We start from the raw sequence: 144,179 nt of genomic DNA, 5'->3' as shown, positions 1-144,179 counted from the left end.
GGCTACAATTGCCGGCAATGGCAGTGTCTGAATCGGCGCGACGCCACATATGCGGCGCTGCACCAATTCCCAAAAGTAGTTTCTGTACTACTTTTGCCGATTTAACAGGAAGTTTGGGACTTTGATTGAGGCAGTAAACATTGTGAAGGTTATGAATGAAGGTACAACTTTATTAATTATGATTTCATAATACATCTAAAAGACAGAAACCACATACAAGAAAAACATTGTAGTGAATGTAATTCTATAAATATTGACATGCACATTAATATGCGCGCATTCAATACAGGCATCAAGGGTACAACAATGCATACCAACCAAGCACCACATAGTGGTCTGAATAAAGAGGTTATGACATAAAATGAATAAATATGTGTACATGAATCAACTGAACAGCATAGCAGAGACAAAATAGAGACAATATATATATATGTATTTCTTGTATGTGGTTTCTGTCTTTTAGATGTATTATGAAATCATGATTAATAAAGTTGTACCTTCATTCATAACCTTCACAATGTTTACTGCCTCAATCAAAGTCCCAAACTCCCTGTTTCTTAGTTTCGCATTAAGGATGGAGGCACACCGCATATGTGCCTTATTTTAAAGTCCCAAATTCCCCCCTTTCTCTACTTTTGCCGATTTGGGGGTGCGTTTTCCTTTGACATCTGTGCAGGAACCTGCACAGATGTCTCTGAAATCCCCCCTGAAGTCGGGACTGAGTTCAGCTGAACTCGCACGATTTCATTCCCGCTGTCAGCGTGAACATAAACAACTAACTTTAAGGCGCTAACCCATTAGTATTTGGTCCCTGCTAGAATATCGAAATATGCTTCTGATTACCCTGGAGCTTGTTCTCGCGGCTGTTCAGAGTTTGGCACTCAACTTCATATTTGGTGGGATTGCCCAAAATGAAATAAAAAATGACCTATAATTCTACTCTTGATGTTAACTCCACTTAAACAGTTCAGTTTTAGGTAGCCTCTGACAGGTTGAATCATACTTAAATCATCTTCATATACCTTGCAGAGTTTCTTTTTAAAATGTATTAGATTTAATGCGTCTAAACCTACAGAAATCTATTGTATGGCTTGTAGTAGTACTAGTATGCTTATGTCAGATGACAGTTGCTGTTATAAAGTGCTTCAGTGCCATCTAGTGGGCATACAAAATCATAGCATCTTTCAAATATTTCTAGGAGTGAGTGAAACTGAGCCTATGCAAATCAATTCTCATGTTAACCGATCAGTCATTGACAGATCATAATTTGCAGGGAGTAGGGGAGTAGGAGTAGGGAGTTGCAATTGTACGTTGGTTGCACTGGGTAATTGTACCGACAGGTGCTGTACATAACATAAAAAAGGGAATCTAAATATGTTTGCAACAGAGTTTTTGACAACTGTGTATTAAAACAGACAGCTGATTGGAATATTAAGGGTACCACATTAGCCCAGCATTAGGGTTAGAGTTATCTATACAGTAAAACTGTGTTTTATTTGTATGTATTATGCTCATGTTTTAACCACTTAAGCCCCGGACCATTTGGCTGGCCAAAGACCAGAGCACTTTTTGCGATTCGGCACTGCATCGCTTCAACTGGCAATTGCGCAGTCGAGCGACGTGGCTCCCAAACAAAATTGACCTCCTTTTTTCCCACAAACACAGCTTTCTTTTTGGTGGTATTTGATCACCTTTGCGTTTTTTATTTTTTGCGCTATAAACAAAAAAAGAGCAACAATTTTGAAAAAAAGACATTATTTTTTTACTTTTTGCTATAGTAAATATCCCCAAAAAACATATAAAAAAACATTTTTTTCCTTAGTTTAGGCCGATACGTATTCTTCTACATATGTTTGGTAAAAAAAATTGCAATAAGCGTTTATTGATTGGTTTGAGCAAAAGTTATAGCGTCTACAAAATAGGGGATAGTTTTATGGCATTTTTATTAATAATTTTTTTTTTTACTAGTAATGGCGGAGATCAGCGATTTTTGATCGTGACTGCGACATTATGGCGGACAGATCGGACACTTTTGGCTCTATTTTGGGACCATTCACGTATATACAGCGATCGGTGTGATTAAAAATGCATTGATTACTGTGTAAATGTAACTGGCAGTGAAGGGGTTAACCAGGAGGGGGCGCTGCAGCGGTTAAGTGTGTCCTAGGGAGTGATACTAACTGTAGGGGGGGATGGGCTTTGTGTGACACGACACTGATCACCACTCCCAATCACAGGGTGCTGTGATCAGTGTCAGTGTCATTAAGCATCGCCTCATGGAGAGGAAGAACGTGGAAATGCTGATGTAAACAAGCATTTCCCTATTCCTCCTCTCTGTGAGACATTGAGTCCGCGGGACCCGCGATCACACTCACGGAGCTCGCGGCAGGGTCGCACGTGCCGCCAGCGGCGCGCACGTGACCATGCGGTGGCAAATTTAAAGGGACGTAACTGTACGCCCATATGCCTGTGCGTGCCATTCTGCCGATGTAAATGTTCGTGCGGCGGTCGGCAAGCGGTTAAAGAAGCAATCCCTTTAAATAAAGGTGCCACAAAGAGGTTGGCTATGTTAACCCACATTTACATTTCCTTGATTACATGTTGCCTTTAAGGGTCCATTAGCATTTTTCAGTGAGCCACCATGTTTTATGTCATGAAATAACTTGAACTGCATTAAGGCAGTCCTTTGAAAGTAATGGGCTGCCAATGCACCAAATTATCTTGAAAATCAGACATGTCACAATATTTGTAACGCAATGCACTACAACACACTATGATCATGCATTGTTGGGAGCTGCATCGCATGTGAGTTGGGATACCATACTCATATTTTATAGAAAAGACTTTATGTGTCTTTTCTGTCAAGAAACTCATATACCTATAACCAATCACAACAGCCACAAAGCCAAGAAAGCTTACATTCAGACATCCCTACCATAGTCTCATATGCACAGCAGCCAAGTAACCCATCTATATTTTTAAGTTGTGAAAAAAAAATATAGGAAAGAATCTGATTAGCTGCTGGTTTCAGCACTTTTGTGACCCTTTTAGACACATTTATGCAAGAAGTATTATATTCGTATATGGCAGTGCTCTCCTTAGTATTAAAGTATATTTGAACCCCTTTGGTCTGTTAAATATACCTATAAAAGTATTTAGTTAAATCTGTTTGAAAAGTATCATAAAACAGTTCATTCATTCTGCCAGAAATCCAATGAGCCCCTAACATCACGTAGTAAGTTGACAACACATAGTTACATAGTTAGATTGAAAAAAGACAAAAGTCTATCCAGTTCAACCAAAAGAAAAAAATTAATAAATAGAAAACCTCCAAATACAGAACCCTGTACCCACAAATCATCCAGAGGAAGGCAAAACTCTTTAAAGCAGGATCCAATTTTTGCCAGCAGAGGAAATAAATCTTTCTTGATCTCCTAAGACAGGGGTCTCAAAACTTTCTAAACAAAGGGCCAGTTTTCTATCCATCAGATTTCAGGGGGCCGAATTGTGGCTTGTGGGAGGAGAAAATTTCCCAGCATTAGTGGAAGTAAACAATGCCATAAGCTTGTTAATTGGTGGGAGTAAAACAATTATATGGTGTCTGTGATCAGTAGGTAGATGAATAGCACCCCCCATCATTGGTATTACTGTAGATTGAAGAATAGCGGTCAACCAGGTCACTATCAGGGGTGTTGGGAGGTGCAAGAGAAGCCCCCTCTACAGCTCGATCTCCACCAGGTATGTGACACTGACCTTCTTGGGAGGAAAGAGCTTGACCGTGACAGCATGGAAAGCTTTTTGGACTCTACTCCAGGTCTAAATGATGGAGATGTCCCATCGATGAATTTGACAGAGGAGATCACAGTTGAAGAGGTGATGAGGGCAATTGAACAGCTTGCCATTAAAAAGTCACCTGGACCGGATGGCTTGACGGCTGAGTTTTACAAAGCCTTTAAGTCTATTCTGGCCCCACATTTGGTAGAAGTTTTTAACAGTTGCCTTGCTGAGGGGGTGCTTTTTCCTTCCATGAGGCACTCGGCTGTGATTCTTCTTTCAAAAGGTAAAGATCCTTCAATAATTGAGAGTTGGCGCCCCATCAGCCTTCTCAATGTCCATAGAAAGGTGCTGGCAGAGATATTTTTCTGGCGCCTATCATCAGTAGCAGAGTCTTTGCTTTCTCGCCATCAGCACTGTTCGGTCCAGGGTAGGAGCACCTTCACAGCGGTTTTAGCTGTCCGGGAGGCCTTGAGGCAGTGCAGGGCTGCAGGCTGGGGAAAGTATTTGCTGACATTGGATCAGGCAAAGGCTTTTGATCGTGTTAACCATGAGTACCTGTGGTTGCTCCTTAGTAAGTACGGTCTGCCGGGTGGTTTTGTCGATTGGTTGAAAGTCTTGTATAAGGGGGCAGAAAGCTTTCCTCTTGTTAATGGTTGGGTTGGGCAGTCCTTTGAGGTTGACTCTGGAGTGCTTCAGGGTTGTCCCCTGAGTCCCCTGCTCTATGTGTTTGCAATCAACCCCTTCATCAGGTGGCTAGAGAGTGGCATTTTGTGTGGGGTACCATTGGGGCTCCCGGGTGAGCCGCCATTGAGGTTTGTTGCCTATGCGGACGATGTGTCAGTGATTGTCACTGGTACTGATGAGGCAGAGGAGGTGGTATCTCTGACATCATGTTACTCTGAAGCATCAGGCTCCAAGATCAATCAGGAAAAGAGTGAAGTTTTCTGGATGGGAAAGGAAGGTGAGGGGTTTGATCTCCCGGACACCTTTCCAGTGCCCCAGGAATAAATGAAGATACTAGGCATTGAATTCGAACCTGGCAATTATGGCCTCAAAAACTGTGAAGGCAGACTGGAAATTGCCAATACTAAGGTGGTCAGATGGAAGAGATGGAAGTTATCTCTGAGGGAAAGGGTTGATCTGATCAAGACTTACCTGATTCCGATCTTCTTGTATGTCAGCTTTGTCTGCATCTTGCCAGTGTCTGTCTATGCTAGGGTTAGTAGTGTGTTCTTCCAGATGCTGTGGGGGAACAGACTGAACCCCATCAAGAGTAATGTCACCTATCTATCCAGGAGGGAGGGTGGCTTAACCCAGTTCTTTTTGCTGCTTTTTCTCAAGTTTAACATTAGTAATATGCTTGCAGTGGAACCTCCTGGATGGGTAGGCATATTTAGATCTTGGTTTAGGCCTTTTCTACGACTTTGGGAAGAAGGTGGCCAAGTGAAGAATCTCAGGGGTCATCGTGGTCAGCTACCTGTCGCTGCCTGTCGCTCAGTGCCTGAAGTTACTACGGCAGTGGCGATTGTCGGCTGAAGATCTCAGATCGGTTCCGAGGAAAGTCCTTATAAGTCAAGTCTTGAGCAAAGTCTTTCATGACCCACTGGCCTTAAGGGATTGCCCGGGCCCCGTTTTGAGGGCAGGGTTAAGACTGATTAATTTGGATAGAGTCCCCATTAAATTTAGGGATCTGGCCTGGTTGTGCTTCCATGGGAGGCTCTATGCTCGGGGCAATTTGAAATTCCGCAATGAGATGGATCGTAGCTATCCTCGGGAGGAGTGTGCAGGTGAGGAGGAGGCTATAGACCATTTTCTGCTTCAGGTGGGGCGGACCCTCGGTGTTCCTTTCCTCTCCAGGCTGGGTTATGCTAAGTAGGTGTACAGAGCATTCAATACTGGTGGGGTTTTTTGTTTGGATACACTTTTTTTAGTTAGCCTAGTAGCCTGTTATTTCACTTGGAATGCACAATGTCAGGTCAGCACTCGGCATAAAATCCTTCCTGTTGAGATGGTTGTGTACGACATTTTGCATAAGGTGGGGAAGATTTGAAAGCTTGAGAGAGACAAACGGAGTCAGGGGGCTTGGTTGAAGGCGTGGAGGGGGTTCAGGCCTTCCTGACTAACAGGAGTCTCTTTCCCGGGTGTGACTGTCTGTCTCTTAGCACCCTAGATTATTATTTTTTTTATTAATTTTTGATAAATGGCTGCGTACATAGGTGATGGGTTGTGCCTCTTAGGCCCTCTCTGCTGCTTTATGTAAATAGTTTTCTAGAAATGTGTTGGTAGTGGATTATGTATATATTGTATATATTCTGAACATGGATGTGTATTCCTTTGATTTCTGTTGAAGTTTTGTACTATGGTTTTGTTTTTTACTTTTGTATAAAATTGGTTGCTTGATTCTTTTCAATAAAAGTGCCCCATCACTGGTATCAGTGGAAGGAATAGTGCCCCATTATTGGTATTAGTGGGAGGAATAGTGCCACATCATTGGTAGAAGTGGTAGGAATAGTGCCCCATCATTGGTATAAGTGAGAGGAATAGTGCCCCATCATTGGTATCAGTGGGAGGAATAGAGCCCCATTATTGGTATTAGTGGGAGGAATAGTGCCATATCATTGGTAGAAGTGGGAGGAATAGTGCCCCATCATTAGTATATGTGGCAGGAACAGTGCCCCATCATTGGTATCAGTGGGATGAATAGTGCCCCATCATTGGTATCAGTGGGAGGAATAGTGTCCCATCATTGTTAGTGGGAGGAATAGTGCCCCATCATTGGTATCAGTGGGAGGAATAGTGCCCCATCATTGGTATATGTGGCAGGAATAGTGCCCCATCATTGGTATCAGTGGGAGGAATAGTGCCTCACCGTTGGTGTCAGTGGAAGAAACAGTGACCCATCATTGGCATCAGTGGGAGGAATAGTGTCCCATCATTGGTATCAGTGGGAGGAATAGTGCCCCACCATTGGTGTCAGTGGGAGGAAAAGTGCCCCATCATTGGTATTAGTGGGAGGAATAGTGCCCCATCATTATTGTCAATATCAGGAATTATGCCCCACTCTTGGTGTCCAATAGGAGAAATAATATCTTGTAGCAGTGAGAGGAATAGTGGCCGAATTATGACAAGCAAAGGGCCTCAGTTTGAAAACCACTGCCCTAGGGCAATCAGATCTTCCTGGAATAAACAATCTCTGTTATTACCTCTAAATGTCAGTATTCAGTTATATTTTGTGCATTTAAGGAATGCTTCCGCTTCTTTTTAAAACAATCTTTTGAGTCTATTCCAAATTCTTACAGCTCTTACCGTGAAAAAGCCTTTCCGTATGTGAAGGTTAAGGGATTGACTTACTAAAGGCAAATAGACTGTGCAAAGTGCAGTTGCTCCAGAGCTTAGTAAATGAGCAGAAGCTCTGCTGACTTCCATTATCAAATCATGTGCAAGCAAAAATGCTGTTTGTTTTATTCTCCTTGCACATTGTTAGGTATTCTTTGCAAAGTATTTACTAAGCTCTGGAGCAACTGTACTTACAGAGGGCAACTGCACTTTGCAAAGTGCACAGTCTTTTTCCCTTTAGTAAACCAACCCCTAAATCTCTTTTCCTCCAGAAGTAAAGAGTGCCCCCTTGTCATCTGTAAGTGAAAAACTCTACACCAAGTTCACTATATAGGCCATTTACTATATGTATTTCTACATGGTGATCATATCCCCCTTAAAGCGGAGCACCGCCGAAAAATTTTTTTTTAAAAGTCAGCAGCTACAAATACTGCAGCTGCTGACTTTTAAAACATGGACACTTACCTGTCCAGGGCGCCCGCGATGTTGGCACCCGAGGCCGAAGCGTCTCTCCGTCCTCGGGTGCTGCCGCCTCCATCTTCGGTAAGGGAATCAGGAAGTGAAGCCGTGCGGCTTCACTTCCTGGTTCCCTACTGCGCATGCGCGAGTCGCGCAGCGCAATACGGATGGTACCTGCTGCCTCTGGGACCCGTGTGTTTCCCAGCAGGCAGCGGGGAGGGAGCAGGAAGTGGCGTAAATAACCGCAGATTCTGCGGCTATCTATGCCGGAAGTGGGTACAGATACCTGTAATATACAGGTATCTGTACCCCCCTCCCCCCTGAAAGGTGCCAAATGTGACACCGGAGGGGGGGAGGAATCTGATGAGTGGAAGTTCCACTTTTGGGTGGAACTCCACTTTAATCACCTCTTCTCAAGAAACAATACATTCACTTTAGCTGATCTTTCCTTATAGCGGAGCTCCTTAATGCCATCCATGTCTCAAGCCATTTCACTTCTGTGGCCTGCAGAACACCTCTCTCCTATGTTAGGGAAGGAGAGATGTTCTGTAGTCCAAATCAGGAGCGAGCAGCTTAGGGTGGCCATGCTGCCCCTTCACGGATACAGTGCAGTGAGTGTGCATTGTCATTCCATGACAGGGAGTATGTTACTGGCAGGATCACCAGGTAAAAATAAAACTTGAAAACGACTGCAGCCAGTACATCGAAGGAATAAAGCTGCAATATATTATATTTTCATTTTTGGGTTTGGATGCAGTTTAAGGAAAACTTCTTTACTGAAAGTGCAAACTTCAGAAGCTGATTAGAAATAGCGAAAGAATGACAAAGGTCACTCTAATTACAGGAAAGTATCTGGTTATAGAAAGGTTTAATGAGATGGATCCAAAGACTGAGGTCATCTCCTCAATATATATGATTATTAGATCACCATACCAGCATTATTGTATTTTAGGTTGAAGCCTGACATAAGTAGCCAATACCAATACCAGTGTGTTCATTTAAAGAGCTGAGGGTACTGGGGACCAGGATGATGTCAGAATAACACTTCAATTTCTTTTATTGCCAATAAGAACTGACAGTATGTACAGTGGTGCTGTGCTGGAGATGCTTAATGAGACCTCGAGATGAGACCTCCTATTTCAGAATCACCGCAAAGATCTGTATTTACTATTACATGGGATACTGTGGACAGAACAATACATGGCATTTCCATATAAAATGTAACAACACTATAAGCCTTTACTAAATTATTATTAACCATATTGTTTGTGTTTTCTCACAGCTTCTCACATTCAGGTTCCAGACTTTTAAAAAGCTTCTGTTAGCAATGCTTTACATGAACAAGATATTGTGGAAGTTGGGGTGTTTGAATACAGAAATATTAATGGGATAGTAAGCGGTAGGCAACAATATCTCTAATATTAAAACCTTAATTACCATATATTAATTGAAATTAATTTGAAACCACACCGCTGAAATGGATGAATAACAGCTGCAGCTTTAATAATGTTTTTTTTGCAATTTACTAATAAAACATAAGCAATGAATACTTTTTAATAATCTCCTATCAAAGTACTGAATATTTCAACACGACCCAGCCACAACGACTCAGGCCTAATAATTCATTACTTTTAACAAACGTTATTTCTTTCCCACCCTTTCTCTTTCTACTATAAAGGAGTAAGGGGTCCCACCTCATAATAATCCGCAACAAGGGTATGGGGGGGGGGGGGGGAGCTGTCCTGTTAATCCCCTCTGGTGACTGGCAAAAGCCTGTGTCCGGAACACCTTTTTATAGGGGTGCCCAAGAGTTCTAGAATCTTCCAGGGGGTCATGTGGCCTTTACTGACCAATCCTGAATGACCCCCCTTAGATTCCAGAATGTTCCATGGTTTAGGAGATATTTACAAAAAAGACGTGCACTGATGTCTACAGCGCATGCACACTTTAGAAAGGGCGGATCGTGCCGTTTCTAAAAGGGGTCATGCCGTGACTGATGGCTCCCACGCGCATGCCGTCACGCGACTCCGGCCAGTCACAGAGCCGGAGTTTGCGGCCCCGGAAGGAAGAGAGGTGAAGATGGACGCTCGCTGCTAGTGGGGACAGCGGTGACATCGCAGGCTTCGGTTTCAGGTAAGTGACACATAATGGGCTATTATGTCACGCATAGTAGCCCATTATGCTTTATCTTTGCAGGGAAATAAAGAGAAAGTAAAACCCATCAGGGTTTACTTCCTCTTTAATCTCCTCTTTTCAAGAGAAAATAAATTCAGTTCCTCTAATTTTTCCTCATAGTTGAGCTTCTCCATGCCTCTTATCATTTTGGTTGCCCCTCTCTGCACTTTCTCCAGTTCCCCGATATCCTTTTTGTGAACTGGTGCCCAAAACTGAACTGCAAATTCTAGATACGTTCCTATTAATGAGTTGTACAGGATGTACAGAACAATGTATGATGCATGCATGTTTTTGGTCCCAAAGTGCATAGCTGTATATTTATCGACATTAAACTTCATTTGCCACATAGTCACCCAATAAATAGTGCATTGAGGTAAACTTGTCAATTAAAGACATCCTGTAAGTACACTATTTCACTGCATAGTTTGGTGTCATCTGCGAACACTGAAATGGTACTTTTAATGTAAATAGACATAATATGTTGTCGGCCATATTCTTGGAGCCCTTATGGATAAGCCAAGTATGAAGATCGGCCATATTATCATAGCCTCACACTTAACAATTAGTTAGAGACATGGCTCCATGCCAAACCAGCCACAAACCAAAGAATTCCAGAAAAAGGGTAAATATAAAAATACTCAAGCAAACTATAGGTGGAGTGGGGGCTATAAAACCAAATTATAAATAGCAACCCCCCTACATGGTAGAAAGTATAAAAATAATAAAAATAAAGTTAAAATATAATCAAATGAAACAAAATATTTTTATATGCATATACTCCCTCTAGTGGTATAATAAAATATCATTAAAAACATAAATATGGAAAGCTGGTAAAGCAGCAATATGTATTCAAATGGCAGCCAGTTATATTAAATACAAAAAGATATGTGGGAAAAGAACCCACTCGGTTTAAATATAATGGGCAAACCACAGTTATCTCATACAAAAAACCTTTATTATTGTAAGGATGAAAATAATTTTGCATTTATGTATTAGGTCTACCAATTGAGCAAGAGCTATGTACTGTATATATGTTTAAAATGCATGTATGATATGAATGTAAAAGGCACTAAGAAAAATGGCCACAGGATGGCGATATGTGTTTTACGCCATTTGCAGTTGAGATTTACACATCAATGTATTTGACTGTGATCGTTACAAAGTGGCGACACCGGGCAGCTAATTAATGGAAGGACTCACTGTAGTCTTGAAAAGCCGGTGTTGGGAATGTCATGACATCCTGACGAAGCTCAAATGACGTTAGCGAAATGCGTTTATGTGGTCATGTCATCACGCCCGCGGTCTGATCCATGCCATGCGGCTTTCACCATCATGCTCCTAAGCACTCCTCCTCCGATCTGCAGGGACGCATGAAGGGATACCAGACACCGGTGTGGTAAATACAGGATATTCAGCCCAGTACAACTATCAGCTTTGAACTGGTTGAGCACGGAAACAGGCTTTGCATCACGAATCACTGACTTCAGCTTATACTGCAGTGGATATGGTCAGTGGCTTGTCGCTGTGTGGTGTCTATCTGCTAGGTGGCTGTAATGGACTCCACAGCTGGAAATAAAAAAATAACGAACTAATACGAAAGAAATTATAGCGGATATAACGAATGAATTCGACATGATTCGGTAATTCGTTGAAGATCTAATGAAACAAAAGGTCAACTCAAAGTAAATCTTACAGTCCAATCAGCTGATTAATTTTGTGCTAGAGGTTGGATTACTGGCAAAGTGCATTCCTGAGAACTGAGTGAGAAGGGTGTTGTATTGTATTTGAGCAGAGGAGAAGAGATATTGTCATTGTGTGTGTTAAAAGATTCAATAAACAAACAACTTTCCAAACTACGAATCATTATCACGAATATATATACATACATAAACATCGAATTTCAATGAATATGAACAAAATTATAGCACATATAATGAATGAATTAGACATGATTCGAGATGCAGTATAACGAATATCGACACTCTACAGAAATAACGAATTATCTAAAAAACGTATTCACGTAACATAACGAATATAACAGAACAAAATATATTTTACAAATGACAATGAACCGAAACTAAACAAAATTTTCTGTTGTGCACAAGTCTACTTACTGTCCAGCCACCTTTGACAGATACCCCCCTCCTACCCTGAACACACACAATGGTTTAGAACAGTGGTCTCAAAACTGCAGCCCGGGAGCCAATTGCGGCCTTTTGCTTACTTTTATCCAGCCCTTGGGGCACTATTTTATCCACTGATACAATCAATGGGGCATAATTTCTACCTCCACTAACGCGAGTGAGGGGGCACAATTCCTCCCAATGACACCAACAATAGGGCACAATTCCTCCCAATGACCTAATGACACCAACATTTGGGCCAAATGACACCAATAAAGGGGCACCATTCCTCCCGCTAACATCAAATTCCTCCAACAGACACCAACGATGGGGCACAATTCATCCCAATGACCCAATGCCACAAACAATTGGGCCCAATGACACCAACAATGGGGCACAATTCTTCCTACTGACACCAACGATGAGGCACAATTCCTCCCAAAGACACCAACAATTGGGCCCATTGACGACAATGATGGGCACAATTCCTCCCAATGACACCAACAATAGGGCACAATTCCTCCCAATGACCTAATGACACCAACATTTGGGCCAAATGACACCAATAAAGGGGCACCATTCCTCCCGCTAACATCAAATTCCTCCAACAGACACCAACGATGGGGCACAATTCATCCCAATGACCCAATGCCACAAACAATTGGGCCCAATGACACCAACAATGGGGCACAATTCTTCCTACTGACACCAACGATGAGGCACAATTCCTCCCAAAGACACCAACAATTGGGCCCATTGATGTCAACGATGGGCACAATTCCTCTCAATGACATGAACAATTGAGCCCAAATCAATGATGGGGCATGACTCCTGCCAATGACACCAACTTTGGGGCACAATTCCTCTCAATGACACCAACAATTGAGCCCAAATCAATGATGGGGCATGACTCCACTTACTGACACCAAAGACGAGACATTGTTTTTTTCCCGCTAATGTTGAGACCTTTTCTGCTCCCAATGGCTACAGTCCAGCCCCCCTAAAGTCTGATGGACAGTAAACTGGCCCTTTGTTTAGAAAGTTTGGAGACCCTTGGTTTAGTATATTTTAACCAGGGTCTAGTTACACCATGGTTTCTGAGGTAATGTGTGCACTACTGAGCGCCTTTCTGCAATGTGAATTAAGTGAGCTGTTGCTATGTGGTGCAATTTATTTTGAATTACACCCCCAACACTCCTTCAGATGATTATGTGTAGCAGCACAATGTGTAGCAGCACAGTAATGTTAGGTATGCTGCCAAAAACATAACAATGTGTGGTGTGCTGCTAAAAATGGTGGTGCATGCATGCACCATTTTTTCACAAAAAACAATGCATGAAGGTTAGTGCATTGTTGTGCTGCAACACACGCCCATTAGAAGGTGTATTGGGGGGCCATTCAGAATGAATGAACGGCACCAGCGCACTTAACATGCATGGCAGTAAAGCGTGAGGTGATAAGCTTGTTACTGCAAAAACATGGTGTGAACAGGCCCTCAAGTCAAAAACAATTGTGGAAACAAAACACAGAAATGTAGCTCGAGATTTCCACTCTCTGCTGATCCATTCATGACCATAAAACTAAAGGAGTGAGGGGGATCTCTGTAGTGGAGTTCCCTGGTCTGCACACCTATGACACCAATTACAGGGGAGCAATTATAGGAAACAGAATGTATTTTATATTACAGAGAACAGAACTGTTGGACATTCTGTGTTGTTGTTGGACTATGTCCCAAGTTTGCGACCATAATTTAAAAATCATGAGAAAACCTATGTTTAATAAAAAGTGTCATACTGTATGTTTACAGCATTACCCATTTAGAAAATATTAACATATCATTCTTTTTCAGGAATGGATCGAACAACAAGATCTTGTGCATAGTTGGAGGACGTCAATGACATCCATTAAAAAAAAAAAAAAAAAAAAAAAAAAAAGTTTACGTTTCTATGTTTAATCTAGAAAAAAATAAAAAATAAAAAAAAAATTAACCCCCCCCCCCCCAAAAAAATAAAAAAATAAAAAAAAAGGTTTCTGTTTCTATGTTTAATGTATAATTCTTATTGCAGGAATAGATTGGCCAACAAGATCCAGAGCCTTTCCGATCACCTGTTTCACCTGTACATCGGTGGATGTGGCTCTCCATTGCTGGACAGCATGAGTGACAACGGCATTACAACACGGGACATTTTTGGGGATTTTTTTTTTCAACCACTTGCTGTCCAGGGCAATTCTTTTTCTTTTTTCACACACACATGAAAAAATCAACATTTTAGTTAGAAATGAGTTAGAACCCCCAAACATAGATTTTCCGAAAGCAGAAGCCCCTGGAAGATAAAATGGTGGTTGTCGCAGTTATTTAAGTCACACAATATTTGCAAGAATAGATTGGGCAAAAAGATCTGGAGATTCTCTGATCTTCTGCTTCACCCCCATGTTGATAGATGCATGTGGATCTAAATTGCTGGACAATGGCGTTACAGAGAGGGACATTTTTGGGGGATTTTATGTTTTGTAACCACTTGCTGTCCAGGGCAATTCTTTTTTTTCACACACATGTTAAAATTAGCATTTTAGCTAGAAATTATTTAAAACTCCCAAACATTATATATTTTCCAAAAGCAGAGGCCCTGGAGGATAACATCGGTTGTTGCAATTTTTATGTCACACAATATTTGAACAGCTGTTTATAAAACACAAATATTTAGGAAAAAGTACCGGTACACTAAAGTGATTTTTAGTGTTGAGTAGAGTAGCATAGTGTAGTGTAATGTAGTGTAGTGTAGTTAGTATAGTGTAGTGTAGCTCTGGCCAGAAAGGGATTACTTTGACGCAGTTGGCCAGCTTAAGCATGCATTGTAATGCATGTGAACCAAAAATCCCTTTTTTAAATACAAAGTTTTCTAGAAATGTGTGAGGGTGTATAGCAATGTGCAGAGTGTTGATTCAAAATTTTCTGTATTTATGTGGTCCTGGTAACAGACAGGGAGTGACAGGTCTGAAACTGGAAGTGGCAAAATTATTGTCACTTCCGGCTTCATCTATAACAGAGGAGATCTGGGAATGGATGTTCCTCCATCTTTCCTGTGGGAAGCTGACCTGACCACTTACCGCAGTCCAGAGCTCCTGAGGAGAGCAAATGAGATACATGTTCCCCAGGGCAGTGCCCCCTATCCCTTGTTTTTACACCTGCTTGCCTCTTAACCCAGAAAATAGAAATCTTTAGCACATGTTTCTAAACCCGGACTGTCTGGGTGAATCCCGGTCAGGTGGTAACCCAAACTTATACATACCACCAAGCACAATTCATGTATCCCCACCCAATAAATTCTTCACTTTAAAAATCTGGTCACCTTACTGTGGTTTTAAAGCTTTAAGGTTTTTCACCTTAATGCATTCAAACCTTCTGTACTGCAGCTCCTCCCCAGACCCCCCTTTTCCTTACCTGAGCCTGATCCTATCCAGCAATATGCAAGAGCTCACTAGTCCCTCTCATCTATTGGCTCCCGCTGCTGTCAATTAAATCCAGTCACACGGGGGCGGGGCCGAGTCCCGCTGTGTGTGTCAATGGACACAGCAGTGGGTCTCGGGAGCAAGCACGCATGAGTGTCCCCAGGGAATGCGGCTTATCCTGGGGGCACCTGATGAGGAGGAGCCAGGAGCGCTGCAGTGGACCCCAAAAGATGAGCATCGGGGCAGTTCTGTGCAAAATAATTGCACAAGGCAGGTAAGTTTAGACATGTTTGTTATTTTTATTTAAACAAAAAAAACACAGAGTTTTATAACCACTTTAAGGATGTGTTCACGATTATAGAAGTTTATTACATGAATAATGAATGATTATTAATTAGTAATAATTGCTCTTATTTTGATATTAAGTAGGAGTAGCAGTAGAAGCTTTAATGTGCGTTGAAGCCGAAGCAAGTGTAAGGGCTCATTTACACTTGCTTTAAAACAAGGCTTCGGACAGGCTTTGTTAAAGCTCTCTGAACACTGTCACTAAATAAAATGGTTAGCTTGCAGTCCTGTTTACACCTGCTTTTTGCAATTATACCCCATGTCGCTTCAGTGACGTCCCAATACTTTTGGTAATATAGTGTACATAAAGGGATTACTATTATTATATAGGATGTGTTCAGCGCCAACAGTTTGCACAACACTTTACAATCTAAAGGGAGACAGTACAGTTACAATACAATAAAATACAAGAGGGTTAAGATCGCCCTGGTCATAAGAGCTTACACTCTAATAGGATCTTGCAAAGCAGTAAAGGCCTACACAGAGTAAAGCTAGATGGAGTTGACAAAGGAAGCGATTTACTAAACCTGAAGCACTCAGAATATAGTGTAGCTGTGCATGATAGCCAATCAGCTTCTAATTTCAGCTTGTTCGATTAAGCTTTGGTAATAAAACCTAGAAGCTGATTGGTTTCTATGCAGAGCTGCACCAGATTTTTCACTCTCTAGCTTTAGTAAATCTTCCTCAATGAGATTTTATCACAGCTGCACTGATTTATCATTCAAGAATTGATGTCTGGAATTACACTTCACTGAGATGACATCTGATTGGCTGCCGCTCATTCTTGCATTTACACCTCAGGTGGCCACATTACATGGATGCAGCGCACCTTACACTTGGCCAGGGCACATTAAATGTGAGCAGGACCTATTATATGAGGGAAGGGCACATTACATGAGGGTACATCATGGGGCACATAGCACAGCATGGCACATCATGGGGCATTCTGCACAGCATGGCACATCATGTGGCACAGGACACGGCACATCATGGGGCACACAGCACTGTGGGTAGATCATGGGGCACACAGCACAGCAAGGCACATCATGGGGCACTTAGCAAGCCAAGGCACATCACTGGGCACATCACATAGTAATGGCACATCTTGGGGCAAACAGCACAGCATGGCACATCCTGGGGCAAACAGCACAGCCTCTTGGACAGCAGCTCAGGATGTCTTAGTGAGCTGTGGAGAGCAGCCAAGACTAGCGGAGAGCTAATCATGGCAGTATGCCCCCCGCATGATGGGCTGCAGTTCGTTTCGTAACGAATCGAAATGCGGCCGAATTTTGCATCTTTCGGACATTCGGATGAATCCGAATGTCCGAATAAAAAAATAACGAACTAATACGAAAGAAATTATAGCGGATATAACAAATGAATTCGACATGATTCAGTAATTCGTTGAAGATCTAATGAAACAAAAGGTCAACTCAAAGTAAATCTTACAGTCCAATCAGCTGATTAATTTTGTGCTGGAGGTTGGCACAGTGCATTCCTGAGAACTGAGTGAGAAGGGTGTCGTATTGTATTTGAGCAGAGGAGAAGCGATATTGTCATTGTGTGTGTTAATAGATTCAATAAACAAACGACTTTCCAAACTACGAATCATTATCACGAATATATATACATACATAAATATTGAATTTCAACGAACGAAATTATAGCGCATATAACAAATTAATTCGGCATGATTCGAGATTCAGTATAACGAATATCGACACTCTACAGAAATAACTAATTATCTGAAAACGTATTAACCTAACATAACGGATATAACAGAATGAAATTATGTATTTTTTACGAATGACAACGAACCGAAACTAAACAAAATTTTCCATTGTGCACAAGTCTAGTCTGAGGTTCATGAATTCACCTGGATTCTTGCAGGCTCAATGTCTTCATTTTGTTGCTCCCTCCTCTGCAGTGTTTTCTATATACTTTTATACCCCAGAACAGTAAGGATGAGGGATCTTAATTGTGAAATTTGGATAAATGCTTTCATAAATTATGTTTCTTTGAACTCATTAAAATATTCTGTACCTGTTTCTGTAATCTGAAACGTAAAAGGGGTTTTGTTCTACCCACGTAATGCAAGCCGCAGGGGCATTGCAATACATACACAATCCCTTCGGTTTTACAGGTCAGGAAGCCAATTCATGACCTCTAGCTAATTTCTATTGCGGCGCTCTGATTCCCCCATTTGATACGTGGTTAGAAAACACATGTAGATAACAATCAATAAAAGTGCTGTACTCTTTTTTTATTTTTTTTGAGAGGCATAGTGAGAATTACACCCCAAAACACATTTTGCTACTGGCTTACACTGGTGGACAATGTAACTGGCTACAGAGGCAATGACTGTTTACACATACCATGGCTGCACTGCTTCACAGCAGTGGCAGGAGTTATACTCCTGATTGTGACCCATTCAAGTTAATTGGGGAGTGCTTGTTCGCAGTCCAAGGGGTTAAAGCAGGTAGTGTGGAGGCGATACAATAACTCCTCACTGCCTCTCAAATGCTCTCTGAAGAGCAATATGAACATGGATTGCTCTTAAGAGAGCACCACTCATGTGAATGATGCCTCATGGAGACACTAGGACTGGTGTGGCGGTTATTTTGGGCACTGTGACTGACTACACTGGTCTGGTGGCATTGTACTGTTGTGGAGGTGGACAATAGCTGGCTGCACTGACATATAGTGATACCATAGCAGCCAGCTATTGTATATGATATCACCATAGTGCAACTGTCTTGCTCTGGTGACAGTATGTAAAAAAAGTACATCCTGTTACCAGAGCAGTGCAGTGTCACTATGAAGACATTGTACTGTTATCGCTATTGATCAGAGACAGTGGCTTCTGCACTGGCATACTGTATCATCAGTAAAGAAGTCAGTGTCTCTGATCAAAAGACTGAGCAGTACAATGTCACCAAAGTGACACTGTACTGTTCAGGGGGCTGGGAATGTTATGTTTTTCTAAACTCTGAATACTTACTATAGTAATAGTAGTACAGATCACATAGCTCACCACTACACACCGTAGAGGGCATGCACAAGGCATAGGAGCAAAATGACTTACAGGTACGTCCTACAGAATCAATTAAGCTCGGTTAGGGGTCAAGCTTGGAGACCAGTAGGTATAGCAGTAGAGACGTGCCCATGGATCAGCAGGATAAGTATACAAGCAAGTCAAGCTGGAAGATGATGTAGGCTCACCCCAGGTGTGGAGTCTAAGCACTAATCGGTATTCACTAGAGCTCCTGATGGTGGAGATGGATTTTGCTGCAGGTTAGTACCAGGTTGCGGTCCTCAGGAGGACCAGGAGGTGAGCAAGCCAGGGTCCTTTAGGAGATATAGCAGGTAGGGATCAAGCAGAAGCATAGTCAGTAAACATGCCAAAGTCGGTAAGAAGTGGTTGCAGGTGGGGAGCAGAAGCATAGTCGAGGTATAATACAAAGGTCAGTAAAAAGTAGTTGTAGGTTGGGATCAAGTGAAAGCATAGTCTAGGAACAAGCCAAAGGTTGGTAACGAGTGGTAGCAAGTATACAAACAGCAGCAGAAGTGACAAGAGCAAGATATTAGAGGAGGAGAGCACAATAATCTGGCAAACAAGAAGTGCAAAGACATGGCTTAAATAGGAAGTTCATGGGAGGAGAAAGAGTTCAAAATTCACCAGAAACAAGGTTCAAGGCAAGATTGTCCAAGGAATTGTCTAGGGAGCTGTCCAGAATCTCAGGTGGCTCTGTAAGAAGATATACTGCCAGCCACAGCAGAAGTTGCAGGTTCAGATCCGGGTCCTGACACAGCTGTTTATATGCTTTGGCTGGGTGGGAGGTGATTAACCACTTGTCTAGCAAGGTAGGTTTTTAAAAGGTGGGGTTGACAAGTTGTTACAAGCCCACAGTTACTACTTTTACATCCAGTAAAAGTAATTGGGCGGCTGTAGAGCAACCTGATTACTTTTATGGAGATTTCAAAGTGGTGCCCCCCATCCCCGCCGACCCACAGAAATCTGCATCCCCAGTTACACCAGGAGGTAGTCGGGGAACATGTGTTCCCTGATCCCTTCTACAACTAATGACCCCAGAGGCAACATGTATTACATAACTTCCAGGGTAACAGCTGTCATTGTTAGGACTAGTGTACTGGCATAGTTGAAAGACAAGGGGGGTCGTGATGACGTGTTCACAATAAGGTAAAAAAAAACCTGTAAAAAAAAGAATTTTATAAAATAAATAAAAATATTTGAATTTGAATATTTGAATATTTGAAAAAAATAAAAGCCCCCCACCCCGTCACCCTCGCACACGGCCCATAAAAAAACACAGCATTGGGTGACCACATGTATGCAACATCATTTGTGCCATACTTGTGAGGTATTGTGTCATAAACCAGATGTGACCAGAACTGTGTGACTGCGACAGAGTGAACCAGACATAAATAAGTGAAAGTACGTTTATTAAGGAAAATGCCTATGTGAACACACCACCAATACAAAGTGAACAACCAAACAATCAGTGATATAAAACCAACCAGCATATGTAGCAAGAGTACCAGAATCGTAGTCAAGCCAGGCCGGGGTCATAAACACGGAATCAGTAGCTGGGAAGGGAGATAAACAGGACAAGAGAGGATGGGTGGATCTCAGGAGGGACGGGTCAGGTACAAGGCTCAGAGTCCAGAGTCCAGTTCAGGGTTCAGGTAACGGACAGGAAACAGGATCAACAGGTTCCAGGAATCAGGCTTCAGGCTTCAGGTTAACAGGATGCAGATCAGGGCTCAAGGACAATACCAGGGCAACATAAGTGTGCAATTGCCGGGTATTTATACTGCAGCTCTGCTAATTAACATCAGGTGACACCTGTCTGCAGAGGGGAATACCTGCTCCATACTGCCAGGATCCATCCACTGGTGGACGCCAGTACTGCGGCCCAAAGATGACATAACATTAACAGGGAAAAGCTCTCCTGACAGTTCCAAACTGCCAGGAGACACCTGCTGGTGGACCTCAGTACTGCATGCCAAATAACAGATATTACCAGCGGATGGAACATTTCCTGACAGTACCCCCCTCAAAGGAGCGGCCTCCGGACGCCCCAACTGGTTGTAATTGTCCATAGTCTATGGCATCAAGCAGAATAACAGATGGGGGTACGCCAGGCTGGGCCACAGGCTCATCGGACTGGACAGTGGGTACAGAGACATCAGACCAGGCAGCAGGTACTGGACCTTCAGACTGGGCAGCAGACACAGGCTCTGGCACATCAGGCAGAACAACAGGTGGTGGCACAACAGGCTGAACAACGGGTGCATCAGATTGGGCAGTAGTCACTGGAGCGTCAGACTGGAACATGGACACTGGTATGTCAGGCTGAGCAGCAGGCACTGGGACCTCAAACTGGACAGCGGGCACAGGCATTGGTACAACAGGCTGAGTAGCAGACACTGGCACCTCAGGCTGGGCAGCGGACAGGAGCACCTCAGGCTGGGCAGCGGACAGGAGCACCTCAGGCTGGGCAGCAGACGGTGGCACATCAGGCTGGGCAGCAGACGGTGGCACATCAGGCTTGGCAGAAGGTGGCACATCAGGCTTGGCAGAATGTGGCACATCAGGCTTGGCAGAAGGTGGCACATCAGGCTTGGCAGAAGGTGGCACAGCAGGCTGGGCAGCAGACAGGAACACTCCAGGCTGGGCAGCGGGCACTCCAAGCTGGGCAGCAGGCATGGGCACTTCAAGCTGGGCAGCAGGCATGGGCACTTCAAGCTGGGAAGCAGGCATGGGCACCTCAAGCTGGGCAGCAGGCATGGGCACTTCAATCTGGGCAGCAGGCTCATCAGGCTGGGCAGCGGGCTCATCAGGCTGGGCAGCGGGCTCATCAAGCTGGAGAGCAGGCACATCAGGCTGAAGAGCGGGCACATCAGGCTGAAGAGCGGGCACATCAGGCTGGAGAGCGGGCTCATCAAGCTGGAGAGCAGGCACTGGCACTTCCGGCTGGAACACTGGCACCAAGACATCAGGCTGGAAGGCAGGCACCAAAACGTCAGGCTGGAAGGCAGGCGCCGAGACGTCAGGCTGGGAGGCAGGCGCAGAGACGTCAGGCTGGGAGGCAGGCGCAGAGACGTCAGGTTGGAAGGCAGGCGCCGAGACATCAGACTGGAAGGCAGGCGCCGAGACGTCAGGCTGGAAGGCAGGCGCCGACACATCAGGCTGGAAGGCAGGCACCGAGACATCAGGCTGGAAGGCGGACACATCTGACTGGAAAGTAGGCACGTCAGGCTGGAAGGCAGGTACATCAGGCTGGAAGGCAGGCACCGAGACATCAGACTGGAAAGTGGAGACATCAAGCTGGAAAGCAGGCACCGAGACATCAGGCTGGAAGGCAGGCACAGAGACATCAGGCTGGAAGGCAGGCACAGAGACATCAGGCTGGAAGGCAGGCACTGGGATGTCAGACTGGGTTGGATTAGCTGGTGCGGAGGCAGGTTGGGCTACTGGCAGGATCGTCTTGGTTGGAAAAAACTTTCGTTTTTTCTTTGGCTTAGCCACTGAAGCTCTGTAGGTGAGGGGTGCAGCAGACTGGAAAGGAGGATTGGGATATGGCAGAGAAGAGGTAACAGTAGCTGGAGGAAGTTCCTGTGGGTTGAATGCAGGATAGGTACAGGGAGCAGAGACTGGATATGAGTATTTGGTTGGCAGCAGCGTATACTGAGCTGCAACTGTGGTTAACATGGGTGATGGGGAAACATACATTTGGGTAGGCTGGTGTTTGGTGGCAGAGGTGGTTTGTTTGGCTGGAGCTGCTTGCATCATGTCAGACCATGCTGAAAGTATAGGTTGTACAAACTGTGCTTTTAAATCTCCCTGTCTAACAAAAGAATGAGCAGACACAATGCACTCCGCAATCACCTGTGGGGAACAGGCTGAATAGTGCTCACAAAAATCGGCTGGATCATCTTCAAAAAGCCACACTAGAGATACAACCTGATTCAAATCAAAAGGAGGAGTGAAATCATCACGGCCCTCTGGAATACAGGGCAGGGCCAGCTCAGTACAGATCTTGATCAAAGGCTGCACCTCCCCAAACAATATATAGCCCTGATCGACCAGGGAGTGAGCCAAACGTATAGTGGCAAACAACTGGTCACAAGACCATCCTTTCAAAGCCTGGCGGCAATAATCACCACTTTCAGATGTCAGCAGAGAAAAATAAATAACCTCATCGGCATTCATGTTTGCAACCAACTGAATCAAAATGGTTCCCCTGTGCAGCCACTTCCGGTCAGGGATGGCCCTGGTATTCTGTCATAAACCAGATGTGACCAGAACTGTGTGACTGTGACAGAGTGAACCAGACATAAATAAGTGAAAGTAAGTTTATTAAGGAAAATGCATATATGAACACACCACCAATACAAAGTGAACAACCAAACAATCAGTGATATAAAACCAGGAGGCTTAAGACTGGGTGAGGAACAGCCAAACCCTACTATTAAGGTGAGGTTGTGGAAGACAGCTTCATGTCTCAGGTCATACACCATGACAGGACTGAACACGACAACAAGATCAGTAAGGCATCTCCCAGGCAAATATTTCAAAGCAGACTGGGGTTTCAAGATGTGCTGTTCAAGGCAGTGTTAATTTTGTCAACGAAAATGTTTTCGTCATAATTTTCGTCAGTGGCATTTTTACAGTGACGAAAACAAAACGAAAAGTACAGCACATTTTCATCCTCTGGTGAAAACTATGACGGAAATCCATTCCATTTTAGTTGAGAAACGAAAACACAACTAAAATGTGAAGGAAGGGACGTTTACTCTGAGAACTTTAGGCTTCCATGGAGCTCTGTCTGCTTCCTCTGGATGGAGCCCAGATAGGAGGCTGTCCACAGACTCTGTACTCTGCAGAAAGGTTAGACTAACAATGCTTGTTATCTGCAGCATGAAAGGGGTGGTGGGGGCTGGTCTGTGTGTAGTTGTGTGTAGTTAACCCTCTCACACACTGCCACTCATTCACACTTCATACAGATATATAGAGGCCCCCTGAAGGAGACCTGCTCCTTGTCAATAGGCTTCACAGCTTGTCCACTATGGGAAAGCAGCACACTGTCTGATCTGTGCAGGATTAACTCTTTTGCTGCCAGAGTTGTTTTTGCACACATGCTTAAAAAATCTATTTAGACCTGAAGGTTGCATAAACACCCCCCCAATCATTATATATTAAAGCAGACAAGTACATGTAAATGTGCACTGCATAGTGGCATCATCATGCAAAGAGTTTTTATTTTTATTTTAACGTTACACTTCTGTCAAAAAAGCAATATTCTTGTAACAAAACTTGGTTTACCTTAAAGACCTTATAAAACAACTAAATCTGTGTCACATTCAAACCTTAATACCATAAATAATACCCTATTTGATTTTTCATTCCAGGAGTATATAATGAGTTTGGAAATTGTAGAGAAATGCTTAAATATTGCATTACAATGTAACTAAACCTATTCGATTCTATATGATTAAAATGTACGGAACATTTTAGTCGACCAAAATGTACTGGAGATTAAGTCGACTAAATACCACTAAATCTAAAACACTTGCAGAAGACAAAATGGCACTAAAACAAAAAAAACTAAAACTAAAAAAACTAAACTTTGTCCTAAGAAAAAAACTAAATCGAAATTTGCTGCCAAAATTAACACTGGTTCAAACTCCTTTGAAGGAGCACAATAAAATGGGCAAAGTTGAGGACTGTAGACGCAGTGGTCAGCCAAGGAAACTTAATGCAGCAGATGAAATACACATTATGGTTTCTTCCCTTCCACATAGGAAGATGTCCAGCAGTGCCATCAGTACAGACATGGTGAAAACCAGTGGGACCCAGGTATACCCATTTGCTGTCTGGAGAAGGCTGGCCAGAAGTGGTCTTCATGGAAGAATTGTGATCCATATCTCCAATGGAGAAACAAGGCTAAGCTACTCAACTGTGCATGAAAACATAGGAACAAAGTCAGTTTGTTTGCTGAACATCTGTAGAGTGGTACAATACAATAGAGGTACAATAGAGTGTCTGCAGGCAACAGTGAAGCATGGTGGAGGTTCCTTGCAGGTTTGGGGCTGCAAATGGAGTTGGAAATATGGCCAGAATCACTGGTGTCCTCAATGCTGAGAAATACAGGATTAAACAAAATTAAAATAAAACTACAAAGACACATTTTATATATATATATATATATATATATATACAGTGGGGCAAAAAAGTATTTAGTCAGCCACCAATTGTGCAAGTTCGCCCACTTAAAAAGATGAGAGAGGCCTGTAATTGTCATCATAGGTATACCTCAACTATGAGAGACAAAATGTGGAAAAAAATCCAGACAATCACATTGTCTGATTTTTGAAAGAATATATTTGCTAATTATGGTGGAAAATAAGTATTTGGTCACCTACAAACAAGCAAGATTTCTGGCTCTCACAGACCTGTATCTTCTTCTTTAAGAGGCTCCTCTGTCCTCCACTCATTACCTGTATTCATGGTACCTGTTTGAACTTGTTATCAGTATAAAAGACACCTGTCCACAAGCTCAAACAGTCACACTCCAAACTCCACTATGGTGAAGACCAAAGAGCTGTCGAAGGAAACCAGAAACAAATTGTAGACTTGCACCAGGCTGGGAAGACTGAATCTGCAATAGGCAAGCAGCTTGGTGTGAAGAAATCAACTGTGGGAGCCATAATTAGAAAATGGAAGACATACAAGACCACTGATAATCTCCCTCGATCTGGGGCTCCACGCAAGATCTCACCCCGTGGGGTCAAAATTATCACAAGAACGGTGAGCAAAAATCCCATGACCACAGGGAGGGACCTAGTGAATGACCTGCAGAGAGCTGGGACCAATGTAACAAAGGCTACCATCAGTAACACACTACGCCGCTAGTGACTCATATCCTGCAGTGCCAGACGTGTCCCCCTGCTTAAGCCAGTACATGTCCAGGCCCCTCTGAGGTTTGCTAGAGAGCGTTTGGATGATCCAGAAGAGGATTGGGAGAATGTCATATGGTCAGATGAAATCAAAGTAGAACTGTTTGGTAGAAACACAATTCGTCGTGTTTGGAGGAGAGAGAATGCTGAGTTGCAACCAAAGAACACCATACCTACTCTGAAGCATGGGGGTGGCATCATCATGCTTTGGGGTTGTTTCTCTGCAAAGGGAACAGGACAACTGATCCATGTACATGAAAGAATGAATGGGGCCATGTATCATGAGATTTTGAGTGCAAACTTCCTCCCATCAGCAAGGGCATTGAAGATGAAATGTGGCTGGGTCTTTCAGCATGACAATGATCCCAAACACGGCAATGAAGGAGTGGCTTCTTAAGAAGCATTTCAAGGTCCTGAAGTGGCCTAGCCAGTCTCCAGTTCTCAACCCCATAGAAAACCTTTGGAGGGAGTTGAAAGTCCGTGTTGCCCAGCGACAGCCCCAAAACATCACTGCTCTAGAGGAGATCTGCATGGAGGAATGGGCCAACATACCAGCAACAGTGTGTGACAACCTTGTGAAGACTTACAGAAAACGTTTGACCTCTGTCATTGCCAACAAAGGATATATAACAAAGAATTGCGATGAACTTTTGATATTCACCAAATACTTATTTTCCACCATAATTTGCAAGAAAATTCTTTCAAAAATCAGACAATGTGATTGTCTGGATTTGTTTCCACATTTTGTCTCTCATAGTTGAGGTATACCTATGATGACAATTACAGGCCTCTCTCATCTTTTTAAGTGGGAGAACTTGCACAATTGGTGGCTGACTATATATATATATATATGTAGCGGTTGTTGGAGATACAACAACTTTCAGCTTAGCCTATTGACTGCAGTTCGAAAACAGGACACTAGATGTCGCTAATGCTCAGTGATATGATATGCTATGCATTTTTCTATGATGTGTTGTATTTCCTATACATAGTGTTGTACTTGTTGGTTTCTTTTTCCTGTCTGTGTTCTTTCTTACCATGAGAGGTGACATCTTTGCTAGTGTGGTTATGTTACAATAAAGAAGCCAGTTCCTGTTACTCCACAACGTTTGACCTGAATTGACTCCGCTGCACCCAGCAATCATACTCTGCAACAGCGGTGCCCTCATAGGGTCACTACGTGTTCTAGCATCCACACATTTCATCCTGCTGGTCAGACATTCATTTTGGCACACTTTCCTAGACAATGAACAGTCTCTTGCTTGTTTTTGTTGTTTTTATGAGGGAATTAAACTTGGATGGGGAAAAGGGACACGGAATGCCCAGATAATGAATCTTTAGCAATGGAAATGTAGTTTGAATCCAAATCTGACAGTCTCTTCCTCTGCACATGTTCTCCAACACACTACTTGAGATCAACTGCATCACTTCACTGTCCAAATCTAGATTTCCTGTCACAATTAGCACATGGCTAGGCCTCACTCTGAATAAGTCCTAATGTTTTCCTGATAGCCCATTACAGGCAGAGGTCTGCAGTCCCCTCTGAGTTAGCAACCATTTTGATGAGAAGAATATATGTGCTAACTGATACTTGGTGGACTACTGCTCCCAGCACGTCCGATGCAAATCCTGCCAACCCTCCTGGCTGCAGTGACTTGACTCCACAACAACACCACAGTCTCTCCCTCTGGCTCCACATCCAACTCCTGGCATGTCTCTTCCAGAGCTTTCCACTGTGCTTTTCACTCACCGACCCCGGCATGGATCCCTCCTGAATGACTTGCCTGGATGTGCTTCCAACTGTCCTCTTTCCTGCTCCTGTTCCAGGACACCTCTTAATGACAGTGTAATGAGGGGCTCCCTCCCAGCTCCCGAGTTCCCGGCCTGAGTTGCACCCCCCCAGAAAGGGGGTTTCCTGAGACTACGACAGTCTAACACTCCATCATTCAGTTCATCTACCCGACAACTCCTCTCATAGCAGACTGACCATGGGTATATATAGGAGGCCTGCCCCCTGCCAATCCTAGTTGGGGATTGGTCAGGGCTCCCACATGCACCCCATGTCACTCCAGCTCTCTGCTTTGCCCCTTTTCCAGAACCTTCTCCCTGGAAACAGAGGAGGCGCTCAAGAGCTGAAGTACATGTCAGTCACCCACTGCTACACTAAACCACTCCCCTGCCACCAGATCAAAACAAACAGGCCTAGTTTACATCATAGGCCTGCCTAAATTTGCCTGCGCTGACAAAAATAAACCCACTACTCTAGCACCTACCTAAAGGTAGAGGGTGCTACATATATATATATATATATATATATATATATATATATATATATATATATATATATATATATATATAGACAGTATAGACAGTGGTAATAGTATACAGTACATAGTTCTATAATGATGGCTGAAAAACCCCAAATAATAAAACTTCAAACTAAAAGCCAATCACAAACCAGTCACAAAAAAGGCTTTAAGCTGATGACCTAATTTAATCCCTGAGCTTTAGTTGCTTGTAAAAGTTGGATCTGTTTAGTTTCCAACTAGAGAAATTGCTTAAGAACAATAACAGGGAGGTTGGGATTATAGCGGTGCCCAAAACAGAAAAAGATATACAAATATGATAAAATAGAATTGTTTTATTACATAGAAACAATACAAATGAGGTTCATTAAAATTATTAGCAGAATATAGTTACAAATTGTTTTACTGGTCAATGGTATCCATATACAGTACATGAGGTGGTCAGTGATCAGTGTTAGGTGTCTACATGTTTCGCCATTAATGGCTTCTTCAGGGGATTTATGCGGACCACCAGTTTTCAGACAGCTCTAGTGACAATAAATTCATATACAGATTAGCATTCATTTTGGTGAATATAATAGTACATAAAAATATATCAAATATCATGGTTCAACATACCCCCTCTCCCACAAACCTAATCAGAGGAGCCGCAGAGATCACACACCAGGCTAATCTACAAATTGTGGAGGGGGAGGTTCTGTGTGACCACAGAGGGTATATGGGGATCAGGCTACAAAAAGACAACAAGCAATAGAATAATGATAATATCCATTCTTGGACAAAAACCTTGTGTCCAGTTGTGTGGGTTAACATAGCCTCCATTATACTTGCAGAACTCTGCTATGGAAAATTATTCATGCGGGGGCGCAAGGGAGTGAATACAGTCATAAGATGTAATACTGTCACATATGGATCACTGTCAAATAGGAATAAGGAATTATTCAATGGTACTATAGTCGATAATATTGCAACAACACATGAAACCATGGTTGCAACCAAACGCACAGAGCCCTCCAATACTGCAATCATCAAGTATAAGAAATTACTCAGACACTGATAGGCCTGCCCATAATAGGCAGATCTCACATAAACAGTCACACATAAACTCATTCCTGGTTCCAAACAATTCCATGACAGACCCAAACAGTCCACCGCTGGAGCAGATGAGGCATTCAAAGGTAAAGATATAAACACACAATTCCAGAACTGCACACTAGTTAAATCAATCAGCAAAAGCTCAGCCATGGAGATTGCAAAGACAGTCCATAATTACCTTGTGCTCAACAGCATACAAAAACGGTAGTCGCCCCTGGCCTCCAGCTGATGATGTGCTAGAGAGGCCGCCCTCATATACCCTTCACTCGGTCGGCGTCTGACATCACCGACCGAGCGTGACCGAGAAATTGCTTATACACATTCCTTGCCTGAATGGACATAGAGACATGTTCTAATGCAAAGAATGTAATTAGCATACTGTTGTATTTATGGTGAAGTCCCATGTGTCTCGATATGGGAGATATCATTTTTCCATTGTCAATCAAGTACAAATGATCATAGATCTGCCTTCAAAAGGGACTTTTAGTCTTTCCTATATAGAACATGTGCAACTGCAGATCATAATATATACTAGGCCAACTGTCTGGCAGTCAATATGATAATGTGCGGTCCACTTACCACCATTGGGAAATATAATATGTCTACCTTCATGTATCTATGGACAAGAGTGCAACATTGGTACGTCTCTCTTTCCTCAGTGGCATATCTTCCCAACTTGTGTAATGACTTTTAGCTAATTGATCCCAAAGTGATTTAGCTCACCAAAAGATGATCTCAGGTCAGGATCCAATAAATTTGGCAACCCCCGGGTCCTCACAGAGCAAGTTCCAATGCCTCTGAAAAATATTTCTAATCCAGGCATGTTGTGTACAATATGGCAAAGCAGCCCTAGAGGTGGTGGACTATGGGCACATATTTTTCTCATAGATTAACTCGTCCTGTGTTTTAGAAGAGGCCTTTTGAAAACCATTTTCAGGAACTTTTTTACTATAGCCTCATTTCATTAATCTCTAATGTAATAATTTTGCCTGAAAAAAAGGTCTCCTTTTTCCTTGAGCAATTGTGTCGGAGACACAAGTACTGGCCACATGGGATGCAATTGAGCAATTGGGTCGGAGACGCATACTGGCCACATGGGATGCAACTCTTGAGTGAATTAGAATGGGCACTGGTGGCATGTAGAATAGTATTTTCTGCCACATTTTTCCTAAAAGGGTTGGATATCAGCATCCCGTCACCACAAACTGAGGCGTGGATTTCTAAAAATGTAACTTCACAACTACTGGACTTCACAGTAAACCTCAAAGGAGTTGCATGCAAAATGAGTCATAAAACCGTCCAATTCTGTCTTAGTCCCTGGCCGTAGCATGAAGATGTAGTCGATGTACCTGTGCCAGGCAAAAATGTGGCAGAGGAACACCAGCATCAACACAAGCAAATCAGCAGAAAACTGCCCCCCCCAGGTTGAAGTACAATGGGGCATAGCGAGTCCCCATTGTCATTCCCTGCACCTGGAGGAAGTGGGTTGTCAGAAACAAAAACATTACTGATGAGAATAAACCAAAGTAACTCTAAGATAAACAAGTTGTATCTACTGAAATAGCTGTCTTGTGCAATTAGAAACAATAACACTGTCTCAGCTCTTTTGTCATGGGGTATCAAACTATACAATGCCTCCACGTTTATAGTAACCAGCCAATATGTACCTGCCATCTATAACTTTGAGAATTTTACAGGTGTCCTGTAAAGGACAGGACTAAGATGTGTGGGCGGATATAATTATCAACAGCAAGGCTAGCCTTTTTGGCGATACTCCCTATTCCTAAAATTGTCAAGTAACCTGGGGGATCCTTGAGGTCCTTGTGTGTTTTGGGTAATACATAGAAGTGGAAATGCGTGGGTGATTTCTGTGCTTTTAATCACACTGGATATACATTTCCATGTAAGTCTTGTCTGACCCGTGTGCATATGCTACTAACCATTTGCCCACATTGTGATTGTAATTTCTTGTATTATTTTTTTTTTTATTTGTAGCATCCACTCCTGATGAAGCTCCTTATCAAAACATGTCGAGACTAGAAGGTTGTCTTTATCAAGATACTAACACCACTTACACCACAGCGAGTGTATTAATATCTGTACATTTGTCATAAGTTTATTACTGGTTCTTGATGTTGCCTCTGCTTTGGGTGTAAAGTACTTAAATATATCTATATATTTTGCTTCATATGCCTCATTACTGGGCAATTTATTAATTTGGACAGAAATAAAGATTGTATTTTATATTTTTATATATTGTTTTCAAATTTCCTGAAGAATCACACCTTGAAAGTCCAGTTTTCTGTTTCCTTTCCTATATGAATTTTAGGGGAAGTGCTGTGACCTTATGCCAAACAAATTGCATTCCCAGATTTGTTTAGTGTCCAAAAAAACCCCAAAAAACATTGATTTTCTATTTTCGGATGTTAAATGCCTTCATATTCTCTTAGAAATTGTGGCCTGTTCAAACAGGCTTTCGAGCTGTGATGCAAACCTGTATGTTATTTTTATTGTCAGTGTCCAAAAAAGACACTGATTTTCTTTTTGTAGAAAATAAATCCTGCTTTATCTTTCAGAGATTGCAGCCTATCCAAACAGGCTTTCTAGATGTAGTGCTTAACTGTATGCTATTTATATTGTCAGTGTCCAAAAGAAGACACTCATTTTTTATTTCCTGATGCTAAATGTCTTTTCAGTCATTAAGAAATTGTGACCTATCCACATTGGTTTGCAAGCTGGGGTGCTTTAAACTCTATGCTATTTCCATCATCGTTGTCCAAAAAAAAAAAGACAGGAATTCCTTCTCAACCTAATGTAATCTGTCTGCTCTTTCTGTCTGGAATAGTGGAATTGCAAAAAAACTCCAGAACTATGCATACAATTTTGACAATTGTTTAGGTCTATGGTTTAAGAAAAAATACATTGTGATTCATTTATCTCAGATCATGTCTGCCAGATCTTCCACTGAAATAGAATCGTAGCAAAAAAGAATACACATTGTCCAGCTAATCAGTTTAATTTTTCTGTGGTTTTGAAAAAGCACACTGTAATTTATATTTTAGAAGGATCAAACCTGCCTGGTCTCCCCATTATGCATTTTGGCCTAGGAAAAATACTTACACACTCTTGTCACTCCTGCTGTTGTCTGTGTCTTTGCTACCACTCTTTACCAACCTATGGCTGGTCCCTCGACTATGCTTCTGCTTGATCTGTCCTGTAAAGACTTGTTACTGACCTTTGTCTTGTTAACTGACTATGCTTCTGCTGGATCCCTACCTGCTATATCTCCCACTGGACCCTGGTTTGCTCATCTCCTGGTGGGGCGATCCTGAGGACTGCGACCTGGTACTAACACACTGCAAAAACCACCTCCACCATCAGGAGCTCTGGTGAATACCGCTTAGGGCTTAGATCCTGCACCTCTGGTGAGCCCGTGTCATCCACCAGGGTGAACTGATTGTATACTTATCCTGCTGGTCAGTGGGGACCTGTCCTTTTATAGCTACTGGTCTTCAAGCCTGAACCTTGACCATGAAAGAGACTTTCTGGCTTCTGTTGACATCGAGGACACATATTTGCATATCTCTTCTTTTTTAGCACATCTGAAGAAGTTTCCGCCTTGGATGTAACACGTATAGGTGTAAGTGACATCATCCCACGGCCATCTTAGTACAAAACCAAATGACGGCATATGTGTCACGTACCTGGTTGGAGGCCAAAGTGCTTAGAGGGCTTCCCTTGCGGTTGAGTGCAGGGCACTCCAAAAGGTGGTGACAGGGAGTGCTATGCCCAAAGAAGCAGAGGTTGCCAGCTGCGACAGGCTGAAGTGATGAGATATCTGCTGGATGGCGGCTGGACGAGTAGGATGCACTGCTAGGCAGTCCCTCAGATGTATCAGATGAAACTTGGCAGAAAGGATAGCCAGAATCAGGGTCAAGAGCCAGGCCAGTAGTCATACACGGAATATTAGCCAGGGGTAAGGCAGCAAACAGGGTCAGGAGAAAGCCAGGGTCATATACTGGTATTTAGGCAGCAGCAGAGTCCAAAGAGCAAGCTAGGGTCATACATAGATCAGCAGGCAGAAGCGGAGTCAATGAAACAAGTCAAGGGTCAAAGCCAGGAATGGAGACAAAGCAGGTCAAAAGCAAGCCGGGTCGGTAACAGGAAATCCAATAATAACAGGAACAGGAATTCAGGAACACACGGGCGAGCTGAAGATCATCCAGCAACTTGTGGCTCAGCCTGCTGGCTTTAAATAGGGCATGATTGTGCATCAATGTTTGCCACCATTCGTGGCCGACATGTGAGTGCCAGTAATCTGTGAACTTTCTGGTTTTCCCTTTCTTCTGCGTGCCCTTTTTTTGCGAGCCATTCTCTGATACTGAGTTAGCACTGGCAGCAGTGCTAGACTTGTAAGTGCAATATTTATCTTTTTTTTTTTACACATTAAAATGTTAAGCGGAGAGCATTAGATCTTATGTGCTTTCCTTTTGTTCCCCATCTGCATTTGGTGCTCCTGACTCAGCTTCTAAGGAACTTTGCACCCAATTTTGAGGGAAAAGGAGAAAGGATTTACCAAGTGTCTATCAGAGCCATTATCCCTGAGAGGAACACAGTTTGCTTTGAGCTTTCTGGTAATGCAGGGGTCAAAGCCTTGAGGTGAGTGGCCAACTTATATGGGCGGTGGAGATACAGAGCACTCTTCCTATTTGGATCACATAGTCACAGTGGTGGTCGCACTACTTATTGATTGGACTTTAAATTTTGATTACACACTAATTTTTTGGGGGCTGGTATTTTCTGTTATTGTTGTACACTAAATATCTTGATTATATTGTAGTAGCACATCACTTTTCTTAGCACAGTTTTTAGTGTATGGTAGATTTGAGTTGTGCTGCACTGTTTTTTGTTATTTAATGTCATTATTGAGTGTTGTGATTTCACTTATGTGTTAGCTGGCAACGTTATTTAGAATATTTGAGCACAGTTTGCATTTTTTACTTATTATTTTGGTTGCGCTAATTGATTTTGTAGCACATAATTAGATACATCTCTCAGGTCTAGGGACAGATCTATTTGTTTAGCACAGAGTTTGTGGGATCTGTTCACTCTGCACTTCAAAGATCACTGTGTAAACTTATCAGAGACATTTTCCTCTCTACACTCATAGCCATTATTACAAAGTGAGCTTTGGAACTAGTACACTTTTTTTTTGGATAAAGACAAAGTGGTGTCAAGGCCTAGGACCATCTTATCTATGGTAGTTAATGCCTTTCACCTTGACCAGGACATTGTTCTCTCATTCCTCTGACTCTGAGTTTAACAAAAGGACATTTCCCTCTATTGTCTGCATGTGGTTCCTGGTGGTTCTGGGAAAGACGAACTCAGTGGGGGGGGGGGGGGGGGGGTCCCATTTACACAATGTTACATAATACACCTTAATTATGGGTATTAGGTTTCATCCTTTCCTGTCAAGGCACAATCTACTAGATCTGTGAGTGCTTTTTGGCATCATGCAACTTTTTCCCTGTTTGCAAGGCTACCACATTTGATTTTAAGTTCTACCATGTGGATATCCAGGCCTCCTCAGATGTCAGCTTTGGGCATTAGATCTTTGAGCTGCAAGCAGTCCCCAGTGTTCTTTTGTTTTTTGGGGCCTGTTCGCCTAATCTGCTATGTTGATTATCCCACTGTCGGACTGTTTGTGTCCCAACCAAAAATTCCCATTTTCCTAAACGGACAGGAAAGAAGTTAGGATTTTTGTATTCATCCTTACGGACAAAGGTTCCTCCAGTGCTTATTATTTATACTTTCAGCACCACCTTGAGCATGATGGTTGTGGACAGGCTTATCCTGTGCTGGCCAATGGCTTTCTTGTGACCAGTGTTCATTACTCCTGTGGGGGGTATAACGCAACAGCCTAGGAATCTAATGCCACCTACACACGACCGGTCTTTCCGTCGGACTGAACTCCAAAGGACTTTTCGACGGAGTTCCGCCGAAACGGACTTGCCTTCACATGATCACACCAAAGTCCAACCGCCTAGAATGCGGTGACGTACATCAGGTCTGACAGGACTATAATACGGAAGTTCAATTAGCTAGTGCGCCACCCTTTGGGCCCCTTCTGCTAATTTTGTGTTTATCTCGTGTTAGTAGAAGTTTGGTGAGAGACGATTCGCGCTTTTCAGACTCGTGTTTTTTCAGATCATTTAACTGTTGTTCAGTTTGTGCTTGTGGGGTTTGTATCTGCAGCGTGAGGAATGTGCTAGCTCCAATACGAACACTAGTTTTACCAGCCTGAGACCGCTTCCGTCTCGTACTTGCTTCAGAGCATACGCCGTTTTTGGTCCGTCGGAACAGCATACAGACGAGCGGATTTCTCGATAGGAAGTGGTTCCTGCTGAAAGATTTGAAACATGTTCTATTTCTAGAGTCCGTCAGATTTTTTGACAGAAAAGGTACGATGAAGCCCACACACGATCGAATTATCCGACAGATTCGTTCCGTCGGACCTTTGTTGTCGAAAAGTCCGGTCGTGTGTACGCGACATAAGAGTTCCTGTGTCCCTCAATGTACTCCAAAAAAAAAAGGATTTCATGGTGGGTTGCAAACATCGTTTTATTTTGCCTTTCCTAGAACAATATGTTGTAAGTTGCAGTTATTACTATGATATTAATTACCATACTAATATTTATAATCCACCTCTTATTCGCTCGCCCCCCCTTGGAGATTTATTTCACTCAGCTTGGTTTACAGTTTCATCATTTGACATGCATGTACTATACAGTCCCATTTATGGTAGTAAGGGTCTCTTTGCATGCATGTTAATTTTTCAAGCTTCAGTGCTGATTCCTAGAGTCATTGCTGTTGAGGTATAATGCATGGGATAGAATGTGGGAGATTTAGAAATAGATGCACAAGAATTCATTTTCTCATTCAAAATGTGTGCAACTTGCTTAGTGATGTGTAGCACCCTTTAGTGTGTGCTACTCGTAGTGGCAGAGTAGGAAAATTTACCTGACACATCTGTGAGCCTTAATTGGGTCAGGGTTTACTAGAGTTCAGAGCTGGGTGACTCATCCTGGCAGCTTTTTGATGCCCCCCCCCCGATGCCTGAAAGGTTGGAAAACCTTCTAAAATTAGAGAGCGGGGTTAGGAGAAGCTGCCTTAAATGTTTATGGTGCCTCTGCCAATCCTGAGTAGAGGGCTGGCAGGGGGCAGAGACAACCCCATAAATATACATAGGCCAGCAAGGGGAGTCGAGTGGAAGATAGAGATGCAGTGTTGAGGAGGCTGTCGGTGGCCCTAAATGGTACGCCACCTAGTCTGGGGAGTGTGTGTGTCCTGTCGTGGGTTGGGGCTCAGGTGCTGGAGGGATCCTGCCATAGAAACAAAGGGAGAAGGCTTTCCTGGAGGCCGGGGAGCAAAGAGAGGACAGAGTGAGTTATTCAACACTGTTTGGGACTAACAAAGGGGGGGAGACTGCTACATGTTGCCAGTCTCCCTTGAAGACAGCAGTAGGTTTAAGTCTTCCAGCTTTCCCTGAGAAATCTCCAGCAAGTCAGCCAGGTGGGCTGGGGAAGTGTCAGCCATGTGGGCTGGTATAGAGAGTCAGTCGTTTGGGCTGGTGAAGAAACAGCTAGGAGGGCTGGTGAAAGAGGCAGTTGCAGCCAGGTGGGCTAGCATTGCCTGAAGCACTTAAAGTTGTACATAGGAAGATGACCCTAAAATTATTGTTGCCGTGGGCATCCCATAACATCCTATCTCCATCCAAATTGTTAACTTCTAATAAACAACAAAAAATATAGACTGTTTTCTGACTTTGCATGCCTGTGAAGGTCCGATGTGCCTGGCTGTGCAGGAGTGGGGGGATCCCTGTTCATCTGCAGCTCCTACGTGGGGTGTGCTACAGATGTACAAAATGTATGATGATTGTGCAATCCCTAGGTCGAATAATAACTATATTAAGGGAAAATTTTCATATGTAATTGTACACTTCTCTCCGATATGTAAATATCGAAATTTTTGTTGCTAGAAAATTACTTAGAACCCCCAAACATTATATATTTTTTTTTAGCAGAGGCCCTATAGAATACAATAGTGGGTTTTGCTTTTTTTTTTTTCAAACATAATTTTTTTGTGAAAAAATACACTTTAATGAATTTCATTGCAAACAAACAGAACATAATGTCCAATTAAAAGATGATGTTACGCTGAGTAAATAGATACCTAGCATGCCACGCTTCAAAATTGCGTAAGCCTGTGGAATGGCGCCAAACTATGGTACTTAAAAATCTCCATAGGCGGCGCTTTAAAAATCTTTGCAGGTTACCAGTTTATAAATACAGAGGTGATCTAGTGCTAGAATTTTTGCTCTTACTCTGACGTTCGTGACAATACCTTATATGTGTGGTACAATCACCATTTACATACAGTATGGGCACAGGACTTATGTATTCACATAAGCAGAAAGGGAGGAACAACGTACGTTCCTCTCTCTCCGTTCCGTGCACCCTGATCGTACAGGAGAGCCCAGGAGAGGCCGCGGCGGGGGGGGGGGGACATTCCACCTCCCACAGAAGTGATCAAGTGACTTTTTAGCTCCTCTAATCACTTCTGCATTAAAGGCAATTGCTGGCTGAAAATTTGAATACTGGGATGATGCTTGTAGCTGCAGGCATCATCCCGGGATATAAATGCTGCCAACTGAGGACATCATACGACGGCCTACAGTTGGCAAGTGGTTAAATAAAGAACATGTACATTGAGATGTAATGCTTTGTACATCTTCCTCAGTGGCTAACAAAAAAGTCCAGCCTGCAGAAGAGAGCAGGCTTTCTGAAGTAATATGATGTAGGGTCAAGTTCCATCACTGGATAATCCTATGCATACAGGGCAAACTGACATGGCAGGTTTCATTCAATAAATCTCTAATGCCCCGTACACACGGTCGGATTTTCCGATGGAAAATGTCCGATCGGAGCGTGTTGTCGGAAATTCCGACCGTGTGTGGGCTCCATCGGACATTTTCCATCGGATTTTCCGACACACAAAGATGGAGAGCAGGAGATAAAATTTACCGACAACAAAATCCGATCGCGTCAATTCCGACCGTGTGTGGCCTGTTCCGATGCACAAAGTGCCACGCATGCTCAGAAGAAATTCCGACACGGACCAGCTCGGTCTGGTAAACTTAGCGTTCGCAATGGATACAGCACTTTCGTCACGCTGCAATGTAAAAAATGGTTTAATACAGCGCACTCTCTTCTTCTTTATAATGTGACAAGTAGTTTTGCTGCTCATATTCACACACACTTCTCACAAATTTTTTTTTTTGTTTTTTTATTTGGATTCCCTGAATATATTGTTATTTGTCACATCTGACAGAATGTTTTTTTTTTTTTTTTTTTTTGGATTTTAAGCCATTTTTGGTTTTGCTTTTATGTTTGTATTTTTTCCAAGGCTGATCTTTGTTTAATGTTGTTTTTAGTTTGACTCCAGAATATTTTTGTGTGTGTTTTGTGTGTCAAGTTACCACAACACCATTGATATCTTTTATTATTTAATCTCAAGGAGATTATTTGTTGTTGGTGTCCCTTGTTAATTTCACATTGTATTTTTGAAATGTACCTGAATCCTCACAAACCAACTGTCCTTTTTGAAGTTAAACACACATAGGCAAGTATAATTCAAACCAAAAATCCTTTATTAAGGGCTCAGAACCAAACAAAGAGGGAGGCAACACTGGATCAACAGGAGAAATTAGCAAAGCCTGGGACCCCCACGGCAGACATCAATTCTTGAACATCAAAATTGGTGGCCTGAGGAGTCCGTATGTAAGGGAGGCCAGTCTGGTCCAGAAGTCCCAGAGATCCGGAAAGCAGCAGATGACATCTGTGTCCCCAGGCTGTGGTACCACAAGAGGCTGCATCTTTTGGCCGACCAGACTGGATCCAGGGTCCTCACTTTTTGGTCTTCCTTCCACGCTTCCTTCCGGGCTGTGGCTGTGCTGTTGGAGATGTGGCAGGAGGAGGAGTAGGACCTGGAGGAGGAGGAGGACTGGGAGGACCTGGAGGAGGAGGAGGAGAAGGAGGAGGAGGAGGAGGACTTGCAGGAGGAGGAGGAGGACCATCTGTGAGTTCGCAAAGGTGTGTCTGAGATGTAATTTGGCCCCTCATACCTTTATTAAGAGCCTCCAATATGAGCGACTCACACGTGAGTTGTTGTCCCTCCTCCATCCTCTGCATTTTAGAGGCAATGATGGCAGCAATGTCCTCCTCCACGGTGTGTGGTGCTCCCAGGACCTCTGTAGCCCTCCAAAAGAGGCCTATGGCAGCCTCCTCTAGGGCACTCCTGCTCCTGCCACTTTCTCTTTCCAGGTGTTGGGGAGGGACCTGCAGATCAGGCAGCCTGCTCGGCCCGGCCACCTCCTGGCTGAGACTTCCCTGTGTATGAAAAAGGGACATGGTTTTAGTTTTTGCATCATCAATCACAATCCTAAATTAGTACTCCAAACTAACATCTAGTTAACATCATTGATTGGACAACCAGCAATATTTAGAGGAATGCTATACCTGGCTCAATCTGGGCTCCTCGCATGTTGCTGCCTGGAAGGCCCAGGTTGGGCGTCAGAAGCCTCAGCTGGAGGGGAAGGAAGCGTGGAAGGAAGACTGGAGAGGGATGGCCTGGGTTCAGTCTGGCCTGCCAGAAAATGCAGCCTGTCATAGTACCACATCCTGGGGACATAGATGTCATCTGCTGCTACGTATCTCTGCGAATCCTGGACTTTCTGGCGCTCCCTTACATATGTGCTCCTCAGGCCACCAATTAAGATCTTCAAAAATGTGATGTCTGCCGTGGGGATCACCTGCTTCACAATTTCCCACAATTTATCCAGTGCTGCCTTCCTCTTTGTTTGGTTCTTGTAATGTGGGTTGTTGATCTCCCACAGACATGGCAGCTCCCTTAACATATCAATGAATAATGACATGAAGTCATTATCTTTTAATAAGATATCCATGTTCACTGCAAGACACAACACAAGACAAAGCCTAATGTCAGACAAAACTCTCCTAATCTTGTTACAATATAGGCCTCAATCTAGAAGCAGTATAGGCACAAGTTTGTCTCTTACCTTCGTTCTTACGATCGGCGCGTCCAATGCTCCTTCGTCCGCTCACAGATCGTACGTACTACGCGTGTTACGCTTTATACACACTGCGCATGCGTGTAACTCCGCCCGCCCCTGACGTTCTTTCTAGTCTATTCCCCGCCCCTTTTCGTTCGGCGCAGTGGGTGAAGAGCACATGGCAGAGTCAGAGCAGGTGCGTGCTAATTATAGCAACGAGGAGGAGGAGGAGGAGGAAAGCCCGGATCCGGACACACCCCGATCCAGAAGGAGACGATTTAAGGCCACAAATATGTCCTTTGGGGAGATGTTGGAGATGGTGGACATCCTGAAGAAGGCCGACTATGATGGGAAGTATGGGCCTTACCCCAACCCCAATATCAGAAAGGCCAAGATCATGGCGAAAGTGGTCAAAAGTCTGCACAGGAATTTCGGGGTACGACGATCGAAAGATCAGCTCAGGAAGCGGTGGTCGGACCTAAAATTAAGAGAGCCCGAGCAGTACCGAAAGATCCGGAGAGTGCTGCAAAAAAGTAAGTAGTTGTGCTGTGTTCCTATTCTTTTTGTCTTTATTACGTTCATGCTGCTCCATATGCTTTTCTTAATTGTACAGTTTAAAATGTCAATTTTAATGTTCATGGGCCCATTATTCGTTCGTATCAAACATTTTTTTTTTTTCGCCCTCTAAACCATTGTTTAGGCCATATGCATTTTCCTACATTTTTTAGGGCATACTTGGATGCAAAATATTTGGTTGTGTAGATGGGTTTGTTACTAGAATGAAATGCAAACTAGATTCTGTGTAAGGAGAGGACACTGAGCAGCTGTTTTCACATCTGGACGCTGGAGCACTAGTGTGGGACACAAGAACACCATTTTTATTAGGGGGGGGCACACAGGTGCTCCAGTGTATACTGTAGGGGGGGTCTCCATCTGTGAAGCTTGTACTAAACAGGTAAAGTATTGCAGGTTGACAAAGTACAATAAACAAGCGACATCTTGGAACTCTGCTAAAATTGACAATTGTACACCACTTCCAAGCAATGTTTCCTATTTATAGTTCTGCCATCAAATCACTGTGTGCTAATTATACCATTTTTGTTTTACATAGGGGAGAAAAGACTCGGAGGACACCCCTCATCCGAGGAGACCAGAGACCCCCCACCTGTGGAAGAAGGTGAAATACCCCCAACACAAGCGGAGCAGGAGGAGGAAGAAGATGTGGTGGAAATTGGCACCACAACAGGTGAGTGTCTGCGACCACAGGCTCAGGTAAGAGATGGATGCTGGCAGATTTTTGATACCTGTTTTTGTTTGGTTTCTCTCTTTTTAGGTGATCGTGATGTTAGGGATCGAGATCCTTTCACATCAGAAAGTGCCCAGATCCTGATCGGGGAGATCATGGGGTGTAATTTCGAATTGGAGAACATCAAGACAAATATCAATGATGTGATTAAAAAAAATAATAACATCATTGATGTTTTGGGGCAAATTTAATACCCCACAAAATCACTTTTGTTTGGTACAATGTTTAAAATATTTTTGAAATGTTTCGAAAAGCCAAATTTGGAGGATGCACACAGTGTGCCAACATGTGCTATCTGCCATCACGGGAGATCAATGGACGCGTTTTGGGGGTGCAACCCCTTCCTCAATAATAAAATAGCGGTGAGGAAGGGCTTGCTCCCCCAAAACACGTCCCTTGATCCCCCGTGATGGCAGCTAGCACATGTTGACATTCGTAAATTGGTGTGCATCTTCCAAATTTGGCTTTTCAAGGGGTGATTTGACCCCATCTGAACGCAATATCAAACACAGTTCCTAAATACTCATGTCTGATATTGCCTTCAGGTTTTACCATATGTGAACTTTGTAAGTTCAAGTTTTTTGTCTTTCTTGTTGGTTTTACACAGGCCTGTTTTATTGTAAATGGACATTTCTATTTTTGATAATGCCACCCCAAAAATTGTTATACAACAAACATGTTGGTTTGTTTTAAAAACCGTTTCTAAATGCACATGTGATTGTGCAGGTATTAAAAAGTTTGTTAATCAAGAATGTGTGGATTATTGTCTCAACGCTACAACACTTTTGTGGTGATGTAATTGGTGTTTTCGTAGAAAATGGTGGTTATTTCCTAAGGGCAAATCCTCTTTGCACTACAAGAGCATTTTCATTTCAGTTTCAAGAGCACTAGTATAAAAAGTATATACGCCTTTAGTGTATAACCGCCAACAGTGCTTTGTATAAGGTTACACAATCACGCCATTTTCACGACTCCACACATTGCTCTCAGGGTCAGCTTAAACAAACACAAGCAGTAAATGTCCACAAAGAATTTTGTTTTTTTTTGTTTTATTGGAAAAAGGCTTCACAAATTTGAAGGCATATTGATGGCCCCCCTACCCGCAAAGAACTCCAGGTATCGTAACCGAACATCACGGGCACTCAGGGAGGGCAAGCCAGGACGGCCGCTTTCAAGCGCCGTCAGTGTTTCAGGTATCACTCCAGCCTCAGGCCCAACTGAGCCAGCATAGTTGACCGAATGTTTCCTTAAAAAGTTATGGAGAATACAGCACGCCAGTATAATATGGTTCAGTTTATACTCCGCCATATGGATAGGTGTCAGAAATAGGCGGAACCGGCTGGCCAGGATTCCAAATGTGTTCTCCACCACTCTTCGGACTCTGGCCAGCCGGTAATTAAAAACCCTCTGTTCCGGGGTGAGGGTCCTCATCAGGAATGGCTGCATCATGTAGTCCCCCAGCGCAAACGCTTCATCAGCAACGAACACGAATGGGAGTCCTTCCACATTGTCCTCTGGAGCTGGCAAGTCCAAGCTGCCATTCTGGAGATGCCTGTAGAACTCCGTCTGGGCGATGACTCCACCATCGGACATCCGGCCATTCTTCCCCACGTCCACATACAAGAAGTCGTAATTAGCCGACACCACCGCCAGCATCACAATACTATTGAACCCCTTATAGTTGAAATAGTACGACCCCGAGTTGGGTGGTGGGATGATGTGGACATGTTTCCCATCAATTGCCCCTCCGCAGTTAGGAAAGTCCCACCGCTGGGCAAAGTGGGAGGCCACAGTCTGCCATTCCTGTGGCGTGGAAGGAAACTGTTGAGGAAAACAAAAATAAATTAATATTTTTGCACAGAAACATGGCAAGCAGATTAGGCACAAACATTCTGTGGCAACATCCAGATAGCATTTATTAAGGGGAATTTAACAACACCACAGTATAAGGTACACCTATCATATTCCCCCTCCCCCCCCTCTCATGGGCCATTTCGAACATTATGGGGGGTGTTGAAATCTTGGACAGGTAACCCTCTTCACTTCATTGAGAGATGAATGCCTAAATACAGGGTATTACTTGGAACAGCCCCTCAGTTACACTACTGGCAGCCCACTGGACAGGTAAGAAGTGTCCGAATACAAAGATATAAATACACATTGTACACATTTGAGGACATTTGAACATTCTGCTATTACCTGACTCAAGATAATAATAGTATCTTAAAAATTCAAACAGTACCATTTGAAAGTATACAGGCAGGCCCTTGCACTACATGCTTTGGGGAATTCATTCATAAATCTGACCACAAAAGAGATGGGTGTAGTGTGTATGGGTTTGGCAAAGTCAGCAGATGATTGAGGATAGATAGAGAATTGGGATCAGCTGACTTAGCATTTGGGGGAGGGAGGGTTACTAAAAATGATTTGGGGACACCACAAAAAATAAGCCTCTGGCACTCTGCCTGAATTTAAAGCTAAAATAACATTTCTAAACATTTTAGGGGGTGTTTGGGGTAAAGGACTACTATGGAGCTGATAAAATACATTGTTAAGTGACTACATGCGGTGAATATAGGGCCCGTAGAGCATGCCGGGGAGGTTAGTGAAGGACAATCTGTATGAAGGACCTAAAAAATTAATTACCTAAAAATCCAGCATGCATGAGGACAAAGGGGACATTCACAGCATATTCCAATCATGGTAATTAGGGAATGAGGAAAGAAATACAATATATTAGCAAACATTAAATACAATAAAATGTGAAATTAAAGGATAAAAAAACTTACCTTCATATACTCCTTCTGCAGGACCTGTATGATGGCAGAACAGGTCTCTGGGATGATGATACCCAGAGCCTGGGGGGAGATGCCTGTCGAGAACTTCAAGTCCTTCAGACTTCTCCCTGTCGCCAAATACCGCAGGGTAGCGACCAACCTCTGCACCGGAGTGATGGCTTGCCTCATGCAGGTATCCTGCCTGCTAATATAAGGGGTCAGCGAAGCCAACAGACAGTGAAACACGGGGTCCGTCATCCTGAGAAAGTTCCTGAAATCATCAGGATTATTCTCACGGATCTCACGGAGCAAAGGCATATGAGAGAACTGGTCATGCTGAAGCAACCGATTCTTGGTCCATGAACTCCTCCCCACCCTGTTCATGGACTGGACTTGTGTCAAGGTCAGGACCCCAACATCAAGCCCCCGCACAGCACGAACTCTACGAGGAGTACGTATACGCAACATGGCTAGAAAATGGTCGGCTGCTCAGAACGAAGTAAAAGAAAGCACTGAAGAACAACAAGGCCTGTGAAGAGCGACCTGAAAAACAGTAACGAACGAACAAGAATACAATGACTAAGTCACGCGTGTTACCCTGAAAAATCTATATTTAAGATTTTTCATATCTCATAGATATGAGGTGGGTTAAATAAGAGTTCTTTTTGACGAAGAGTGAACAGTAACGAACGAACAAGAATACAATGACTAAGTCACGCGGAACTTGCTTGCACGCACTGAAGAGCAGATACAAACCCACAAGCACAAACTGAACGGCAGAAAACGATCTGAAAACCACGAGTCTGAAAAAGCGTGAATCGTCTCTCACCAAACTTTTACTAACACGAGATTAGCAAAAGGAGCCCAAAGGTTACCGCGCTTGGTTCTGAACTGGCCTTTTCTAGTCTCGTCGTACGTGCTTGACGTCACCGCGTTCTTGGCGATCGGAAATTCCGACAACTTTGTGCGACCATGTGTACGCAAAACAAGTTTGAGCCAACATCCGTCGGAAAAAATCCTAGGAGTTTGTTGTCGGAATGTCCGAACAAAGTCCGACCGTGTGTACGGGGCATAACAGTTTGTAAAAACATAGAATAAATAGGTTTGTCCATGAAATTCATAGTAAAAAAAAAAACAAAAAAGTGGCATCACACTGTAATAATTGTACAGTATTTTCTGCGGGTGTTCTTCTTCTGCATTCTATTAAAATTGCAGTGCATATGGAAAACAGAGGCACATTGTTTAATTCAATTTTGTATTGCTGTGTACATAAAAAAATGGCATTGTCTATAATTTCTGGGGCAGTTGCCAATGCAAGAAATTTATTTTAGTTGGCAGCCCTGTCATTTGGCAGTATTGAAATGAAAAGTATTTTTAATGATATTAAAAAACAAATGTTTCTATGGGAAATATGTATGTTATATTCATTTATTTTAGAAAGTGAAGTTTTAACCTAATTAAAAATATTTATTTAATGTAAATGAATGAGGCTCAAATTTGAGGGTTTACAGTCACTTACTTGTCAGCTTAATTTTTTAAAATAGTGGTGAAGATCAAATATGCATGAAGGCTTGGTCTCCTTTAAAGTGGTTGTATACCTTTTTTATATTTTTACCTACAGGTAAGCCTATAATAAGGCTTACCTGTAGATAAAATGAATATCTCTTAAACCTGTATGGTTTAGGAGATATTCACTTTGCATGCAGCCGCTGACGTCCCGCGTGCATGCACGGGAGTGACAACATCGCGGCCCCGGCCACTCACAGCGCCAGAGCCGCGAACCCGGAAGACACGCCGAGGGGAAATGTCAGTTCCCTCGGCGGTGACCGGGATCAGCTGCCGACGCCTCGTTCTAAGGTAAGTATTTTATATTGGGCTAGTATGTGGTGCATACTAGCTCATTATGCCTTTTGCCTTACAGGTTTTTTTTAAAAAATACAAAATTTGTGTAGGTAAACAACCGCTTTAATTATTTCACAAAGTAAATTAAATTTGCTTCCAATGGCAATACCCTGTTTGCTTGTGTCTGTGACCGAATGTTATTGAGATTTTCAAGGCCAGTGGAAAAATCCTGGAAGTCACATGTCCCTTAATATTCAGGCAATGTCTATTCTTGATGTTTCACAAAATGCCTGAACTTGTGCCATAACCTTGTCATCTATTATACAAGGCCTTTTGTCTAAGAGCTATAAACACATTTATTGCTTTCTAAAGGAACCAGATCATAAACGCTTTTCACATAATCCGTATCAATTAAATATACAGTACAGAATAAAGTTGCATACTGCCCTCAAAGGTAGTCTTCTATTCAATTCATAGTATGACTAGTAGTAATTAGTATCGTTCTGAAATGTTGAAGAGGCTTTGCTGCTCATTCATATAACTTCCTCATTTCTAAAGAACTTAAAGAACTCTTTCATCTTTCATCTTTTAATACTCTAGTTAAAGTGTTTGTTACCCTAAAAAAAAAAAAAAATAGGATTTTTATAACGGCTTACCTGTAAAATCCTTTTCTTGGAGTACATCATGAGACACAGAGCCATAGTAGCTCTGTCTAGCCTAGCAGCAAGAAGGGTCACTGGTTCGAATCCCGACCACAACACTGCCTGCCTGGAGTTTGCATGGTCTGCGTGGGTTTCCTCTGGGTACTCCGGTTTCCTCTCACACTCCAAAGACATGCTGGTAGCTTAATTGGATCCTGTCTAAATTGTCCCTAGTATGTATGAATGTGAGTTAGGGACCTTAGATTGTAAGCTCCTTGAGGGTGTAGGGACTGATGTGAATGTATAATGTATATGTAAAGCGCTGCGTAAATTGACGGCGCTATATAAGTACCTGAAATAAATAAATAAATATTGGTATATAGGCACCTTCAGGTGATGGACACTGACACACACAAGACAGGAAGTTCACTCCCTATATAACCCCTCCTCCTACCAGGAGTACATCAGTTTTTGTTGCAAAGCAATATCCACAAATCCCAAAAGAGGGGAGGTACCTCTGTGTCCCGTGATGTACTCCAAGAAAAGGATTTTACAGGTAAGCTTTTATAAAAATCCTATTTTCTTTATCATACATCATGGGACACAGAGCCATATTATTAACTATATGGGATGTCCCATAGCAATGCTATTTGAGGGGAGGGAGACACAACCTGCAGGGCGCCCACAGACTTGAGGACCTATACTGCTGCCTGCAGCACACTGCGCCCAAAGGCGATATCCTCATGCCTTTTTACATCCACCTGATAAAACCTGGTGAATGTATGTACCGAAGACCAAGTTGCGGCCTTACAGATCTGAGCCATGGAGGCATGGTGATGCACTGCCCAAGAAGCACTAACTGCTCTGATAGAGTGCGCTTAAACTTGAAAAGGTGGAACCTTACCTTTTAATCATAACCCTGAATTATAACTTGCCAAATCCACTTAAAAATAGTGGATTTTGACGCTGCCTGTCCTTTCCTAGGACCTTCTGGCAGCACAAATAAGACATCAGTCTTCCAGATTTGAGCAGTCGTCTCTAAATAGACTTTGACTGCTCTCACCACATCAAGACAATATAGTGTCTTCTCTTCCCTAGAACATGGTTTTGGAAAAAAAACGATGGAAGGACAATATCTTGGTTCAGGTGAAACCCTGAGACCACTTTAGGCAGAAAACTTGGACGAGGACGCAACATGACCCTGTCCTCGTGAATAATCAAATATGGCTCTTTACAAGAAAGAGCAGCCAATTCCGAAACCCTCCTTGCTAAGGGTTTAGCAACCAAGAATACAAGTCCCAAAGGTTCAAAGGTGATCTAACTGGCAGATTAAGCCGCATCACCCCTTGCATAAAAACCCGCACCAAAGAATGCGAAGCAAGCGATCTTTGAAATAAGACTGATAAGGTCGAGTCTTGACCCTTAAAAGTACTCAAGGCCAGCTTCATCTCTACCCCTAATTGTAGAAAGGTAAGAACTCTGCCTATGCTATACTTCCGAGGGTGCCAACCCTTGGATTCACACCAGGAAATATAAGCCCTCCAGACTCTATATGATTCTGGAAGCTGGCTTCCTTGCATTAATCACCGACTGATCTAGCAATAGATTGCCCAGGTACGCCAAGACTGTTATGCCCTGCGCCCTTAGCCTGGCTAGAGGTGGAGCTAGAACCTTTGTGAATACCCGGGGTGCTGTAGCCAACCCGAAGGGCAAGGCTACAAACTGAAAATGATGCTGTTCTACCTCGAACCGCAGAAACCTTTGGTGAGCGGGGAATATAGAAACATGCAGGTAGGTTTCCCCTGGTTATTGGTTATCCTTGGTTACAGAGGCACAACCCCTCTTTTGATTGGCTCTGTGCCGAGGTTCTCTCCTGGTCAACACAATGCAGTGAGACATGCTTCCAGAAGGTAGCCAAGATCCTGTGCACCTCTTTACTCTCCTTCCTACCAGAGTACTGCGATTTTTGCAATGTCTTTGACAAAGGTCAAACTGGTAGTTTGCCTCCACACCAGCCTTATGATTGCGCAATTGACCTTCAACCTGGTGCCATACCCCCTTGTGGCCAGGTTTACCCTTTGTCGGTCTAGGAGGATAAGGCCATGGAGGAGTATGTTGCAGACGCACTTCCTTGAGATTTCATCCGCAAATCCTCCTCTCCTGCTGGTGCTGGTTTCTTCTTTGTGAAGAAGAGGAGCGGTGAACTGAGACCTTGTATTGATTATAGGGGTCTCAATCGTTTCACGATTAAGAATGCCTATCCAATTCCATTGATTACAGAGTTATTTGACTCGGTTTTCACAAAGCTTGATTTGAGAGGGGCATACAATCTCATGAGGATTAAGGAGGGCGACGAGTGGAAAACTACGTTTAATACCTGAACAGGCCATTATGAGTACTTCGTAATGCATTTTGGCCTTTGTAACGCCCCGGTAGTTTTCCAGGAATTTATTAACAATGTCCTCCGAGATTTGTTGCAGTTATGTGTGGTGGTTTATCTCAATGATATCCTCATATTTTCCAAATCCCTGGAGAGCCACCACATAGATGTCTGTCATGTGCTTTAGAAACTAGAGAACAATCTCTATTGTAAATTGGAGAACTGCGAGTTCCATCGTGAACAGGTTAAATTCCTGGGCTGTCATTTCCACTGCTGGTTTTTTGATGGACCCAGAGAAACTTTCGGTAGTCCTACAGTGGCCACAAACCCGTGGGTTTACGTCCTCTGCAGCGTTTCCTGGGCTTTGCCAACTATTATCGAAAGTTTATTCGTAACTTCTCGTGTCTGGTCAAGCCCCTGACTGATATCACCAGAGACAACGGTAACCCACAGAGTTGGTCTCCGGATGTCCATTAAGGCCTTTGGGAGTCTCAAGGCTGCCTTTGTTTCTGCTCCTGGGTTGGCACATCCTGATCCCACGTTACCTTTTATCCTTGAGGTTGATGCTTCTGAGACTGGTGTTGCCGACCTTCTGTCTCAACGTCCTACCTCTGAGAGTGCTATGCATTCTTGTGGCTACTTTTCCAAGAAATTGTCACCTGCGGAGTGCAATTATGAGATTGGTGACAGCGAGCTGTTGGCGATCATTTTAGCCCTAAAAGAATGGAGACATCTCCTCGAAGGTACCACTGCACCAGTTCTCATTCTTACTGACCATAAGAATCTCACATTCTTGTCTGAGGCTAAACGCCTCTCTCCCAGAAGGGTGCGATGGGCTCTTTTCTTGTCAAGTTTCAATTACATTGTCTCATTCTTACGGTACTAAGAATGTAAGGGCTGACGCCTTGTCATGACAAATCAAATTTTCTGCCCCCTCAAAATAACTCAACACACAGCCATTAATGTCTAAACCGCTGGCAACAAGTGAGTACAGCCCTAAGTGAAAATGTCCAAATTTGGCCCAATTAGCCATGTTCCCTCCCTGGCATCATGTGACTCGTTAGTGTTACAAGGTCTCAGGTGTGAATGGGGAGCAGGTGTGTTAAATTTGGTGTTATCGCTCTCACTCTCTCATACTGGTCACTGGAAGTTCAACATGGCACCTCATGGCAAAGAACTCTGAGGAACCTGAAAAAAAGAATTGTTGCTCTACAAAATGATGACCAAGGCTATAAGAAGATTGCCAAGACCCTGAAACTGAGATGCAGCATGGTGGCCAAGACCATACAGTGGTTTAACAGGACAGGTTCCACTCCGAACAGGCCTCGCCATGCTTGACCAATGAGGTTGAGTGCACATGCTCAGCGTCATATCCAGAGGTTGTCTTTGGGGAAATAGACGTATGAGTGCTGCCAGCATTGCTGCAGAGGTTGAAGGGTTGGGGGGTCAGCCTGTCAATGCTCAGATCATATGCTGCACGCTGCATCAAATTGGTCTGCATGGCTGTCGTCCCAGAAGGAAGCCTCTTCTAAAGATGATGTACAAGAAAGCCCGCAAACAGTTTGCTGAAGACAAGCAGACTAAGGACATGGATTACTGGAACCATGTCCTGTGGTCGGTCTGATGAGACCAAGATAAACTTATTTGGTTCAGATGGTGTCAAGCGTGTGTGTGGCTGCAACCAGGTGAGGAGTACAAAGACAAGTGTGTCTTGCCTACAGTCAAACATGGTGGTGGGAGTGTCAAGGTCTGGGGCTGCATGAGTGCTGCCAGCACTGGGGAGCTACAGTTCATTAAGGGAACCATGAATGTCAAAATGTTCTGTGACTTACTGAAGCAGAGCACGATCCTTCAGAGACTGGGCCGCAGGGCAGTATTCCAACATGATAATTACCCCAAACACACCTCCAAGACTACCACTGCCTTCCTGGAGAAGCTGAGGGTAAAGGTGATGGACTGGCCTTCAAACCTAAACCCTATTGAGCATCTGTGGGGCATCCTCAAACGAAAGGTGGAGGAGTGCAAGGTTTCTAACATCCAACAGCTCCGTGATGTTGTCATGGAGGAGTGGAAGAGGACTCCAGTGGCAACCTGTGAAGCTCTGGTAAACTCCATGCCCAAGAGGGTTAAGGCAGTGCTGGAAAATAATAGTGGCCACACAAAATATTGACACTTTGGGCCCAATTTGGACAATTTCACTTAGGGGTATACTCACTTTTGTTGCCAGCGGTTTAGACATTAATGGCTGTGTGTTGAGTTATTTTGAGGGGGGCAGAAAATTTGCAATGTTATACAAGCTGTACACTCACTACTTTACATTGTAGCAAAGTGTAATTTCTTCAGTGTTGTCACATGAAAAGATTTACTAAAATGTTTACAAAAATGTGAGGGGTGTACTCACTTTTGTGAGATACTGTATATAAGGACAGCAGCTCCTCTCACAAATTTCTGGATTGTCCTCAGACCCCCCGTGTTCCTGTGCCTTGAGTATCCTGATCTTGGGCTTCCTGTTACCGACCCGGCTTGCCTTTTGACCTGCTTCATCTTAATTCCTGGCTCTGACCCCTGGCTTGAACTACTGACTTTGCTTCTGCTTGATCCATTGTGTTTGACCTCAGCTTGGCTCACCGACTGCTATTGTATGATCATGGCTTGTTCCAGTTTCTGCGACCTGCCTATGCTACTGACAGATCTACCGTGTATGACCTGTGGCTTGGCTTTTGGTTCTGCTTCCTGTTTGCCTTGCTGCCAAGTATGCCTGAAGCTGCCCTACAGCGCATCCTGTTTATTCCTGCTGCCATCCAGTGATCAGCTCTGCAGACTGCTTCTTTGGGCACTGCATTCCCTGTACCACCTCCAGGGGTGTTCTGCACTTAGCCGCAAGGGGAGCCCTCTCAGCACTTCAGCCTCCAACCAGGTCTGTGACAATAAAAAATGATTCAATACGAAACAGAGGCGAGCTCTGATGTGCCCTCTTCTCGTTTTTGTCAGTTGACTTATCATTGTTATTGTGGAGCTTAGCAGAGCTCACTTGTTTCTATCCCCTCTGCTGTGTGCATGCCCCTGGATGTTTTCCAGGTGGACGCTCTGATATTCCCCCTTCCTCAGAATAGGCTGAGAGGGTGCTGTTTTTGTGAGTGCTGTTAATCAGTGCTAATTTGATATTTTTCTCCTACAGAACAGCACGGTCGTACAATAGTGAGGGGGGTGGAGGTCGGTCACACTAGTGACCATGCTGCTCTTGAACCACAGCACCTACTAAAACAGGACAGGATGGAGAAATATTTTTATGGTAAGACTTCTTTAAGACTTCTTTAAAAGATCTAAACTGTACACAGGCACGGTTTGGCAGTACTATATTTACAATTCCCAATCCATCATAAACAGTTGTGTTGTGCCAATAATGACAGCTTGAAAGTCATAATAATTTATAAAATAGTTATATTAGAAATAACACATACAGTAACGTACCGAAGCATAAAGCACCAAAAGCAGGAAGACAGGCATCCCAGTATATCCACAGATGCTATTTTATTGAATCTGAGGGCCATGCTGGCATTTTCTTATTGTTCTGCAAATCCTGGCATTACAACGTAGATTAGGTGCATCCCATGTTATGTGAAATTCTTTCTTTTAACTAGTGTTTTTGCCCATTTTTTGCTAGGCAACAAAAGGATTTTGGACCTGTATTCTCTCTTTCTGATGCCTATTGGATTTTGTTCTCATAAATTCTCTATTCCATCTAGTATATTTGTGTCTCTTGTTTTTTTTCTTGGATAATAGTGTGTTTTATGCCCATGTGCCCACAATCTTACCGCCAACCAGTAATTTCTGTTTCTTAGATTTGTCAATATTAGCCTTGCCCCTCCTGTTTCCAGTTGCAGTAGGAAGCCTTCTTGTACAATGTTTTCTCCTTTGTCCAGTAGTGATGTTTCGTGTCTAGTGTTGGTTTGGTATCAATATTCCTAATATAGTATTGTACAGCAGGGGATCATGTTCATCATTCTAGATAGTATGCCTTAAGGGAGTTGGAGTGTCCCGTTTCTTAAACCACTTACAATGCTCTAAGTGTAGTACAAATAAAAAACTAGATACATTTTTCTTTGTTAGATTAACCACTTCAGGTCCAGAAGGTTAACCCCCCTCCTTACCAGGCCATTTTTGTGTGATACTGCACTGTGCTGCTTTAACTGACAATTGCGCGGTCATGCAACACTGTATGCAAATAAAATGTATGCCCTTTTTCCCCTCAAATAGAGCTTTGGTTTTTATTATTTGCACTATGAACAAAAAAAGACCGACACTTTTGAAAAAAAAAACAATATTTTTTACTTTCTGCTATAAAACACATCCAATAAAAAAATGTAAAAAATGTAATTTCTTCATCAGTTTAGGCCAATATGTATTCTGCTACAAGTTTTTGGTAAAAAAAATCCCAATTAGTGTTAGCAGGTTATTGAATCATGCGCTTGGAAGCTTGTTGTATGCAGAGAATACTTTATTTTTATGGAGGATTAGCAATGCATGTCTTACAGGAAACAGGACAATACAAGTACACACTTAGATACAGAAGGTACATCCTGTGATTACATTAACACAGAGAATACACACTATAATACTGCAGTGCCACCTACTGATATAGATAGGTATAATGCATATATATAGTTCACAATATAGAAAGCTACTTGCTGTTGCTTCTTCCAACATCCCTTCTCAACAGCATGTGCTTAGTCAAATTATATTCAGCTTCTTCTGGAAATAATTATGACGTTCCCTCAATAAAGGCTTGGCAAGTGCATCAGCAGTCATCTCCTCTGATGGGCAGTATTGAATGTCAATAACACCTTAGTATGTGAAACTTGATGTCAATGTGTTTGGTCCTGGGATTGACCCTTTCTGATTGCGTAAGCTTTATACAACCCTGGTTGCCTTCAAAAATGGGAATTGGTTTTGACTTGTCTACCCCAAAGTCCACAAAAATTTGACAAATCCATATCGCTTCTTGGCATGCGTGTGCTGCTGCATGTGAAGATAGAGCAACAGTTTCTTGCTTTCGACTAGACTAACTTATGGTTCTTTCCACATACTGGAAGATGAATCCACTTCTGGATTTGCGGTCTGTGCAGTCTCTGGCCCAATCAGCATCCACATATCCGACCAGTTTTGGATGTAATGTTGCTGGTAACCATAAATTCCTCTGAATTGTTCCTTTGAGGTATTGTATCACTCTTTTTACTGCATTCCAGTCACACTGACACAGAGAAAGTTTTCTGTTTCATTGGTCTTTAGATAGCCTGGGCCCATAGGAGTTTTTCATCTTGCATATGGAATTGTTCCAAGATTTCCGAGATTTTCTGAGATTGGTTGATAAGATAACTTCCATCTTCTTCTCTCTCTATTTGGATTCCCAGATAGTAACTACTGTTCCCTAGATCTTTGATTTCAAATTTTTCTTTGAGCTTGTGAACTATCTGATTATAATCCCCTTCTTGTTCAAAACAAGTCATATTGACATCAACATAGATAAGGATGTATATTCATCTGTCTTCTTGATTCTTGGAGTAGAGACAGGGGTCTGCTTCACTTCTTAAGAATCCCTCTCTGGTAAGTACATTATTCACTTTCTCATTCCACATCCTTGCAGATTGCTTAAGACCGTAGATGCTCTTCTGAAGTTTACACAAAAAGTTTTCTCCTTGCTCAAACCCTGGTGGTTGCTCCATGTAGAGATCTTCTTTGTTGTCTCCATATAGGAAAGTATTTTTAAATTCTAGGTGTTTAACTTGCATGGCCTTACCGGCTGCAACACTAAGAAGTGCTCTCATGGTGGAGTGTTTTACCACGGGAGTGATTGTTTCATCATAATTTTCACTGAATTTCTGGGAGTAAGCCTTGGCAACTAGTCTGGCTTTGTATTTGTGGATATTCCCTTCTGCGACTGACTTTACTTTGAAAGTCCACTTACTTCTTATAGTTTTGCGGTTAGAAGGGAGCTCTGTGACTGTCCAGGTTTTATTTTCTTGAAGTGAATTTAACTCTTCTTCTGCTGCCTTTCTCCATTTATTGGCTTCATGTTTTGGCAGTTTTTCTATGTCTTCCAAGGATGTTGGTTCAAGTATGCTGTGTGTTTTGACAGTGTATGACAGCTTGTGGGGTGGTATCCCCTTTGTAGTCCGGGTGGATCTTCTTAATTCAGGCAGTTCAGCAGGATCTGGTGGGGAACTTGATTTAGGCAACGTGAGTTCCATCTCTTGTTCTGATTCCTGCAAAGTTTCACTTTGGTCGACCTTTTCTTCTGGTTTTCTTGGCATATTTACTTCACAACTTTCAGGGATCAGTGTTTCTGGTGATGGACTCTCATCAAAATAAACACTAAGGCTTATTGTCACTTTGTCAGTATTTGGGTATAGGATTCTGTGACCCTTATTTTGCTCGCTGTAGCCTACTAAAATGCCCTCTATGGCTCTGTTCTCCAGCTTGGATCGCTTTTCACTTGGAATATAGGCGTATGCTTTACATCCAAACACTCTGATGTGCCCTATTTCTAGGCTTTGATCCATGCCACATTTCGAATGGAGTACTTTTAATGGCTCTTTAGAGTAATCTGTTCTGTAGGTAGATTGCAGTTATGACTGCTTCTCCCCAGTACTTGTAAGATAGGTTGGCATCCAACAACATGCATCTGGCCATTTCTATAAAAGTGCAATTTTTCCTTTCAGCTACACCGTTTTGTTCAGGAGTGTATGGTGCTGTTGTCTGGTGTACTATTCCTTGTCTCTTAAGATATGAGGCCACTTCTTTGCTTACGTATTCTCCTCCATTGTACGTATTATTCCTGGTTTGTGTTGGAATTTGTTGCTAGACATGGCAACAAACTCTTGAAGTTTCTCTGATGTTTCATTCTTGTGTTTCATCAGATAAGTAGTTGTGTATCTGGAATAATCATCAATGAAAGTCAGTAGATATCTGTTCCTGCTTTATGTGGGAGTTTTCATTGGACCATATAGGTCACTGTTTATGAGCTGCAGGGGGTGGCTAGTTTTTCTTTGAGATGCCTGTGGAAGGGAAGCACGTGTGGTTTTTGCTTCAATACAGCACTTGCATTTCATAAGCACTTTGCAAGGCGTTATTGTCAAATCTTCTGATAAACCTCTCTTTATAATGTCCTGTATAGCTTCTGGACTTCTGTGTCCCAGCCACCTGTGCCATAAGTGAATACATTTGCTGTGTAGGTCATTAGAGACTATATTGGCTTGCTGGTCTGTAGTGATGAGCCTGTATAGGTGATCATCCAGTTTTCCTTTTGCCAGGAATAGCTTATTATAGTGAATTGTGCATTAATCACCCTGGAACTTAACTGTGGGACCGTTGTTTGCAAGACTTTTCACTGATAGAAGGCTGCCTACTAGTTCTGGAACATACAACACTTTCTTTATAAGGACACTGTGCTTGTCTCCTTGTGGTGTAATTCAGTTCAGGAAGCCCTGGCCTTTACCTTCTGAAGTGACGCTTTTCCTGTTTGCTAGGAAAACATTGTCTTTTGCACTGTAATCAATGTTTGTGAAGAAGGTTTCAATGCTAGTCATGTGGCTTGTTGCACCTGATTCTATGCACCAGCCGCATGGCTTGACGCTTTGTGTTATTTTAAAGGTGCCACTCTATGAAATTTCCTTTGTGATTGCTTTGACTCTTTCTTTTGTGAATAGCTCTAGCTTTTGCTGCTCAGCTTTCCAAATAGAACTGTCCTTTTTAAAGTGACCGTCCTGTTACAGCGAAAACAGGTTCTGCTTTCTTTGTTGTGCCTTATGCCTTTGTACATCGTAAGAGCTTTGTCATCATGGTGCATATTTTCTTTCCTTCTGTCATATTCATCTATTAATTTCCCTTTGACATATTCCAGTGTCAGCTCCTGCTCGGGTCTGGTTTCTAAAGCATTAATAAGGGCAGTATATGTCTCTGTAAGGCTGCTGAGGAGCAGGGCAACAATATGGTTATCTTTGATATCCTCTCCAATGGCACATAGCTGCTCTATGATCTCTAGCATACTTTCATGTGGTCACACATTTGCTGGCCTCCTTCAAGTCTCATCTTGTATAACTTTCTTAGCAGAAATAACTTTCTGTTTAGACTTGAACGCTCATGCAGTTTCTGTAATGAAGTCCACATGCCTTTGGCCATTTTCTCTGTTCTTATGTGGATAAGCTGGTCATCTTCCACTAGTACGCTAATAGTTGCTTTTACCTGCCTATTTTTCCTGCCCCATGCCTCCGTCTCTCCATCTGTGGGTCTGTCTGTATTCAGCCCTTGCCACAAGTCATCCTTGTTCAAAAGCACTTCTGGCTTGAACTTGCACAGCTGGTAACTGGCATTGTTTAGCTTTGAATTTGCAAACTTCACATCTGAACCACTTGCCATGTTTCAGTAACTTGTATACAGTATTCACTGACTTGCTGTACTCACTGAGTATTCTTCCCAGTGCCTCTGGGTGCTGCTGGGTGCCTCTCCAATGCCTGGGTACCTGGGACCCATAACCTATTAACAGGTTATTGAACCATGCACTTGGAAGCTTGTTGAATGCAGAGAATACTTCACTTTCATGGAGGATTAGCAATGCATGTCTTACAGGAAACAGGACAATACAAGTACACACCTAGATACAGAAGGTACATCCTGTGATTACATTACCACAGAGAATACACACTATAATATTGCAGTGCCACCTACTGGTATAGATAGGTATAATGCATATATATATAGTTCACAATATAGAAAGCGACTTGCTGTTGCTTCTTCCAACAATAAGCATATATAGATTGGTTTGTGCAAAAGTTATAGCGTCTACAAACTATGGGATAGATTTATGGACTTTTTATTTGCCCAATTCGAGCCAATTTGAATTTTTTTTTAATAGTAATGGCAGCAATCAGAGATTTTTAGCGGGACTGTGAAATTGCGGCGGACATATCTGACACTAAGTGACATTTTTTCGGGACCAGTGACACCAACGCAGTGACCAGTGCTAAAAAAATTCACTGTCACTGCACTAATGACATTGGCAGGGAAGGGGTTAACATCTGGGGCGATCAAAGGGTTAACTGTGTTCCCTGGGAGTGATTTCATACTGTGTGGGGGATGGTTTAACTGAAGAAAGACAGAGATCCGTGTTCCTGCTTAGCAGAAACACAAGACCTCTGCCTTTCTTACTAGCAGAACGGTGATCTGCCTTGTTTACATAGGCCTTTCTCTGAACGATCGCCGGGGTTGCTCCCACTGTGATTTGACACAGCTGCATGCCCCAGAGCTGAAAAAAAACAATCACGTACAGGTACATGATTTTGCGCGCTGTCGCAGTATATGTACGGGGGGCGGTCCTTAAACGGTTAAAGATGGGGGACAAAAAATATGGGATATTGAAAGTAGCTACAAAGGAGTGCATTGCTTTTACAGCTGCCGAAACTGGGCAGCACTAATGCCCCACTAACAGCTCGAAGTTCCAAAACGCTGGAGGAGAAAAAAATCAATTATTCTCTATGGAGTGGGTTCACATCTCCACTACAAGTATCCTAAAGGTCAAAAAAGTTCTGGAACTTTTTTGTAGCTTGAATTGGGCAGATTGGTGAGTTTTTGAAGCATTTTTGTTCCATAGAAATGTATAGAATCGCTTGATTCGAGCATTTTTGAGCATTTTTCTGCTCAAATGCAATAATTAAATGAAAATAAATAATAATCATAAATAAATAATAAAATGCATTAAGAGATGCTTGAGAGGAGATATGATAGCGATACACAAATACCTCAATGGTGATCAATGGTGATCCCAGCGTAAGTATGAAACTTTACAGTCCCAGGGAATTTAGGAAGACACAGGGCCACACGATTAGACTGAAAGAGAATCGGTTTAACCTTAAGCTGCATAGGGAATTTTTTACTGTCAGGGTGGTAGGGATGTGGAACTCTCTTCCATAATCGGTGGTGTCTACAGGAAGTATGGATAGTTTTAAAAGACTATTGGATGCGCATATTAGTGAAAACAATATATGGGGATATGGGAAATGATTTTTCTAAACACACACACACTTACACAGGTTTAACTGGATAGACTGTTGTCTTTATTCAACCTTACGTTATATGTAACTATATGTAACCCTGATATAAACCCCTAATATTAAATCATAACCCCTTACCCTAACAATAATAATATCCCCTAACCCTAATACTAAACCCTAACCCCAGTATTAACCCCTAAACCTAATTCTTAAACTTAACTCCTAACCAAAAAAAAAAAATAATGAGTAAATAAATACATAATAATGAATAAAAAAAATTTAACACCAAACCTTTAACCCCTTACAAAAAAAAGTAAAATGTATAATTTATTTATAATTTATAAATACATAATAATAAATAAATAATATATAAAAGCAGATGAAAAAGTTGCAAAACATAGCTACAAATTATGAAACGGATTATATTTTTCTCTACTGGCTAATTAAAAAACACCAAAGCTCAAAAACGCTTTAAAAATGCTGTACAAAAACATGCATACAAACACTCTAAAAACACCCAAAAAAACACTCAAAAACAGGACGCTCGGGTGTGAATGCAGCCTAACACGCAAATCATAAGGATTTCCTGCAGTTGAAAGCTTTGGTCTTCACTCATCTCAACACATCACTATGATTGACAGTCTCACTGGCCTGCTGTAAAGAATCATAAGCTCATAATTCGTGTAGTAACAACCCTTTGCGATTCACAGCTTTTCACAAGGAATGTGAGCATGTTCCAGGTACCTATGGGAGCTTGATTTCAATCTTCTCCTGCCTGTTGAGAGTTTTCAAAATGCTGACAGAATCATGTTCAGTATAGGTTCACTTTATTTAAAAAAGAACCAAATGATGATGAAATAACAAACAAGCCAAGAAGCATGTATAAGATCTCAGAACCCCAATTCTTTATTAACCACAGCTTGCTCACAATGACATACAGGAAATAGCACTAATGAAGAGTAGAATATGCAGGCAGCAATTTCAATGGGGCAAGAAACAATTTCAAAATCGCAACGATGTTTGACACTGCGGCTGTTAGGCAATTCCACACTTGGCACGTGCACCCTGTCTAATGATCCCTGTAGATTTACTGGTTACATATTCAGGTTATTTTTTGCTTAGAAAGGTAACCCTCATACTGCTGAGAAAAAGGCAAGTTTCTCCTGGTAGAACGAGTAATCTTACAGATTTCACATAGAGGTATTGTTAAGAGCATGTGTTATGTCGTACAAAGAAAACCTTTAATGGCAACAGATGTCATTGACGTGTTCCCTATGACAGATTTAAGGGAGCTATTGCTAGGAGAACAAGACCCATTTTTTGCATATTAGAGGGCCCCTATGCATCATCATTGTTGTTTCATCTTATTTGCTATCTCTACTGGTGTTTTTGCTAAAGTTATTGTGTTAAAATCAAAACCCTATTTGCCTCTTGGCTGCATTTCACTTGATAACTAAACAATGCTAATGAACCTTATGACTGAGGATGTCTGAAGGAGCCTAGCTATCCATGGCAACCGAACAGAGCTTCCTATTTGTTTTTCTTGTGGCACTTGGGACTTTATAAAGGGAATATCTGAGTGGTCGTTATAAAATGAAAAAACAAAGGCTCTTCATTTAGACTTTGAACATGAAGCCCAGGTGATGCCTGTTGTCCAGGTGCTACAAATTGTATAAATTAATGGAATAGCAGTTTAGCCCACACTGGAAACTACTGTAACAATGTACCATGACTCACAAGGAAAAGAGATTTTCATTGTTTTTCTGACATAAAGAATCTGTCTGGACACTGACATTTAGTAACATCATTGTACTTAGGATAGAAAGACTGAATTAACAAAGTGGAAAGCTTACAAAATATGTGCTATGGCTTAGTGATAGCTGGCCTTCCTACCACCACTAACCTCATCAGTACTTATACGTAAATTACTTTCCAAAGAAAAACAGCAGGAAATGAGATTATTAGATTGGACATGAAATTCTGGAAGGATTCTGCAAACTTGATTCAGAAGAAACAGACAACACCTAAAGCCTGTTACAGGACATGTAAGATTATGAAATAACTTGCATAATGCAATACTTGTAATTTTTTAACAAAAATGTAAATATTTACAAAATAAGACCCACTTTTTTTTAATTTTTTTTTTCATAACATGAAGCAAATCATTCTGCAAAGAGACCACACTTTTGAAGTTTTTTTTTTTTTTTTTTTTTTCATAATGAGTTCTTGTTGTTGGTTTTCTTCTTGATTTGTGATGTCAAACATTTTCCATATCGTTATCGCATGATCCGTAAATATAGGCAAATAGGAAACTAGTCGTCATCTGTGTTCAGCCAGATAATTCTTCCTGGATCTCCTTGTTCTTGCGGACCAGAGCAGCATGCCTCTCCTAAAAGACAACACAGATAGATGGTTGGTAAAGGATGAGAACATTTTCAGAACACTGCATTAAAGTTCCTAAATTAGAAATGATATCTGTTGTCCCACAGAAAATCTGTGCTGAAATTTGACAGTAGGAGAATGAAAAGAAGAACCAGACTGGGTGATAAGCAATATTGTTCTCATATCAGACACTTTGATAATTGAGGCAGGTTAAGGATATCTATATAAAAGGGACATGGGGACACGAGGACTATGGGACATGACTCTGGCCTAGACAATTCCAGGGTGAATACAGGTACAAAATCCTTTTGTTGCCTAGCAAAAAAAGGGCAAAAACACTGGATAAAAGAAAGAATTTAACATGACATAGTGGGAAGCACCTAATCTATGTTGTAATGCCAGGATTTGCAGAACAAAAAGAAAATGCCAGCATGGCCCTCACTTTCAATATAATGACATCTGTGGATATACTGGGATGGCTGTCTTCCTGCTTTTGGTGCTTTATGTTGTGGTACATTACTGTATGTATTATTTCTAACATTACTATTTTATGATTTATTATGAGTTTCAAGCTGTTATTATTGGCACAAAACAACTGTTTATGGGAACCCTGAGGAAGTCACGTAGTTTGTGATGCAACACATCGGGAGGAGCCCAGTCATGTCACTTCTGGTCGCGGCTGAGACCGGAAGTTCTGCTGAGAGTAATCCTTTGGACTTTTCTATGCTTTATGACACACGTTCAGGAGTGTTTTTTACATGTGAGTGTTTTCTATCAATTTTTAATAAATAGTTTTATGGAAATTCTACACCATGTGGATTTTTATTTACATATAATGGTGGACTGAGAAAAGGAGATTCGGATAAAGAGTGACACCCTGTGAAGGAAGATTGATTAACTGATTTCACAAAAGTGAAGCTTGACCTACACTATATTGCTTTCAGAAACCATGAATCAGACCGAGACAGAAGTACAGTTAAATCACACTTGTTTATTAATACTAATAAAAAGGTAAATAGAGTAAACGTAGTCAAAGCATAGCCAGAGTTCAGTAACAATTTCTTGGAAAAGTAGCCACAAGGATGCATAACACTCACAGAGGTGGGACCTTGAGACAGAAGGGCGCCAACACCAGTCTCAGAAGCATCAATTTCAAGGATAACAGGTAACGTAGGATCAGGATGTGCCAACACAGGAGCAGAAACAAAGGCAGTCTTGAGACTCTCAAAGACCTTAATGGACTCCGGAGACCAACTCTGTGGGTTACCGTCCTTTCAGGTCATATCAGTCATATCTGGTCATATCAGTCAGGGACTTGACCAGAGACGAGAAGTTTCAAATAAACTTCCGATAATAGTTAGCAAAACCCAGGAAACGCTGCAGAGGATGTAAATCCACAGGTCGAGGCCACTGTAGGACTGCCTAAAGTTTCTCTGGGTCCATCGAAAAACTAGCAGTGAAAATGACAGGAATTTAACCTGTTCACAATGGAACTTGCACTTCTCCAGTTTACAATAGAGATTGTTCTCTCTTAGTTTCTGAAGCACACAACAGACATCTGTGTGGTGGCTCTCCAGGGACTTGGAAAATATGAGGATATCATCGAGATAAACCACCACACATAACTGCAACAAATCTCGGAGGACATCGTTAATAAATTCCTGGAAAACTGCCGGGGCATTACAAAGGCCAAAAGGCATTACGAGGTACTCATAGTGGCCTGTTCTGGTATTAAACGCAGTTTTCCACTCGTCGCCCTCCTTAATCCTCACAAGATTGTAAGCCCCTCTCAAATCAAGCTTTGTGAAAACCGTTGCTCCCTTGAGGTGGTCAAAAAACTCAGTAATCAATGGAATCGGGTAGGCATTCTTAAACGTGAAACGATTGAGACCCCTATAATCAATACAAGGTCTCAGTTCACCACTCTTCTTCTTTACAAAGAAGAAATTGGCACCAGCAGGTGATGAGGATTTGCGGATGAAACCTCGAGAAAGTGCATCTGCAACATACTCCTCCATGGCTTTATCCTCCAAGACCTCAAGGTTCGGGAGTTCCCTGGACGGGTAGGACAAGACTTCAAAAAGTGACCTACCTGGCCACAATCAAGGCACAATCTCTCCCTCCTCCTAAAGGCTCTCTCATCCACAGAGAGACGCGTGAAGCCCAAGTGCATGGGTTCATCTTCACTGAACGGCTCGGTACCAGGAGGCCTGGGAGGTGAGGGAGGCACGGGTGGGACTGCAAAGCTCGGAGGCAAACGTACAGGAGGCTTCCACAAGCGCTCCTTAAAAGAAAGTCTTTCTCTGAGTCTGGATTCAATGAGGATGACAAACGAGATCATGCTCTCCAGCTCAGTGGGTAAATCTTGGGCTGCTATCTCATCCTTGATGGAATCCGAGACACCATGAGAAAAAGCAGCCATGAGGGCCTCATTGTTCCAAGCAACCTCTGCTGCCAGAGTACGGAATTTAATGGCGTAGTCGGCAACAGTTCTCGTACTCTGTTTGATGGACATGAGGCACTTGGCAGCAGAAGCAGAGTGTGCAGGAATGTCAAATACCCTTTTAAAGGAGGCCACAAGCTCAGGGTAACTCAAGACAACAGGTTTTTGCGTCTCCCATAGAGGGTTAGCCCAGGCCAAGGCTCTCTCAGAAAGCAAAGATATCACGAAACCCACTTTGCTTCTGTCCGTGGGAAACGCCCGGGGCAGCATCTCGAAGTATATCTCAACCTGATTGAGAAACCCTCTGCATTGAACTGGATCACCCCCAAATCACTGGGGAAGCAGAGCGGAACCAGGCATACCTCTTATAGAGGTAATACTCGAGGCGGGTGCCTACACAGAGACTGGTGCAGCAGCAGGGACGGCCTGTGACTCAGGTTGTACCGGAGCAGCCACAGGGGGAAATTCCAGGTGAGCCGTGCGACTGGTAAAAATATTACTAACAAGTGGATTGACTGTATCTTCTGAATTCATGGCCTTCGCCTACTATCAGGAACCATGAACCAGACCGAGACAGAAGTACAGTTAAATCACACTTGTTTATTAATAAAAATAAAAAGGTAAATAGAGTAAACGTAGTCAAAGCATAGCCAGAGTTCAGTAACCAGATCGGGTAATCAGCCAAGCTAGAGTTCAGTAACCAGATCGGTTAATCAGCCAGGCCAGAAGTCAGGGATCCAAGTAGTGGAACAGCAAGTAGGCAAAGGAGCCAGAAGGGATGTCAGCAAAGCCAGTCTTTAAACAGGAACGCAGGAGATGGTTTCTTGTGATGTGACCAAGGCGAAGGCAGAGATGAAGTGAGCTGGACAGCTTTAAGTAGGCATGTCAGACGAGCAAGATCAGGAACAGCTGGGTAACTGTGGAGAGAGATGAGAGCTGGCAATTAGCCGACAGCTGAGCGGCCAGCTCAGAGAAGGAAGGGCTGAGCCAGCCCTGACAATTGACAAAAGTATGGGGATGCCTGCCTTTACACACACAAGCATTTTAATGGCATCCCAGTTATAGTCCGTATGGTTCAATATTGAGTTGGCCCACCGTTTGCAGCTATAACAGCTTCAACTCTTCTGGGAAAGCTGTCCACAAGCTTTACGAGTGTGTCTATGGGAATGTTTGACCTTTCTTCCATAAGCACATTTGTGAGGTCAGGCACTGATGATGGACGAGAAGGCATGGCTCAGGGTTTTCTGCTCTAATTCATCCCAAAAGGTGTTCTATCAGGTTGCAGGCCAGTACCCAATACTTTTGGCAATATAGTGTATATGAAAGTATGGGTCTATACTTCAGGTGAACTGCTATATTGCACAGTGGTGGAGCATGGTTTCTTTTGAAGTGGACTCTCTAATATAAGGAATTCCTAGTTTGCACTTATATAGACGTTGGAGTGGTGGAGCACGGTGGAGTCAATACACAAGGAACTTCCTGATTGCACTTATATATTTTGGACTATTTTTTGGACTTCATGACATATTTAAACCTTGCTTTGTGAATTATATATATGTTTCTAGCTTGCAGCACTGGAGGTTAGGATCACTGCCCAGTACAGCACATTAATCTGTGTTGTGATTTAATTTTGTTTTTTGCTATTTGTTATTGTTTATATTTATAGCACTTTGTGTACACTTCTGCAGCACTTTGTGGGATCACTACACTGTAGGGCAGGGGTAGGCAACCTTTTGAGCACAGTGTGCCGAAAAATGTTTTCAAAGAATTTGAGCGTGCCGATTTTATAACAAAAAAATGTCAACTTCATACTCTCAATCACGAAAAGGATTTTTTATAAAGTAAATGCTGTAAGCTACATTAGTAGTGAGAAATTAACATCCTGCACTCTCATGCCTCAGATCAGCCCCAATTCCTGCAACTCCACACCTCAGATCACTGCCCCCCCTGCAAATCTGTTTAACCACTGTACTCCCCTGCTCATCTGCCCCACCACTGTACCCCCCTGCTCATCTGCCCCACCACTGTAACCCCCGCACATCTGCCACACCACTGTACATCTTCCCCACCACTGTACTACCCTGCACATCTCTACCACTGTACTACCCTGCACATCTGCCCCACCACTGTACCCCCCTGCTCATCTGCCCCAACACTGTACATCTGCTTCACCACTGTACTACCCTGCACATCTTCTCCACCACTGTACTACCCTGCACATCTGCCCCACCACTGTACCCCCCTGCTCATCTGCCCCACCACTGTACTACCCTGCACATATGCCCCACCACTGTACCCCCCTGCTCATCTGCCCCACCACTGTACCCCCTGCTCTTCTGCCCCACCACTCTACTCCCCTGCTCATCTGCCCCACCACTGTACTATCCTGCACATATGCCCCACCACTGTACCCCCTGCTCATCTGCCCCACCACTGTACCCCCTGCTCATCTGCCCCACCACTGCACCCCCCTGCTCATCTGCTTCACCGCTGTAATCCCCCTGCTCATCTGCCACACCACTGTAACCCCCTGTACATCTGCCCCACCACTGTACCACCCTGCTCATCTCCCCCACCAATGTACCTCCTTTCTCATCTGCCCCACCACTGTAACCCCCTGCACATCTGCCCCACCAATGTACTACCCTGCACATCTGCCCCCCCTCTGAACCCCCCTACTCATCTGTCCCACCTCTGTAACTCCCTGTACATCTGCCCCACCACTCTACCACCCTGTTCTTCTGTCCCACCACTGTAACCCCCTGCTCATCTGCCCCATCACTGTACCTCCATGCACATTTGCTCCACCACTGAACCATATTCTCATCTGTCCTAACACTGAACTTATCTGCTCATCTGCCCCACCACTGTAACCCCCTGCCCCATCTGCCCCACGAGACTGTACCTCCTGCACATCTGTCCCCCCTCTGTTCCCCCTGCTCTTCTGCCCCACCACTGTAACCCCCTGCTCATGTGTTCCACTGATGCACCTCCTTTCTCTTCTGCACATCTGCCCCACCTCTGTCCCCCCTGCTCTTCCACCCCACCGCTGTAACACCTTGCTCACCTGTCCCAACAATGTACCTCCTTTCTCCTCTGCCCCAACAGTGAACCACCCATACTCATCTGTCATACCACTGTAACCCCCTGCTCATCTGCCCCATCACTGTACTCCCTGCTTTTATGTCCCACCGTTGAACCCCCTTCTTATCCCTCCCACCACTGTACCTACTGCACATCTGCCCCACCACTGTACCCCCTTGCTCTTCTGTTCCACCACTGTAACCCCCCTGCTCATCTGCCCCATCAATGTACCCCTTTTCTCATCTGCCCCACCACTGTACCTCCCTGCACATCTGCTCCACCGCCGTATCCCCATGCACTTCTGTCTCACTATTGGATCACCTTCTCATCTGTCCTAAGACTGAACCCATCTTATCTCATCTGCCGCACCACTGTAACCCACTTTCTCATCTGGCCCACCAATGCACCTCCTGCACATCTGTCTCACCTCTGTACCCCCCTGCTCTCCTGCCCCACCACTGTAACCCCCTGCTCATCTGCCCCACCAATATACCTCCTTTCACATCTGCCACACTGCTTTACCCCCCTGCTTTTCTGTCCCAACACTGAACCCCCTGCTCATCTGGCCCAACACTGAACCCCCTGCTCATCTGGCCCATCACTGTACCCATCTGGCCCATCACTGTACCCCTTGATCTTCTGTTCCACTGCTGAACCCCCTTCTCATCTCTTCCACCAATGTATCTCCCTGCACATCTGCCCAACTGCTGTACCCTCCTGCTCTTCTGTTCCACCTCTGAATCCTTCCTGCTCATTTTCCTCATTTTTTTTCTGATAAGAGGAAGCAGACATGAGACACCTCTACCTGTCCTGGCACACTCATCCTGCTGATCCATCTCTCGCATCCAGCCCACGTGCTTGTATGTGATGTATGTGATGTCACATACAAGCATCTGGAATGGATGCGCAATGATGAGCTCAGGTCAGGGGCATTTTCTGAAAGCAGTGGGCCTATGTGCAGGATCATAAGTTGGTCCCCCACAGCCGAGAAAAAGTGGTTGGGTGTGATTTTTAATTTTGCTGAATACTGGCTGTGTCTTAAAGGGACACGAAGTGCAGAGGGGTTCAGAAGTAAGTGACGCAAAAGGTTCAGGAATAATTTCAACAAACTTCCCAGAAACTCAACAGTAATTCCACAAACTGTCACCTGATTGTGGTTTTCTCAATCACAGTGAAATCCCTTCTTTCTGAGATTGGTAGTGGCAACCAAGCGAGTCATCTTCCTCCAGATGGTGGGCGGGGCTAGCAGGACTGTGATTGGCCTAAGCAGTGGCCAAGACAGTCCTCCTCCTGAAACAGGGACCCCCCCCCCCAGCAGAACTGCAAACCCAATCTCTTCCCATCACAAATGCTGACGATCGCAGCTATAGCAAAGTTAGAGAACGAAACAATGTTTCCCATCTTTACAATGTTGGGGGGGGCACAGTGCCTCCCCCTCAGTGCAGGTGCGGCGTGGGGAATTCTGAAATTGGAATGCATTAGTGTCTAACTGACACTTCCCTGTGCTGCTCTGCTGATAGGGAGGGAGTCGAGTGCCGGCAAAAGAGGCTTTGAGTGCCGCTGGCAGCACCAGTGCCAGGGGTTGCCTACCCCTGCTGTAGGGTATCACATTGTTATTGTAAGTTGATTTTATTTATTTATAGTTTTGAGTTTCACTCATTATTTAATGTTAGTTGGATTAAGCGCTATACTTCACACAAATAATTATCACATATGGCGACGGATTTAGTGTTGGCAGCTCTTTCTTGTATATTTATATAAAATTGGGTAGCACATAAGTGTTCTTTGTATTTTTTTCAATTATATAAAAGCATAGTACCAAAAACGTTTAAAGTTTCATAAATTATTACATATAATACAAATTAATGTCATTTTTTTTCTTTTTATGAGCAGTTCACTACATTCTGCCAGAGGTTTTGCTATGTTTTTGGATTCATGTTTTCAAAACATATGTTCTCCTCTTCTTAGATGATAAGTCAATTTCATTTAAGCAATGGCTTTTTGTAATGATCAAAAACTATGTTCAGAAACATATTCATACACAACCACAATTTGTGACAGCCATTGAACTAACATTGTCAAAAGGAGGGGTCAGCAATGGTAGTTTACATAATAATTTCACTATAGGTGTATTTTACAAAGTCAGCTGACCCAAAACTGATATAAATTTTTTGGTACTTACTTCTGCCTACCAGAACTAAGGTTGTCGGTTCAAATTCCAAATACTCCAGTTTCCCACACTTCAAAGACATGCTAGTAGGTTGATTAACTCCTGTCTAAATTGGCCCTAGTATGTATGCATGTGAGTTAACAACCTTAGATCGTAGGCTCCTTGAGGGCAGAAAGCGATGAAAATGTACAATATACTGTATATGTGTAAAGCGTTGTGTAAATTGACGGCACTATATAGGTACCTGTAATAAATAAATAGACCCCCTTGGTAAGGTAACTTTGAGTTTTAGGGTCTGCACACCTCCTCTTGCCCAAGCTAGCATACAAATTCAAAACCAATAAAGAAATAGGCTGGAGTGTGATCATCCTATGCATTACACAAAAATGCCACAGCTAACAGAGAAGCTAAGGGTTTGGCAACATTTTTTTTTAATTTATCCTCTTTCCTATCCAGTTTTTCATAAAGGAAACAGACTAAGAAGATGCAATTGGCACCACAAGAACAGGTAAAAAAGTGACGTATACATTTTGGCAAAATTTGGCTTTACCTTTTCTTGAAGACGTTCCAAGAGGGAAGCTAGGTAGGCCTCACGGTTTTCTTTAATTTGTTCCATTTTCAGGATCAATTTTTCCTCAGCCATTTTACTAAAATTATTGTTTTCTTCCAAAGCCTTTTGGAGAACTTCCCTTTCATGCTCTCGTTTTTCTGCCAGTTGCTTCAAGATCTGGGCTTCCTGAGACTTTAAACAAAATTGGATTTTGAGAAAAAAAGCATCACATTAATCATTGTATGAAATAAAAACACCTGTTTTCAACAAAAAAAAATCTATGCAGTTCAAATATATATAACTATATATACACTATATTGCCAAAAGTATTGAGATACCCCTCCAAATCATTGGATTCAGGTGTTCCTATCATCTCCATGGCCACAGGTGTATACAGGTGTATACAATCAAGCACCTAGGCATGCAGACTGCTTCTACAAACATTTGTGAAAGAATGGGTCGCACTCAGGAGCTCAGTGAATTAAAGCGTGGTACTGTGATAGGTTGCCACATGTGCAATTAGTCCATCCGTGAAATGTTCTTTCTACTAAATATTCCACTGTCAACTGTTAGTGGTATTATAACAAAGTGAAAACAACTAGGAACAACAGCAACTCTGCCACAAAGTGGTAGGCCACATAAAATGATACAGCAGGGTCAGCGCATACTGAAGTGCACAATAAGCAGAAGTCGCCAACTGTCTGCAGAGTTAATAGCTACAGACCTCCAAACTTTATCTGGACTTCAGACTAGCACAACAACAGTGCAAAGAGAGCTTCATTGAATGCGTTTCCATGGCCAAGCAGCTGTTTTCAAGCCTTACTTTACTTTACTGTGCAATACAAAGTGTCGGATGCAGTGGTGTAAAGCACGCCGCTACTGGACTCTAGAGCAGTGGAGACGTGTTCTCTGGAGTGACGAATCATGCTTCTCTGTCTGGCAATCCGATGAACGTGTCTGGGTTGGCGGTTGCCAGGAGAACGGTACTTGCCTGACTTGCCTGACTGCATTGTGCCAAGTGTAAAGTTTGGTACAAGGGGGATTATGGTATGTGGTTCTTTTTCAGGGGTTGGGCTTGGCCCCTTAGTTCCAGTGAAGGGAACTCTTTAGGCACCAGCATACCAAGACATTTTGGACACTTTCATGCTCCCAACTTTGTGAGAACTTTGTGAGATGGCCCCTTCCTGTTCCAACATGACTGCGCACCATTGCACAAAGCAAGGTCCATAAAAACATGGATGCGCAAGTTTGGGGTGGAAGAACTTGACTGGCCTGACCTTAACCCAACAGAACACCTTTGGGATAATTTAGAGTGGAGACTGCGAGCCAGGCCGTCTCGTCCACATCAGTGCCTGACATCACAAATGCGCTTCTGGGAGAATGGTCAAACATTCCCATAGACACACTCCTAAACCTTGTGGACAGCCTTCTCAGAAGAGTTGAAGCTGTTATAGCTGCAAAGGGTGAACCCCACAGACTAAGACTGGGATGCCATTAAAGTTCATGTGCGTGTTAAGGCAGGCGTCTCAATACTTTTGTAAGAAACATTCCTTTCTGCATATTTGCAGCATCTTTTCCAGGCTTAAGCCAACACAGTGGGGCTTCCAGGTATGGGTGAACATGTGACCTTCCCACATTGGATGAGAGGGTGTGGTGGAATTGGGGCAGAGACACCATCCACCCAGCTAAGCTCCAACATCATTCAAAACCAGAGCCGTGGCTAGGGAGGCAGTGAAGTAATGTGGATTGGTTATTATACATTTCTTGGGGTCTGGGTTATTAAAAGTCACTGCCACTTTGCCTGGAATGGGAAAAGTGACATTGCTTTTATAATTACAGAAACAGAACAACCACATTCGATAACTACACTCATAAATATCTGTTTAGTGGTAGAAGTTGGTTATGCTGGAAACCTGTGTAAGAATCTTAAAAATTACACACGGTCTATCTTCATGCAACTGTTAGCTTAGGCCCCATTCACACCTGAGCGTTTTGTAGCTTGAAGCCTCAAGCTACAAAATGTTGGAGGGGAAAAAATCTATTATTCTCTATGGAGATGATTAACATCTACACTCCAAAATGCCTGAAGCTAGAAGCTCCAAAACGCCTGAAGCTCAAATAAGTTCTGGAACTTTTTTTTAGGCATATTACAGGCGGTTTTCTGCTTTTTACATTGGTGACCTCTTGACCTGTACAAGGGAAAACGCATCAAAATTGCAAAAAAACAGTGGCCATAGACATAAGAAGGCACTCATACATGCAGGCAGCTTGGTTTCACAAGAGATGGTAACCTGTACTGATATAGGATAGTGGCTACATAATAGAGAGTATACCTTGGTGAGGGCCAGTGTTTACACAAGAAAAGATGATCTGTCTGGTGGGAATTAGCAGCTAGTTGCACAAAGGAGTGTGGAGTGTTTTTTTTTTTCTACTGGGGGTCAGTGGCTGCATAATTGACGTATGCTCTAGTGGGTGCCAGAAGTTGCACAAGAGAGAGTGAGTTATTCTTGTGGAGGTTAGAGGCTACAAAGGATTGGTCTAAATTGATGAGTGCCAGTGGTTGCAGATCAGTGGCTTGGTAATAAGGGGGGGGGGGGGGGCAAGGTTGGTTTGCTATAGTTGGGGGTTTGTGACTTAAGACATGCATACATTTTGACCATAAAAATAAACAAAAATGCAGCGCTCAATGGGACCAGTAGTAGAGAACTATTGCTGATGGTATAATCAATAAAGTTCATTTATTGGATGCAGGCTGAGATTTGAAATTAAAAACAACTGTCAATGAAAAAATGAGATGATAAAATTATCAGACTTCATAAGCACCTCTCATTATCATGGTTGAAGTAATCCGAAAATTAGTATTTATGATACCACCATGACTTCCAGATGACAAGAGGTTAATGTCAGCAAGTGTGCTCCAAGCTCCGATCCTAATTATCAGACCCAATGGCTCAATGTGCAGGGAGAAAAATAGAGGTGGAGAGACACCACTCTCTAAGGTGCAATAAGTGGCTGTATTCCGGATATGAGACTCGCTGTGATCCAGGAGGTGTATTGTAGATCGTGCCTCTGAACGACCTCGGTCAAGTTGGCTGATTAATCTGGCTGGAACCTGGCATGCTGGATGGTGCGCACTGAATCCGGAAGCCGGGAGACAGGGTCAGGGCCGGAAATGAGGAGTACCAGGAAGCTAGGCGGATCGCAAGCTCAAAGTAGCATTGGCGACCGTGACTTACATGTTTCACGCTCCTGCGCTTTATCAAATTCCATGATAAAGTGCAGGAGCGTGAAACATGTAAGTCACGGTCGCCACGGCTACTTTGAGCTTGCGATCCGCCTAGCTTCCTGGTACTCCTCGTTTCCGGCCCTGACCCTGCCTCCAGGATTCAGTTCGCGCCATCCAGAGCGCTCTCCAGCATGCCAGGTTCCAGCCAGCCTGATCAGCCAGCTTGACTGAGGTCGTTCAGAGGCGTGATCTATAATACACCTCCTGGATAACAGCGAGTCTGATAACCGGAATACAGCCACTGAGCCCCGGTTCACACAGGGGCGGCACGACTTGCAGGTCGCCTCACCGAGGCGACCTGCACACGACTGCCACGGTGACTTGCAAAACGACTTCTGTATAGAAGTCTATGCAAGTCGCCCCAAGTCGCCCCCAAAGTAGTACAGGAACCTTTTTCTAAGTTGGAGCGACTTGCGTCGCTCCTATTAGAAGGGTTCCATTGTACAGAACGGGAGGCGACTTGTCAGGCGGCTAGGTCGACTGACAAGTCGCCCCTGTGTGAACCGGCACTAAGTGCACCTTAGAGAGCGGTGTCTCTCCACCTCTATTTTTCTCCCTGCACATTGAGCCATTGGGTCTGACAATTAGGATCGGAGCTTGGAGCACACTTGCTGACATTACTAATTACTGACATTACTACTAATTTTCAGATTACTTCAACCATGATAATGAGTTGTGCTTATGAAGTCTAATAATGTTATCATCTCATTTTTTCATTGACAGTTGTTTTTAATTTCAAATCTCAGCATGCATCCAATAAATGGACTTTATTGATTATACCATCAGCAATAGTTCTCTACTACTGGTCCCATTGAGCGCTGCATTTTTGTTTATTTTTGTTGTCTACTTTTCTTCCAGAAGTTTGCAGTTGCACTGGTGTCCAGCTATTCCTTGCATAATTGTTATGACATGACAAAAGTTTCTAATGACTGCCAGTTTTAGAGCTTCAGAACTCTTTTTGTTTTCTATACATTTTGATCACACCCACATTTTGCTGCAGCATGCTTTGCTCTTCCCCATCACACACTTATATACTGTCTTTGATAAACTACAAACCAAACAATATTCCTATGGCCAACAAATTGTTTCTCTAGGGAGCAGTCGGCCAAAAGGCATCTATCTGACCCAAACGCTTTCCCCAAAACTGGCTAGACTAGAGAAATGCCCCATCATATCTGAGGGTTCTTTTAGGCCAAGGTCATAGTAAGGGGCCACTTTCCAGAGGACTATTACCCTGTGTGTGCTAGCTCTAAAGCTAAAACATGGCCCCACTATACTGGTAATTACTGATGTTTTTTTAGCCAATAGAATCTCTATAAAATCCCAGGGAGAATTAGTTTGCATTACTTGCTAATAAAGAGACATTAGTTACCTTTCTTCTCTCCTCTGCAGCTTCTAGTTTTGCCTGTATATCTTCTAGTGAAACATCCTTCTTCTTTGGAGAGGCCAAAATCCGGGGAGCCTCGGAGACGGGGGAGGGGGGTTTCAGTATCAGTTCAAATGCCTGGCCAGATGCACGCTTGTTAATCTGTTTCACCTCCATATCTACAATATGACAATTAAATGTGGTTAGAATGATGTCCCAGAAGAAGCAGTTAAGATGATACATGAAGATGGTGGCAGAGAGGAAAAAAGCAATGAGAGCAAGGCTTGACTTGTCATCACTGGAGGGGGGTACACTATTAGCTAAGTTTGCCATAATGCACAAGTATGCACTTATATTATGGAAAAGGCCTACCCCTTCCAGCTGTTTTTAGTTCCTCTTTAAAGCATGCTAATGTGGTCTCTAAACAGTATTATTGATTGTCATTTTAGCATGCCTTAAGCATTTATTAGCAGAGTTGGAACTTGGTAAAGCAGGATTATTATGTTTGATTGGAAGAGATGTGATACCAAAATTGATCCAGCAGATGACACTGCAGAAGTCTAGAACTGCAAATCGCGTCCTTATTAAAGTTGTATTAAACCCAAAACCAAAAATGTAATATATTGCTGATTACCAATCATCAGATGTAGTGGCTGCATTACTTTTCTTTTTTGGGGGCTTTTCCCCTCTGTGTTCACCTGGTGATCTGGCTAGTAGCACACCTCCTGTATTAAATTATTCTACTTTTTAATAAACCGTGATCTGTCAGTATTAGGCTATGGTGAGCTTTTCTATTCTGGGGAACAACTGGATGGTATCTGGAGTTAACTTCATACCTGAACCCGGGAATTGGGGGATCCAGTGTTGAACACATCTCTAAGATCCTGCTGGCAATGGTTTCTTCCACCCTTGGATAAAGGCCCTAGCCGGGTAATGGACTTTGAGCACGTTTTGTTTCCTACCAAGGACATTTTCAATTCTGATTTTTCATAACACTAAGATTGTGTCTGTTTAAAATTAATTAATTTTGATATTTTTTCACTGATTTATCAATCATTAATTTATTTATGTCCATTTAGTTTAGCGCTGCTACAATTTTTCTATTCCTGTATTAAATTTTTGGCACTTTGGAGTTGATTTACTAAAACTGGAGAGTGCAAAATCTGGTGCAGCTCTGCATAGAAACCAGTCCGCTTCCATTTTTTTTTTTTTTTTGTGTGTCAAAGCTCAATCAAACAAGCTGAAGTTAGAAGCTGATTGGCTAACATGCACAGCTGCGCCAGATTTTGCACTCTCCAGTTTTAGTAAATCAAACCCTTTGTGTCTTATGTCTATGTCATGTCATAGGGCCCAAGTAAATTATCAACTGTGTTATTATAAAATGTACAGTCCTCATCCTACTCACACAAGAGTTACAACTCATGATTTGCAGAAAAGTTACATAACCTTATTGGCTACAAGTAAAAAGAATAACTGTATTGTTACTTTAATGTACTTACCATCATATGTGTATGCATTGAGGTTTCGAGGCTCAGGGTTGAAACAAGAGCAGATCAGGGACAACATGGACAGCTCCTTCATTTTTTCTTTGTAGGCTAGAGAAACAAAAAATGTAACAATGATTCTTTAAAAATGTCAAAATGTAATTTTAACTTCATACAACACATAAAGTGATTGGTGATATATGCATGAGAGCAGGTGCCTTACTGGTGGCAATGCTGAAACCTAAAAGCTTAAACACCTAGTCATAGGCATGTGCACAGGGTGTGCCGGTTGTGCCTGGGCACACCCTAATCCCCCCATGCGCATTAAAATTATCGCTCTGTGTGCCAGCGGAAAGATGGGAAAGATCTCCCTCTTACCGGCTCTGCCATAAGACAAGTGCTTACGCATTTCTCTTTCACTGTGCCAGCAGGGAGATCAATGTGCCGAGGCCATATATATGTAGACACACACGTGTGTCTTTGAGCTTCAGGGTGCACACCCTAATTCAGTGTTTTTCAACTCCAGCCCTCAAGGCTCCCCAACAGGGCATGTTTTCAGTCCTTCCATTATTTTGCACAGGTGATTTGCTCAGTTTCACTGCCTTAGGAATTACCACAGCTCTTTCTTCTGAGGGAAATCCTGAAAACATGACCTGTTGGGACGCCTTGAGGACTGGAGTTGAGAAACACTGCCCTAATGCAATAGGCTGCGCACACCTATGCCCCTAGTAGCCATCGTCCAACAGTATTAAAATATAAAAAAAAAACTTTATTGGCTTCAAATCTTTGAAGCTGAGCTTCAGGCTGTTATAAATATACCAATAAATGTACTTATGTATTTATTATTACATCCTAAAAAGTATATTTAACTATTATATATACCTGAATTAAACTACAGTACACTCTTCTAATCCCCTGTATAGCAGCACTACAGGAAAAAGGTAGGGCTGCACTTGGGGCCAATCAGGTGTGTTGCATGCACATATGCTTGCATGAACATGCTGACAAAAGAAGAGAACAGAAGGAAGACCCCATCAGTCTGTTTCTGATTCTTCACTGCCCAGTCATGAGCTGGGGGTCTGGAGGTGACCAGGCTGAGTTGCTTAACTGCAACAGAGAAAAGTCAGCTCATAAGGCTGTCTGTGTGGTCTGCCAGGTGCTGTACAAATCTCAGGACTGGGTGGACAGAAATGTAAATTCTATGACAGCATCCATAGAGAAAATGCAATGTTGTATTCAGATGTTTACCTGGAGTTCAAGGATAGTTACTAAACAACTGCATTGACAAGTGTATTTTTTTTGTATAGCTACTGTGTAAAATATATGACTTGCAACACATGTACTATGTGAAATCCTTTTGGTAGGCCCTGGTGTTTTGATGCTCTAGTTGCATACTGCAGTGCAGCACTCTGTGTGTCTCTGGGGACATAAGAAAGGAAGATGAGAACACCTTATTACTTTATTGCCATCTGCTCTCTCCTTCTAAACCTAAACTGGAATCCGGAGAGTCAGAAGATAGAAAAAAATGATGTAGGACTGGATGTCCCTTGGGATCACTTCTTTTCACACTTTCTTGTTTTGCTGGTCCTAACCTGTCTGGAATTACTGTGCTCTGTTCTTCCTCCAACAACATACACAGGTCTACTGTGCCTAAAGGAAAACCTAGTTTGGCTAACTGCTCAAAAAAGATTTTGCTACCAGGTATTCGGTTTTGGTAACTATATATAAAGCTAACGTCTATGGAATATATAAATTCTTTTGATAAACAGCATGATCAAAAGTCAGAATGTACTATTGCCAACTCATTTTATTGTCTTTCTGGGGAATTCTCTGATCATTGCAGGATATGCATAATACAGATTCCGAGCTGCCGCTTCTATAAACATGCCCACTTTCAAGATATGATTTACCTGGTAATAGGAAAGGTTATGGATGTGGTTTGCTATACTGGAGGTCAGTCCTGGGACAAGGTCATCCAGTGCCCAGGGTGAACATGGGAAACTGTGCCCCCCTGGCACCCAACCAACCAAACCCCACCCACCTATCAGACACCTGAGGACTCTGAAGCCAGTGAACAGTAACAGGGCAGAATAGCAAACAACAAACAAAAAAGCAAGGAGGGAAGCCTGGTCATGTGACCTATACATATTGTATGTAGCAGTAATCCAAATACAGGGAGCAAATTACTAAATATTAAAAGCTGATTTCCAGGCACACAGCTAAATGCACAGCAAAAATGCAAATATGGGAACTGTTTGGTGTTCTGAAGTATTTTGTTCTGCTAGTCATATGATCCAGGCATCCCTACCAGACAGCACAGTCAATTCCTTAACGTTCTCTTTGCAGCACAAAGTGAACCTTGAACCCCATTGAAGGTCTCCTCCATCTTAAAGTGAAACTAAAGGTAATTTTTTTTAAATAAAAAAAGAGGTCATACTTACCTGCTCTGTGAAATGATATTGCACAAAGCAGTCCCTTACGCCCTTTTTGGTGGTACCCCACCATCCCTGTCCACTCATTCTTCTTCTGAGGACAGCCGCTCTCCCGATCTACGCTGTGTACATCCACAGACACACACTGTGCTTACAAGCCACGCCCCCACTCCCTTCTCACGGGTGTTTGACTGCAGGCAGCAGGAGCCTATGGCTCCAGCTACTCTCAGTGTCTTCTGTGAATCCAGAGGAGAACGGTGCTGTAGCTGGGACAGCATTGAATCAGTGTGAGGAGTCAGGTAAGTGTTTACGTATTGGGTGGAGAACAGACAATGGGGTGTTTTTTACCTTAATGCAGAGAATGCATTAAGTTAAAAAACATTTAGACTTTAGACACTAGTGCTGGTCCTATATTACAGATACTCCAGTGCTATTCCTATATTACATATACTCCAGTGTCATCCCTATATTACAGATTTTCCACCTGCACACCTCTTATCCTGCTCACTCAGGCACTCTGCCTAAATTGAGTTTGAAGTAACTAAATCAGAAAAAAGATATTTTATCCATAGATTGTGAGCATCCAAGTTAAGGTTACAAAACAATACAACTTGTACTTTGCATAGCAGTGTTGAATATTTCTCTACAGTGTTCGGGCACAGAAACGTGTTGGCTGCTCTGTCTCTCTGCAGCATATTTTGCACTGATGCCATCAATTTACCCTTGCTGTGTACTTGGCAATAGAAGCATACATTAAAAAGTTAAATTTTCAACAACGCCAACGCTCTTTAAAGATTACCAGGCCAGTAAGTATTTGTTTATTAGCACAGATCCACATCTCAAATGAATAACCTAATCCCTAAATTAAACCCATACAGATAATCTGTCACCCTGCTGATTTAGGCCAAGGTTAAAGGTGAGGTTAAGAGGTAATGGTAAAATAAAGGGCTAAGCTTAGGGGTGGGTTCATGTTAATGACAATCTGTCAATTTCAAGGAACATGGTTCTCTTGTTAGAACATTCCCACCAACAAATGCTTATCTTCCCTGCCCTCCTTCATCAATCTGTTACAGAGAATTAATAACTTGCTCCCTTCTTTCATGTGAAATTGTTTGGCCATAGCAATTGGTTGCTCAGACCCAAGCACTGCATCCTAAGAGGAAGGGGTGAAGATAGACAAAGATGAAAATCAGTGGTTGGGAATTGCCCTAATACTTGCCATTTTGCCCTGAACATGAGCCCAATCTTCAAACTCCTAATTTTAATCTAACCACTAAACCTCACCTTTAGCCTAATAGCTAATATTATGAATTATTATTATTACTATACCGGATTTATATAGTGCCAACAGTTTGCGCAGCGCTTTACAATATAGAGGTAGACAGTACAGTTACAATACAAGAAAATACAAGAGGGTTAAGAGGGCCTGCACATAGGTGCTTACAATTTAATAGAATCTATTTTTTTTTTTACCAGAAGCACACTTAAAGGTTAATGGGTAGGTCCTGGGTCATGGTGTGGTGAGCAGCAAGGATTTATTTTTTTTTTATTCTTTTTTTTTTTTTTTTTTCCAAAGTATTTTATTGATGAGTATGAAGTCTTAACAGCAATCATTCATTAAGCATTAAACATTGTAAATGACAAAGTCATAAGATCAACAATAACAGAATATCCCAGCTAGTATTGATAATCACTTCCATACTAGGTTAATTGTGAAAGGGTTATCTACCCAACCCTTTTTCGTTAATCGGGCTTTAATCGTCCGATAACTGACTCTCTAAAGGAAATGTAGTCTGTTTGCAATGAAAGTGTCGATATACGAGTCTTGAAGAGTGAGAATCAAGTAATACCTCTATCGGAGGAGATTTTTATTTCTCACTGGGTCTCTCTGTGGTTCTGGTTATTGAGCGTTTCGAGTACCTTCGTGTTTGTCTAGAGTTCGTTCTGCTAGTTGGGTATTTAATAAGTATGTGAAGTGGGAAGACTGTTTGCCTACGTGGGTGTCTATATGAAGGGTGTAGGGAATGGAGGAGGAGAGGAGGGACAGAGGGGGGGTGGGGGAGCATGGGGGGAAAGGAAGGGAGAAAGGATGGGGGGGAAAGGGGGGGGAAAGTGGGGGAGAATGGGGGGTCTCTGACTTCCCTTGGTAGATGGTATTTAGCTGTAATGTTTCGAAGGGATTTTGTGGTACTCGTGGGGATAAACCCCAAATATAGGAAGGAGGAACCAATGGTGGGAATTTTGGGTTTTATGACAGTTGGGCCATCAGATTTAGATCTACTTTAGGTGGGCGGGTTTAGCGTGTCCTTGTATTCAGGTAAAGTTTGGTAATATATCCAACAGGCCCACTTATGACTAAATTTTGTCGGCGTGTCTCGTGAAATATGTATAAGCTGTTCCATTTCTGCTACTCTCTTTATTCTGGCGAACCATTCTTTGAGGGTGGGTATTTGTTTTGAATTCCAATGTATGGGGATACATTGTTTTGTTGCGTTAATCATGTGCATCATTAGAGATTTGTGAGGTAGTGTGTGACAAAGATGAGAGGTGAAGAAGAAATTGGACAGGCATGAAGTTTAGTTTGTAAGTGATAACTTGCATGATTATGCGGTGGACCTCTGACCAAAAGGTTTGCAGTGGGGTGCAAGACCACCAAATGTGAAGAAGGGTACCTCTTTCTTGATGACATCTCCAGCACGTTTCAGGGATGGCAGCTTTAAATTTATGTAACAGTACTGGGGTATGGTACCATCTAGCCTGAATTTTGAACCCATTTTCCTGGGTGGTGACATTGATTGAACCCTTATGTATATTCAGAAATATTTGTTCCCATCTGTCTTCCGTGATTTGGATGGATAAGTCTGCCTCCCATTTTCTGCAGGACCGACTTTCATTTGCTTTAAGATCAGTGAAGAGAAGGTTATGTATGTAGGACAAAAGATGTGATTGAGGTGTTGTCCTGGTACATAGTGATTCAAAAGGATTGAGCGGTCTGGAGCATTGACCGTTTTTGTCTAGGATTTTGAGGTAATGGGCTATCATTGTGTATATACCCACGGAGGGATAGGTGTCTTTTCTAAGCGGGCGGCAATTTGAGCTGCCGTGAGTAAGTTGCCTTGGTGATAAAATTGGTGGACTCTGATTTGTTCCTGCGGCCAATTGTCCGACAGGTATTGGTGGTGCATTCCTGGAGGGAAGTCGGGGTTTAGCTTTATTGGAGTCAATGGACTGGGGAGGAGGATATGGATGATTTCTTACATGCTTGGTGAAAGCATTGTATGGTGGATCCTATCGTTGGGTGTGAGCGAATTTCTGGGGGGAGACGGTTTGGGGAAATCCAAGGGAGTGAACTCAGGGTTAATTTCATGAAGGAGGCTTCTAACGAGACCCAGTCTTTCTGTTGGGTATGGACATTCCAGTCCACTATCCTGGCCAGATGAGTGGCTGTGTGGTAATGAAGAATGTTTGGAAGGCCTATGCCTCCTAGATTTTTTGGGCGGGTGAGTTGGACGTGACCAATCCTATGTCTGTGTTTTCCCCATAGGAAGCTGGAACATATCTGTCTGTAGGTTTTGAAGAAGGAAGGGGGGATCTGTATCTGTAAGAGATATAGAACCCTTGGCAGAGCGTTCATCTTCAGTAAGGCCGCTCTACCAAACCATGAGAAAGTCGGTTTGTTCCAGGATTTGAGATCCGAAGTTAGTTTATTTAGGAGGGGGAGGAAATTTTTGGCGTATAAATCTGAGATTTTGGAGGGGATTTGAGTTCCTAGGTATGTGATCGAATCATGTTTCCAGTGAAAAGGGAAATTTTCCTTGTATTGGTCTACTTGATTTTGGGGTAATGATATATTTAGGGTGAAAGATTTAGTGAAGTTGATCTTTAAGTTGGATAGGGTCTGGAAGTGCTTGAATTCGGATAATAGTATTGGTAAAGTGGTTAGTGGTTGTGTGAGGAACAACAATATGTCATCTGCATAGGCAGCGTATTTGTACTCCTTCTCCGGAGACCTGATTCCCTTTATGTCTGGAATAAGTGTAAGTTTACGGAGGAGGGGTTCAAGAGTAAGTACAAAGAGAATAGGTGACAGGGGGCATACCTGTCTTGTTCCGTTTCGGATAGGGAAGGCGTCTGACAGAGTGCCATTGACCCTCACTTTAGCTGAGGGATGAGCAGCAAGGATTTTTATTGCAGAAGAGGGTCTATATAGGTCAGAGATTAGGTCCAAAGCAATAGTGAGTTACTTCATATTACATTTTCAAGTAAGGTGCATTAGGCTTAATTCATAAAGCCAATGCACCAGGATATAGATCATTATTTTCCCAAAAAATGACATATATTTTTATTTGAGCACCAGTGAGGTTTGAAAATTATCTTACATGGCTGAATACAATGATCCTTACCCTTGTGTTAAAGCTCCGAACCCACGATATTTTGAAGTTTGATCATTTTATCTGTTTTAATGTTATCGTATGATTTATTGTGAAGTTTTTGGGGCCCTCCATACATATGTTCAACTAAATTACAATTTATTCTTTTTCTAAAAATGATCTACCAGTAAATTATTGATTCAATCTGATGGCAGTCACATAAATCTATCCGTTGTGGGGTGACAAAGTATTAAAGTTTTTCCTTGCATACACAAGTGCATATAAAATGTATTATTATTCAAACAATTATATTATTTTATTATGTCTGTCTCAGCAAAATGACAAAAAAATCAAATTTAATGAAAAGAATATCTTGTGAATACCCTACAATCTAAATATAAACCTAATGTTGGCAGAGAGCATCAGAAGATGACTGTATAGTAATGAGTGCATGTATTAATGAGCTCGGCGTTATGATCTGAACTGTTAGCTGCAGACAGATGGCGTACACACTGGTGAAGTGTTTGGCACAACACGGCAAAGGATGTTTTTTTTTTATCACCATCGATCCAAAAGTAACATTATCCTGGGCTCCATCTGTATGCCTCGCTCTTACTTCTTATATACTGACAGATTGTTTCATTACTAATTAATCCATCCTTGTCAGTCTTATACGATCAGCTAAAATAACATTTTACAATAAGAAATAAAAGTGTCCAAACGTATTTATACAGCATGTAATTCTCTATTTTAGTGTTTTATGTTTTTGACATTTGTGGAGAAGACAAATTTGCCCCATCAGGCTATACATTTAAAGTCCAACTCTGGGCAATTAATAAAAAATAGTCAGCCAGCAGGTGTGTAAAATAGAAAAACAACGCTGGTTGCAACCCTTATCTTCAATCCAACACTGTTGTTCCCCACTCCCCAAAGCAATACCTTTTTGCCACCAGAATTCACGTTTTCTTGGTTGAATGTTGCTTGGCTAAGACTGGTACAGAGGAGATTATGTGGATGCAGGGCATCATGGATCACGGAACCCTCTCCTTGAGGGGGTTTTATCACTTTACCCCTCACTCACAGTGTAATGATGCAGAAAGTGGTCCTGACTCCTGACATCATCACCTTCAGCAACATCTATAAAAACATTTGTGTTCTTATGCATTTAACAACCAGCAGATTTGTAGACATTTAAGATTGTCTTCCCAAGCATAGTCACTTTCCTTCCTAAGCATGTCATAGTTTTAAGTGTCCACACCAGAGACAGTGAATTTGATTTACTAAAGGCAAATGTGGAGGCAGAAATGTGTTTTTCTAAAATTTCTTTGCATGTGATTGGGTATTTTTTTCAAAGTGAATTTTATCCACGTTCACTAAACTAAGTGAAAATGTCTTTACAAAGTGAAAAACTAACATTGCAAAGTGAATGCACTCTATTTTTATATATCAACCCAATTGTCTAGCTCCCCTAATCCAGTGCATAAGCCGCAGTGTCAGTCATCATAATGTAGTGCAAGACATAGTCAAATATTTTTGTGAAGAGGTAAAGTACCGAAAAGCTACTACTTTGTATGTGAGCTTTTCTTCTACTGAAAAGAGACAGTGGGGGAGATTTACTAAAATTGGTACACACAGATTCTAATGCAGCTGTGCATAGTAACCAATCAACTTCTGGGTTTTAGCCCTCGTTCACACTGAACACGGCTTTGAAATCGTGCAACTTCATCGGAAATTGTGCAATTTCAATGCCGTGACTTTGGGTGTGACTTGAAAGACATCTGTGCAGCTTCATGCACAGATATCTATTAAAGTCGCACCTGAAATGGGCAAAAGTAGTACAGGAACTACTTTTGCAAATCGGTGTGGCGCCGCAAAGTCAGCGTTGAACTGATTGGAATGGTGCCATTGCCGTCAGGAGGTTGCAACTTGTCATGCAATTTGACCTGTCAAATTGCATGACAAATTGCTTAAATGTGAACGAGGGTTTACTGTCAAAGAGCTGACGGGCAAACTTATACTAGTGGAATTAAAAGATTCCTCCACCCTACCAGGTCGTGTGTTGGCTCCATTGGTGAGCCTCCAAGTGGGGGATTCTGAACACATTAGAAATAAGGCTGCATCTGGGACCTAACTAATTACACCTAAAAGGTGTGTAAAGGGGACATTTTGAAGGCTGTTTTTGTTTATGATTTGAACCGACTGGTTCAAGTCATTTATTTTTAAGTCGCTACCTTGAGCCCTACTCTATCCACACCATTTTACTCTGACTAGAACTTATCTTCGTATTGGTCATCAGAGAGTGGAATCCACTAAAAGTTGGGGACCTCATTTGGGTTTGCAAATGTCGACAGCTTTTTGAATCTCTAGCCCGTTGGGGGAACATGTTTTTACCCTTTAAATCATCTTGTGTGATGTTACCCAATACTTGATGTTCAGGGTCAATCAGCACCTACCCAGTTTTGTCCTGAGGAAGCAATTTAATGTGAAACGCGTTGACTATACAAGCTTAGAGGAATTCATGGACACCTTCTTTTGATACACATATACATTAACAATGGATTATTCTATAATACTATTTGATAAAATCCATGCCTCCTTGTTTGATAGTTGGGTATCTATTGACCTTGTCCAGTTGAGGGTGTTGTTGTATGTTTTAATTCGTGTCTATTTTTCTATAACGTTTTTTGTAAATTTTTGTAATAAAGACTTTTATATTTTATATACTGCTGTGCCTCATGTTGTGCCCACAAAGTCCTCCTTTTCTTTGAGAAAGTTTTTCTGCCTCAATCCTTTATTTATGAGTATGGATGATGGCATGGTGGGGGTCCTCCCTTCTTATACTGTCAAAGCTTAATTGAACAAGCTGAAGTTAGAAGCTGATTGGTTACTATGCGCAGCTGCACCATATTCTGTGTACTCCAGTATAACCATATAGTTATGGTGAGAAGAGACCAATGCAATCAAAAAGTCCTCCTCAAAAAGGGCTTTTTGGTTGTTCTACTCACCTCAAGCCTGTTGGTAACACTCTCTCATTGGGTCCCAAGTCCTGCTCCATAGAAGCCATGGTTTCCAAACATTGCACAGATGGCAACCAAAAAGTCTACAACAGCTGTAAGTAGTTTGGAATAAAAGCAGTATTAGGCCGGGTTCACACTTGTACGACATACGCTCCAACTTTGGGAGCTCATGTTGCATGGCGTGTGTAAATCAATGATTCCCTATAAGAATTGTCTTAACTGGTCCGACACAAGTCGGTCCAACTTTGAATAAAGGTTCCTGCACTACTTTGGTCCGACTTTGGTCATACTTCAGCCTATTGAATATCATTGAAGTCGGATCAAAGTCGGATCCTTGTCTGCCCCTGTAGATGTCCCATTAGGACGAAACGCGTCGGAAAAGGCTCATCGCTCCCCACATTGCTTTTTATTCACCGTGATTACTTTTTAATTTCATGTATGTCGGTTTTAATAAACCTACTTTTTTGACCTGCACTATCGGAGCCCTCCTTCTCTTTTTTCCTACATACTGTGTTTGGATGATAGTTGTCCTGGTGTTCCTATTGGATAGCTGCCCCTCCAGTCCAGTCAATACCTACGAGGTTGTTTGGGGATACCATCGGAGATCCTGGGTCCTCGCATCCATTCAGGAGAGCCACTTATCTAGATATCCAGGCTTTCATGATTCGGTGTCGCTGACATCCGGGTCCACTTGTTCCGGTAAGAGTGTTTAATCCTACCCACCTTAAGGATTCACCATCTTTGATGTTCCATATCACATCTTTTCACGTTGAAAGATCATCACTTTATTGTTGTGGACTTTTATATTTTTCCTTTACAGGATTTGATTTGTGTTATGGGACTCACATAATATGTTTCTCATTCTTATTTTACTTTATTCACTATGTTGGTCTTCAGTATTCATTTTTTCACTTAATGATTATTAGATTGTTCATCATTTGTGTATGCACTTGTCACTGTATTATTTGTTTTAGCACTACATTTTTATATACTTCCGTATTTGAATATTTGTCACATTCTTGTGTAGCTTCTGGTTCCCGTTAGTATATCTCACTATTTGATATTAATTTGCGCAGTATTATTCCACTTTCCATAATCTTATCTTGTTCATTCAATTCAGATGGAAGTAGGACTAAAGTAGGACCGATGTAGGACTGATGTTGCAGGGCAAAGTAGGATGGCAGCCGTACAACAGTCGTGTCCTACCAGTGTGAACCCGCCCTCAAACCTGAAACCAAAAATTTAATATATTGTGGCTTTCAAATCATTAGATGCGGTGGGTGCATTTGTTTTCTTTTTTTTAGGTTTTTTCCCTCCTCTTTTTTCACCTGGTGATTTGGCAAGTAACGCACCTCCTGTATTAGAATGTCTACATTCTAGATGAAGGTGCTCAGGAGGCACCTTTGGACGGTAGCATTATTAATCTGGAGGGAGGGGAGTGTTAGATGCACTAGCAGATTTAGAAACACTAACAAATTGAAGCCAAACTCCAGCTCACAATTTATAAGCAGTTCCAGCAAACTGTTTTTTTTTCCTTTTGTGATAACGGTTTTACATAAATACATAAATAAATAAAAGCTGACCATTGCAAGCACCCTTGTCAGTAGTAAATGGTTTATCCCAAACCTGTAACTGCTACAACTGCAGGACAGCTTGTTCTGTTGAAAAATAACAGATCACCAGGTGAAAATAAAAGAAAGAGCCTGAAAACAAATATATATTAAATATATATTAAATGTTTGCATTTGGGTTTAATACCACTTTAATGGCTTTATAATGTTAAGTTAGATTTGCAATATACATGATCAGTTCTAGATGTGCATCTGGCCACTGGGGCATAAAACAATGATTTGCATGCTACTGCCCGCAAATCCTCTTATTTTTCGGCTATGTGATGTAACAAAACACGTGATTTTCTTCTGCCTTAAGAAGGCTTTACTATTCTATTGCTTCTGCCAAGTAAATAAATAAAAATGTACATTTACTGCAGCAGGTTGGCTCATACAGGCACAATCAAGTATGTGTACGTTGCAGCTTTCTTCCGGGTCTGCGTGTGCACCTAGAAGCTTGAGCTGCCATTCGCTGCACCACAAGCCGATTAGCGCGTCCTGGGCAATGATTTATGGCTGGCACCTGCTGATAGGCTGAGCGAATGACCGAAGAGAGCCATATGTTCTTTATTCTACAGACAGCAGCGATGTACTGTTTTTTTTTTCCCTGCTAAGCAGGGAGTAAAAACTGCCACATTGCTTAATAAAAACAGCACTCAGTACAGACATGAACGATTGTTAGGCACACAGTTAACCTTTTGATCGCCTTAGATGTTAACCCCTTTCCAGCCAGTGTCATTAGTACAGTGATAGTGTATAGTATTAGCACCGACCACTGTATTAGTATCACTGGAGATGTCAGTGGCAGTTAGTCAGTTGCCACAAAGTGGCAGTAAGTATCAGATTTCCCGCCTCTTTAAGTCACTGGTCACCTCCATTACTAGTATAATAAATAAATAAATAATAATAAATAAATAAATATTCCAGTATCTAAACCAAAGTTTGTAGGTGCTAAAACTTTTGCACAAACCAATCAATATACACTTATTGGCATTTTTTTTTCTTACCAAAGACTTGTAGCAGAATAAATTTTGGCCTAAATTTATGCAGAAACTTAATTTATTTATTTTAATTGGATAGGTAGAAAATATTTTTTTTATACAATAAAAAAAACCCCAGTGACGATCAAATAACACCAAAAGAAAGCTCTATTTGTGTGAAAATATGTGTTTGGCTACAGCTTTGAATGACGGCACAATTGCCAGTTAAAATAGCTCAGTGGCGAATAGCAAAAAATGGCCTGATCATGAAGGGGGTAAAACCTTCCGGAGCTCAAGTCATTAAAGCACATTTAAAGTGTAAATTTAGGTTCACTTTAATTAAATGGGTAATGTCTTCCTTTGCTTCCAGCAAAGCCTCAGCTCCCCAGGGCACTGCAGCTTCCAATTTAGAACCAGAACGCTGCAAGCCTTGCTTTTTTTTTTTTTTTTAACTGTTCGGAATGCTTTATCTACTTTCCACATTACCACCTTTCCTAATAAATTTATGATAAAAGCAAACCTAACCTAACAGCTTACGTCTGCTATAATAAATTATATTTAGAATTCATAAGATTCTTATTAAACAATAATTAGTTCAGTGTGATTTCTTCCTGCTGTGGGCGATATGGCTGTAATCTCTTCTCAGTGTTTGCTTGTTTATCACTTGTTCCAGTTATCATGTAAAAACGTAATAAACTTTTAATAAAAAAAAGTCAGATTATGTAAGGTCTTCACTGCTGAACCACAGAATAGAATGCTGGAGTGACAGAAGGTAAAAACCAATCCACATACTTATCACAGCGTGACCGAACACCTAGTGACATCCATATGGTGCAGCACAATTTCCACATACAACATTCTCACAAAGTCAACTCTATCGTGAATTTACCTTCATAAATCCTGCAATGCCACAGTTCAGATAAGGCAAAAAAAAAAAAAAAATTTCAGCATCTCATAACATTCATACTACAGCCAGGAACAGCTGAAGGCAATATTGTACAGATAATTTCCATGTCTTTACCATGTCTAGACTCCAACTCTAACCACATACACTATACTGGTAATGATTGAAGAAGAAATGCCACGCAGAATCTATTAATAGCAGAAATGAGCGAAATCTGGTGTTTTCTTTTGAATTGCAGGAACTCTGTCCTTCTAGATTTAAAGAAGTATAGTGCCACATGGCAAAATTAGAGATGAATTTAAAAGAAATTTTGGCAGAATTCTGGCAAAGGAGGAAAAATTTGCATCAAAATCAAGTTTGGAAAAATTGTCCACTTTCCACCGATGATTACGAGTACTACTCCTGGACAAGAAACTAAATGGCAATCCACAATTACTATCACTCATCCATTTCATGAGAAAAGCTACAAGTTAAATTCACTTTCCAGTATATAGAAGATCTGTTGCGCTAAGCGGCAATATAAACAGAGGCAATTAACAGTAAATGGTGCATGCTGGGAAATTTTGTCTGGTGATGTGAAAATGATCAAAAGCAGAGCGGGTGTGTATTGTGTCAGTACATAGATTGTTCACACTCCTCTGAATCTTTGTATTTATCTAGCATGGTAGAAAATCACACAGAATAGCAAAGGTGATACACAGGATAGAGACTTTAGTTATGTTATGTTCATTACAATATAGATTTTGAGCAATATATTAAAACATATCTTAGTATTAAAGTTGAAGTTTAAAGTGTTACTAAACCCAGTTATTCGAAAATAGTTAATCTGCCCCCCCCCCCGCAGTGCCCACAGCTTATAAATCTTTTTACATTAAATACTGCCACTATATACCTTTTTGGCTGACCTGTATACCACGGTCACATGATAAACTGCAGGATCCGCCTGAGTTCTGAGTGTTCAAGTAGGAGGAGATTTCCACTACAGCCTGTGTGTCTTCATGATGTTATGGGAGGCGGATCATCCATCAATCAAGATGTGACATCCCACCCAATGTGTTCTTTTTTAGTTACTGGGCATGGAGGAGGAGGGAGGGACTGGGCTGTCATTTAGGATCTGTGTACACGCCCACATGTGTGCTGGCAATACCATGTGACCTGACTAGCTACTCTAAACTAAACTAGTCTCTAAAGCAATAGTGACCAAACTGACCATGTGCAGGGGGAACACTCTGTGTATTATCTGGCCTTGCCCAGAGAGACGGTGCGGGAGGGGGAGGATCAGAGAAGACAAGATCAAAGAGCCTTTTTACACAATACAGAGGATTAACCCCTTAAGTTCCACAGAGAGTGTATAAGCATGCTATTCTGCATAAACAGACAGATTTTACTGTTGTGGGATTAGTAACACTTTAAGTAGATTTTTTTGTTTGCATAGTTACGTTGGTCCAGCTTGGACCAACATACTGTAAGTATACATATCTCACACCGGACCAATCCCTGCTATCCTACAGGGATAGCAGCACTTTATCAAGTTCAGTGTAAAGTGGTTGTAATGCTGTACAGTAATCACAGGAGGTTGTTTGCTTGGTAGTGCTGACATTCAGAAAAAGCCTTGTATTTTTTAATGACAAGGTGGAGAGGCAGGGAAGTAATATGACAATCTCTATGTTGTTTAATCAGAGCACACATTGTATCAATTGAAAAAATGCAAAGCTTTCTCTGAATTTCGGCAGTACGAAGTGAGTAACCCCCTTTAGATACTATGCAGGTTTGCAGCCTCTTGGCACGGGACCCCGAGGATTGTTGTTATCACTGTAATAGCAGTGATTACTACAGTGGATTGCCGCTTAGTCAGGGATTTTTCAGGTATAAGATATGCATACATTGGTCCAAGTTACACTGCTACAAAAAAAATAAAAATAAATGAATGTACATTTTCATTTTGGACTGTGGACTTTATAAATTTGAGAGTGTTTGAGTGATCAGTTTTGCCAATTGACTATTTGCCTATTGATTGATTTTGCCAATTGACTATTTGCCTATTGATTGATTTTTCTAATTGACGCTAATTGAGATTTGAACACTTTTGTAACACATCATATATTGTGTTTCAGCACTTGCACAGTGGGACACTTTTAACTTATTTTGCACAGCATATTAATGCACATATAAAGTTACTGTTATAAGCAGGTACTTACATTTCAGCTTTAATGTTGTTAATTTGAATATACAGTGGGAACGGAAAGTATTCAGACCCCCTTAAATTTTTCACTCTTTGTTATATTGCAGCCATTTGCTAAAATCATTTAAGTTCATTTTTTTCCCTCATTAATGTACACACAGCACCCCATATTGACAGAAAAACACAGAATTGTTGACATTTTTGCAGATTTATTAAAAAAGAAAAACTGAAATATCACATGGTCCTAAGTATTCAGACCCTTTGCTCAGTATTTAGTAGAAGCACCCTTTTGATCTAATACAGCCATGAGTCTTTTTGGGAAAGATGCAACAAGTTTTTCACACCTGGATTTGGGAATCCTCTGCCATTCCTCCTTGCAGATCCTCTCCAGTTCTGTCAGGTTGGATGGTAAACGTTGGTGGACAGCCATTTTTAGGTCTCTCCAGAGATGCTCAATTGGGTTTAAGTCAGGGCTCTGGCTGGGCCATTCAAGAACAGTCACGGAGTTGTTGTGAAGCCACCCCTTCGTTATTTTAGCTGTGTGCTTAGGGTCATTGTCTTGTTGGAAGGTACACCTTCGGCCAAGTCTGAGGTCCTGAGCACTCTGAAGAAGGTTTTTGTCCAGGATACCCCTGTACTTGGCCGCATTCATCTTTCCCTCGATTGCAACCAGTCACCCTGTCCCTACAGATGAAAAACACTCCCACAGCATGATGCTGCCACCACCATGCTTCACTGTTGGGACTGTATTGGACAGGTGATGAGCAGTGCCTGGTTTTCTCCACACATACCGCTTAGAATTAAGGCCAAAAAGTTCTATCTTGGTCTCATCAGACCAGAGAATCTTATTTCTCACCATCTTGGAGTCCTTCAGGTGTTTTTTAGCAAACTCCATGTGTCTTGCACTGAGGAGAGGCTTCCATCGGGCCACTCTGCCATAAAGCCCCAACTGGTGGAGGGCTGCAGTGATGGTTGACTTTCTATAACTTTCTCCCATCTCCCGACTGCATCTCTGGAGCTCAGCCACAGTAATCTTTGGGTTCTTCTTTGCCTCTCTCACCAAGGCTCCTGTCCCCCCATAGCTCAGTTTGGCCGGACGGCCAGCTCTAGAAAGGGTTCTGGTCGTCCCAAATGTCTTCCATTTAAGGATTATGGAGGCCACTGTGCTCTTAGGAACCTTACGTGCAGCATACATTTTTTGTAACCGTGGCCAGATCTGTGCCTTGCCACAATTCTGTCTCTGAGCTCTTAAGGCAGTTCCTTTGACCTCATGATTCTCATTTGCTCTGACATGCACTGTGAGCTGTAAGGTCTTATATTGACAGGTGTGTGGCTTTCCTAATCAAGTCCAATCAGTATAATCAGACACAGCTGGACTCAAATGAAGGTGTAGAACCATCTTAAGGATGGTCAGAAGAAATGGACAGCACCCGAGTTAAATATATGAGTGTCACAGCAAAGGGTCTGAATACTTAGGACCATATGATATTTCAGTTTTTCTTTTTTAATAAATCTGCAGAAATGTCAACAATTATGTGTTTTTTCTGTCAATATGGGGTGCTGTGTGTACATTAATGAGGGAAAAAATGAACTTAAATGATTTTAGCAAATGGCTGCAATATAACAAAGAGTGAAAAATTTAAGGGGGTCTGAATACTTTCCGTCCCCACTGTATAAGGCAGAGATCTTGGCACTTTCTCACAGGGTTTCCAAGCCCCTTTTTCATTAGTAAAATCTGTTGTTTTCAGTACAATATAATTGCACATACTGCAATTTACATCTACAAGTGAATTACTCAGAGTAGTGGTAGTCGTGTCTGAGGTTTCAATAAGACAAAGCCAGCCTTAAGCCTTAAGACAGGCAATTACTGCTGTGGAGTCTCTTTACCTATCTCACAGTGCCTTGGAAATCCTTTGTCATGTATTAAATGTTTAATTGTAATATAAAGATTGTGTACATGAAAAAAATTGCAAAATAGCTAGAATATGTGTGGATTAGATGATTTAAAATATTTGTGAGATATCAATATACCACACCAATTGTATTCAAAATTACATACTATACGAGGACATTAATGGTATCATATCAAATATCAGAAAATAATGTACTATTAAAATGTACTGAGGTTATTCTAATATTTCCATAAAAACCATAAAAGATGGTTAGTTACACTGTTTTTAACCTACCTTTGCTCAGCCACTAGACACATATCATGCTTTTATTGGATTTAAAAGTAACCTGAATCAACAACCATCTTTATAATATATCAGAAGAGAAACAATAGTGATGAATAAATGGTGGGAGGAGGTCTCTTTATCAACATGTTTTGTAGACTGTGCGTCTATAGGACATGAATGAATACATTGGTCTAAAATCCTAAAAGTACTTTTAAAGTCCCACTATAGCTTGCCATTTTTAATACATACATTTTTAAAGAAACGGAATAAAATGCCTTACTGTGTGTGAGCTTTTTGTTTGTGATTGCACTTGATATAATCTATTGTAATATATAGATTTGTCCAATCAAACTCTTGTGTCTGGGGTGATCTCATATTTTTAAATACAAGCCTTCTTGATTATGGTCATATTGGATATATCATTTTCATCCTGTGTGTGTTGACATTGTATAAAACAATGTTTTAATCAAGGGGGTACTCAAATAGTATGTGATTTGTGGGGCTAGCAATAAGTTGGCACGATTAATGGGCTCCTTGTCTTTAACAGGGGTTACTATGTCATTTTAGTTTTTGGCTGGGCTGTAGTTAACTTAGACTGATTTTGTTTTTCACCCGTTTTTCCCCTAAAGGGGTTGTAAAAGCATAATGTTTTTTATGTTAATGCATTCTATGCATTAAGATAAAAAGCCTTCTGTGTGCACCAGCTCCTATCAGCCCCCCTAACACTTACCTCTCTCTAGTTCCAGCCATGTCCATGAATGTTTCAGTCATCCGAGATTCTCCTTCCTGATTGGCTGAGACACAGCAGTGGAGTCAATGGCTCTGGCGCTGTCAATCAAAGTCAGCTAGCTAATCAGGTTATAGAGGGGGTGGGGCTGGGTTGGGGGTCCATGTCTGAATGGACACAGAGAGCTGTGACTCAGCTTGGGTGCCCCCATAGCAAGCTGCTTGCTGTGGGGGCACTGAACAGGAGGGAGGGACCAGGATTACAGAAGAAGCACCCGAGAAGACGAGGATCCAGGCTGCCCTGTGCAAATCCACTGCAACAGAGCAGCTAAGTATAACATGTTTATTATTTTTATAGGAAAAAAAATGAGCCTTTACAATCACTCTAGAGCCCTTTCACATTGGCAGTGTGGCTGCATTAGCGGTAAAGTGCTGTTCGTTTTAGCGGCACTTTACAGTTGTTTTAGAGGTGCTTTTCAGCCGCTTACAGGGCGCTTTTAACCCTGCTAGCGGCCGAATAAAGGGGCAAAAGCGCCCGCAAAGCGCCGCTGCCGATGCACTTTACAGGCGCCTCGGCAGCGCTGCCCTTTGATTTCAATGGGCAGGGGCACTTTAGGAGCAGTGTATACACTGCTCCTAAAGTGTCCCAAAGATGCTGCTCTCAGGACTTTTTTTAACATCCTGCTGGCACACCGCTCCATTGTGAAAGCACTCGGGCTTTCACACTGGGACTGCAGATAAGACATTTTTCAGGCACTTTACAGGCACTATTTTTAGCGCTAAAGTGCCTGAAAAGGGCATCCAGTGTGAAAGGGGTCTTAAGGTGCCTTGTGATTTCTCACTGTTGCCAGTAAATTTCACTAGTATCACTGGATATAGCATGAGATTTCACAAACAAAAGTTATATTAACGTTTATATTTTCTTCAGCCAATCTAGAAGGAGGTTTATGCCACTGATGCATTCTGGGGGAGAATATACATATTTGGGACAGGCCATGTGCTCTCTCTCTTCCCCTGGGCTGAGGCCTAGGGAGGTGCTCCTGGGTAGAGCTCTACTGTTAGGCCAATAGCAAGTTTTGGGGCCTTATGTGGGCTGAAGTGGTCCTGAAGCTGTTCCTGCCTGGTCTGGAGGAGGCTGTGCCAAGGAGGAGAATCAGGGGAGACCCCTTGCTGGAGAGAGTCAAGAAAAAGGCTGGTCTCTCAGAAGGGCCTGGTGACTCACTTGGAGGATGCACTAAAATTAGGGAACATACTTACAGTGTTGCTGGGTCAGATTAAGGGCTGGTTCACACCTATTTTTTGGTGCTTTCTGCAGAAACACACTACAGTTCAATTAACATGGTCTCCTATGGTACACGTTCATGTATGCTTTTTTCAGCTGCTGCGTTTTGGGAAAGGATCATCGCAAAACAGTGCTTTTTTGGTTCAATAAACTTCATAGGAGAAGCTGCATAAAAGCATGTACTGAGTTTTTGCTGCAATTTTGCCGCAATTTGCTTGTTTTAATCTGCCCAACAACAAATTGGCCAAAAGTAAAAGGGCATAAAAATTGCAAATCATGGTAAAATCGCAAAACGCACAGCAAAAAAGCAATGCAAGAAACGATCAAAAGCAAACTTCATCGGTGTGAACTGAGCCTTAAGGTTTTGACACTGTGAAGCTGGACATTGATCTGGAGAGTCTGTAAGTGATCTGCTACAGTATCTGGGACCCCTAACCCTCACCTACTTAACTGTTCTGCAATTAAACTTTAAAAAGACAAATGTGACTGGTGCCCAATATTCTTTCTAGGTCCCACCCATTTTAGCCATGGACTCAGCCTTGGGGTGAAATGCTAGCCTGCCCCTTCCTCTGGGCCCAATATTACTTGCTAACCACAGCCGCTTTTGTAAACTGAAAAAGAAAATGCACATTGTTCTACAGAGCTCTATGTAGATTTCTATGCTCCTGTACACGGCCTGCCTCCTTTTCATCTTTCAGTATCACAGTTTCATTGATCTGAACCAAGACAAAGTAATGCTGCATGCTTAGAAATTTTGTCTAGTGGCATAAAAACAATCAAGAATGATGCGAATACGTCAGTATTAGAGATGTTCACATTTCTTGGTAATCTTTGTATTGATCCAGAATGCTAACACTTATGAACACTGGAAAAGGTAGCATACCAGGATATATAGAGTTTCAGGGATTTCATACATATTTATATTTAGTACTATACTATGTCTACCATAAACATAAAGACAATCAGAGGAGACAAAGAATTGGTGCTCATCTAAACTAATGACAAAACCCAGCTCCCATGGTGCAGGAGCAGCTTTTTCTGCCCCATTATGTGTGTCTGAGTGGTACTGCCAGGCAGTAGCGTGCCTGCGCTGTGAGCACAGTTTTTAAGGGTGTCATGTTTTGGAGATCCACTATTTTGCATACTAGATAATCTCCGATTAGAAGGAAAAAAAGGTCAGTGCTAATCAAATATATTTAAATAAAAAATGTTTCTTACGTTCTTAAATGACCATTAAATATGAAAAATATTCTGTATTAAAATAGTAAAAATGTTTTTCTATTTGCAATTACTGCAATACATAGCCCCCCTACTGCCGTTCTGAAATCATAATTACCTGGGGAATGTATTTTAGGGCGCACACACAGAGCAGAAGCTATGCAAGCAATCCCTCAGGTTAACCCAGATATGTCACTTGCAACGTTTCATGTTTTATAAAATGTGAGGAACCAGGCTTAGCTAGAACTGCAGGAACTCATTATTTTCACAAAATGCTCTTGGTGATGAAAACATGAATCTGATTATTAAACCCGCATCAGCCTGCAAGGTACAGACATCATTTAGGAGGCAGATCTTTGCTCTTCGCTCTGCTGTAATAAACTTGCTGGCAGAGAAAGCGATTAAGTTAAATACAGCCTATCAGTAAATCAAATGAAACCTGAACCTGAATTAAGCAGCAGTAGGTGTATTCGGTGACATATATGGTATAATGATACGTGTAGTCATTGTGCATTAACAGAAGCTGAGAGCACTTTAAGATAGTTCAGGGCGGCTAGATGTCTGAATTATATCTTCTTAAATGCTGGAAACATGTAATTTTTGTGTTATCATATCGACAAGGACACAGAACAAAGCTTATCTAATATTCCTTTGAGTAAAGAGCCTCATGGTACTCTAGTTGCCCTTAATTGCTTAAGCAAACCATTTAACTGTCCTCCTCTGGTGTTACCTGTTAGTATAATGCATTACAATTATACATGTTAAAATCTTAACATGGTACAGACTACAAATTGAAGAACAGAAGGGGGATGTGAAGAAAAAATATATTCTGCTTTATTTGGCAGAAAATGTAGTGTGAGCTTTTACCTGTTATAAAGGGAGGTAGTGGCCATGGTTAAGCTCTCTTCCATCATGCCGACAACTGCACCTTCTGTGCCACCTTCAAATATGTTCCTGAAGTACACAATATGTCCAAAACTTTGTGAACAGCTGACCATCACAACCATATGAGCCTGTTGGACATCCCACTCTGAATCAATGGGTATTAATATGGAGTTGCCCCCGTCCCGTTTGAAGCTATCCCAGGTTCTATTCTTCTGGGACAGCAATCCACAAGATTTTGGGGCGTATATGCGACAATTTGTGTCCATTCACTCTAAAGAACATTTGTGAAGCCAGGTACTGGTGTTGAACAAGTAGACCTGACTCAGCATTCCAAGAGGGTTGAGGTCAGGGCTCTGTGCAGACCATTCCTGTTCCTCCACACCAAACTCATCACACCATATTTTGGACATGGATTTGTGAAAAGGGCATGGTCATACAAGAACAGAAAAGGGCCTTCCCCAAGCTGATGGCACACGGTTGTACTAAATATCCTTGTATTCTGTAGCAGTAACCTTCAATGGAAACACCTGGGCATAACAATTTGGAGGGGTGTCAACATCCTTTGGCCATGTAGTAGATGTGATGGTCAGGTGTTTATCAACTTTTGGTCAAATAGTGTGTATTTACTAAGATCTTTTACTTAGAACTTAGAAAAAAACAATAACAAATAGATAATAAATTCAACATTACCAGTGAATAGTTATAGATGGTGGCAGAAGGCATTGCAGGAAAAGGAAAGATCGAGAGAGCATAGGGTACCATATATGGTAAAATACAAGCATTATTAACAGGCTGAATGAATGGACTTTCACTTTGTCTGGAGGTATATTTTATATTTTTGTCTATTACAAGCTATAGTCAATAAATGACATGACCATCTTTTAGCTGTAGCAGAACAAAATTTAAGAGAGATATTATTTTTACATTAAATATAAGACAATAGGGATAGCATAATTAAAATGTAATCTTCTCTGGATTTATTAGAACTCGTACATACATGTATTACATATTAATTAAATTAAATAAATAAGAATTTGTAGAATTCATAAAAATGTTCCTGTTTCGAATTCAAATCCCTCTGTAACTTTTTCCTCCACAACTGTCCCTCTTGTAGATCTGCTTTGTAGATTTAAATAAATAAGCAGCTACTATAAATGAATCATGCTCTAAACTTTATTTTAGTTCCCTGGCATCCTTTCAATCTAAATGGATAGCTTGGACCCAATTGTACCTTAAAGTGTTTGTTAATTCTAAACTATAACTCACTGCCAGCCCCTCTATTATAGGCAGGCATACCGCACTGTGTAAGTCTTTTATAAGAATGAGGATTGTAAATACCTCTTTAGGGCGATCTTCAGGCCAGTCACGTGACTTTACAGCTCTGATACATGGATTCACCTGGGGAGGTCGCGTAGCCCCTCAGCCCCTACTGCAGAAGCCATGCCTCAGAGATGTAAAGAGGCCGCCAGTCACTTGACCTGCCTGATGATAGCGCTAAAAATGTATTTACAATCCTCGTTTTTAGAAAAAACAGTGTGGTATGCCTGCCTATAATAGAGGGGCTGGCAATGACCATTGTAAGTTTTTTATTTTTAATAATAGCAGCGGGGGGCAGAGACAGAGACACAGACACGGATCTGACAGGACAGGCAGGGAGGAGTGGCTGAGGGGGAGAGAGAAGAGCAGAGAGGACAGCTGCGGATGACAGAGGGACGTACGCTGACCATGGTGGTCAGGGCTCAGCAGCCCTGATTATTGTGGTCAGCGCAGAGAGGGGGATACAGGAAGTGGCAGGATCAGCCAGGTTTTTTACAGTTTATAGTGGGATAGATTACACAGCACAAGCACTGTGCTGTTTAATATGCTTTAAGGGACCAGGATCTGAAGTTTTTTTTTTTGGGTTAACAAACACTTTAAAGACAATCCCTTATAAATTTTTCAACCTTTATATTGACATATAACTGGTAAACAGAATACTTTTTTTCTTGTTTGAATGTTATCCTTATATTTTGTTTCGTTTTTTTCCTTTGATTTAACACTGTGACTGCTTTATTGCTGCATGCCCCCATATGTTTCTTTGACCCATTTATCAGTCCATACAGAGACGTCACAGGGACATCAGCACAAGTTTAGCATTACAAGTTATATAAAGTCTTCTTGAAATGCCCCCACTCTTGAAATATTATTGTGTCATTTACTCCACTTTGATGCAAGCACAACACTTTGTATAAATGTATTGTTTGATGCCTATATGGATTCTTTGAGTCTGCATTTGTAAGCTTTTACTTGCTTGTTTTGAAATTCTGTTCAACAAAAATGTATTGAATCATGAACTTTATTTAAGGAACCACTTAAAAAATGTTTGTATTAAATCTGTTTAAATACTACTATGAGAGTATTAAAGTTAACCATAGCAACTAGTCACATGTGTGTAATCTTTATCTCTTATGCCGCGTACACACGAGCGGAATGTCGGACAGAAAAAGTCCGACTGAAGCTTTTCATCGTCTATTCCGATCGTGTGTATGCCTCATCAGACTCTTTTTTTTGACAATTCTGACGGACCTAGAAATGGAACATGTTCTAAATATTTTCGACAGAACCAATTCCTATCGGGAAAACTGCTCGCCTGTATGCTAAAACTACGCATGCTCTGAAGCAAGTATGAAACGGAAGCTATTGGCTACTGGCTATTGAACTTCCTTTTGTTAGTCCCGTCGTACATGTTGTACGTCACCTCGTTCTGGACGGTCGGACTTTGGTGTGACCGTGTGTATGCAAAACTGCTTGAGCGGAATTCTGTCGGAGTTCCGTCGGAGAAACCTTCGGAGTTTATTCCTACAGCAAAACTGGTCGTGTGTACGCGGCATTAGGCCTCATTCACACTGCAACTCTTCTAAACACCTTTTTCCTGGCCGGAGAAAGTAGTGTTAAAAACGTGCCTAAACCTGAATTTTTTTCAAATGTATTTAGGCGCGTTTTGGCATTCATTGATTTCATTGGAGAGAAAAAATAAATGCTCAAGCGCTAAACATGCCTAGTGCTTAAGTGTGTTTAGGTACGTCGGGTGGTTTTATGTGGCAAAACACTCCTCTCCTGAACCTGAGCTTTTTTTTATTTTCAAATATTTTCTTTCACCAATTTGATTTTCTGATTCATTAAACACATACAATATAATCCACATGCATGTACTGTATGTTTAAAATACTTTCTATGGTGGGAAGCAGCTCTTTGCTACAGTCAATCAATATGCATAACTAATTCTGAAATGCAATATTTTTTTCATATGGTTTTCATGTCTTTGGTTTAGAAAAAAATAGATTAAAACAGATTTACATCATATGCCAAAAAGCTGTTTGGATGATTCTTTATTAAGAGAACATCTTTATTTTCACACAGATAAATGTTACAGACATTTAAAAACACACCTTGTCAAATTTGCTTTGAACATGAAGATTTTCTAGCTAAACACAGTATGTCTGCACACTCTGTAGTGTTAGGAGAGTCAAATCTTTATCTAGGAATTGGAAGGAACGATGATGGTGATGATGGTAATTTTACACATAGATTGGTAACTAGCTACAGTTTTGTAGATGGCGAGATAGATTTATCCACTTACATATAGTTACATATGTAGTGGTTGCTCCGAATCCCCGGGGGGCTACATTGTCAAGCTGGCCGGGTCTAGGGGGACACGGCTTGTCAGCTCTGCAGGAGGGATTTCCCCCCTCCCTTTTTTCTTCTCACTGTGAAATGAGTCATAGACATATTCATAGGCAGGGCCACCCACTCTGCTCCATCAAGGGAGGACTGCAGGAGTGGCAAGGAACTCTGGGAGTTGGAGTTCTCAGCACAGGCTGCCTCATTGAAATCAGCATAGGGAGAGCTACACATCCCAACAAGCATTGCTGCATAGGAGGAATCTTACCTCAGAGGCTTCCCGGGGAAGGGGGAGTTACCATGAGGTGTGAGAGAGACTGGATGCTGGAGAAGGGTGCTGCGGTCCTAAGTTTGTGTGATCATTCCTGTTACAGTTCTGAGGTCGGTAGCGGACGTCCAGAACTAAAGCAAGGACCCCGTGTGCATCTGTAGGCATCTTTGTCAGTGTGTGGTGTTTCCGTGAGGAGGTGGCCACTCGTAAGGACCGGTACAACAATATTCTCTCCTTGGGGCCTCTGGACATAGGATTTGTTGAGAGGGCTTTTGCTCAAATCCTCCCTAAGCCAGTACACTGAATTACTGATGTTACTCTGCCTCACTTAATTAGGAGGAACCGTGATGTGGTTACACTCTGCCTGGCAGTGAAAGCACCTGTCCAATTTAACTGAAGATTACCAATGCCATTAGAGTCCTTGCTGTCTACCAAGCCTCTTTGGATGTACTTTGTTCATTCCATTACAGGAAATCAACAAGTGTACCACCTTAAGGTCATCCAAAGTCTTAAGGGCCCCATCTGTATTCAGGACTTTAGTCACTTCTGAGTGAATCCAGGTTGGAGGTTGATTCAGTGCACTGGGTCAGGTATTGTGTTTAAGCAGGCCTGCTGGGACTGGGGTGCTGGGGTGAAGAAGGGAGAGAACTGACACATAAACCAAGGTCATTCCTCTACCATCCTCCTGACTGGACTCATATAGCCCAATTTGAGTAGAGTTGGTAGATAATTCATTGAAGTAACATCCTATTTTGTTAGTTATTCCCATGTGTTTACCTCTGCTCTCAGAAATATCTCACTTAAAAGGAGTCCCTTGAAGCAGAAGAAGCAGACAGATTTGATCTTGTCTATTTCTTCAGTAACATTTGCTCTTTGTTCTACCAATACATATTTGCTTACTACTCAATATTACTGTTATTGTTTGTTTCATTTTCTTTAAGCACGTTCACAGTAAAGATACTTTCTGTGTCTACTATAACCTGTGTCCATTTACTGTGGTATTTGCACTACATTGTTGGAAGGTGTGCCAGTGGGGTTGAGTCTGTTCTTGGGGTTGAAGGAGCTGAGTAAAGGACCAACAATATTCAAGTGGCTCCTGCGGTGGGGGTAGCGCTACACATACACAGTTAGTTTGGTTGAAAAAAGACACAAGTTCATCTAGTTGAACCAATAAAAAGGGGGGAGGGGGGATTCTAAAAAAAAAAGCATGAACCAATTTGTTCCAGCAGGGGAAAAAATTCCTTGCTGATCCCCAAGAGGCCATTGGATATTCCCTGGATCAACTTCACCTATAAATGTTAGTATCTAGTAATATTATGTACATTTAGGAAATAATACAGGCCTTTTTAAAAGCAATCCACTGAGCTAGCCAGAACCAGCTCTTGAGAGAGTCTATTCCACATTTTTACAGCTCTTACTATGAAGAAACCTTTCGGTATTTGGAAAGTAAATCTCTTTTCCTCTAGACATAAAGAGTGCCCCCTTATCCTCGGTGTTGGCCTTAAAGTGAATAACTCAACACCGAGTTCACTATATTGACCACTTATGTATTTATACCGTACATGTTGATCATATCCCCCCTTAATCTCCTCTTCTCAAGTTCATCGACATGGGTAATGATGACTGAAGGTGGAGATAAGGTAAAAGGTGAAAGTGATGCAGCTCTCCAGGGTTGCTTGACTTACTCTCTATCATATAATAAGAAATGTAGAGATCTGGAGCTATTCTGAAGCTGCCAAAACTAAGACAAGGGAATTTGGGGCAGACCCAGCACACACTGATGGAATCATATTTCTCGGCTGAACCGGCCTGTGGATCTCTGAGTCTGTGAACAGGCAGGCTATTATTATTATATTATTATTATAATACAGGATTGATATGGTGCCAACAGTTTACGCAACGCTTTACAATATAAAAGGGAGACAATACAGTTATAATACAACAAAATGCAAGAGGATTAAGAGGGTCCTGCTCAGAAGAGCTTACAATCTAATAGGGTGGGGCAGGTGGTACAAAAGGTTGTAACTGTGGGGAATGAGCTGATGGAAGTGGTAAAAGATTAGTTGGTGACGTAATAGGCTTTCCTGAAGAGATGAGTTTTCGGGGATCGCCTGAAGGTAGCAAGAGTAGGTGATAGCTGGACAGGTTGAGGTAGCGAGTTCCGGAGGATGGGAGAGGCTCTGGAGAAATCCTGGAGACGAGCATGAGAGGAGGAGACGAGAGAGCTTGAGAGTAGGAGGTCTTGAGAAGAGCAGAGAGGACGATTTGTGTGATATTTGGAGACAAGATTGGTGATGTAGCTCGGAGCAGAGTTGTGAATGGCTTTGTATGTTGTGGTTAGTATTTTGAATTTAATTCGCTGGGTGATTGGGAGCCAGTGTAGGGATTGAGAAATACATACAATTTCTTTTCTGCAATAAAATATGCCTACCTGCCTGCAAGCAGTCTTCTGTGGCATGTAAACAGAACTGTGCATGTACAGCTCAGCTTACATTGCTGGCACAGTCCCTGTGTGCTGGGGTTACATAATGAAGATACCCAGAAACTGGCACCCGGGAAGAAGATAGTAGCTCTGGCAAGGGATCTGGGCCAATAAAGGGGAAGTAAGTATAATTCCTTTAGTTTGGCTTTAAAATAGAACTCCAGGCGGGTATTAAAGACACAAAATTATACAGCTCCGTATTCAATAATACGCCCTTAAAGTGTTACTAAACCCACAACAGTAAAATCATTCTGTATATGAATTAAAGCATGCTTGTTATACTCACTGTGGAACCTAAGGGGTTAATCCTCTGCATGGTGTACAAAGGCTGTTTGATCATATCTTCTCTGATCCTCCCCTTCTTCCACAGTCCCCAATCCATCTCCTGATAGGACAGAGCCTTGGGGGCACTCTACACATGCTCAGTTTGGTGGGTATTGCTAGAGAGTTTTTCTTTTTCTTGGGAGGGTGCATGTGATCAGCACAGTGGTTATGCAGCCTCATAGGACAGTCAGAGAAGAATGAAAACTCCTCCTACAAGCTTTAACCAGTGCTCATCTGGACACTGAAAGAAGTCATAAGACTGTTATATACTGCTAAAGAGAAAAGGTATTTACCAGTTTATATTTACTAAAATAATGTAATTTCCACATTCTGTGTACTATGGGAGATCAGCTATAGTAATTGCAGGGTTCTGGGTTTAGTAACACTTTAATGCAAGCGTTGTAAGTACTTGGATTTGACTTGCTATCGGCCTTTTGCAGTCCATGTTTAGCAAAGCCAATACTGGGAGAGGAAATAGCAGCACACAAAGCCAACCAGCTGTACTGCAGTTCAAGAAGTATGCTGATAGGAGCAAGAAGTGTAGTGACCATTAGATGAGCTCATTGGTGTGCTTGTTTTGCCTTTCATTGTCCAATCACAAGCTGGGGAGGGACAAGAGCTATATGTGTTGCTTAATTGCAGCCGAGAAAACTCAGGTCTCCTGCCCTGCCAGACAGGGCTGTGCAATATAGCAGAGCTGTATAAATCGTATGGCTGGATGGACAGAAAGACACATTCTTTGGCAGGAGAACCAATTCCATATATGTATTTCAACTGTCTATTTAGCCATTGCCTTGAATTCAGCTTTAGGTAAACGGGAATATATTTTTCTGTTGTATTGGTTATCCCATGGTGTTGATGATTGATTATTGATGTTGTAAAGAACAGCCTGTGTGATCTGAACCAAGCTTGTGAATGATTACTGGCCTTCTGTGGAGGTCATGTTTAGTCCATAAATAACACCATTATGGGATTAAATAAACATTGACACAGCAAAAACGGGAAGGCTTGGATTTGTGAGCCACTACTGAATGTCTAAATGACCTAGGAAATATGCCAAGTATGAGCTAGTGTATTCATCAATTCCCAAGTGGCAAACCAACGTGTCGTCTTGTAATATATTTAGAATATTTTGCTTCTGTAAAAAATAAGCCAAGCACAGTAGGATCAAATCCGTGTTGCTGGCACTCACAATGGTTTAGTACTTTGAACCTTCTATATACTGTATATCACAGGTAGCATATAGGTACATCCCTTAAAGCAAAATGATAAGGGCAAAGTACAGTGACCCATAGAAAACAATCAGCATTCATTTTTCTCTGTTCTGAGCTGGTAATGTTAAAATGTTTGTTATTTGAACTTAAATTATGATGAAGCATCAAAATGTTAGACTGATAGATGGAATGGAGCAAAATTATTGTATATAAATGAAGGTGATGTTAAGATGCTGTGGATAATTCTCCCAGTATCTCTTTGTGCAATAAAGTAGGGATCACTGGTATAGAAGACAGACATCCCCAGACACTAATGCCAGAGAAGCAAACAGACTTTCAATAAATTGTAAAGATTCATTGAAATAGCTATTTTATGTACTGGGATTTTGCATTTAAATGTCCTTTATAAAGGTCAAAAGGGATTGATTTTAGCAGTGTGACAAGAGAATCAATAATTCAGTTGCGCAAATTTCATCTTTTCCTTTTTTTCCCCATATCATTTATAAGCCCTGCACTTGTACTAATGTAGAATACATATAGTGTGTCTGCTACTTTCTACTACACTACCTAGTTTTACCTAATCATGGTTGAAAGACCTGTTATAATAAAATAATATTAAGTTAAGATAAAATTGTGGAGCTATCAGTGCAATTAAATATTTAGAGATATGCTTCCAGTGTTTTTACTGAATTATTTTTTCTTTTAATGTATACGCAGTATATCTATATACAGATATATATATCTATATATATCTATATATATATAGATATATATATAGAGATAGATAGATAGATAGATAGATAGATAGATAGATAGATAGATAGATAGATAGATAGATAGATAGATAGATAGATAGATAGATAGATTGATAGATCGATAGATCGATAGATAGATAGATAGATAGATAGATAGATAGATAGATAGATAGATAGATAGATAGATAGATAGATAGATAGATCGATCTATAGATCTATCTATCTATCTATCTATATAGATAGATAGATATATATCTATCTATCTATATAGATATATATAGATATATATAGATATATCTATATATATCTATATACCGTATTTATCGGCGTATAACACGCACTTTTTTCCCCTTAAAATCAGGGGAAAATTGCGGGTGCGTGTTATACGCCGATCCCCTGCGATCCTGAGCTGCCAGATCTTCAAAATCGCCGACCGCGATTTGAAAATGGCGCCGCCGGCGCCGAAATACACAGAGCCGGTCCTCTGCTCTTCTCAGCCACTTTCGGCTTCACTTGAGCGCTGCCCGAACCTAGCCGAGTGTACTCGGCTAGGTTTGGATAGCTCCGCTCACAGTCACGCCCATCCCGGGCGGGACTACGAGTGGAGCCAAGAGTGAACGAGAGCCGCCGAGAAGAGCCGAGGACCGGCTCTGTGTATTTCGGCGCCGGCGGCGCCATTTTAAAATCGCAGTTGGCGATTTTGAAGCCCAGGATGGCAGGGGATCACAGGATCGAAGGCTGCACTGGGGCAAGGCTGCACTGACAAAGCTGCACTGGGGAAGGCTGCACTGACAAGGCTGCACTAACAAGGCTGCACTGGGGCAAGGCTGCACTGGGGAAGGCTGCACTGACAAGGCTGCACTGGGGAAGGCTGCACTGGGGAAGGTTGCACTGACAAGGCTGCACTGACAAGTCTGCACTGACATGGCTGCACTGAGAAGGCTGCAATGATGGGCATTTAAATGCAAGTTTTTTCCCCTTCAACTTCGCTCCTAAAAGTTTTTTTTCCTTAAAATTCCCTCCTAACTTGGGGTGTGTGTTATATGCCGGTGCGTGTTATACGCCGATAAATACGGTATATAGATAGATCTATATCTATATATATAGATCTATCTATATATATAGATATATCTATCTATCTATCTAAATTATCATTATTAATAAAGTATAACTATAGGCAAAACTTTCTTTTTCATTTTGGCTAGAGCAAAGGAGGGTTATAACCGTCAGATTTTTTTCACCATCTTTGTCCTATTGTGAAGATTTTCCTTCACTTCCTGTCCCATAACCAAGCAGGAAGTGAGCGAAAATCCCTGCAAATTAAGGGAATTCCTTGGGGACCCCCAGGTCACCAGAACTAGTGTCTCCATTGCAAAGTTTTCCTCTATTACTCTTCTGGGGACAACCAAAAAATTGTGATTCTCTTTTACTTTCACTTTCAATGATAATGGTAAACAGGAGACATAGAAAGGATGGATCTCCTCAATGGGTGCACAGACAGCAATGAAAATTTATAAGCATTCGAATCACTCTCCACTCCATCCAAAACTAAAATAAAAAAAGTTTTGCCTTTAGTTATACTGTACTTTAAAGCTGAACTCCTATCAGCTTAAAATTGGCAACACTACATGGGCTGAGCACAGTGAAGTCATTCTTGACTTAAGATTTTGCAGTCATTTCAACTACATATGTTTTATGGTGCCTCAAAGTACCAGTCATGTGACCTTCACAGACCACTTTTGTTGTTCTCTTCATCAGGGCTTGAGGGGGGACTTCTTTCATTGTTACATCATTGGAGCGTGTGCTTTTCATTCATCAAGTCTGGTGCCTCTCATTCCCAAAACTCACCCTGTGATGACGCTGAGGTAATAATATTGCATATATGGGATCAGCAACACTATATAGAGGAAGGATCAAGGACCAGGGCTAAATGGAAGCTAGGTATGGACATTATAAAATTTCTACATCTGCTTGAAGCACTTTGTCTTCAGTTCTGTTCATCTTCAATAAACTAAAACTAAAAAAAAGACTTCAGGTAAATATATAATGCATGATCTGACCACCGACTGATCTTTCTTATAAAATGTTGTTCCTTAATCATCCACGTTCATACTAAGCATGGCCTTTGTAGAAGGGAGATGGGGTGCCAACTTATCACAGGGTGAATGTTATAGCGATTGTTTGGGAAAATCAAGGTCACCCAGTTATTTTCTTGTCCACCAAAATACTTGCTGAAGTGATATGTGCATGGGTCAATATGAACCTAAAGATCTGGAATAATTTTCTAAACCATTGGTAACCAACCATATTGGGTGAAAATGCCCTTATGTCCATAGGCACCATAACTATGTTATGTCTTGGCAGGGCTTGCAAATTCCACAACGTTAAATGCCATACCCCCCCCCCCCACACTCTCACCAGACACCCCAACTATCATCAGCACAATAGGTCAGTTGTCCAAGGCTCACTCAGTGCTTGTTTGTGCAGATCACAATTTGAGACGCACTGCTCTAAACATAGACACATGTCAATATCTAGTTTTACAAGATCTATGTCTTGGTCTCTTTTTTCATTTTCCCTAGAGTTATTTAAGAAAAAAATTAATTCCTGTAATAATCATGAAAGAAATGATGATCTCCTACACCTTTATTCTATTCCGATAGCTGCCTACAAAAAAAAAAAAAATCAATATTATGCCACCTGATCAATGCAGCACGATCCTGCATACCAGCTCTGTTGAAAACCTCCAAACTTCCAACAATGCGTCAGTGGGTCAGATGGGTGGAGGACATTAGAATGATGGAGAGTCTCACCAGCTTCTTGAAAAAAACTCACACCAAATTCCTAAACAACTGTTTTTACAATACAATGCAAAAAGGCTTTATTGCTATCAAAAAATCATAAAAAGCAAAAAAACATATGCAGGGGAACAAAAAGGTTGATGCGTTTCACAGGAGATTCGTGCTTTGTCAAAACCACCAACAACTGGTTTTACTGAATAGAGTTCACCTGCACAGACGGTTTCAAACAATTGCTCCATAGCCCCTGCCAGTTTTCTATCAGAACTGCAGGTTCTCCCTGAGTCAAACCCATAATCGCTGAAGAAGAGTGGTTCTTCCTCCTCCCTGCCTGCTTTCCTGGCCATTGCACCTTACTCCTCACCACTCCATCTCATTCCTTCACGTTCCTTCTAACCTTTCTTCACCATACTCCCTACATTTTATTACAATTCCACAACTGATACGTCCAGGCCGACACCTTAGCCCCTCATTTGTATGGTTTTTTTTCTGTGTTCACCTCGATAAGCACCACCATTGTAATCACAGGACCATCAGTGACACCGCTTTAGTACAGCAGCATGTATACTCCACAATAAGTAGAATTCAGTCCTTCTTGTGTAGGAGCTCCTGGACTTCCAATCCATCAACCTCCTACTTTGTTCATTGTTTGCTTGAGGTTCCAATAAAACTTTATTTACTGTTTACACAAAAATGTGAACCTTTGTATTTTAGTATTGGCTGTTAAAAAGTTAAAGGATATTGTCAATTGCTACACCATGTGCCTTCCCTAACTCTTTTAGTCTGTATTCTTTCTCTTGCTATATATTTTTTTAAAAATGTATAAAAGAATGCAAAAAAAATTACATGTGTGTCATGCATGCCATAATTGTAACAATCAATTAAGTAAAATTAGGATACAGTTTGTACAAAAGATGGGAATTTGCTGAATAAGAAGCAGCTTAATTAACATAATGCCAGTAAACCAATTAAAATAGTTGCTTAATGGTTGTATTTGATGTCTCCAATAGACTTAAGCTTAAACTTAAGACTGGTTATAGTAAGTAAAAGCACATCAAATGACCCATCTAAAAAACTTAAAGCCTTTAAAAGTTTGCTGAAGAAAGTTTGTTTTAAATTATTATTTTTATTCCACTACATCTGCTCTTTTATGTTTAGTATACTTGATAGGTTATGGTTAGCTAAATATGTATACCTTGAAAATGAATGTCATTATATTATTATTATTATGATAACTTCCATTGGTGGGAAAGGAATGTCCTACAGTTGCTCTCTTCAGTTGAAATGTATCTTCACACACATCCTTGTATGACAGAAAGTTATAAGGTAGGGATGTACACAATATTTAAACTTTAACACTTGGTAAAGTGTTTAAAAAAATGGACCCACTGTTTTAAAAACAAACTAAATAAGAGACAATAAGGTGAACTTCAGGCAAACAGCTATATACACAGATGAAAAACATATATTAGGTCCATATATATTTGGACACAGGCACAATTTTAGTTTTCTCAGGTATTTACCAAAATGTATTCAAGCTGTGGTTATATAATGGATATGGACTGAAAGTGCACACTCTCAGGTATAATTTGAGGGCATGCACTGTACATCCAAATTGGAGGAAGGGTTTAGGAATTACAGCTCTTAAGAATAGCCCCCCCCCCCCTTTTCATGGGACCAAAAGTAATTGGACAATTGAATCAAAAGCTGTTTCATGGCCAGGTGTGGGCTACTCCTTATTTTTTCATCAATTAAGCAGGTAAAAGTTCTGGAGTTGATTCTAAGTGTGGTATTTGCATTTTGAATCTACTGCTGTGAACCTACATCATGCATTCAAAGGAGATGTCTATGCAAGTGAAACAGGCCATTGTAAGGCTTCATAAACAAAACAAATCCATCAGAGAGATAGCAGCAACATTAGGAGTGACCAAATCAACAGTTTGGTACATTCTGAGGAAAGAAGAATGCACTGGTGAGCTCAGCAATAATAAAAAGGCCTGGACGTCCACGGAAGACAACAGTGGTGGATGATCGCAGGATGCTCTCTATGGTAAAGAAAAACCCATTCACAACATCCAGACAAGTGAAGAACACGCTCCAGGAGGTGGGCGTATCATTGTCAAAGTCAAGAGAAGACTTCACAAGAGCAAATACAGAGGGTTCACCACAAGGTGCAAACCATTCATAAGCCTGAAGAATAGAAAAGCCAGATTAGACTTTGTCAAAAACCATCTAAAAAAGCCAGACCAGTTCTGGAAAAGCATTCTTTGGACGGATGAAACTAAGATTTATCTGTACCAGAATGACGGGAAGAAAAAAGTGTGGAGAAGGCTTGGACCAGCTCATGAGCCAAAGCACATAACGTCATCTGTAAAACATGGTAGAGGCAGAGTGATGGCATGGGCATGCATGGCTTCCAGTGGCACTGGGTCATTGGTGTTTATTGATGATGTGACAGAAGACAGAAGCAGCTGGATGAATTCTGCAATATTTAAAGATATACTGTCAGCCCAGATTCAGGCAAATGCAGCAAAGTTGATTCGACGGCGCTTCACAGTACAGATGGACCATGATCCAAAACACACAGCAAAAGCAACCCAGGACCTACTGTGTCTCTGTAGAATAAATTATATAAGACTCAAATAAGTATTGTAAACTGCAGTCACCTACCAATGGATGGCACAAGCAAACACATTCAACATAATTGAAACAGCAAACACTAATGTCCTCCAAAAATCAGAGTCTATCCCCACATTCAACCGCTAGTCTGCAGCAAGTTGAGGATGTACAGTAACAAGAAATGGAATGAGTTGTGTGATTACTCATCAATACTTGCTATGGTACATGTCCATACTACCATTTAGTCCTAACAGATGTAAAATATGCTATAAAAAACAAAGTTTGTTCATTTAACTTTCTCTTCACATAACCAATAAAGAATAAAAGAAAAGAATATATTAATTTAATAACTGGATCATGATGAGAGCAGCAATGGTGGGGAGTAGCTTATATTAAACAGATGGGCATAGTGGGTAATTGTGGATTTTGCTGATGGAAACCAGTTGGGGTGATCCTTGTGTTTGGGTTGATGGTGAGTTCAACCCAAACTCTACCTGTTCAAGACTTGGATGGGGAACTAAATGACCAGATTTGGCCAGCTAGCCCACCTGAATTTCTGGTGATGAGAGTCCAGTGGCAAAGGATCAGTTTTTGAAAATGAAATTTTCCTTTCAGTGGTGTGTTTTTTCATCATGATTGACAACACATCTGAATCACTGGATTATGTGATTGATGAAAATTTACACCACGGGCAGTTTAAAAAAGAAAAAATCAAATAATAATTTTAATGGTGTCTGTGTGCTTATTTACATTTTACATTTTATTTTTGACGCGTAACAAAGGGTACTAGCCTAGCTCTGAGGAAGGGGGAGTGCCCCCAAAACATGTCAGCTCTACCCCGTGTTATGGTTCTGCACATGTCCATACACTGTGTGTTTTTAGAGTTGCACTTTGTGAGTACCCACTTTCATGAATTATCATTCGTAATGCACTAGGTGTACGTGCCTTCCATTTTGTTTTTCTTGTAGTTTCCAAAGGATACTATGTAGCCCCTACTCATTCAAGGGGGGGGGGCTTCGTCCCCCCCTACAAACCCCAACATCAACAAGCCAGGGATTTAAGGATGATGCCCTGTCGTGGTTCAGGGGGAAAGGAGGCTGCAAGGGGGTTTTAGTACTATATTTGGGGTTTGCAAATTTCATGTTGAGTTTACGGATTACTAGGTCAGTACCCTCATTACTAGCAGCCAGTTATATTATTCCAGTTCCAGATTTAGAGTTGGTATCTACATAGCAACAGAGACCAGAAGTCACCTATTTAGTCTAAACTTCCTACATATGTGGGGAACTTGGGAAATGTAGGATGTATACATGATTTTGTCAGTGCTTTCATTTTTGTAAGGTAAATGTCCTCGGATTCATACAAGCTTTTACAGCACACCAAATTGAACATATATGAACTGCCCCATTGATAATATGGGTAAAAACCTTACCATTTAATGTGCATTTTTAGTGTAGCTTAGTGTGTCTCTGAACAAAATTCCAATTGTCCATAGGATTCTGTTTGTGCTATTCTGACCTCTGGCTATTGAAAAAAAAACAAAACACAAATGGAAGAAAAAGAAATCTAATAATGCTGGGACAGCCTTATTTTTTACACCCCTTTTTAGCATAAGAGAATAAGTAGATGGAAAAATCAGGAACTGATTGCAGAACTCTCCTACCTCCTGTTTCTAAGGAAACATATATCACCCACTGTGAATTATATTATGCTTGTCAGGATAGCAATAATTGAATGTAATATATACCAAATGGGTAGATGTATCTCTTTATTAAAATTATATTATATTCGACTAAGTATATCATATCATTATATTATATTCCACTAAGTATATCCTAATTAGATAAACATCCCTAGAAAGCACTTTTATATATAACATTTATATATAACATAAATCGACATATGATTCATATGTGAATGTAATTATAGTTAATATAACATTACTAAAAAAAATTAAAGGAAAAGTCTACACCACTGTATGCATTTTTCACCATTTTGTTGGGTTTGTGGAATTTGTTTTGAAAATGTACCTAAAGCCAAACTGTTTTTAAGTCTTGTGTAGTTCGGTTAGGTGTTAGAACCCCTGTTTTGCTGTCTTTATCCCTGATAAATAGAATCACCCTCTCTATTTAAGAATGTTGTTACTGAGACTGAAAGTATGGGACTTTTGAGTTTTTACCAAAACAACAACAGAGTAGACATCTTCCAACAGAAACACTTGTTATTGTGATAACTATCGGAGAGGGTATTTCCTTCACTTTGTAGAGATATCCTCTCACTTCCTTTTGTGTCTAAAGGACAGGAAAAGAAGGGAAACCTCCCCAATGGTACACATATTACAGGAAGTTTCATTTATTACCTACTCTATCCAAAAAAAAAAATAAAAGTGTTGGCTTTAGATATAATTGAACATGTACATAGTCTGTTTGAGAGTTATTTGAGGGTTTAATATTTAACTTAACTTCCCTAAAATTTATTCATTCGCTAGTAAACTGACTGGAATAGTTTGATTTTATCCTGTTACAATATTATACTTAGCACAGTTTTGATCCAGTTTCAGGTGGCAGAAGCCTCAGCTACAGGCCAAATATTAATGCTGCTTAAGAATTAGCAAACTGTGGCGAAATCTTCAGTGGGCTTTAAACACCAATTCTGCTGCTGGTTTGAGCCTCTTCTGTCCACGCAATGTCAACTGGCTTGGTAGAACATAAGTTTGCTTTTTGATCCACATCTACTACTTGGAGTTCCAGATTAATTTAAAAGCTATCTGGTTCTCATCTGAACCATCAATTATACAATATATTTTATAAATAAATGTGTTAGATGAGGTAATATTAACTTAAAGCATTTGTAACCCTAAAAAAAAAAAGATCCTGTTCCTTTAAAGCATGTTAATTAGTACAGTGCTTGTGCTGTGTAATTTGTCCCATTGTATGATGTAAAAGACCTGGTTGATGTGTGTGAGCTGACCACGGTAATCATGGCTGCTGATCCATGATACCATGGTCAGTTTACATGCCTTCGTCATCCCTCTCCCCTCCTTCCCTGCCTGACATTTCCTAGTCTATGAGCCATCCCCTCCCCACCCCTCACCTCTGGTGTCTGAAAAATTGGTTATTACAATTACTGGCAGCCCCTCTGTAATAATAAGATATACTGTGCAGTGTCTTTGTTTTTTTTAAATCATGCAGCTAAATACCTTCTTTTACATCAGCAGTGTGTGGTCATGTGACCTCCTGGCTGACGTCAGAGGGGAATCTCAGCCCCTCCCGCTGTAGTCCTCAGATCAGGGAAGGAGAGCGGCAGGCAGTCACAGGACATGAAAGAAGTTATTTAGCTTTATGATTTACAAAAAACAAAGACACTGCACAGTATATCTTGTTATTATAGAGGGGCTGCCAGTAATTGTAATAACTAACTTAACCACTTCAATTGTTGAGATAGGTCCTTCGATCTGGCACGTAAATTTTTGATACTGGTATTTATTAGATTTAGAGCCAAAGAAAAACTGAAAATGTCATGTTTTCCCAGATCACACTGATCTCCGACCTATTCATAAGTATAAACATGACCCTCTTACTTCCTATTCTATCTGCCACCTATTGAAAAAACCAGAAGTGGGGGCACAGACAGCAGTAAAAAGCATATAGAGGCTCTAGCCCTTCCAAGATACTCTATCCAAAAATAAATATTTTTTTTAGCTAAATTACATCAAAAACCTAATCCTTACCCTTATCTTAATTTTCAACTTAACACTTCAGATTAACAATTAGCAGTTATTCTTACCCTAAAATGTATCCTATCACTTATTGTTAAAAAAAACCCCTTAAACTTAAACCTGTAACGCTCTAATACTAAGCGTTAACCTAACTCCTAACACAAACCTAAACCCTAAATGATCATAATAGTCTTATTGGACATATGAAATGTCGGCACGCAAAGGATAATTAAAAAACAATTCTGCACCCAGATTTGGCAGTACTGAAATCTTTATGCTGAAGTAAAAAACAAAACTTTTTAATGATCAATTGATAATCTAGGGTCACAATGATAAAATGCATAAGCTATGAGGAATCCCTAAATAAAGCTTGTTAATTAAGGTTATGGTGATATAATAGCAAAAGACAGGGAAAATTGTAATGGGATTATGACAATCCCATGGAAATGATGATGTAATGACAAAAGATGATGATGCAATGTCATTTCTTCATGAAATGATAGTGTAATAAGGTAGTGATGATGTCATAAGGTAACGCCAATGTAATAATGAGGATATGAAGCAATGACATAATAATACAAATTAGAGCTGCACAATTTTTGTCGTTAGGAGCCATAAGCTTTTCTTTGGGATCAGTTTAAGGTGTCATTCATTCAGCTAGATGTGTAAAGTCCCATGTGGAGTTGTCTAGCCCAAAATACAGATTCAAATTTTTCTCTTTATTTGCCACAAGTGGACCAAGACTGTAAAGCTTTAGGCCTCATGCACACAGGCTGTTAAAATAACGTTATGAAAATGCCAGTATCTTTGCAGTGATTTTTTATAACTTTTTTCAGCTTTTTTCAATGTTTTTTGCAATAGCAAGTTTTTAGCGTTTTCGAGCGTTTTCGAGCGTTTTTCCGCGTTAGCGTTTTTTTGCGTTTTTTTTTTTTCAAATTTTTTTTTTCAATGGAGTTGTCTAGCCCAAAATACAGATTCAAATTTTTTCTCTTTATTTGCCACAAGTGGACCAAGACTGTAAAGCTTTAGGCCTCATGCACACAGGCTGTTAAAATAACGTTATGAAAATGCCAGTATCTTTGCAGTGATTTTTTATAACTTTTTTCAGCTTTTTTCAATGTTTTTTGCAATAGCAAGTTTTTAGCGTTTTCGAGCGTTTTGGAGCGTTTTTCCGCGTTAGCGTTTTTTTGCGTTTTTTTTTTTTTCAAATTTTTTTTTTCAATGGATCAAAAACGTTAAAAAACGTTGGTGAATGACGTTTTGAGCATTTTTGTGCATTTTTGAGCGTTTATCAGCGTTAGAGCGTTTTTACAGCTGAAAAACGGCTCTCAGAACCCACTGGTCCTGGGTTTTTTCTACAGCTTAAAAACACCTATGCCATTTGCAGCTCAAATACGCCTAGGTGAGCATGAAGCCATAGATTAACATAGACAGGCCTTTTTAAGCTGCAAAAAAAGCTCAAAAAAGCAGCTGTAAAAACGTCCGTGTGCATGAGGCCTTAGGGTAACAATGATCTAATAGCAGAGATCTGCTTGATGTGATTGATGGAAGTCTCAAGTCTTCTCAAGTAAAGTAACAATAGTTTTTCCACACCTTGGTAGAACAAAGGTCAAAGTTCAGCCTTCGTTATGGCTCAAAGACCCAGAAGACACCTACCTCCCTTTATCCATGAAGGTTCTACAATTATTTTAAAGGGGTTGCAAAGGCAGAAGGTGTTTTATCTTAATGCATTCTATGCATTAAGATAAAAAGCCTTCTGTGTGCAGCAGCCCCCCTAAAACTTACCTGTGGTCCCTCTCTGTTGAGCGATGTCCATGAATGTCTTGGCCATCCGAGATTCTCCTTCCTGACTGGCTGAGTCACAGCAGTGGCGCCATTGGCTTCTGCTGCTACCACTCAAAGTCAGCTAGCTAATCAGGGAAGAGAGGGGGTGAGGCTGGGTTGGGGCTCCGTATCTGAATGGACACAGGGAGCTGTGACTCAGCTTGGGTGTCCCCAGATCAAGCTGCTTGCTGTGGGGGAACTGAACAGGAGGGAGGGGCCAGGGTCACAGAAGAGGGACCCGAGAAGAAGAGGATCCAGGCTGCTCTGTACAAATCCACTGCAACAGAACAGGTAAGTATAACATGTTTGTTATTTTTATAGGAAAAAAACAAGACTTTACAATCACTTTAATCCCACATTTAGACTCTACCAGTCTCACAAGCTAACCTATGACCTTATTTTCCAAACAGTACATATACACAATAGAAAATGACATTCTTCCTGGTTTATGGATGCAGAACACAACACACTTCTATTTCTTATCTTGTTACCTCATATAGGAAAATATTAAATTACTTATGAAAACTATATTTGAAAACATGGCCTTGAAATTATGACCTACATTTCATACCAGATACATCCTCATGATAGACATGACAAAGTATGGAAAACTCCATGGGACTGCTGACAGACAGATCTTCTCCAGAGTTCTGTGTATACTGTTGGCTTTCACTGACATCTAGAAACCATATCCTGTCTTTACAGATGATTCACATTACTCAAACAAAAGCTGGCAAGAAGATTCTAAAAGCCTCACTGATTGTTCTCCAGATTTTGCTCAGTGTTCTTGCTTATGGGCATAGATATGTGAAAAAAATATCATATATTATAATATATATATTATGTTACACAGGCCTCATGAGACTACTGACAGTGGACTGACACCAAAAAAACAACATTTAACTTTCTTTCTAGTGGCATTGGGGCTGATTTACTAAAGCAAATATACTGTCCACTTTGCATTGGAATTCATACTGTGCAAAGGAATTCACCCCAAAGCTTAGTGAAGGAGGCAAATATTCACTTTGCAAAGCATACCCAATCACGTGCTAGAAAAATGAAAAATAACAGCTTTAAAGCTTGCACATGATTAGATGATGGATGTCAACAGAGCTTCACCTCATTCAGCTCTGGGGAAAATGATCTTGCAAAGTGCAACTTCCCTTTTGCATATCAACCCCATAATGACATACCAACACATGCAACATAATATATTTAATATCCAGTGCCTTGAAAAGCGTTCATACCCCTCAAAATATTCCACATTTTGCCATGTTACAACCAAAACTGTAAATGTATTTTATTGGGATTTTATGTTATAGACCAACAAAAAGTGGCACATAATTGTGACGTGGAAGGAAAATGATAAATGGTTTTTAAATATTTTTACAAATAAATATCTGAAAAGTGTGATGTATATTTTTATTCAGCCCCTTTACTCTGACACCCCTAACTAAAATCTTGTGGAAACAATTGCCTTCAGAAGTCACCTAATTAGTAAATAGAGTCCACCTGTTTGCAATTTAAGCTCAGTATGAATACAGCTGTTCTGTGAAGCCCTGAGAGGTTTTTTAGGGAACCTTAATGAACAAACTGCATCATGAAGGCCAAGGAACACACCAGACAGGTCAGGGATAAAGTTGTGGAGAAGCTTAAAGCAAGGTTAGGTTATAATAAAATATCCCAAGCTTTGAACTGCAACTGCAAACCTACCAAGACCTAAACTAACAAGCCGGGCAAGGAGAGCATTAATCAGAGATGCAGCCAAGAGGCCCATGGTAAATCTGGAGGAGCTGCAGAGATCCACAGCTCAGGTGGGAGAATCTGTCCACAGAACAACAATTAGTCGTGTACTCCACTAATCTGACTTTTATGGAAGAGTGGCAAGAAGAAAGCCATTGTTGAAAGAAAGCCATAAGAAGTCCTGTTTGCAGTTTGCAAGAAGCCACGTGGGGAACACAGCAAACATGTGGAAGAAGGTGCTCTGATCAGATCAAACCAAAATTGAACCTTTTGGCCTAAAAGCAAAAAGCTATGTGTGGCGGAAAACTAACACTGCACATCACAATCACTCTGAACACACCACCCCCATTTTGAAACATGGTGGTGGCAGCATCATGTTGTGGGGATGCTTTTCTTTAGCAGGGACACGGAAGATAGTCAGAGTTGATGGGCAATCTTAGAAGAAAATTTGTTAGAGTCTGCAAAAGACTTGAGACTGGGGCGGAGGTTCACCTTCCAGCAGGACACCGACCCTAAACTTTCAGCCAGAGCTACAAATGGAATTGTTTGGATCAAAGAATGGCCCAGTCAAAGTTCAAACCTAAATTTAATTGAGAATCTGTGGCAAGACTTGCAAATTTTTGTTCACAGACGCTCTCCATCAAGTCTGACCGAGCTTGAGCTATTTTACAAAGAAGAATGGGCATAAAATTTCACTTTCTAGATGTGCAAAGCTGGTAGAGACATCCCCAAAAAGACTTGCAGTTGTAATTGCAGTGAAAAGTGATTCTACAAAGTATTGACTTGGGGGGGCTGAATACAAATTTTCAGATATTTATTTGTAAAAAATTATGAAAACCATTTATCTTTTTCCTTTCACTTCACAATTATGTGCCACTTTGTGTTGGTCTATCACATAAATCCCAATAAAATACATTTACATTTTTGGTTGTAACATGACAAAATGTGGAAAATGTCAAGGGATATGAATACTTTTTCAAGGCACTGTATGTATACACTCTGGTTCAAAAACTTTGCTAAACTGTAATAAAAAATATTGTGCAGGATTTTTTTCCATTTCAAATCAACATAGGACCTTTTTATTTTACACATTTAATCTGAATGCTAAAGATTTGTTTTCTACTATTAGGATTTATGGTAATTGTACTATATGGTTAACCGCTTCCCATCCGGGCAATTCTGGCACTTCGCTCCTACATGTAAAAATTATCATTTTCTTTCTAGAAAATTACTCAGAACCCCCCAAACATTATATATACATGTTTTTTTTTCAAATCTTTTATTTAGTCAAAGGGCATGGTCCAAGGACACACAACATTGTATGAACACTTTGGCATATAATAGAGCACTACATATAGTCAAGTCAAAAGAACCTACAAGGACATTATGTCCATTAATCACTCATGATATTATTAATACTCTTGGCTAAATGTAGGAAAAAGATAACCACGAAACTGAGCAGGGTTTGAGTATATCATAGCCAAGAAGTAAATTGTGTAGGTAGGGTGGGACCATGGAACCAGCGCAAATCATTTTCCAATTTTGTATAAAAGAAAAAGGATAACATAGAGCTGTAGAAACACGACTCTAGGAAGAATGAAAAAGGCGTTAGAGTATAAAAGAAAGTAAGGAAACAAGCAGGAGAAGAAAAGCCTAGTGAAAGGAGGAGAAAAGAAGAAGAAGAAAGAGAAGACGGAGGGGGGGGGAGCATGGAGAGAGATGTAATGTGAAGTTGCGGTCCACGCATACATTGTTTGGATTGCAAATTCGGTATCTCCGCAGTACCAAAGATATTCAGAATCATAATAGGGTACGTTTAGTCAACAGAGTCGCTGTTGAAAAGGGTTTGACCCTCATCAGAGAAGAACATGTTCCATAGTGACCACGTTTTGGAGTAGCGTTCTTGTTGGTGGTGTGCCGAGAGTACCAGGTCTTCCAATTTATTTAATACCTCCACTTTCTTAAGCCACATACCGATGGTCAGGGCTTGTGGAGATTTCAATCCAAGAGGAATGCATGTCTTGGTGGCGTCAAGGAGATAGCGAACAATTGATTTTTTGTAGATTCTCCTGGGGGTATTGTAGGCATGGAGCAGGAAAAAAGCTGGGTTGTCCATATCGGGCGTTCTGTGAATTTTTGTGCAATGTGTCTAACCTCCTTCCAAAAATGTTCTAGTTTGGGACAGGTCTAAAAAATATGGAGGAGGGTGCCCCGTTCCTTCTGGCATCTCCAGCAGCAATCGGAAGTTGCGGGAAATATTTTTTGTAACCGGTGTCCTATACCATAGGGTCAGAAGTTTAAAGTTAGTCTCTTGCACCTTCGTGCAGATGGAGGACTTGTACGTAAATTGAAGGACATGTTGCCTTTGTTGTGAACTGAGAGTGCGAGTAAGATCTCGCTCCCACTCATGGAAACATTGTAGAGAGTGGGATTCCGGGGGTGTGATCAGTAGGTTGAAGTTGGTTGAGAGTGCGTGTAGCAGCACTCCCGGTTTCCGAGCAGCACTCCTCTAGAGTTGTAAGAGGTCAACTAAAGTTGCTCGAGGGAGGGAGAGATCTGAAGAAGTAAGTTGAGTAAGTTGGAGAGCTCTCCAAAACTCGAAGCAGAAGGGACCCGTGGGGTTGATGAGGTTGGGGATCGATGGCCAACACCCATCAATTAAGAAGTGAGAGGCCTGCGAACGACCATAGTTCATCAAATTCCGAAAGGTGGTAACTTGATATCCCAGGGTAAAAAGTGGATTCCCCAGTATTGCGAATACAGGCGAGGTCGGGGAGGAGAGGGGTGTTTGCGCAAGTAAAGATGAGTAGATCCGCACAGTCCGGCCGATTAGGGGATGGCTTTTCATGTCCCTTGGCAAGGAGTTATAACACCAGGACGCTCTACAGAGAGGTATGGCACTTTGAGCCTGTTCCAACTGGACCCACAACTTGATGTTACAATGTCTATTCCAATCAATGAGTCTACTCAGGTATACTGTCTGGTAGTATTTACATATGTCCGGCACTGCTAGTCCCCCATATTGTTTGGGTAGCATGAGCTGGCTTCGCTTCAATCGTGGATGTTTGTGGGCCCAAATAAATGTGAAGAATATTTCTTGAGTCTGAAATAATTAGATGGGATGTAGATTGGCAAGGCTTGTAGGAGATATAGAAATGTAGGAAGGATACTCATTTTGAGAATATTGCAGCGGCCAAACCACGAGTGGAGTCCGGTATTCCATTTGTCCAAAAGAGCATGGACTTTTTTCAATAATGAAGGGAAATTCAGTTCAAATGTCTTGGACTTGTTGGAGGGAATGAGTGTGCCTAGGTATGTCAGCGCTGCACCATTCCATTTTAATTTAAAGTTCATCTGAAGTTGTGAGAGAATTGGCTGCAGGAGATTAATTCCCATCACTTCAGATTTGGTGAAATTGATTTTGAGGTTAGAAAGGGCCCCATACTTCTCAAATTCTTTAGGGAGGTTCGGGAGCGAGATCAAGGGGTTTGTAAGGGAGAACAACAGGTCGTAAGCCGAAACCTTTTGTTGGGTGTCCCCGACGTTTATTCCAGTGATGTCTGGATTCAGACGTATGGTATTTAAGAAATATATGTTTTTTTTTAGCAAAGACCCTAGGGAATAAAATGGCAGTCTTTGCAACTTTTTATGTCACACGATATTTGTGCAGCACTTTTTTAAACTTCGGTACTTAAAAATCTCCATAGAAGACACTTTCAATTTTTTTACAGGTTACATGTTTAGAGTTACAGAGGAGGTCCTGGGCTAGAATTGTTGCTTTTGCTCTAACGCATGCAGCAATACCTCACATGTGTGATTTGAATGCCGTTTTACATATGTGGGCGCGACTTACGTATGTGTTCTCTTCTGTGGGGACAGGGGCGCTTTACTTTTTTAAAATTTTTTTATTCTTTATTTTACTTTTATTTTTTTATTTTTACACTTTCTTTAAAAAAAAAAAAAATTGATCACTTTTATTCCTATTACAAGGAATGTAAACATCCCTTGTAATAGGAATAGTGCGTGACAGGTCCTCTTTATGGAGAGATGTGGGGTCAACAAGACCCCACATCTCTCCTCCATGCTGGAAAGGCCAGCCCGGACGTGACATCATAACATAGCCTTTCCAGCTGCGTCCTGGGCTTTGCTTACTTCTGCCAGCCTGGGCGTGATGTCATAATGTCATTCCTGAGCCTCCGATTGTCATAGAGATGACTGGGGACCATCCAGTCACCAGAAATATCTATGGTAAACTTCCAGCGGCGTCCAATTCATTCTCTGGCTCACCGATCATACGGGGTGGTAGGGAGAAGCACCAGGGGGTGGCGGGAGGGGGGGACGTCTCTTCCCGCTGCCTGTAAGAACAATCAAGCGGCTGAACTGCTGCTATGATTGTTCTTGCGGTGCACAGACTCGCCGGTGGAAAAAAAAATTATATCTGGATGACGTACTGCCGTCGGGAAGAGGTTAAGTTGAATCAAAACAAATTAAAATTAAAATCATTTTACTCTCGTTCTACAATTGGGTACATTTTTGAGATAAGGATTGTATACAGTATATCAAAAGTTTTTTCCAGCCTTGGTTATCATTTCAATCACCATCACCTTAGATCTCAAAATCCTGGCTAGGAAAATGATTGATAAGGCAGCTTTTCATAATAAACGGACTGTGGCATTTTGAGTGATACCAACTGATTAAAAGGTTGAATAGCCAGCTAATTACAGAAAGCATAAAACAGTGGCCTGTCAATTGTCGTAAGATACTCAATAAACTTGCTTAATGAATCAAGTCCACATCCTCAGAGCATTCATCACATTAATATTTTCCTATAAATATAACCTTTACAAAAAAAAATTCAAATAATAGCTTATATTTTTTCACCAACACATTTTTTGTATTAAAAAATATTTTCCTGTTATAGCTGAGCTCACCTCTGAGACTCTTGTCGAGACAATGGCTCACTGGTGAGGTCATCGCTCCCAGAAGTGTTGCAAAACAATGGCGAGTAAATCTCTAGAGGTACACTGAGGAATACTTACTGACTAGCTGTAATTCATAACCGAATCACAAATAGTATGTCATTTGCAAGTAACTGAAAAAACACATGTATTAAATATTTGTTTTAATTACTGTACATTTTTTATTCTTGAAATTCTAATTTCTGTTTATAGGTGTGGTATATAAGGAATACAGGCAGGCTTTTTTTTTATTGTGTATCAGTGCTGCCGATATCAACAGGAATATGAGCTAAACAGAAGCCACAACAAGTGCATGATCATACATGTATCTTATGAAAAATACCTCCACCAGACTTTCTGAAAGTCAATATATGCATATGCTCAGGCGGGCTCGGAATGCTGGCTGTCCTTTCAGAGGTGGGGCAATGGGTATTGGAATTATGCTTCACAAACAGCAACTTTTAAGCAATTTGGTTGCAATTACAATTGAATGGATCAAGGCAGCAGCAAGGCATGGCTCGTTTTGCAACTTAGATTGGCATTGTTGTGTTTGGGTATTTCTGTGATAGAAAACTGCTGAAATCTCCTAAATAGTGGTTAAAAATGACTAAAAATTACAGTGTTTAAACCTAGTTTAGGAGACTGTTCCGTATGAAAACTGGTCGGTAAAATTGGTCATATGATGAATCAGTGATGTCACAGATTCTTGGTGAGGTGGTGGACTGTACGGCTATGACCAACCATGAGTCCCACCCACAAAATGGCTACTTCCGCTGTAGGCAAAATACATCTTTCAGCACATAGCAGTATAGAAAGTCAGCAACTTTATCCAATAGACAAGCTAAAGGTGTTATAAAACATTTCTATTAAACAGTCAGCTAAACTTGACATTATGTGACCTAGTTATTTGCATAACTGAACTGATGTTACTGTAACTACCCACGTTTCAGAACATAGTTACGGATTAATATTTGAAGACATCCATATCCCTTTCCCAATGTTTGATAGAGATTGATATCCTTTTATCTGGATGTTTATGCCGATTGACAATGATCTTACTTGTATAATCAATGTCAAGTTACATTCTACCCTTATGTGTGAATGTATTGCCTTTTTCCATTCACCTATTGTATTTCTTGCATACTTGCCAATAAAATATATATTCAACCTGAAACGTCAGCTATAAGAGAACAGCACTTACCCTATTTATTATGAAAATATGGTCCTACAAAATATAATATAGTATACTATAAGATTGCCCTATATTTTTTATGACAATATGGCGCAACGCAATGTAATATATATATATATATATATATATATATATATATATATATATTACTGCATAGCTCCCAACTGTCCCTGATTTTGAGGAACTGTCCCTGATTTGGAACAATGTCCCTCATTTGTCCCTCATTTTGGTCTAATCTATATAGTTGTATATAAAATGCACTTTTCATCTTTCAAAAAGTGTTTCCCAGTTCTAAACCTTTCATCCAAATTATAGATTGCTGCATTTGTAAATTTTAAAAGCCAATATAAAGGAATAGTAGTGGTAAAAAAAAGTCCCTTGTGGATTTAATTAACCTTTTTTGGTTAATTGTCCTTTAAGGGGTGTGGCAGGGGATGTGTCCCATGCCTACATACATTTGCTAGTAGGTGTCCCTCATTCCCATCTCAAAATGTTGGGAGGTATGAATACTGCCCTTTCATTTTTGTAGGAATATGTTACTGCAAAATGTAATATAAACATTGTATTATTCTGCCCTTGCATATTTATGTACATATAGCTTTGTATCATAAATACTATTAGTATTATACTATTACTATTAGTATTAACCGTAGTATTATATATCATTTCAATACTTTTGTGATATATATGATGCAGTGGACATAATGCTGTGGAATGACTTTGCATAATATTCACGCTACGCTAGAGCCATTTACCCCACGCTGCTACAACACATGAAGAGCCTTGGCCTCCTGTTTATGTTTCACATCAGTGTACTAGATCTGGGACCATAAAATAGCTGTGTATACACTAAAAAATAAAATAGCATTGTGAATAAACTAGGAAAACAGTGGATCTTTTTCATCAAAAGGAGCAGAAATGATTTTAATATTTTTATACATAAGTTGCTGTTTCTCTCCTGCTCACCAGGTGGCAGTAGATCACTCTGATGTCCCCACCACTATGGACAGGATCACACAGAAACACTCCCAAGAGCAAGAACACATTTTTTTTTCTGTTTCTAATTAATAAAAGGAGGTGAAACGGATTACTAAATATGATTGGATTACCTGTTGTGAACATATAATAAAAAACATTACATATAGTCCCATGACTTGTGAGAATATCTATGTCTGTATGGCTAGTGACTTTATATACAAATTTAGGAAAATCTATATTATAATAGATCATGAGAGCTAATATGGTATGTATGTACCAAAAATACAATTAGGTTTAACTAAAACACCAACCAACATTTAACCACAACATATAATTTATGTACATTTTCATAAAACGTTGGCCTGTTCTCAAATAGGCTCATCATTTTTTTTCATAAACTTATATATACGCTCATGAACAAATCTAATTACTAGACACACTAAAAGAAACAAATCATTAAGTCTAATGAGCTACTGTAATGATTTGGAATGCCATAATGAAAACCCAAGACAAGTTTATGATTGATGAAATGTAGAGCCATCTATCAAATAATGTCAGATGGAAGATTGATAAGATAGTGGCCTTCTGCAGTGATCAGTCTCCCACTGGCTACAAATTATCAATACTGATTACTACATTGCTGCAATAGGGAGGGGTGGCATGTTCAGCACTGCAGGGCTGGACAGACTCCACTTTGGATCCATTTACATATTCAGCTTTCAATGTGGCCTCCGCCCCTCCCTGGGACACCTCTGTAGGGTGCCAGAGAGTCAGAATCACTTGTTAATATAGGAAGATGGGGTTTCTGACCATTCATTAGCAACAATAAGTTTCTGTCTTAATAACATGTGACTGGACCTTAAAAGTCAATAAATTGCAATGCCAATGTCTTTTAATGCTTATGGTCAAACATTCTTATAAAGCTATTAAGATAATTCCATGTATTAGTCTGACATTGCAGTTTAAAAAAACAAATCTGTACACATTTGAACTGATTTTTCAGTATAATTCAAGATCAATTCTATATAACACCTTTTTTTCTACTTCAGACTAAACACAATGAATGCACTTTACACCTTCTTTGCAAATAAATGGTATTGAAAAGAGCTATAAATGATGCAAAGTAGTTTTGCGTTCAACATGCTGTCTGTTGAATCTGGCTAAATTCAACATGTAGTATAAAAAAAACGATGTTTACATGTGCCATGTTACTACAGCTCAAATGCATAGCAATGTCATTGGAAATATGTGTCAACATGTGATTAAAGGAAACAGGTTGGTGCTATTGTCGAATGATGAATTGGCTGTATTTGATCTGAACCCTGTCTTATGCAATAGAAAGAGGGCAGCAGCAACACATTGCAGACTGGAAAGTGCTCCACATTGAGCTGCCTGTGAACAAGAAAGCAGGCAGATGGGTGGGGTCTGTCTGCATTGTGCTATAGTGCTGGCAATATAGAAGAGCAGGTACTATGCATCCTTTGTATATCATTGTCTCAGCTAATATTTTAACACAGGAATGGTCACTGACAAAACTATTTACACAATTAGTTTAAAATGAAAATACTAAATTTGGCATAATGGCTACACCTTAATTAACAACTAAGATATATGGGTGTATGAATATATATAGCTATATATAGATATATATCTATAGATGTATATAGATATATATCTATATATAGATATACCTATATATATGAGCGTATCCTGGGCGTGCCCTGTTCACTAGCCTGAGCAGTCATAGAGGTATATTCTGAAATGATTACATACATAAAGGAATATTGCCTGTATAGCCAAGTATTATTCCAATAAAAAGTATCAAAAATAAAACTGTAACATGCAGCTTACAAAATAGCTCCTAAAATGAATATTAAAAATGTCAGATTTAAAAATAAGCTTGCATTATAAAATATACTAGCGTTCCAATATAGCAATTGCATTGAAAAATCATATCTAATAAGCAATGCTAGAAGTCTAGAGATAGGCTTGAATCTTTACCTATTGCTGTTTTAGCCATGGCGATGTATACAGATGCTCAGAGGTTGTGAAGGCAAGAGATCCAGCTACAGCAGTGGAGAGGGAGACAAGACTGAATAAGGCACTGAGTCAGCACTGTAGGGCTGTGCAAAAGAAAGAGCAAGAGGCAGGAGCCCATGAATAATTAGCAGTCTTAGGCTGAAGCAGATTGGTTCCACTAGTCCCCTGATATGACTCATTTGAAGCTTCAATCTCTAAGCATTAAATATTGATCTACCAATAGGGCTGAGAGATAAAATGGAATAATGCAGCAAGACATGGGAATCTTTGAGAGAATCAAACACCCCCATTTATTTCAGTAGTACATTCCATAGAGATATTTTCCATAAAAATTGGGATGGAAGCCGGTTGATACTGGCAAGTGGACCTGATGTAGAATTTCCCATAAGAGTTGCTAAAACACGGGCTGTTAAATGCATTTCAGTAAAAAGCTAGATATCACTATCATATCATTTATTGTATAAAAGTGCATATGTGTGCTTTACCATAATATATACTGTATACATAAACACCCAATTATTAAGGACACAACAACACTTTGCTTAGTGCTTAGAGACCCTAGGGTAAAAGTGCTACAGAAATAATAATACAGAAAAATAATAATACTAATATTATAATTAACATTATTATTATTATTATTATTATTAATAATAATAATAATAATAATAATAATGCATTACTGAATATACTGTATATAATATTACATGACATTGCTAGATTAATATAGAATAAGAATATTTTAATATAATGAATATATTAGAGAATATATAGATAGATATAGATATATATCTATATCTATCTATATATATATCTATATATATAGACATAGATATATCTATATATATAGGTATATCTATATCTATATATATATATATATATATATAGCTGAATATGGATATAGATCTATATAGTGAAAGATAGATATCTATCTCTATATAGATCTATATGTATATATATCTAGATATATATTACATACACTGCTTTTGTGCTCCCAGGTCCTGCCTATAAAGTGACCATGTGCTGCAAGATTCTGTATGATGAATATATACTGTATACATAATTATGTTAAATGCATGTATTTCAAAATGATTCCAGGCAGTTGTTAACACCTGTTATGGTGCAGAAGTCATCCCATCTCCAGGCACAGACCATTGTTTGATTGCTGACATCGGAGTCTCAGCAGAGCTGTCCTTGGTGCTGAAATGCTCCTCTGAACACATTTCTCTTCGTAGACCTCCACTGAACCAGTGCTGGCTCATTACTGACATGCACACTCATACACATCAATAAATCTACTGTATATATATTGTATATCTTATGAATATATATATATTCTCCATAAATATTTTGATGTGCATATATATACAGTAATATATATACAGTATATATACTGTATACCCATATTTTTTTTTTCTCCATAAATATTTTGATGTGCAAAAGACATGCAGACATCAGTATATCTCTCTCTTCCAATACACAAATATATATATAGATAAAAGAGTATATATAGATATACAGTGTTCTGATTGTGATATAAGTGTGCATGTCAGTAAAGAGCCAGCACTGTTTCAGTGGAGGCCTAATAAGTGAAATGTGTTCAGAGGAGCATTTCAGCACCAAGGACAGCTCTACTGAGACTCCGATGTCAGCAATCAGTGCCTGGAGATAGGATGACTTCTTTGCTCACAAGTCATATAGTGCTATATATATATATATATATATATATATATATATATATATATATATATATATATATATATATGACATCCTGTATTTTCTAGCAGCTTAGTGTATTGCACCTATGTGTGTAGCAGGGACAGCAGGAGAACACTTTGTAGTGTATTTGGCAATAGCCGGTGGAGTGGAAGGGGGTGATTAACCCTGATTGTGCCGGGAAGGAGATTGCAGAGTGAGATATGTAAGTGGAAGACAAAGGCACAGCACCCAGCATCATCGCCCTCCTGTCATTGTGCTGGCACACTCCAGCCTCTGACCACACCCTGACTCATGCGCAGACCTTCCTGCTGTAGACACGTTTAGCTCTGTCACTGGAAGAATAGAAACTCACCAAGATTCTACAAGATGGATTCGAGATCTCTGTTACCTTTCTGCGGAGACAAGGCTGACCTGATTAGTTATAGAGAATGTCATTTGTCATCAATGCAATTTAATGCACCTAAACAGGTTTCAACACAATTCATAATCATGGGACGTGCTTTGATTTGCTCTTGTTCAGCAATGATTTGTATAGGGATTAGCACTGACATGTGTGAGAGAGAAGAGACAGCCAGCCCTTTCCTCCCCTTGGGATGTGTTCTGTATTTGATACAGAAGCTGTGAAATCTGCATTGAACCTTTTCCTTTGTTATTTTTGATAGGGAATAAAATAGCTGTAAACAAAAATACATGGCTGATAGGTATTACAATGTGTACATTTTAGGAGCATTTCTCTCCATGGTTGACTCCATGACGGTGACATTGTTAGACCCTGACAGTTATGACATGTGCTTCAATTTCTACTTAGTCTGGGTTCACATATATGCGATGCAGGAACAAGCATGATTCCAGTGCGGGTTCCCACATCGCATGTAATGTGCTGGCGGCTCACACTGACATCTGCGAACCGCTGCAGGTGTCAATGCAAAGTTAATGACACCCCCAGATTGGTTCGCAGATTGCAGTGCCAACTGCCAAATGGTGCAGGAATTGGATCGCATGGGTGTGAATACCCATGCATTCTGATTCCAATGCAGACCAAAAAAAGGGTCCTGCACCATTTTGGTGTGAATGCAATGCAAATTCAGCCATACAATCTGTATGGCTGAATTCGCATTGCACAGTCATCACATGTGATCGTACAAGTGTGAACCTTAGAGATGATACATTTTATGCATTGTGCAGTTTTGTAATTTTGTATTAAGTTATTTACTTTTCAATCCATCTATTAATTATTTTGCCATCATAATGTCAGTTCATTTTTCAGATCATACTAGCCTTAGATTTGATTCAAAGAGGTCATTATGGAATTCTACCAGCCCCTCAATATTTTGATCTGTGTGCCCAGAAATGCCCCTGAGTCATGATTTAGAGGGCCATAGCTATTTGTGACAAGTTTATTAGGGCTTCCATTATAAAATAGACCTCTGACATGTTTCCAATACACCCTCTGATCTGCTGCCTGTGCCCCCACCCCACAGCATTGTTGGCTTCCCTCATCTCCTCTCCTGCCACCTACTGCGGCAGGCACGCAGAGGGATGTTTCAGGATGGAGAGTGGGGGAAGAGAGCAGTAAATATGTAATTTATTTTTTTTTTATTCAATTTTAAATATATATGTAGCGAGCACATTTTTGATCTAACTTAAGGTTATGTTATACCTTATCCTCTGGCGCCATCTAGCGGCCAAAATATACAAAGACTGCATCTTTATTTTTTCTATTACTATTCAAGTTGACATGGAAGTGTTCTGTTTATATTTGGACATTAACTTGATCTACCCACAATGCACAGTAACTCCCACAAATCTTAGGGAACAGAATTGCATTGTGGGAAGCCTATAAAAAGGCTGGGAGTGGCCATTTTAGGTTTCTTGTTCCTGGGACACGTGGCCTGCCAGCAGGGCTCTGTGGGTGTGTGTGTTCCACAGAGTTGCAGCCTACCCTGTGCGGAGTGGAACAGCAGCCAGCGGTCCTGCCTTACATCACAGCGTGCTGGAGCAGCAGTGTGATCATTCCAGAGACCCTTGAAGGAGGTAACCGAGGATTCCCGGTCGTCTGTGAAGTTGTACAGCGTGACAGCGTGGCCGCAGCTAACGAACTGAGATACTGTGGAGACAGAACCCTGAACTGTGGAGCGGAGTCTTCTGACATCACTGTCCTGGTTGGGTGAGAGGGCTGTTGCCCACAAATCTATTGATGCACTTTCATACACACGTGTACACAAGACAGAGTTGCTGGGACCCATAGTCCCACAAGCAGATTCAAGAGGAATTAGTACTGAGTCCTTGGCATCAAAGTTGGTTAAAATGCCACGGCACCAGAGCCTGGCTTTCATCTTTTCAGCATACTTTGATAAGGATTCATTAACCCTTGGATTACAAAATGACCTTGTTGCTAGCAGAAGAAAAGAAGATAAAGAAGGACTGTTCAGTAACACATAAGGCCTTGGGTTATTTTACTATATCAGGGCGGTGTGATATTATAGGAGGGAGCTCCCTAGTGTTGTATTGCACTTAATCAGGTCAACATTTGATTTAGTACAGCCTTAAGCGTGCAGGAAATAGGACAGTGCTTAGAGTGAGATACACTCACTCTGAGGTTATCCTATTTTCTTTGTTATATCTCTCGTATATTATTTCAGACATTATACACCTGTATTGTACTTTTGTAATATAAAGTTTAGTTGTCCGTCAGACTATGTTGGTCTGACAGTACAACCATTGTAGTTTAACCCTTCTAATACAACTACAGTAAATACGGTTATTATTCAAGTACAACTGTGTGAGTGTTGTTTTCCTCTTCATCACCAGCCAAGAGGAGGGTAAGGTAACTACAAACAGGTATATTATATTGAGTATTGTGGACTTGTCTTTGTGATTTCGTTCTAACTGCACATTATTACACCACAGTTGTGTCAGGGGGACTGAGATATTCAAGGGGGTATAAAGCAGAGTACAGGCCCAAATAAATCAGCAGCTCCTCCGGGGGTCCCTGCTACACACACATATATATATATATATATATATATATATATATATATATATATATATATATACATACATATTTTGGCATCATTTCACCAAAGACTACCAACAGGATTCCTTAAAAAAAATCTAAAAAGAAATAAAAATATTAATAGAAAAAAAATGTGACAATGCCCTACTGACATCGTCCACTGCTCTACTGACACCATTCATTGTCTTACTGACACATCCACTGCTCTACTTACACTGCCCACTGCCCTAATATATATATATATATATATATATATATATATATATATATATGTGCGTGCATGTGTGTTTGAGCGCACACCTCTTCTGCCCTACTGACAAAGTCTACTGCCCTACTGACACATCCAATGCTCTACTAACACCATCCAGTGTCGGATTGACACAAAACCTCTGCCCTACTGACACATCCACTGCTCTACCAACACCATACACTGATCAACTGCTCTACTTACACTGCCCACTGCCCTACTGACACCATCTCTCTCTCTCGCTCTCTCTCTCGCTCTCTCTCTATAAATATATATATATATATATATATATATATATATATATATATATATACATACATACACATGTGTGTTTGAGCTTTGGATTGCACAGCATAATGCAATAGGCTGCACACACCTGTGTCTCTAATAATACGCTGGGATGCTACCTTCCTTTCCTTCTTCTTATCCTTTTATGTTTTTGTAGAAGCTGCCACTTTGCTATTCATATAGTGTATGATTAAGATTTAGGGTCAAATCCAAAGGGCTCTCCAGTGTGTGGAATCATATACTCTCTTTCTAACAATTTGTGTTAAAAACAGAGGGTTTTATTTGCACAACATTTGTACAGGAATTCCCAGAGTTACAAACACAATAGGGACTGTAGGTTTGTTCCTAAGTCGAAGTTGTTCGTAAGTCGCAACACTGCATTTGTAAGTGTAACTTCCGGTCGGAACACTGCATTTGTAAGTGTAACGTCCGCCTGTACATAGATGTGGGATGTTCCGGGCGCTTGTTATGTTATCTGGGGCTCTTCTGGCTATGCAGTACATGTAGTACTGCAGTATGGGATGTGTCCGGAGGTATCCAGGACCAGCGTGGAGCACAAGTGGCCGGCATTTGAGGCCGTTCATAAGTAGGAGCCGTTCGTAACTCGGGTGTTTCCTAACTCGGGGACTGCCTGTATATGTATTCATGGAAGCTGTACAGCCTCATCAAGGCCTCTCTGTGTTATGTGATCCTAGCTCCAATCCATGAGAGTCTCCATGCTGGAGGATATATAGCAGGGAATAAATTGAGGGCAGGTATGCCTATATGGAGCCCATTCCACTTTAAAGTTGCAGAAGAAGCACATTAAAAATGGCAGCTGAAGACTTCAGGATGTCCCCACACCAAATGTATATATCATTTTCAGATACTTTAAAATTACAATGAAATACAACCAAAGCACTGAGCGTATTGGTAGACAGAAAAGGGGAGAGAAAGACAACACTTATGCCAGTCTTGGACCAGCAATCTGGCAGCTCTAGGGCAATGAATTGTGTAATGGGAATAAGCCACCAGCACTTATGTCTGCCCAGCTCCTGAGTCTGTTGCGCTGTTCTTCTGTACCAGGCCTACCCAAAATTGCAACTGATGCCCACAGTTGTAAATAAATCTACTCATATGGCCTGCACCACCCAGCAAAGACAGTAGAGGGTCGGATAACAATAAGGTAAGTAGGTGATCCAATGGCAAATACATTTTTGTAATGTAGAAGGCCTCGTTCACGTTGGAGAAGCTTGGAGGTCAAATGGCATGACAAGTCACACTCTATTGTCCGCAATGGCAATGTTCAAGTTGATGCGGTGTCACATCGATTTAAAAAAGTAGTTCCTGCACAACTTTTGGCCATTTTGGGTGCGACTTGCATAGACATCCATGCATAAAGCCACACATATGTCTTCAAAACCACACCCGAAGTCGCACTGACATCCGTTTTTAAAATTGTTAGATTTCAGAGGAAGTCGCACAATTTCAAAGCCACATTCAATGTGAATGAGGGGCTAGTCTGAGTACAATGGAGAATATATGGTTCCAACAATGATATCCACCTAGATAATGTTAATGTTCTGGCCCAGGTAGTATTGGCGCACACACTAATGCCCCGTACACACGGTCGGATTTTCCGATGGATAATGTCCAATCGGAGTGTGTTGTCGGAAATTCCGACCGTGTGTGGGCTCCATCGGACATTTTCCATCGGATTTTCTGACACACAAAGTTGGAGAGCAGGAGATAAAATTTTCCAACAACAAAATCTGTTGTCGGAAATTCCGATCGTGTGTACACAAATCCGACGGACAAAGTGCCACGCATGCTCAGAATAAATAAAGAGATGAAAGCTATTGGCCACTGCCCCGTTTATAGTCCCGACGTACGTGTTTTACGTCACCGCGTTCAGAACGATCGGATTTTCCGACAACTTTGTGTGACCGTGTGTATGCAAGACAAGTTTGAGCCAACATCCGTCGGAAAAAATCCTAGGATTTTGTTGTCGGAATGTCCGAACAAAGTCCGACCGTGTGTACGGGGCATTAAGCTACAGTGTGGATTGACAGGGTGTTAAATATGCCACTTGGGATGCCTACTTCCCATGGCATTAGATGTTTTTTTTAAAACTTTTTTTTGCATTTATACATGTCCCCTGGGGCAGGACCCATGTCCCCAAACACTTTTTATGACAATAAACTTGTAACTTGCATATAAGCCTTTAAAATTAGCACTTTTGAGTATTCATGTTCGTGTCCAAAAGACTTTAACGGTGTTCGCGTGTTCGAACAAATTTTTTGCCTGTTCGCATGTTCTGCTGAGAACCGAACCGGGGGGTGTTCGGCTCATCCCTATTTTCTACTTCTTAGCATGTCCTCTCTGGCCTTCCCTGGGGGCAAGGTTTTAAGATGACCCCCATTGTGGCTTGGAAAAAGTCCAGAGTTGGATTCATCTGAATGGAACATATTGTAATCATTTGAAATGGTCATATACCTTATACTCTATGAACATCAGCAACACAGAATTGTATGTGTAAAAGGCATTATCCTAGCAGAAACAAAAGTGTTTTGGTATTAGATTTTATGTAAACTCATGTAGTGCTCACTCCCAGGGGGGCTGCTGAGAATATGCCCAGGTCTTTTTTGCTAATACAGAGACTGTCTGCCACAGGCACAGTTCCATGTACACCAACAATACAGGCTCAGTCTAGGGGATAACTTGAACAGGAGAGGGGTTCAGGGATCAGGATACTCCAAATGATAGCAGGCATAACAGGAGGACAGATTCTCACTAATCTTCTCTAAACAGCCTTTCCTGGAGGTAACAGGGGATGGCCATTATATCTAGGGCTCTATAAGAGCAGTCCCAGTCCATATAGTAACCTCTGGCACTTAGTTCCCTTTCAGGACCTGCACACCCAAGAGTTCACAGCAAGGTCTTTACTCACAGGATCTGTCTGTCACCCAGCATCCACAGGTAATTCCTCAGTCAAGGAGACAAAAGATCCTTCTCCAGACCAGGACTCCAGCATGAAATTCTCCAGCCAACAATCCTTTAGCAATCTTCTACAGGCTCAGCAGCTGAGGCTCAGACTGCAACTTCTTGTATCTCCCAGAGGCAGCAGCCCTGGTGAGAACTGGAACCCTCCAGGAAGAGAAAAGAGCACTCTGGAAAGGCCTCCCAAACATTTAACACCCCCAGCCACCTTCTGGATGGCTCCTTGCAGGGATTGGCTGGGGCATGATAAATATTCATACAGGTCATTTTACTCTTTCTGCTCTATATTCTGAAAGAGTCAAACTAGAGGACAAACTAGAGGAGGGCACTACACTCAGAAAAACAATTTCTCTTATTTACTCACTTTTGGACTGTTAAATATATCATAGAAAGATGTTTTAATATATATCTGTGCAAAAAAATAAAAATAAAATAGCTTTTCATTTAGCTATTCATACTGTACTCTCTGCTTCTGTACTGTTATCAGTTAGCAATGTTCCCTGCTACCTCCATGAACTATAAAACACATCCCCCTGTTATGGAGAAGAGAGTAAGGTGCAGTGGCGGCTGGTGTTCAATATTTTGGGGGGCGGCAAATCAACGCCACCCCCAATCCCACCCCCTGCGGTAGATGGATGAGAAGGTGGTGATTCCCCCCCCCCCCCGCGCTCACGGGAGACAGACGGGAAGGCAGGGCAGTGCTCTGTGCCTCGAGCCCACCCTTTTTTGAAGCCAATTAGAGCCTAAGACTTATCACTTAAATCATGTGCTTAAAAAAAAACCCCCAAAAACCCCATTGAAATCCATGCGTCCGGCACCCTGCATGTAGATTAGGGGCCAGGCACATGGATTAGGGGGGGCGGCGCCGCCACTGGTGAGGTGTTATGTGGTCCTAACACACTCCTTGTTTTAGGATGACAACACTGCTCAGTACGGTTACCACTCTGGGGCAGGAAGTAAGTCAGGGGCAGGATTACCAAGTTAAAAAAAGAAAAAAAGGATGAAAAAAGAAAGCTATTGCAGCCAGCACATCTAAGGACCAGTAGGATGCAATACTATACATTTTTGTTCTTGAGATTTTTGTCCTTTAGTTACTTAAACATTGTAGAATGATTTATTACCTCAAATCTGCTTTGTGCATCAAGGAAATGATAACATATTCTAAGTGAGGACAGTGTTTTTCAGCAAAGCAATGGAAAGCACAATGATCTAAACTATTTCAGTTTACTACAGTCATATGGGTTGTGTTGCTGACTCATTGCTATGGGTTAATGCACTTTGCACATTCTCATTATTCATTGCACTGCTTTGATGAGTAAGCGTGTCTGAATAATTATTGTATAGTTTACCTAAAGCCAACTTTGTACATGATTTTCAATATTTACTTGTCCATATTTTCATAATTATATTTAATATACAGAAATGCAGGTTATGTCTCTCCCTGCTGACACTAAAGCCATGGTTCTTTCTGAACAACAAACTCCTGCTGCAAGTAAATTTATATCCTTACATCCCACAGTCTGAGAGGCAGAAAGGGGAAGGCTGCCACAGCACAAAATATACAAAAAATTAAAATAAATAAAAGAAAATCCCTTTGTGTTATATTTACTGCATATGAGAATAAAAAAAAAACTGTAACCTTTTTTCTTAAAGACTCACCCAAAAATGGAACCTACTGGGTTAAGTCAGTCAATATATACTATGTATCGATATTTCAATGTCAAAATTCTTATACTATTCTGGCTCACCTGGGAGTTTTGGGTGTTCCTGCCCACCTTTGTGTGTTCCAGAAAAACATATGAAGAAAGCAAAGGTGGAACTAGAACCTTCAGGGCCATGGTGAGAGATACCATGAAGGGCTCCTATGACTGCTGGGGCCCTTTTCATCAATACCGGGGCCCTTTCCTCCGAGAACCTGGTGCCCTCCCCCCAGGCTACTGATCCCAGGTCCTTTACTCCCATCATGGGGCTCTTTATAACCCCGATTCACATTTCTGCAACTTATCATGTGACTTACAACACATAAAGTTGCATGACAAATCAAAACAAAAATGGCTTCTGTTACAGGGACATCGGTCCAGATCTTTGCCACCCATCAGTGCTCACAAGTGCTGCTAATCAGTGCCCACGAGTGTCATCTATCAGTGCCCACCAGTGCCACCTTTCAGTGCCAAACATTGCCCACCACTGCCACCTTTCAGTACCATTAGTACTGCCAATCAGTGGCCATCAGTGCTGCCAATCAGTGCCCAGCAGTGCCTCATCATTAGTGTCACCTACTAGTGCCTATCAGTTCTGCCTATCAGTGCTCTATCAGTGCTGCCTATCAGTGCCCATCAGTGCCACCTATCAGTGCCCATCAGAGCCACCTATCAGTGCCTCCTCATCAGTGCCCACCAATCTCTGAGGCAAAAACTGAAACATTCTTTGTAGTGGTATCTTGTAATCAGTAGACAACCTACCATCATATCTAGTGCCAAGTTTCATAATAAGTTGAACCATTCTGTTGCCATGAGGGAGTAGCAATGGGTGAGCCAGATCTCACACATGTGTAGTAGTTTCCAGGGAGTGCACATCCTTTGAATCAGCACACTCTTGCAGCTGGATTCCCCAAATTATTTACTCTACATAAATCCATCTGGGCAGTGTGACAGTTGAAAATTAGCTCTATAATTATCATGGAATTTTGTTGTAATCTTACTGATGTACTATTTAAAATATTAGAACAGTACAAACAAATGGCCACTGCCCCCGCCTATAAATGACCTTTGCTGCAAGGAGCACATGGAAGGGAAACACGTCAAACAAAACCAGCGAAAACGCCCAGCTCAACTTACTGACCAGTCTGCAACCAACCGAACAGGGGTTTCGTTTGCACATATTTGCAAATACATGCGTAAGCTACAGAGCCACTTCAGGGCACCCCAGTATTATCTGCAGTCCTAACTCTATACATTTTTGAGAGCCTCCATAGTAGAAGGACATACATTATAATGGATAGGCAGAGGGCAGGTGAGCCTGGAGGAAGCCCACCCTACTGGCCATCGGGACTACGGGAAGTAGTGGGCAGTTCTGGAGCCTCTCTTCACTGAAGCGAGTTTCACTCCTGTCACCAAGGAGCAGCTGCCGACACTTGCTGGAGAAAGGATTAGGCTTTCTGCTCCCTCCAGCCTGCAGGGGGAGATAGACAGCCAGCAGACTTTCCTTCCTCTGTCCCCTTATCACTTGTCACTTATCATGTAACTTGAGAGAGGAACGAGAAGCTGCCTTCAGAACTGTGAGTACACGTGGGAGGGGGAGGAGAGGGAGGACACACTGATGTGAAGAGGGCTGCTGATAGGGACACTCTGATGTGAAGGGGGCTGCTGATGGGGACACTCTGATGTGAAGGAGGCTGCTGATAGGGACACTCTGACGTGAAGAGGGATGCTGATGGGGACACTCTGATGTGAAGAGGGCTGCTGATGTGGGGACACTCTGATGTGAAGAGGGCTGCTGATGGGGACACTCTGACGTGAAGAGGGCTGCTGATGGGGACACTCTGATGTAAGGGGGTGCTGATGGGGACATTCTGATGTAAGGCGGTGCTAATGGAACCACTCTGATGTAAGGGGGTGCTGATGGGGACACACTGATGTAAGGGGAAACTGATGGGGACACTGATGTGAGGGGCTGCTGATGGGGACACTCTGATGTAAGAGGGTGCTGATGGGGTCACTCTGATGTAAGGGGGTGCTGATGGGGACATTCCGATGTAAAGGGGTGCTTATGGGACCACTCTGATGTAAGGGGGTGCTGATGGGACCACTCTGATGTGAAGGGGGCTGCTGACGGGGACACTCTGACGTGAAGAGGGATGCTGATGGGGACACTCTGATGTGAAGAGGGCTGCTGATGGGGACACTCTGATGTAAAGAGGGCTGCTGATGGGGACACTCTGATGTGAAGAGGGCTGCTGATGGGGACACTCTGATGTAAGGGGGTGCTGATGGGGACATTCTGATGTAAGGCGGTGCTGATGGGAGCACTCTGATGTAAGGAGGTGCTGATGGGGACACACTGATGTAAGGGGAAACTGATGGGGACACTGATAGGAGAGGCTGCTGATGGGGACACTCTGATGTAAGAGGGTGCTGATGGGGTTACTCTTATGTAAGGGGGTGCTGATGGGGACATTCTGATGTAAGGGGGTGCTTATGGGACCACTCTGATGTAAGGGGGTGCTGATGGGACCACTCTGATGTAAGGGGGTGCTGATGGGGACACTCTGATGTAAGAGGGTGCTGATGGGGACACACTGATGTAAGGGGAAACTGATGGAAACACTGATGTGAGGGGCTGCTGATGGGGACACTCTGATGTAAGAGGGTGCTGATGGGGTCACTCTGATGTAAGGGGGTTGCTGATGGAGACACTCTGATGTAAGGGGGATGCTGTTGGGGACACTTTGATTTAAGGGGGATGCTGTTGGGGACACTCTGATGTAAGGGGAATGATGTTGGGGACACTCTGATGTAAGGAGGGTGCTGATGGGGACACTCAAAATTAAAGTGGACCGGTCTGGATGAAGTCCAGGGCCAAATTTTTGTCCCAGTCCAGCCCTGCTGGACACCCAGCATAAAGCACAATGGCAGCAAAGGTGTCCAGTGTGTCCCCTCACCAGTATTCCAACAGTACAAAGAAATGGCCACTACCCCAACCTATACCTGGCCTTTGGAGCAAGGAGCACATGGAAGGGCAACGCATGTCAAACAAAACCAGAGAAAATCTCCAGCTCAACTTACTGACCAGCCTGCAACCAACCAAATTATCCTGTCTAACAGTATGCGTTAAAAACAGGGGTTTAGTTTGCACACATTTAAAAACACATACATAAGCTGCAGAGCCAGTTCACGGCACACCAGTATTATCTGCAGTCCTAACTTTATACAATTTTGACAGCCTCCATAGTAGAAGCACATACAGTATCTCACAAAAGTGAGTACACCCCTCACATTTTTGTAAATATTTTATTAAATCTTTTCATGTGACAACACTGAAGAAATGACACTGATACAATGCACAGTGTAAATTTGCTGTCGATTAATGTCTAAACGACTGGCAACAAAAGTGAGTACACCCCTAAGTGAAAATGTCCAAATTGGGCCCAATTAGCCATTTTCCCTCCCCGGTGTCATGTGACTCATTAGTGTTACAAGGTCTTAGGTGTGAATGGGGAGCAGGTGTGTTAAATTTGGTGTTATCGCTCTCACTCTCTCATACTGGTCACTGGAAGTTCAACATGGCACCTCATGGCAAAGAACTCTCTGAGGATCTGAAAAAAAGAATGGTTGCTCTACATAAAGATGACCTAGGCTATATGAAGATTGCCTAGACCCTGAAACTGAGCTGCAGCACGGTGTCTTTGGGAAATAGACGTATGAATGTTGCCAGCATTGCTGCATAGGTTGAAGAGGTGGGGGATCAGCCTGTCAGGGCTCAGACCATACGCAGCACACTGCATCAAATTGGTCTGCATGGCTGTCGTCCCAGAAGGAAGCTTCTTCTACAGATGATCCACAAGTAAGCCAGGAAACAGTTTGCTGAAGACAAGCAGATGAAGGACATGGATTACTGGAACCATGTCCTGTGGTCTGATGAGACCAAGATAAACTTATTTGGTTCAGATGTTGTCAAGCGTGTGTGGCAGCAACCAGGTGAGGAGTACAAAGACAAGTGCGTCTTGCCTACAGTCAAGCATGGTGGTGGGAGTGTAATGGTCTGGGGCTGCATGAATTCTGCCAACACTGGGGAGCTACAGTTCATTGAGGTAACCATGAATGCCAACATGTACTGTGACATACTGAAGCAGAGCATGATCCCCTCCCTTTGCAGACTGAGCCGCAGGGCAGTATTCTAACATGATAACGACCCCAAACACACCTCCAAGACGAACACTGCCTTGCTAAAGAAGCTGAGGGTAAAGGTGGCGGATTGGCCAAGCATGTCTCCAGACCAAACCCTATTGAGCATCTGTGGTGCATCCTCAAACGGAAGGTGGAGGAGCGCAAGGTCTCTAACATCCACCAGCTTTGTGATGTCGTCATGAAGGAGTGGAAGAGGACTCCAGTGGCAACCTGTGAAGCTCTGGTGACCTCCATGCCCAAGAGGGTTAAGGCAGTGCCGGAAAATAATGGTGGCCACACAAAATATTGACACTTTGGGCCCAATTTGGACATTATTACTTAGGGGTGTACTCACTTTTGTTGCCAGTGGTTTAGACATGAATGGCTGTGTGTTGTGTTATTTTGAGGGGACAGCAAATTTACACTGTTATACAAGCTGTACACTCATTACTTTATATTGTAGCAAAGTGTCATTTCTTCAGTGTTGTCACATGAAAAGATATAATAAAATATTTACAAAAATGTGAGTATTGTACTCACTTTTGTGAGATGCTGTACATTATATTTGTAGCGGTGTAGTTGCCACTAGTAACAAAATCCCACCAAATCACCCCACTGCCCGACTCCCATATATCATTTGCAGAGACAAAAAAAAGTCATTTGTTGTGTTTTGTTTTTGCTTATTGTGGGGTACAACTTGGTTGGGGAAAGGGGTATATGGGATGCCCATAGGATAATTCAGTTTGCCATCATATTTGTGGATTCTTTCAGATTAGCACATAATTTGAGCCTGAAGGAAGGATGTACATGTTGCAAAGCTACAGTCTTTTTCCTGCATCACCATGCAGACTATTGCTCCTCCTCTGCTTAACTACCGCAGACTATTGCTTCCAGAACTTCCTCATCCATGACCGTGTAAGGATGAGGACATCACTCTTGACCGTGTAAGGGTGATGTTCCCAGAAATCCTCTTCTCCTCCTGCAAAACTTATACTGCAGTTACTGGCATAATGTTGCATCTTCTTTTTTAAGCAAAAAGGACCCACTCTGAATAGTTCCACAAGCTGGCTCTGGTTGCTCGCTGCTACTACGCCAGAGGCCTGCAGTACCTCTCCTCGGTGGCCTAGTAGTTTAAAAGCACATGTTGCATGGTGGACTACTGTTCCCAGCCAGCCCAGCTTGCAAATCCTGTGCCCTCAGGCCACATCGATTTGACACATATCCCCACAGTCTCTCCTCTGATCCAGGACTCCTCATCATTGACCGTGTAATGATGAGGACTTTGCTAATGACCGTGTAAAAGCAAAGTTCCCTCACAGACTTCCTGGCACATCCTGCCCTCCACTGTGGTACACTCACCGACCTTTCTCTGCCCCGAGTCCTTGATGGAGAACTTAACCGGACCATACCTTCCGACAGCTTCACCTGCCCCTCTGCTCCAGGGGTTCCTTATCGATCACTGTGTAATGGTATACCCCAGTGGCATGTTACCTCAGCTTATATAGGAGCCCGCCCCCTGCCAATACCAATTGGGGATTGGTCAGGGCTCCCACATGAGCTGCCTGCCACTCCAGTCCCAGGCCCTGCCCCTCTTCCAGAACATTCTCCCTGGAAGCAAGGGAGGCGGCTCAAAACTAGAGCACAGGTGGTCACACCCACTGCTACACTGACCACTCCCAGCCCCCAGATCAAAACAGACAGGCCTAGCTTGCAGTCAGCATAAGCCAGCCTAAATTTACCTGTGCTGACAA

General features: G+C 41.7%; 1 protein-coding gene across 1 annotated transcript; it reads right to left on the bottom strand.

Moving 5' to 3' along the window:
* Positions 1-60,056: 60,056 nt before the first annotated feature.
* STMN2 (stathmin 2) lies at positions 60,057-128,417 on the bottom strand. Its single transcript, XM_073631851.1, has 5 exons — positions 128,259-128,417; positions 75,954-76,049; positions 74,461-74,633; positions 69,803-69,994; positions 60,057-61,562 (listed from the first exon to the last, which is right to left on the bottom strand). The coding sequence occupies exons 1-5, from the start codon at positions 128,275-128,277 to the stop codon at positions 61,503-61,505; spliced, it is 540 nt and encodes a 179-aa protein (XP_073487952.1). The 5' UTR covers positions 128,278-128,417; the 3' UTR covers positions 60,057-61,502.
* Between the last annotated feature and the right edge of the window lie 15,762 nt (positions 128,418-144,179).

This window comes from Aquarana catesbeiana, linkage group LG05 (assembly GCF_042186555.1).
Source record: "Aquarana catesbeiana isolate 2022-GZ linkage group LG05, ASM4218655v1, whole genome shotgun sequence".
Taxonomy (NCBI): domain Eukaryota; kingdom Metazoa; phylum Chordata; class Amphibia; order Anura; family Ranidae; genus Aquarana; species Aquarana catesbeiana.
This window is presented reverse-complemented; position numbering and strand designations above follow the sequence as displayed.

Bases quoted from the DNA above. Each gene is read 5' to 3' on its own strand.
- STMN2 (XM_073631851.1), bottom strand. The intron at 69,995-74,460 runs GTAACTAATGTC...TTTTGTTTAAAG, and splicing joins CTGCAGAGGAGAGAAGAAAG to TCTCAGGAAGCCCAGATCTT. The intron at 61,563-69,802 runs GTAAAGCCAAAT...GTTGTCTTTTAG, and splicing joins TGGAACGTCTTCAAGAAAAG to GAGAGGCATGCTGCTCTGGT.